Consider the following 144,179-nt stretch of genomic DNA (forward strand, 5'->3'; position numbering starts at 1 on the left):
AATGAAATCTTCAAAGTATCCATTTATGCGAAGCATTATAACTGTACAACTTCCAAAATAAAATTGACAATGCATCACACTATTAAATTCTTCACTAGCACTATAACTAAAATGCATCATTTGACTTTTAAGCATCCTCATTCATTGCCCAACTTTCAGTCGCATATGAGACAATTAAAAATAAAATAGCTTGGGCCTGGTAAATGTTAGTCTTCAAATAGACACTGCTTTTTAAATATTTAAAGTGGTTTTGGGCAGCAAATTTGAGCAGGGAAATGCATCACTTGCCTATGGCTTCTGTGAACATTGATTGAGATCCAAGTGAAATGAAATCCTTGACAACTTCAATCTTATCTCCATTTTTTCATGTCAATTTGTATTGGTCCCATAGTGAGGATTTTGGTTTTCTTTCATTGAGCTGTATTCTGTAGTTAAGGCACCAGTCTCTGGTCTTCATCAGTACGTTTTTCAAGTCAGACTACCTTATGGCATGCAGTATTATGGCATCTGCATACTACAGGGAATTAAGAAGTTTTTCTCCAATTTTATTTCCGTGCTCTTTTTTGTTTAGGACAACTTCTTAGATTATTTTCTCAACATATCATGGTGCACAGAGAAACTACTGAAGTATTATGGTTCCATAATACCGTCATGCATGATCAGCATCCATTTAAGAAATAAACAAGATATCACACCACAGATTGCAATGAGCATACAGGCTAAAAATGATCCCTTCAAAGAGTTGAACATTATTCTAGGAAAACATAGTGAGATACTCAGTAGCCACCTATTCCACATAAAGATCTCAGAACAAACACACACCTCCTACAAGAAAATCAACCAAGCAATGAAAAAACAGAGAAGAATAAAACCCTAAGTTTTGGGTTTCAGACATTTTGGAAGGGGCAATCTTGTTCAAGTAGTCAAGGAAAGTGGCAATTTCTAGGTGGTCCAACAAAAGTTCATGCTGTACAATCCCTTACCCAGCACTCTTTTCCTCAGGACTGAAAGAGAGTGGTGAGCTCTGTCCTCCATCCACACCCGCTGTGGAGGACAGTGGAACCACTTCCTCTACTGTTTCCTGAGAGAGAGTCCCCTCAGGAAGAGGCAAACCTGGCTGAACATAGCATGAGAAAGGCTGTGATTAGTTAAATTCCTGCATCTCTGTTGTTGTTGTTGTTGTTGTTTGGGGCCATTCAGTCTGTTTCCACTCATAGAGACCCTATGTACAACTGAAGAAATGCTGCCTGCTTGTGCACCGTTCTCTCAATTGTTCTTATACTTGATTCCATTGTTGCAGCCTCAATGTCAATCCATCTTGTTAAAGGGCTTCTTTTTCACTGACCTTCTACTGTAGCAGGAATGGTGTCATTATGGAAGGACTGGTCTCTTCTGACAGCATGTCCAAAGTATGGGACATGAAGTCTCACCAACCTCGCCTCTAAGGAGCATTCTGGCTGTACTACTTCCAAGATAGCCCTGGAGTTTGTTAATGGGTAAGCCATGCATTAGTTCCCTGTTGAAGAGGGAAGCATTACATTGACCTGGGACCTTGCTGTGACATTCATCAGGGGTGAAGAAAAACACTCCAGTCCCTCTACTGGGACAGAGGTGGATACATGGTGGGCAGTTTGAATGTCTCTCAGACATTCTTTCCTCCCGTCTTTCAAGACATATTTTTTAGAAGGCACCAATTTTGTAATTCACTTCTACCCCCTGGCAACTACAGAAGCCAACCAGAGATTGGGGCTCTGAAGGGGGTTAGGGACCATCTTTAGTTTGTTATCGGTCCTTTCTCTGAATAATTTTGAACATGCAATATCTACAATACTTGATCTTTCCAAAGCTGCAACTTGTGCAGAGGGAATACTATCAAGTCCATTTCCATATGACCAGCAAAAGGAGACAGTTGCAGATACGGGAGATTTTCTAGATTAGAGCTGCTCATGATGGAGTTCAGACGAATGATGTTAAGCTGCTTTAAGCAAATGTAGGAATGTTTCAAAATAGCTACATAAAAACAAAAGCCAAAAAGCAATAGAAGAAAAAATTTTAAGATATCTAACAAAAGCAGTAAAATTTAGGAATAATTCAACAACTCCAAAAACAAATCCAGAAGGGAAACACTGAGATAGTTGAAATAAATAAGTCTGAATGATAAAAGTAGTAAAATTGAAACAATGGAAGCCTGAATCAAGGAGCTTGAAGATAACTCTTTCGAGACTAAATTAAAAGAACTACCTCTATTTTTAAAATCCTAATAAAATATAAGAATTTTGTGGGACATTATTAAATGGAACAATTTATATTGAGAAACACCTTTGAAGAGAGAGGAAAAGAAAAAGACACAAAGGATATATATAGCACAGAAAATGATTTTTTAAGCAAATAAATCTGTTTGAGAACTCAGGAGCACCTGGTATTTTCAATGACCTCATATAGCCACAGGACAGCTGGGTTATGGTAATCTAAGAACTACAAGAAAGGACCACTGAATTTAAATTATTGGGTTTGTGAACAGCAGTAATATTCCCTGCCTGTGAGACGACCTGTCTGTCTTGAAAGAAGTATAGACAGAATGGGTAGATGTCATTCCATATACTTTGCATATGTAATCAGGAGGACCAGTCCCTGGAGAAGCAGTTGCGTTTTCCTGCAGCTGACTGAATGACCACTGGGGGAGCAGCTGTCCATTAAGGCATGAGACAGAAAGTCAGAGGACCCAGTGCCATCCCATACACAAACTTCATTGCAGCAATGGGTTGTACAAAGCACAAGGTCAGGCTACTCGGGCAAGGGCAAAAGCGGAGTCATGGGAGCAAGGAGCTTACTCTTCGGACCTATGGTTTCCTTCCATCTAAAATATTTTCTCCATGGATATACTCCACCTTAGTATTTATGACAAAATTCAACAGGCTTCATGATAGTCATTCATTTATACATTGCATGCATATATAAAATTACATGAGTCCTGGTGGCGTAGTGGTTAGTTATTTGGATAAAAAATAGAAGGTCAGCAGTTTGAAACCACCAGCTGCTCCACAGTTAAATGCCTTGGCTTTCTGCTCCCATAAAGAGTTACAGTTTCAGAAATACTCAGGGGCAGTTCTTCCCTGTCCTAGAGGGTTGCTATGAGTCTGCATTGACTCGATGGGTGTGAGTGAGTGTGAGTGATGCATACATTGAGATGGGCAAACACTATTTGTATTATTGATAGCTATGACATGTATTTAATTATTTTTATGTCCTGCAGGGCTGTATTGGACTGAATGAAAATGAAAGCACAACATAACAAACTGTGGGATTCAACCGAAGAGAACTTAATGGGGAGTTCATCACCACAAATTTCTGTGAAATAGAAATACAGCTCTAAAATTAATTACCTCAGTTTCCATTTAATGAAACTAGAAAAAAAGATAAGTATGCCCCAGCACAGGTAGCAGGAAGAAATAAATAAGTATAAGAACTCAAATAAATGAAATTAAAGGAATACAGTTAATAAGATGATTAAATGATAATGGACTGACTCGGTAAGAAGATGAAGTAAGGTGACAAACATCCACCTTTCCTGATCATGACAAAAGAGGGAGGAAACCAGACAGGAGACACCATGTCGCATATTCTATGGATAACTTCATGCCCTCAGTATTAAAATATCACTTCAATGGAGAAATTCCTTGGAAGGCAGGAAAAATGTTCTCATGAAAGGAACAAATAATAGAATTGTCCATTATCATCACATGTATCCACATCTTAAGGGGGACGAGAAGAAGCAATATGAGCTCTCATCACAACTTTGTTGTGTATGTAATATAAAATTTATAAACTGAAAACTACTTTAAAAATATTGATAATATATAACAACTAAAGGAATGGTTGATGAACAGCATGTTTAAAATCTGTTTTCCCTTGCGAGTGCTTGTGTTTCTCTGAGGCTGAGGGAGAACTTGTGCTCATATTCTCTACTCAGCTGCTTATAAATATCAGGGAACATGCAAATGCAGCTCTCCATCTGCTGATAAACCGGCCACAGCCCCTGATGTGGGAGAATTCAGAGGACTGATCCAGTCTCTGGGGTCTCTGCTGTCTCCATTTTGTGTCCAGGAGCTAGAGCACAGAACACATAATGAAGTTTGTAACAATCTTGGTCACATCTGGTTTCCTGTGGGGATCTGCAGATTCTTCTAAATCTTACAGTTTCCTTAGGGAATCTCTCTCTAATTTAAAAATAATAATTCTGTGCCTGCTCCTGATGCCTGTGAATTCAAACGTTTTACTGTAACAGGAGAATATAACCTGTCTTACAGCAATAGCCTGTCCCTTAAGGGCAGAAAATGACTGCCAGGTGTCCCTGTCCCTGTATCAGAGTTCTCATGTACTTTAGATAAATACATTCTAATTAGACTTCTTTTTTCTGGAATCGCATCTGAAAATACATATACTCATCAATTGTATTTTATTATATGGCTGCTAATATTTTGCATCTGTTTATATTTCAATAACTTCAGCTCATGATGATCAAGGCAGACACTAACTTATCTGTGCAAATTCAGGATTCAGGGAGATCTCTAGGATCAAATGAGATAATTCAGTTCTTCATGTCAGATGTTGTATCTTAACCCTCACAATCACACAGAATGTCAGCCCTCTGAGTCTGGTTTCAGCTACAGCATCCACATTTGTCCTGTTAATCAACTCATCCTGCTTCGAGTGGCTTTGCTAATAATTTATTGTAGGATATCAGCAACATTCCGTGTATTTACTGACACACAACCTTAAGTGAGCAATTTCACATATTTCAGCATAAGATTTGATATAAAATGAATTATTAGGTATAAATATCATTATTTATGATGACTTTATGTATATAAGAAATATCTTCCCGTGTCAGAGGTAAATTGCTTCAGGGTGATATGCACTCTTTCCCCACTACAATGACTCTTGAGTAGACATAGCAGTGTAGTTGTTGAAGAAAAGCTGTTCCTTTTTAGTGACTTACAAAAACCTTTCCTATGTACAGCAAACATTGGAGACACTTTGGGTTAATTCAATGATATTGCTAAATTTTGCTTATCATCAAACTTTTAAATATCTAATAATCTTACCATAATCTAACGCAGAAGAGAAAATGTGTCTCTGACAATTAAAATGTCCTTGCATTCACTGTGAGTGCCTTATACATCTATAAGTCGCTGAGTGTAGAAGACCACTGCCTTTATTCCTGAAGTCATCCTCAATCCTGAGCCATGTCTACCTACTCAACTATCTTCCTCATCCCTTCCTGTAGCCTGGAGTAACTGGACCTAGGCCTGGATGAATAGAGAATCATGGACAGAACTGTATTCTCTGAGGAAACAAACAATATTCCTATGCCGGATAACCCCCCTTTTTAACTTTATTACAAAGGTACCACTCAGTAATCAGTCCACCAGGTGGAGTCTCATTGTGTACTATATTAGTTCTTACTCATTCTGGATAACACACCTTAGAATCAGGGGACTGGTTTATTTTTCCAAGAATATGTCCATTTCTTCCTCTTCCTGGGCCAGCTCTCCGATGTGAGTAGCTCAGGAATCGAAACGTGAAGGTTTGGTAATGCTTTCTCTGATCACATGGCTCAGGTATGTACCTTCAGGTATTTGTATCTCCAGGTTCAGCTGCAAGGGTTAGATGAGGATTTGTAAAACTCACAGACATAGTTTCCACCCACCCTCCCTGTTGTGTCTCTAGATCCTCTTAAATCAGCTAGGAAGCGGTAAACTATGAAGTGGTGCATTCACAAACTATGCTCCTACTCTGATGTCCTGAGTGCATATCCCCAGAGACCCCTTTAGAGTAAATTCATTGAATGCTGAACTTCATTGCTGTGCAGGCCATTGGCATGCATCACTGTGAAAGGAGGCCGGGAGAAGTGTGACTCCAGAACTCCAGGTGTAGAAAGGGGTCTGAGCTGCCCAATGCTCCATTGTCTCCTTTTCTGTGTAGTCTCTTTTCCTTGAGCATATTTTACATGATTGTCTAGGAGTGTTTATTTTTCTAGTATAATTGTCTACAAAAAATAAAACCCCACTTAATTTTTTTTCTTTTTATTAAGTCTTCTTTGTGACCTTGTTTATCATACTATTTATAACATGTGTGTTGACGTTTTCCTAGATATTTGTTAGCATAATCATCATATTGAGTATGAGTTTCATATTTAACTTTATGGTACCCATCTCTGTGTCCAGTGTGAATCTCATGTTGATGTTGTATGAATTATGACCCTTTTCTTACTCTTTTGTATGACTCATTACTTTTTGTGTGTGGATGGACATGTTCAATATGACCATACATGTCAGCATATTGTGTTATGTATGATGTTTTCCCTTGGGGTTGGATAATAAGCTAACTCCTGCTGGACTCTTATGGCTAAAGTTTGGGAAAATATAGTCAAGGTACCATTTGTAATTGATTTTATGCAATGTGCATTAAAGTTAAAATTAGTTTTTGCTAAAAATACCTGCATTAGTCTGGGTAGACTAGAGAAACAAACACACAGAAACTCACATGTATATGAGAGAGTTTTATATAAGTGGTAAGTGCACATTAAAAAAGCATCCCAACCCAGTGCTATCCAAGCCCATATGTCCTAAACCGATCTAAAATGTCCTCCTCAATCTCAAAAAGCACACGCAATGACACTGACTGCAGTAGGAAAGCCGAATCTGTGAGCATGTAAGCATCTCAGCGGTGGCAGGGGTCTCCATGAGGCTTCTCCAGCACCCAAGGCTGCATCAGGTTATGTCCATGTGGCTTCTCCTCAGGGATGTCTCACGGGAAGCGAGCCTTGCCAGCTGAGGCAAAGAACTAGCTAAGGGAGCCACACACTGGTCTGACCATCAGAGAACAAGACACCAGAGAACTAGAAAGGCGAGCCTCACTGAGCCATGTAACTCTCTGCCCTTCAATTAATCCAACATGTGTTTATCGGCCAGGTTGGCACAATAAACCTTAACTATCACAGTACCAGAGGTCTCATATTGCTCTATAAAACCTCATTTAAAATTTTGTGTTTGGTTTTGTCTTCTCTTGTGCTTCCCTAGAGGACCTCTATTTTCACTGTCCTGATGCACCCTGCAGTTATTTCTACTTGATGACGGTCACTGTGGTGGTAGGGTTTGTTTCAGGGGCAGCTCTCTTATCCCTAGGCAGCCATCCTGAACCTGGGTCTGAGATACGGCTTTCTAACTGTTCCTTTCCTCCAGCAAAGGTTCTACTGGTCTCGTAATGTGCTGTCCTTTCCGGTGGCACAGAACACCTTTTCTTCCAAGTTGTTCATTCCCTTGCTGCAAAAGGTTTTCATTAGTCCCTTCAGCTACACGTTTTAATGTACTTCCTCATCAGATCGAATAATTCATGCTTAAATAAGGCAAAGAGGTAGGTCTTTTTAAACCAATTTCAGATGTGTTCTGCATGGTGCCAGTTAGGTGAATATTTTTATGAATTGATTCCTAGACTTTCAAATATTTTATTCTGCATAGAGTCCGGTCTGCGTGCATTTGGGCAGTGACTACTCTCCTGCTACCCTAGCCACCATCAAGAGAAGAGAAGGAAATTTATTTTTGTTTATTACCTACATCTTAATATAATGATCTGAAATCAAACAAGTATTACCTTAAGACTGTGCAGAACCTATTCACTTTAACACATGAAACTTTAAACTATTTTAAACGTTTTAGGCTAAACAAATGTCATCTAAGACATCTATTTCAGTGAAGTCCAGACCTTTGTCTTTTTACTATTTCTCTCTTTTACGTGTATGTTTAAATTCTTATTGTGACATGTGTGAAGCTTTACAGTGCACATCAATTTTCCATTCAACAACTTATACACATTGTGTTTCCAGTCATTGATTGCAACCTCCACAAAGTAACTTCCCTTATCCTACTTCCTATCTGTGTTTCTCTTTTTCAGTCCTCTTTCTTTTCTGACCCCTTTGAACTTTATCCTTCGGCAAATGCTGCCCTTGGTCTCAAATGATTGATAATTCTAAGGTTTACTTACATTCTTTTTTTTTCTTTGCATTTGTTGCCATAATTTTCTTTAAAAAAAAACACTTTCATTGGGGCTCTTATCACAATGCATACATGCATCCAATGTGTCAAGCACATTTGCACATATGCTGCCATCATCATTTTCAAAGCATTCCCTTCCCAATTGAGCATTTTCAGAACCCCATTTCTTCTCTTTCCCTGCCCCGCCTGACTCCCTCATGAACCCTTGATAAGTTATAGATTAGTTTCCTATCTTATATCATCCTCTGTTGCACCTCACCCACTTTCCATTGTTCATCCCCCTGGAAGGGGGTTATATGTCCATCTTTGTGATTGATTCCCCCTTTTTCCCCTCAACCTCCCATAATTCTTCTATTATCTCTAATATCATTATTGGCCCCGAGGGGTTTATCTATCCTGGATTCCCTGTGTTTGGGGCGCTTATTTGTAGCAGTGTACATGCTCTGGTCTAATTAGATTTGTAAGGTAGAATTGAGGTCATGATAGTGGGGTGAAGGAAGCACCAAAGAACTAGAGGAAAGTTGTGTTTCATCAGTGCTATATTGCTCCCTGGCTGGCTCATCTCTTTCCTGTGACCCCTCAGTGAGGGTATGTCCAATTGTCTGCAGATGGGAATTGTGTCTCCACTCCATGTCCTCCACCCCCATTCACCTTGGGTATGGTTTTGGCTGGGTCTTAGATGCCTGATACCTGATTCCATCAGCACCTCATGATCACACAGCTTGATGTGCTTCTTCCATAAGGGTTTTGTTGCTTCTGAGATAGATGGTGCTTGTTTATCTTTAAACCTTTAAGACCCTGGACACTATCAGCTTTCTTCAGCGCATTTGCTTATGCACTCATTTTGTCTTCAGCGATCATGTCAGGGAGGTAAGCATCACAGAATGCCGGATTGTTAGAACGAAGTGTTCTTGTGTTAAGGGAGTACTTGAATGGAGGCCCAATGTCCATCTGCAACCTTAATTCTTAACATATAGATATGAGTGCATAGTTATATTCTCCTCTCACTATATGGGTATTTAATTATGTACATGGCTATGTTTAGGACTCTATTCTGATTCATTCCTCTATTTCCTTTCACTTTCTTCTTCTCCCACCATCATGTTTGACCTTCATTCTGGTTTAGTAATTCCTCGCTGCTACATTGCCCTTGATCAAACCCCACAAGACATCCTATGACCTACCTTCCATTGATTATAGCTCACTTGTCGTTCCCTAGTCCCTGGGTTGGTTCTTCCCCCCTTTCCTTTCTCCCACCTCCCCTTCTCCCATATCACCCCAGAAACATTGGTCCCATTCATTTCATCTCCTAATTCTTTATCCCGCCTGTATTATCTAGATAGACATGCTTATGTCTATTCTTTAAGAAGTGCAAAAAACCAGGCAAAGCCAAATAAAACAACACAGGAAGTAAAAACAAAACAAAATAAATAAATAACAACAACAGAAAAGTCTGTAGATAGTCCAAGGTCTGTTTGTTGGCCTTTGTGAGTGTTTCCCAGTTGAGACTGATAGGGTGCCACACTCTGTCTCCAAGGTTTATTTTTGTTACTCCCTGGGGGTTTCATCACTCTGCTCCCCTGCTGCTCTACTGCATGCCTTCAGTGCCTCACCCCAGCATGATGAGGCCAGACTGTGCAGTATTCCCACTCTGTGTCTCCAGTGCTGTCCCCTGCGGCACGCTGGTTCAGTGAGAGATGACTTATCCCATCGTGGGGCTGACCCTATTATGCTCCCCATGTGTTGTCTGCTCCAAGCAGGGCCTTCATCCTTGGGGCTTGTTTAGGCCAGGAGGTCCCCTCCTCCCTGTCCATCCCTTTTCATTTCTGCTATGTGCTCTAATACAATGCGCCCCTCTCCCCAACATGTAGCCCACTGCTCTCCTCTGAAATGCATTCTTCAGTGTGGGGGGTGGGGGTGGGAGGGGTGTACACATAGTTGGGATTGGGGCCAGCCTCTCAGACCTCTCTATTGGTTCCCTGGTTCATGACAGTATGTTATATTCACTTCCTGGTGCATCAGGTTGAAGACTGGTCTCTCTCCCTCTCCTGTGGAGATAGAAACAATACACTCCTCTGGGGTTGGTAATGCCCTGCTCCCCGTACCCCACCTGTAGGAGGCATCCGCTGATCAAGGTGTTTACTATGGGTGACTATTTAGTCCCCTGTGCCTCTGTGACTTTGCAGACAAATGCATTACAAAATGACTGTTATTTGTGACCTTGCTGCTAAAAACATTGAGAGATAACTCAGTTATTTAGTTAAAAGAATCTCTTATTCTTTTGAATCTTGCATATCCGTGTGGTTGTATTAGAACATAGTGCTTTTATTATTCAAATGTTAAGAAAGTGTGACTAGTTAAGTAACATTTGCAAAGATAAGAGTTTAGGAATGTTTTCAAATTTCTTTGATGTTTGTTTTGTAACCAATCCCATGTAAGAAGAGTATAAAAACCAAGCTTCGAATATACTGGGTACTTCAGTTCATCAGAATGTCGTCCTCCTGATCCCATGCTTTGTACATATCTCTTTCTTTTCCTTTCATCCGCACGCCTCATTTCGAACCCAGCTTGATGCAGGATAGCTGGTCTAATCCCCTGCACCCACCCATGTATTTTTGTTTTGTTTTTTTCCTTTTACTTTCCCCCTTATTTCGTTGGCTGCCGTATGTATCCCTGAATTGGGTTTGGCCCCGGCCGTAGTGACTGGACCTCACCCCAGGGATGTATGCATATAGGAGTTTTTCCCTTATGTCACATTTTTTTTAGGCTTACATAAGTGGACTTAGGTTGTACTTCTCTTTTTCTGCTTGACTTACTTCACTGAGCATGATTTCCTTCATGCGGCAATGTGCTTCATGCATTCATCACTGCTTTTTAGGGATGCACAGTACTCTATTGCATGCATGTACCACAGTTTTGTTTTTTTCTTTGGTTTGTGTTGATGGAAATTTGGGTTGTTTCCAACTTCTTGCAATTGAGAACTGTGCCACCATGAACACTAGAGCACAGATGTTTGGCCGTGATTTTTTTCTTGCCTCCTCTGGGGTTATGCCCAGTAGGGGGATTGCTGGGTCATATGGTAGATCAATCTGCATCTGTTTTAGATATCGCCAAATCGATTTCCATAGTGGCTGTACAGACCTACAGGTCCACCAGCAGTGGATGAGAGTTCCTATTTTCCCATGGCCCTGCCCAAACTTGTTACTTTCTGATTTTTTGAATTGGGGTTGCTTTCAGGGTGTTTGGTGATATCTCATAGTTGATTTAATTTACATTTCGCTTATGGCTAAAGATCGGGAACACTTTCTCATATGTTTATTGGCCATTCGGATTTCTGTCCCTGTGAAACTGCTGTTCAGGTCCTTTGCCCTCTTCTTAGTGGGCAATTAGGTTTTCTCTTATTGTAAGCTTGAAAAGTACTGTAGATTTTAGTAATAAGACCTTTGTCTGATGGGTTATTGCTAAAGATGGTTTCCCAGTCAGTGGACTCTTATTATTATTCTCTTGGTGAATTCTTTCGATGTACATAGGCATTTTACCTTCAGTATATCCCACTTGTCAATTTGTGGCTCATCTGTATGTGTCCTTCCATATTTCTGATAACCTATTTATTCCCTGCACCAAAGTTCCCAGGTTGGTCCCAATTCTCTCATTGATGGCCCTAGTAGTTTGGGATTTTATTCTTGTGCATGGAGTGAGATAAAAGCCTTGCTTTATTTTTCTACAGGTAGTTATCCATTTTTTCCAGCACCATTTGTTGAAGGGGGTATCCGTTAACCATTTGATATTCTTGGGCCCTTATCAAAGATCATTTGTCTTTATGATGATGATCATATTTCTGGGTTTTTAGTTCTTTTCCATTGGTATTTGTCATTATGCCAGTACCATAGTGTTTTGACCACTGTGGCTGTATAATAGGTGCTAAAATCAAGTAGAGCAATCTCTCCTTCTTTTCCCTTCTTCTTGAGTAGTTCTCTGCTAAATCTGAGCTTCTTCCCTCTCTATATGATGTTGGTAATCAGTTTTTTCAATTCTTTGAAGAAAATGGTGGTATTCATATCGGGATAGAATTAAACTTGTATAATGCCTTGGGCAGAACTGGTATCTTTACTACTTTGAATCTTCTAATCTCTGAGCATGGGATATTCTTCCATTTGTTGAGATCACCCTTGGTTTCTCTTAATAGTGTTTTGTAATTTTCCCCATACAAATCTTTTGTTTGCTTCAGTCAGGTATATTCCTAGATATTTCCATTTGTGCTTAGCTATTGTAAAGTGTACTGCCTTTTTAATTGCCTCTTCTGTGATCTTTTCTGATGTATATCACAGTCTGATAGACTTCTGATTGTTGAGCTTGTATCCTGACACTCTGCCATATTACTCTATCACTTCCAACACTCCACTTGTGGAGTTTTGGGGATTTTCAATATATTAAATGATACAGCCTGTGTATAATGATAGTTTTGCCTCTTCCATCCCCAAGCGAATACCTTTGGTGTCTTCTCTCTGCCTTACGTTGTTAGCTAGGACCTTTAGTATAATGTTATATAGGAGTGGGGACAAGGGGCATCCTTGTCTGTGCCCCTTTTTCAGAGGAATTGTGTTTGTCTTTTCTCCACTGACTACCAGGTTGGCTGTTGTTTTTTTTTTTAATATATATAGCTTGTATAATAGTGAGGAATTTCCCTTCCATTCCTACGTTATTGTGTGTCTTAAACAGGAATGGATGTTGTCAAATGCTTTCACTGCATCTATTGATATTATCATGTTATTCTTAATTCTCATGTCATTGTGACGAATGACATTAATGATCTTTTGTAAGTTGAACCATCCCTGCATCCCTGGTATGAATCCCACTTGGTCATGGTGAATTATTTGTTTTATATGCTTTTGTATTCTATTGGCCAATATTTTATTAAGGATTTTTGTACGGATGTGCATTAGAGTTATTGGTCTGTAATTTTCAATTCTTGTAAGATCCTTGCCTGGTTTAGGTATCAGAGTTATAGTAGCTTTGTAGAACAAGTGTGGGAGTTTCCAATCTTTTTCTATGTTCTGAAAGAGTTTGTGTAGGATTGGTGTCAGTTCTTCCCTGAATGATTGCTAGATTTCTCCTGTGAAGCCATCTGGCCCAGGGAATTTTTTTTCATGGGTAATCCCTTGATAACCTTGTCTATTTCTTTGTTCAGATTCGTTTTTTAAACTTTAATTTAATTTTATTTTTGGGGGGTCTCTTGAGATTCTTGACGTCCATCTGGGATAGTCTAGGGAGTGAATGTTTTTTCTAAATATTTGTCCATGTCTTCCAATTTGTTGAATTCATTAGCGTACAGGCATCCATAGAACTATGTAATTATCCTTTTTTATTTCATTAGGGTCCATTATAATGTCCCCTGCTTCATCTCTCATCCTTGCTACTGAAATTTGTTCCTTCCTTTCTTTGGTTAGGTTTGCCAGTGGTCTATCAATTTTGTTAATCCTTTCAAAAAACCAACTTTTAGCTGCATTAATTTTTCCATAGTTTTCTTGTTTTCCCTCTCTCGTATCTCAGCCCTGATTTTTATTATTCCTTTCCTTTTGCTATGAGTAGGATTTTCCTGCTCACTCTACTTTAATTGGGGTAAGTTTTATGCCAGAATATCAGCCACAAATCTCTCTTCCTTAACATGTGTGCATGTATTGCTATCAAACTTCCTCTGATAAATGCTCTCATTCTCCTTACCTCTTCATTTTCTAGGCTGGCTGCAGGAGCTCTGTGAAGGTAATCTACCTGGGCACTATCTTCCCTCTCTCCACAACATGTAGTTTTATGTTTTCTGCATATCACAGATTATTCGCAAGATTTACTACATCAAAGATGTCATGTTTTCCATTTAGTACAGCATCTCGAATTATTTGTTCAGTATAGCTTGGTACACAGAGAAACTGCTGATGTTTCCAATAATTCTGTATTTCTGTGATACACAATGAACGCCCATGGAAGAAACAAACAAGAAATCACAAGCAGATTGCATAGAGTAAAGGTGTTAAAAATGACTTTGTGAACATGCTTAAAATACATTCCAGAAAATATGACGAGTCATTCCATAACCACCTAATCTGAGAAAATATCTAAAAAAAAAAGCCAATCAAACAAACAAAAATAGCACCAATGAATAATGGGATTTAGTTATTTGTAACTTTGCAACTTGAACGTCTCCTTCAGTCAGGTACCTATTCATGCCCTTTCCCTATTTTGAATTTCAAAACTCTGGACATGTTTGACTGTAACAACTGGTATTAAGTGAGATGTTATGATAAAGAAAAGAGTGAACTCTCAAGAGAATGTGCAGAGAAATGAGAAAACATGGTAGAGTAAATGTTCACTATTAATTGGGGGTTTTAATGAGTTCAGAATTTCTTAACATTCTCTATACCTCTCCAAAACTGACTTCCCTCCCCTATCAGAGTTTCTAGCACTCTATTCCTGCCCTCACCTCCCCATACACAAGCCTGATGCCTCTCTATTCTCCTCCAAGAGCAATGGATTCCACCTCACCTCTGGATATTCATGTTCCATTCCCCCTACATTTATCCATCCTCACAGTCTTACCACATTGACTTTCAACATGAGAGGCACTGGAAGATCCCATCACAGTAACATCTTCCCTGATTGCAGGTCCTAAGGTGAAATGACACAGGAAACAACACACTGCTCACTAGTGCACTTTCCTGATTCTAATTGTAATTAACCAGCAAACTGACAGAGCCCTGCCCCCTGTCTCCTGCCACACCATAATGTGCCTTTTCTCTTGGGTCATCCTTTTCATATTTCATCCTTATGAATCTTTCAGGCCACATTTTCACAATGAGTCATCTCCCCTACACTCTCCATTGAGCGTGCCGAATCGTGTTTTACCTTGAAATTTCAGTGTGCAGCTCTGTGCTTTCCCGGGGAGATACACCATGCAGTTGCTTGTCTCAACTCAGCCTCCTTTGACATGAAGGGAAGGCGTCCACAGAATGTTCTAAACCATTCAAGTGTTCCTTTGCAAATGATTAGAAGCAAAGTCTGAGCTCCTAACAAATAAAAAGCAAACAAACAAAAACCAAACATGCATATTTTAAATGCTTCATTATATTGTTTTTTCTTTTTCTGCCATTTCTCCTAAATGATACATTTTAAAATACCAGGTTTTCCACTTAGAACTTATGAAGAAATTTCTCCTTCATTTGTCCTTAATTACCTGTTCCCAAGACAGCCATGCATAGGAACTTGTGTCTGGACGGTGCAGTACCAGACAGTGTTTTGTTCTTCTGTGTATAAGGTCACTGTGGGTCAGAACTGACTCAATAGCACTTAACCACAATAGACACAACAACCACATGACCAGAACACCAATACTGCTTTCATTCAGGACACAATGCTTTAGTGGGCAGAGTACATTCTAATTGCCCAATAATTGGTCTACTTCCTTCAGGACACCTATCGTGATGGGGAATTGTGTAGATATTCAAAGGTGACAGGATGATGACCAGGGCTCAAATTAAAAACTTGTAAGAAAATGTAAAACTGCACTTGTGAGAAAAAGGGCAAAAAAGTTGTGCCAAGTTTTTTTTTATTCTTTTAAACCCTTCATGACTTTGTACCTACTTATTCTTCAAGGATAGCATGGGCTGTCCTGAGAATTTATTTTGAAAACTTTTGTTCATCCACCCTACAACCCTGATCTTGCCCTTTCCAAAATATTTTTGTTCCAAAATCTCAAAGGATATTAAGAAAGAACACACTGTGTTTCTCAAATACATAAAAGTACAGTTTTTACATTTCTGTTTGTAGTATTATTCCTAGAAAACAGATTTATAATTTATACATGTATTTTTCATGTAAATAGAAAAATAAAATGAATTAATGTGTGATGATAATTTACTGTAGAAAGTCACACACACAAAAGAAAGTCATATCATACATGTTATTAATGGTATTATCCTTGTGCCCTTCACACACATCTAAAACACTCAGATCAGTTCTAGGAACAGAACAAGCATATCTCAGAAGTCATGCAACTCCATTTATTGCTATGCAGGAGGGCATGCAAATCCACCCCTCCGTCTGCTGATGAAAGCCAACGCAGCCCCAACCCTGCAGCTCTAAAGTGCTCCTGGATTCTCAGGAGTCCCCACTCAGTGATCAGGAATGAGCATAACACAGACAGCATGGAGTCTGTGCTGAATGAGGTTTGTCCTTGTTGCTATTTTAACAGGTGATTTTGTCAAGAACCAGCTTGTGTGCTTGGGCGTGAGTGAGAGACATGGTGAATATGTCTGATGGTTTTCCTGCTAAGGATATCTATGCTTGCAAATGTCGAGAGTGAGGTGCAGCTAGTGGAAAATGGGGGTACCTTGGGACAGTCTGAGGGGTTTCTGAAACTCTCCCAAGCAACCTCTAGTTTGCCCTAAAGTAGCTATGCCATGATCTGGGTCCACCAGGCTCTGGGGAAGGATCTGCAGTGGGTCTCAAGAATTAGTACTGTGGTGGTGGTACATAATACAAAAACTCTGGAAGGGTCAGTTCACTATCCCCAAAGACAATTCCTAGAACATGTTTTGCCTGCGCACGTACAGCCTGAAATTCAAGGACATGCCTTTGTGTTACTGTTAAACCATCACAGTGAGGAGAATTCGGATTCAACTAGGATACAAGCCTCCCCTGCAGTGAGAAAACAGGACCCCAGGGGGCGCTAAAGACCCACAGAGCACAGGTCTCAGGTCCAGGAGCAGGAGCTGATGGAGGTTCAGGACTGCTTTCCTGTTGTGGTATTGATGTTCTTCTCCATCTCTTTGTTTCCCTCAGAGAATCTCTCTATTATAATATCACCATGCAATGCCTATCCCTGATATTTTTCTACATCACAAAACTTGTATTTTAACAAGAAAACGTTTTGTAGAAAAATCAGTCTGTTTGCTGTGGAGGAAAATTATGCAGCCATGTGGTTCTCAGAATCAGGATCCAGAAGAAACTCAAGGAAACTTGGAGGTTCAGATCTAGTGAGATTTCACAATATGGAGCGAATGGGTGGTGCCAAAGGTTAGATTTTGAATTGGATCAGAAAGACTGGTTATTCAAACTCTCCAAATGTTGCCTGAAGAGGAAGACGGTGATGTGCTGCTGAAAGGACAGACTGAGAGCAGAGGTTTCCATAGAATTCCCCAAATGAGTTCCAGGTTAGAGGTATGCAGGCGGCTAGGTAGGGATTGAACCACTTTAAAGCAGAATGTGGTTCCTTTCTTCAGTGGGAATTGTGCAGGTCAGACTCAGAACTGCTCTGAAATCTCTTTGCGTCTTTCTCTATTTTCAGTATCTCTTGTTCAGCAAGACGACATGATTCAAGAATGTTTATGCTTCCCAGTGCAAGTCTGTTCACATTCTCAATATGCCATGTTCATGGACAAGGATGCTCAATACCAAGGAAATGCCAAAATTGTGGACGCCATTACAAGATGGCGCTGGACCGCGCCCTTATCTTCAGGGTTAGTGATAACAAGTTATGCCACGCATGCGCTCAGTCTGGACTTTGACGCAGGAGAGCTTTGCGCCTATCTGAGAGAGCCCCGTCACCCCGAAGCATATATAAGCCAGGGTTTTTAGCCTGCCCGGGGTCTTCCATAGCTGACCTCGGATCTAGAGGCAGCTCTCAATAAACTCCGCTTATCACGCTATCAGAAGGATCCTGGTCAATTTGTCTCGTCGTGTGTCGCGTTCATCCTCTTATCTTCCGCCGTGGGAGGGTCGCGCGTGACACAAAATGACACAATACTGTCTCTAAATACAGTGTAATCATGATCCAAATGCCAACTTAATCCTTTAAAGAAATGGGAAAAATAGTTGCTCACTTTATATGGAGAATCCTAGGATAACCAAGGGACCCAAAAAAAGATTGAGATAAAGGTAGGACACCTCACACAAACTAACCTCAAAACTATTGCACAGCCACAACAGCCTGGTACTCCTACAATTATTGGTATGTTGACCATGGAACAGAATAGAAAACTAATAAATAATCCATCTACAAAACAGGCAACTGATCTTCACCAAAGGACCAAGGGACTTTATAAGGGAGAGCGACATTCTCTTGAACAATGGGGCCAGCAAAATTGGATCGCCACCCTCAGAAATATGAAAGACAATTGAAACCTCTGCTCATGTACAAAAACGAGCACCAGATGATCAAGGACCCAATGTCAATCCCAGAGATATAGAGACCATCTATAAGGAAGCAGGGACACATGTAAGTGCCCCATTGCAGGGCGTTCATACACTGTCAAACACAGCAAAGGAAGCACACACAAAGAAGACAACATAGATGAGAGTGACCTACTAAATATCAGACATTTATGTGCATGAAGAGAGTAAAAAGGGAAGCCAAGCAACAAATAAAAATTGTAATTTTAAGCTGCAATGCTGCATGTCTATTCCGTGTACAACAGTAGACAAGTGGAGCAAATATGACTGCATTTTTCTTGGAGCCATAGTTTCTATCATATCCACCTTTCAGGATTTTGAGAGAGGCAGTGCATCTTGATTACGTGACCGACCAAGCCCAACCCCAGGAGATGGGGGACTGCAAAACACACCCAGAACATCTGCGTCTAGAGCTCAATGAGTTGCTGCTTCAGAGTGCAGGGAGAACTCAGGAGTCATTGAGAACATGTGTACCAACCCTGTTAGGAAAGTGATGTGCAGATGGGTAATGTCATGAGGTTGAAGTTAAGAAGAACCCTAGCAACCACTGCTATGGAATTATGAGATGATCATGGCAGCCAAACTCAGAGATGGAGGTGAGCTGAACTCGTGTGCAGCCACATCATGGTCTCCAGCTTAAATCGGTCAGACAAGCAACAAGAGCAGACGGTGAGATGCGGGTTTAGTGAAATGAACAGGATCAAGTGATGCTATGCGAGTGTGCATATGACAAGGGAACTGACTGGATGACCAAACAAAAAATGCTAGAGTGTCCTTGAACACCTGGATTTTAGTGAAATCCATGTTTTCATTTAAAACAATTTCTTGTTCCCTTCAGCAAATTCTGGCCCAAAGAGTCCAGGTGACCAACACTGAGTGCTTGGATTTCCCCATTGTAAAAGGATATATTAATTTGGAGATATTATTCAGTAAATGAGTGATGTCAAACGTTAGTCTGGGGGGAAATATTTTAACCTTTGTTATTGAGACAAACTAGTAAAAGAAACTCCATTTTTGTTAGATGCTAAGTGACTTGCCCGTTCCTCCCTCCCATCCCAAAAAGTTAACTGCTAGTTGAACTGCTTATTCTCCCTCTCCTTATGGGAAAGTCTCTGCTGGTGATTAATTTTAGCATGTACTCCCTTGTTCCCAGGTTCTAGACACTACAATTAGTTTGGACTATTCTTGAATATTTCATTTATTCGGATTCAATATTGTTCCCTTTGATGTTGTAATCTGAACGGTGTAGTTAATATTGTTATGGTAACCAGGATGTTAGAGTCAATTTCGGTATTGTTTCTTTTCTGATAAGGAATGTACCTTGTAATGCATGTTTGGTCTTCCTGAAGTTACCAGAATGTTATAATCAATGCTGTACCCTTTAAGGCTCCCTAACCCTAAACAATAGTAACATTAATTTTGCTTTCTGCTTCTGTTCATGCTTGCTTAAGTCTTAGACAAATGATAACTGAGATTTTTGCCTTTAAAAGATGGACTGAAACGTGGACTCAGGACTTCAATCAAGGACTCACATTTAGATTCTAGCAGTCCAGTTATAAATGAATAAAGACTCTTCTAAATTATGAAGGCATTATCGTGGCTGTCATTTATCTGAACCTGCAACATTATGAGGAAAGAATCCAAAGCCATTTCAATTTAAAACCGCATGGTTAGAGATAGTGTCAGTATCTATAGTCAACAGTATGAACAGGTTTCCAAAATGAGACAGTACTTGATTTTAGGGAATAAATTTATGGGGAGACCCTTGAGCAATTGTGATGGGGTTGTGCCCAGAGCACAAATGGAGAGGCTGTCTCTGGTTGGAGATGCTCCCATTTCAATTGAACCAGAGCCCCCTGGGTAAGGGATATTTATAAGAGTGTCTGCGCTCATTCTCTAAAAGTTGAGAATCAGCTGCATGAACGGACCTAATGTTAATGGAGATTGCCTGTTGGGTCTCAAGAAAATGTCTTTTGGTTCAAATCTAAAACACTGTTCTTGGCTTTTCTTCTTACTTCTCACAAATTCTGGGCATTCTTTGTCCTTTACCACACACCTCTTGAGAAAAACCTTCTTTCATTATAGACTAACATGCATAAGAGTTCAAACAAAGGGTTACTTCACAATGGCTCAGAAGGAAGAAGGAAGTCTGATCTCTATCACTTTCTGCTAATAAGAACAGGATTCCCTCACATGCAAATTATTCTGCAGGCACCAAGGTACAAACAAACCCATGGGCTTGGAAAGCTATCAGTTCTTTTCAGACAGAACTGTGGTCTAAAGATGCTGTTGCTTTTTGTTCTCCTGTGCCTGGTGACAGTTCCCCTAGGTGAGAGATTCAGATATCCAACCTTGGTCTATGGGGAAGTTTGTGACTTCAAGCAAGTAACAGGACCATCTGTTTTTGTACGCAGGCATCCTTTCCCAGGTGTAGCTTCAGGAGTCGGGTCCAGGACTGGTGATACCTTCCCAGAAGCTGACCCTCACCCGCACTGTTTCTGGTGTCTCCATCACAAGCAGTAGTTACTGCTGGCACTGGATCCACCAGTCCTCAGGGAAGGGGCTACAGTGGCTAGGAGAGGTATGCGCTAGGGGTGGTACAAATTATAACCCGTCCTTCCAAAGCCGACTTTCCATTACCAGAGACACATCGAAGAATCAGTTCTCACTGCAGCTGAGCTCCATGGCTCCTGAGGACACGGCCGTGTATTACTGTGCAAGGCATAAACAGTGAAGGGAAGTCAGTGTGAGCCCAGACACAACCCTCCCCCACAAGGGAGACATTGGGAAGCAGCGGGAGTGCAAGACCCACTGAGCACACATACCCAGCCCTAGACAGCCACAGATGTATGCCAGGGAGGATTTCCTTTTAGAATTGGGGCTTCCTCTCATAGCTCTCAGCCTTCCCAGGGGCAGTTTTTCCTTTTATTTATTTTTCTCTAAATTTTCTTCCCATTGCAAGCTTCAAAAGAAGAACCAGAATTCTCTGACTGCAGTACAAATATTCAAAGTGACTCTGACCCTTAATTATCATCCTATATGACCCCTGTTTCTTCTTAATAAACAAATTTTCATGGGCATTCTCACCCTATCTGTTACTCAAAATCCGTTTACAATGAAAAACAAGCATGTGCACATTCATGAAGTCAATGCATGAGGTTAAATGTCCTGAGGTCACAGATCTATTACAACCCAGGGTCAGGTATACCAGGAGGTGTCTCTCTGCATTGCTCCCCGTGAAGTTTGGGTAGACTGACTAATGTTCTCAGTATCTGAGAAAATAATTGTGGAGACTTCAGGGGCTAACCTTGTGACAAGTCCTTAGTGATGCTTGCTTCTCATTGTCTCCCTTCATGCAGAAATAAGAGTTCTGGGCATAGAGAGAGCCCTGACATTGAGAATAGGTGAACTGGACTGACCGGTGTGGTTGGGGGGAACTCATATCTGAAATCAATCATTGGGATCGCAATGAAGGAGACACTCATTGGAAGGACAACTTTGATTCTAAAATGAGCAAGTGTGCCAAAGGGGAGGACATTTTAGAGTAGTATCTCCAGTTATCTGAGAAATAGAAAGTGGAAAATCTCTTCACATATTTCCAACATTTTATCAGGGGGGCCAATTTTGGGAGAAGTATATCCTGTTGGGTAGAGTGTTAGCAAGGAAAATGAATATGCTCACTTAGATGCACAAACAGAGGGCGGCATAAATGGTCTCTAACAGGAGCAAGAGTGAGGATGGCTCAGGACCTGGCAGTTTTTCTTTCTGTTCTCCTGTCTATTGTGTCGTTATGAGTAAGAACTGAAACAAAGGCAACTAACAACATGTCTGATGGCATGAGGGAAAGAAAATGGAAATTAATTTTGATTAGCAAAATGCAGTTACCTAAAATAATAATATATTACACTATTTTTATCATTCAAAAAGTGTTAAAATTATTTAACAATTTAAATTCAATAAATATATATTCAAAATTAAGGTAAAACTATATGGTTATCAAACAAGTTGGAAAAGAAAGTGTAATACATAAATAATAAAGACTATATATACATTGTATACAAATTCACTCTCCTTGGTGGCATGGACTCTCCATGGGGGATGGACAATAGAAAAGTAGGTGAATGGAGATGTTGGACAGCGTAAGAGATACCAACTCTTATAATACCATTTATAATATATTTATTAACATGATAATGGTTTTCCTTTAAAATTTTATTTTAATCTTCATACTTTACAAGGTAGATTTATTTTTTAAAAACCTTTATTTTTCCTTCCAGGTGTATTGCCCCCTTCTTTTGTAGTTTAAGGTCAACTTCCCAGCATTTTTCTGTTAAACCAATATCTGAGTTCAGTAGATTCTCAAATCTACTATCCCCCTCAGATGAATGTGCAAGTCACTCATCCTAATGAGTATTCAGCAGTGTAGTTTTATGGAACATTTCATAGTCAGAATGAGACAGACACTATTGTAACTTGCTAACTGCCCCACAACCTCTGCCCAGGTTTCCCAGACCCCGTGACCACAAAGTGCCAAGTTCCATGCGTGTCAGGAATGGGGCCATAGGGCACAGAACTGTCCTAGCAGGAACATGCCCGCCCAAGGGCCATGCCACCCCAGCAAGCAAGCTGGCCACCAGGGTGTCCCCTGTCCCATGGCAGATAGCCAAGAGGGAGGGGGTCCATAGGCCAGTGATCAGCTGCTCATTGGAGATTGGTCTGGCCTGGCCAGTGAAGCAGCAGGAGAGCTATAGCAGGGGTTGTCCCTCTATAGACCAAGCTTCCCTTACCCCCTTACAGGAAGTTGGAAGCCCTCAAGGATAGAAGGTATGCACCAATTCAGGCCTTGGAGACAGGAAGTCAGTGCACTTGGGAGGGTCCCAATCTAGGCCAGGTGAGTTTAATTCAGCCAATGGGGTCATCCAGTACTGTGACCATGGCTCCCAGGGGAGCACCCTGAAAAAGGCAGAATCTGAAGCCACCTCCCTCTTTTCCAGCAGCTCTTGGGACTTGCTGTGAGTTTCTCTGGCCTCAGGTTTCCACACGAGCATGTGCCCCGAGGGTGCCTGTGTAAAACCTGAAACGTCTATCCTTTAAAAAAAAAAAAATCTCACATGGATCACAGACCAGGCTTCCACATAAATTCTTTCTCTTCGGAAGCCAATGACTGAGGCATTTCTCTCCTGAGAAACTGAACAGTTGTCCTGAATGCTATAATTGGGCCATTCCTCACTGAATCCAGACACTCTCTGATGACCTTCTCAGAATCATGCAACCCCACACAAATAGGGGAAGGACATGCAAATTCACCTCTTTATATGTTAATTCACCTCATTATATGTTATTCACCTCATTCATCTCATTATATGTTAATGAGATCCACCCTAGTCCTTAGACTATAGCTGTGAAGGCGAAGCTCCAACCCCAGCATTCCCAGGTGTCCCCACTCAGTGATCAATACTGAACACCTGGACTCACCATGGAGTCTGCTGGCCTGGGTTTTCCTTGTAGCTCTTCTATCAGGTCATTACATAGAGAGCAAACATTTGTGAGTATGAGTGAGAGACATGGTGCGTATGTGTGATGGTTTCCCTGACCAGGGTGTCCTGTCTCTGTGGTTTCAGGTGTCCAATGTAATGTGCAGCTGATGGAGTCAGGGGGGGACTTGAGGAAACCTGGGGGTTCTCTGGGATTCTCGTGTGCAGCTTCTGGATTCGCCTTCAGTAGCTATAGTATGAATTGTGTGGACCAGGCTCCCAGAAAAGGCCTGCAGAGGGTTTTATACATTAGGGTTAGCAGTAATTACATATACTGCACAGATTCATTGAAGGGCCGATTCACCATCTGCAGAGACAATGTCCAAAACATACTCTATCTTCAAATGGACAACCTGAAAGTCAAGGTGTATTACTGAGCAAAAGGCACAGGGAGGGAATGTCAGGGTACGCCCAGACCCAAACCTCTCCTGCAGGGAGGTGACTGGGCTGCAGAGGGCACTCAGTGCCCACAGAACACAGGTCTCGGTTCCAAAACAGATGCAGATGGCATTTCAAGGTTGTTTTTATTTTTGTGGTCTGGTGGTTCCTCATCACACAGATTCTCTTGGGAATCAATTTTTATGAATCTTTACCTACCCTGGATATCTCCACATTAGACATGATATTGTAACAGGAAAACAGAAAACATTTTGCTCTTCCGTAAATGCCATCTGTCCTCTATGGTGAAGAAATGACTCCACCAGTTGTCCCCACCGTCAGAATTCTGATGAAACACAGGGGGGTATTTTTCAATTGGAATCTAGGGGGAGAGAGTTCCTGAGGAGGGCTCACTGTTCATTTGTCTACTAGTAGCTGGACGTTTGGGAGGTAGAACCCCTGCAGTGGCGCCTGGGAAACACACCTTGTGATGGCCTTCAGAAAAATCACTCAGACCTGAGGCCTCCATGGGATCCCATAACTGGGCACTCTCCGGGATGCTGTGAGCCAAATGGAGAAAGGAAAATGAGAATATGACAACTGGGAAAGCCCTGGTTGGGTGATGGTGGTGGTTGTGTTAGGTGCCTTCAAGGAGTTGTATGTAAAGGAGAAGGAAACATTATCCCATCCTAAACCCTCCTAAAAATTGTTGTTTGAGCTATGGTTGCAGCCACCATTGCAGAAGTTCAATATGTCCCATTGAACTTCTTCCTCTTTATCTCTGTTCTTCTACCTGACCACATAATTCTCCTCAGACTGATCTCTCCTGATATATGACATGAGGTCTCGCCATCCTTGCTTCCAAGGAGCATTCAGCGGTATGTCTTCCAAGACAAATTGGTTTGTTGATTTGGTAGTCGGAGGTATTTTCAATATTCTTCACAAGCACCGTAATTCAAATGGCTTGATTCTTCTTTGCTCTTCCCTATTCACCGTGCAACATTCAAAAGCTATGAGGCAGCTGAAACTACCGTGACTTGGCTCAGGCAGACCTTAGTGCTCAAAATGGCATCCTTTGTTTTCACCAAGCTCAACCTCAGCAGCTAAAAGAGGCGAGGGGCAACGGTAGGAGAAACAGGGCTTCTTTAATGATTCGTCTCAAAATGCATCTGAGGAGCTCACCATAGACAGCACACATTTGTGAGTATGAGTGAGAGACACAGTGCATATGTGTGATGGTTTCCCTGACCAGGGTGTCCTGTCTCTGTGGTTTCAGGTGTCCAATGTAATGTGCAGCTGGTGGAGGCAGCTCCCCTGATTTCCCTGGACTGAACATGTGCTCATCTGTCAGCTCAAGCACAGAGATCAGGACGAGGAAAGTAATAGAACATCTATTAATCTGTCCTGAGTGCAGAGCGGATGAGCATTATTACTGTTGTGAAAATAGTGTGTGAGAAACAGTGAAGGAACGTCAGTGGGAGCTCAGATACAAATGTCTTTGGAGGGACATAGATTATTTAGGACCCAGGGATCACAGGCTCCCTCTTGATAGAAGATGCAAAGGGACCTTGAGAGGATGTCTTTAGAGAGCTCCTTTTTCTTCAGACACCATCTGTCCAACAGATATCTCCATTCTTATACTTGTACATGTGTGCACATTTGTGCTTGTATCTGATGCCCTAGGTATGTGTTTCTGCGTGTGTTATTGTGCCGGTGGCAGTTAGTGTGTGTTATGCTATGTGTGATAATATGTATTACTCTCTTTTTTTATAATGCCAATATATTTGTGTGTTTTTCTTCTATGCTTGAAACGTTATGTTTCTCTCTCTGTATTAGTGTGGGTGTTTCTTATATGTATATTTGTTAGTGTATGTTCTGATGTGTGGAAATTGATGTATGTATAGATGTTAGTATGCACATTAGTATATGTGGTGAGCTAATGCACCTTAGTATGCATTTCCATATCAGTGTGTGTGCTAGCTATTGGGTATTACAATGTCAGCTTGTGTGTTTGTGTGAGCATGCATGTCACTGTGTACATGGTAATATATATGCATCAGAGTTTTTGTATAGGCCTTTATCTGTCATTATGCATTTTATTTCATTTGTACTAAAATGACTTTAATAATATAGCAGGTATTTTGGTAGGAATTGTACAACACTGCTTTATGTGATTGAACTATGGAATGTTATGATATCTGTAAGAGATCACAATAAAATGATTCAAATAGATAAGTAAATAAAAATAAATATATACATAACAGCTCTTAGTGTTTCCTGATCAATTTGATACTTTTCAAAATCAATCACCTAAGCTTGAACAGTTTGTCTGATAATTATAACTTTATGGTATTCTCTGCCTTGTATTTTTAAATATTTCCCTGATGACTAAATCATCATGGGTGCTCATTTTTATGTGTACACCTCAATTAAACTTAACAGTGTATACACATGTACACGTTGAAACACACATAAAAGCTCTCTCTCCTGCATTGAGAGGAGATCAGGTGGATCTTCATTATAATAAAAGCATTTGTCATTGGAGGTGAATGGGCCCCACACATTGTCATTACTCACTTGAGGAGAGAAGGCACAACCTACTAAACATGGTGATCTTGTGCATGCTTCTTTCTATTCTCCACACTTAGACTCTTGTGAGAAAAAATGATAATTTACCCACAGCTAGAAACACTGAATAACCCAAGGTTACAGTGTAGATATACTATGCTGGTGGTGTTTGAAGTAATAGTAAGTCTCAGCATTGCAGAAGATTGTCCATGAATAGACTTGATGGACAGCTGTAGTGGTTGTGAAAATTAGCTGTAACTTGGTTATTTCCCCCAAAATGTGGACTTCCATGTTCTCTGAGTAAAAAGTGGACTTTGTCCACTGTAGAAGTTTGGTGTGGTACTTTTTGTTGTAGATGAGACAGCTACATCTTTATGAGTTTTGTTACTAATGAAAGTAACAAGTATAGATGCATATTTCATAGCATGCATGCTTTGTGTGTTTCATTTCCCACTGTGCACATGTATCACAGAAAGTTAATAATGAAAGAGAAATGGCACCATCATCTGACATCTATCATCACTCCCTCTTTGGATAGTAGTAGCTTGTTTTCTTTATGAAAGTCAATGTTTTCTTTCAGCTTTACCTAATAAGGAAATCTATCAAGCCTATTATTCCCTATCAATTGTGTCCATAAATGGAAGTAGACCAGGCATCAAAGTCCTGAGATACTGAATCATTAATTGAGTCAAAGATGTTGAAAGTGAGTTGGAGTTGAGCACATTTAAGAACAGTCAATGAACTAATTAACTAATTAAAACATCTTATTGGCTCAGTTGTTACACATTGAGTGACTAATCCCAAAACTGTCAGTTTCAAACCACCAGCCACTCTTTGGGAGAATGATGAGGTGTTCTACTCCCATAGTGAACTACAGTCTGGGAAACCGACAGGAGCAATTCTACCCTCATCTGCAGAGTTGCTTTTGAGTCAAACAGTGGTGAGTTTGGTTTAGCATTTGTGACGTCAAGATGAATGAATAATTATTAGTCAGTGCAATTAAAAAATTAGAAACAACAGGGAGGGGATAGCAGTTAGACAATATAGCTTTAATATGAGAAATAAAATTGGGGGGGTCACATGACAGAATTCTTAAAGGCCAACCATTTTTTCATCACAAACATCTTTTTGGAACTACAAAAGAGTGACCATGCATATGCACTTTTCCAGATGGAATACTCAGAAATCAAGCTGACTACATAATGTGAAAAGAGATGACTGAGAAGCTCAATATTAACCACTGAAATGGGGCCAGGGGACAAATTTGGATCAGACAATCTGTTGCTCAGGTGCAAGTTTGAAGCTGAAACAATATTTGAAATAAGTCCGTGGGAGTAAAAATATGACGTTGAGCATATGCCACCTAAACTTAGAGAACATCTGAATAAGAGATTTCATGTAATTAGTATGAATGACAGAATAATGGATGAACTGTGGGATGACAACAAGAACATCATACATGAAAAAACAAAAGCTCATTAAAAAGATACAAATGAAAGAAAAGACTCCACTGGATATCAGAAGAGGATCGTAACTCTGCTCTTGATGAGAGAGCAGCTAAGGCAAGTGGAAGAAATAATGAAATAAAGGAGCTGAACAGAAAATGTCAAAGGAGACCTGGAGATGACAAAGGAAAGTGTTATAACAAAATGTGTAAAGACCTAAAGTTAGAAAATCCAAAAGGAAGAATATACCCAGCATATCTTAATTTAAAGAACTAAAGGAAAAATATTCAAATTTGGAGTTGCAACATTGAATGATTCTATCAGCAGACTATTGACCAATGCAGGAAATATCAAAAGAAGATGTGGAGAAAACACAGAATCACTGTACCAAAAATAACTAGTTGACATTCGAACATTTCCAGGAATAGTATATGATCAAAATTCAATTAGACTGAAGGAAGAAGTCCAAGCTGCACTGAAAGCAGCATTAGTCAAAAATAAGGCCCTGGGAATTTATGGAATAGCAATTGAAATGTTTCAGAAAGTTGATGAAGTACTAAAAGCACCCACTCAACCCTGTCAAGAAATTTAGATAACAGCTACTAGACCACGAGAAGAAATTAGTATCTGTGCCCATTCCAAAGAAAAATGACCCAACAAAATACACAATTTACTGAACAACATCACTGATATGACATGTAAATACCATTTTACTGAGGATAATTAAACAGTGGTTGTTATAGTATATTGACATGGAGCTGTGAAAAATCAGATTGATTCAAAAGAGGATATAAAATATGGATTCTCATAGTTTTGTTAGCTATATCTTAGCTGAAACAAGTGATATCAGAAAGATGTTTACTTGCATTTTTTTTACTATGCCCAGGCATTCAACTGTATTGATTACAAAAACGTATGGAGAGCTTTGAAAAGATTGGGAATTCCAAAACACTCAGACAGAACCAGTATATGGATCAAGAGGCAGTGTGTGAACAGGGACAGAGAATACTGCATAGTTTAAAATCAGGAAAGATGTGCATCAAGGTTGAATCCTCTAGCTATACTGATTAAAGATATAGGCAGAGCTAATACTAATACACAGAGAAGCTGGATTATACAAAGTAGCAGTATCTACTAACATGATAAATAGTGAAAGGATAAAAGTTTTCAATGATTCCATCTGCCTGAATCCACAATCAACACTCATGGAAGCAACAGTAAGAAGATCAAAAAACACCATATTGCATTGGATATATCTACTGCATAAGACCTCTTAAAATAGAATGTTACTTAGAGTACTATAGTGTACCTCACCCAAATCATGGTATTTGTGGTTGTCTGAAATGGCAAAGGAGCCTCGTGGAGAAGTGGTAACACATTGGACTGCTAATCGAAAAGTCAACAATTCGAAATAACCAGTAGCACCAAGGAATAACTTAAGAGCTTACGCTCCTGAAATGAGTTACTTTCTCAGAAACCAACAGGGTCAGTTCTCCCTTGTGCTATGATACAAGAATATGAGTTGAACTCATATTTCACATCACTATGCATTGGAATAAACTTGATAGCACTGATAAAATGCATTTTAAAAATTGGAGTAAGGAGGACTGCAGAATAAGTAGTTTGTTTGAATTATGGTGTTGGTGAAGAATATTCAAAGTATCATGAATGGCCAGAAGAGCAAACAAACCTGTCTTTTAAAAAAATCACTTTATTGGGGGTTTGTACAGCTCTTATCACAATCCATCCATCTATCCATTGTGTCAGGCACTTTTGTACATTTGTTTCCCTCATCATTCTAAAAACATTTGCTTTCTACTTGAGCTCTTGGTATCTGCTCCTCATTTTCCCCTCCATCCCTGCTCACCCCTCCCCCATGAACACTTGATAATCTATAAATTATTATTTCTTTGTCATATCTTACACTGTCCGACGTCACCCACATCTCCATTGTCAGTCCCCAGGGGGGAGGTTATATGTGCATCCTTGTAATCTGTTCCCACTTTCTCCCTCACCTTCCCTCCACCCTTCTGGTATCGCCACTCTCACCAATATTCCTGAGGGGTTCATCTGTCCTGGATTCCCTTTGTTTCCAGTTCCTATCTGTACCAGTGTACACCCTCCAGTCCAGCCAGATTTGTAAGGTAGAATTGGGATCATGATAGTGTGGGCAGGAAGCATTCAAGAACTAGAGGAAAACTGTATGTTTCATCAAGGCCTGAAGATAAACAAGTGCCCATCTAGCTGAGAAACAACAAAACCCACATGGAAGAAGCACACCAGCCTGTCCCGACTCCGTTGCTGATGACAAAGCGGGTGCATCAGCAAATGCGGTGAAGAAAGTGGATGGTGTCTGGCTATCAAAAGATATAGAGTCGGGGGTTCTGTAGGCTAGAAGATAAGCAAGTGGCCCTCTAACTCAGAAACAACAAATCCCACATGGAAAAAGCACACTAGTCTGTGAGATACAAGGTATCGAAGGTATCAGGTATTAGGTATCAAAGACCCCCCCAAAAATCATAGCATTGTGAATGAGGGGAGTGTGGTGTGGGGACCCTGGGCCCATCTGTGGTAAATTGAACAAATGTGCCATGTAAGAAGTGAAGCACAGCCAGAACAATTCTTAGAGGCAAAGATGGAGACACATTGTTTCACATACTTTGGACTTGTTATAAGAAGAAAGACCAGGCTTTAAAAAGGACATCATGCTTGGTAACCTGGAGGGGCAGCAGAAAAGAGGGAGGCCCTCAAGAAGATTGATTAACACCGTGTCTGCAACAATGGTCTCTGAGACAGTTAGTTTATTGTGCCAACCTGACTAATAAACACATGGGGGTTAATTGAAGGGTAGGGGGATACTGTCTCAGTGAGCCTTGCCTTTCTAGTTCTCAGGTTTCTTGCTTTCTGATGGTCGAACCAGGGTGCAGCTGCCTTAGCAAGTTCCCTGCTTCAGCTGGCAACACTCACTTCTACAAGACATCCCCAAGGAGAAACTGCATGGACTGATGTTGATGCAGCCCTGGGTGCATGAGCAGCCATGTGGAGACCCCTGCCAGCGCTGAGATGCTTACACATTCCCTAATTCGGCTTTCCTCCTGCAGTCAGCGTCATAGTGTGTTTGGTGAGATGGAGGACTTTGTAGGTTGGTGTCAGACATACGGGTTAATGTTGGACTTCTGGTTTTGGGCAGCACTGGGTTGGGAAGTTTTCTTGATGTGCACTTAACCTTTATATAAAACTTTCTCTTATACATGAGTTTCTGTGAATTTATTTCTCTAAAGTACCCAGACTAAAACAGTCTCAAACACATCTACAACTCTGAGCATGGTGGAGGATGGGGAAGTGTTTCATTCTGCTGTACATTGGCTGTCTATGAGTTGGACTTGAAGGCACCTAACAAAAACCGCATTCATGGTTTTCCACTATTGGAATAAACCTCCTCAGCAATAGAGCCATGTTTAACCCCCAAACCCATGTCCATCCATTGAATATTTACCAACACATAGCACTTCTATCTTGGGCTTTCTGGGACTGTCTCTCTTTATGGGATCAGACAGCCTCATATTCCTCCCATGAATATGCTGGTGGGTTTGAAATATTGACCCTGAGGTTAGCAGCCCATTGTTTCATACCACACATCATTAGAGTTTTGAATGATTGCAGAACAGTGGATTCTTTACAACACTATTTCGAAGAAAGGTCGAAAGCCTAAAATTTCAGCACAATAAAGTTCTACAATATCATCGTGCTCAGGCAGAAGGGCCAATTTAGAGGAGCAGAGCACTGTGTGGCTCTAAACGGTCCTATTTCTCCACATTGTTGTAGCATGGTCATCAATTCCACTGCAGTGTCAAGACGAGGTGGGGGTGCATATGCTATCAGCAAACTATTCCTCTGTGTGATACCTCTATTCTAGTTCTGTGTCTTGTCTAATCTCAGAATGGGGAAGGTAAGCAGACAGGTGACAATCACTCTCATATGGGGTCATTGAACCCAATCACATTGTGGACTCCCTTCTCATGAACTGTTCACACAGAAATGCAGGCTTGAGTGTAAGCCCACTCAGAAGAACACATCAGTGGGACACATGTTTGTCCTGGATCATTTACACAGTAGATTTAGAGTCTAAGTTCCAAAATGTATTCGGCCTATTGGCTCCTTTTCATTAAGAAGAAGATGGAGGAGGAGGACAAGAAGAAATTATTTAGTAGCGGTTTAAAATGTAAACCTTTAGTACTCTATCTGATACCACACGATAACGTGTAGGCATCTGCTTGTGCAACACCCCTGGATCACTCCAGCATCCCTGGAGGGTGATATCACTCACTTAGGAAAATAATGATTTATATCATTGCTAGGTCAACTCTTTCACGTCACAAGATCTTCTCCAGTTTTCTTATCACAGAGAAGCTCAAAGAGCATTTTGGAATAACTTCAAGTCTTCTAGGGTACACCTTCATAATTCTTGAAGACAGAAATTACACCAATCTACTAGAATATCTTAGCACACTCTTCTAGAGCAAGAGTTACAGGGCCTGGTGTACTGCATTCTAAGAGCGGATACAGCATGTTTTATCCAGAAACCAACAAACTTCACTGCATCTAAAATCTCCTAAAACGCTGTGGTCTTAGACCCTGAACCTGCAATGGGCAGGGTCTATTTCAGGGAGAATGAGGAATGGAATTCTACACTTCTGTTTTATTGAACTTACTCCTCTACTGTACCCTGAGACCTGGGTCCACTTTATTGAGTCAAGACCTGTTTAAATGAGAATGCAAATCTCCACAAACCCCACCCTCTCCCGGTTTGAAAAGCTGGTTCCAGACACAGCATCAGTGACTCCTGAGCTCCACCATGGACACTCTCTGTCTCACTCTCCTGCTGTTAACCATGCCTTCCTGTGAGTGCTCTTAGTGTGTGTGTGTGGGATCCCATAGGGACTAAATCCTCCTATTCTCATCTTAACTTCACTTCTTGTGCTTTCTTCACAGGGGTTCTTTCCCAGGTTACCCTGAAAGAGTCTGGACCTGGGCTCATCAAATCCACACAGACCCTTTCTCTGACCTGCACTGTCTCTGGGTTCTCACTGAGCACTAGTAATATGGGTGTTGGCTGGATCCGTCAGCCTCCAGGGAAGGCACTGGAGTGGCTTGCAAACATATGGTGGGATGATGATAAGTATTACAATCCATCTCTGAAGAGTCGGCTGACAGTCTCAAAAGACTCTTCCAAAAACCAGGTGCTTCTAATGATCACCAACATGGACCCGGTAGACACAGCCACATATTATTGTGCACGAGTAACACAGAGGCACAGGCTCAGGGGCCCGCTTGACAAAAACTCAGGATCATTCTTATGTATTCTCTCATCTGCAGAATAAAAGAGTGTTGTCGTGGAGAAAGCATTTCCTGCCAGACGCTATGGTTTCCTCTTTTTACTTAGCTGTCTCACAGCCCAGTCTTCCTGTACTTCAACTGCTGAGAAGATCCTTGCGCCCTGTTACTGGTGAATATAAGTGGTAATTTTTTAAAAATATATGCGTAACTATTCAAAATGACAGCTTCATTATAATGTGCATTTGGGTCATCCATGAGATGGAGCCTGTTGTGTGATCTAGTATCCCCTAAATACCAGAATACAAGTAACAACATATGACTTTATTTAAAAATCATATAACTATGGGGAAGTAGCATATAAATAAATATGGGGAAATGACATTTATGAAAATTCAAATACATGCTTGATCATCTAAATAGAATTGTTTAAACTATTAATATAAATTACATGAAATAATTATTGCATAGCTATCTTTCCATCACTTACCTATCCATCATCTATCTATCTATCTTTCTATTATCTATCTAAGAATTATAGTGACTATAAGGATTATATATAGTGAGTTAGGGTTTGACCTTTTATGTTTCTGGCCTGCTCAATTATACCAATCACAATGTCATACAAAGGACCATGGACACCAAAGACCACAGCTGTTTCCTTGTACAAAAGAACATCCTGGTGATAAGGTACACAGGTCCATCATTCTTGCAGAGACACACAGTGAGGTGAGGCAAGGTAGTGCAGAGACTCAGAGTCAGCAGGACCCTGGATTTCAGGAGGCACTTAGCTAGCTCCAAGCACAGGGAGTGCAGCATCTTCTGGCAGAAAGGTGCATGTTATACATATAAAGTATTCACACCAATGGAGCTAGAAATTTTTGTTAGAGTTTTGTAAATGGCCAATCAAGTCCAAGCATCTTAAACTGCATCTCAATAAATGGTGGTTATGTTTTGTTTTTATACTGCACACTAGCAAATGCAAATAGTAGACAATTTAATCATCTTTGGTGTTTATATTAGAATATTGTTTTGTATCTAAATTTGATTTTGTAAGTTGTATTAAAGCTCATATTTCTGAGAACCAAGTTTGTAAATGACCTAACATGTCTATGGACATGATTAGTGAGAGATACTGATTAATTATGAATTTTGAAAATTCAAAAAAATGGTGGAATGACAAGGCAAACTACATCAGGAATGCAGAACCTGTTTTTTCTTTTTAAAATCACTTTATTGAGGGCTTGTATAACTCATCACAATCCATACATACATCCATTCTGTCAAGCACATTTGTACATTTGTTGCCCTCATCATACTCAAAACATTTTTTTTTCTACTTGAGCCCTGGGTGTCAGCTCCTCGTTTTTCCCCTCTCTCCCCACTCCCCTCTCTCATGAACCCTTGATAATTTATACATTCTTATTAATCTACCATGTCTTAAACTGTCCGACGTCTCCCTTCATCCACTTTTCTGTTGTCTATCCCTGAGGAACGGGGTTATATGTAGATCTTCGTGACCGGTTCCCCTTTCCCCCCCACCTGCCCCTTATCCTCCTGGTATCACTAATCTCCTTAATGGTCCTGAGGTGTTTATCTGTCCTGGATTCCCTGTGTTTACAGTTTTGTAGGAGTACAGAACTTAACACTATCTCTGTGAACTCTTTTTTGGCAAGCAAATCAACTGTTTCCTAAAATAGTCTAAAGGAAATATTATGTGATGGATAGGACATTGATAATATTCCACATTGGATTTTACTTATTTACACATTTTACAACATCATGCACTTAAATTTATATATATAATCCACACAACAAGCCTGGAATATAGGCATTATCTGTAAATAGCTAGCTTTTATGCATATGAAGTAACTGAAACATAACGGTTTATGTCAGGCACAGGGGATTCTGATGTTTCATGGGTTAAGAGATAATCTGTTACCTGAAAGGTGATGGTTTGGAGTGGAGCAGTCGCTCCACAGAAATAAATATGGGAAAACAGGGCACAGTCTGATTCTGGAAATGGTTATAGCCTTGGAAACCCCATGAAGCAGATCGACTTAATCCCTAGGTTCACTAGGAGTCAGAATAAACTCAGTGTCCATGGGTTTGGACCAGGAACACCTTAGCTCTGCATGTGGCATCTTTGACTTTATTTTAAACATGTCAATAGGATTAAGTCTCAAATTTGTCTAATGCTGCACATCATTTGATCCTTTGAATGCTAATTCTATTTACTTTGTATATACAACTAAAATGAAAGCGTTCACAATTTCAATCTCTGTCTCACTTATCATGAACTGGACTGTTGGCCCAGGTGTGGAGATTTTGTTTTATTTTGGTGCAGTTATACTTAATATTGAAGACTGTAGTATTTGATCATCATCATTACGGGCTGCAAGTACTCTTCAGCTTCAGTAAGCAAGGTTGTATCATCTGCATATGACAGCTGCTCTTCCTCCAATTGGCTGGAGGAAGAGATGTACACTGACAGGCATGTATGTCAATGGAACATGATTCAGCAGTCAAGTAAATCCATGTACCTGCAAGTAACTGATCTTTGATGACAGGCTAAAATACATTAAATGTGAAGAGATGGTCTCTTTAACAAATGGTGGTTAAAAAAGCCTTAATATGTGTCTGAAGTAAAATGAAAGGGATCCATTATTCCACCAGATATAAAAACTTGCTCAAGGTTGAACAAAGACTTGCATTTGAGGCCAAATCTAAGAAGATCTTTGGAGAAAAAGTGTCCAAATGTGGGGATTATAATACTTGCTATAAATACACTACCACCCAGAACTAAAACACACACACACACACACACACACATACACACTCACGACAAATCAGGCAACTGGGACTGCCTAAAATTGAATACGTAAGCACATAGTAGGCCACAAGCTGTGGTTTATGTCTTGGGCTGCTACCTTCAAAGTCAACAGTTCAAACCTAACATGCGCTGTAAAGATGTACAGGCTTGGGATGATGATATAGGGTCACTGTGAGTATGAGTTGACAGCAGTGAGGTTTTGTTTTATTCTTTGTTTTTTAATTTATCACATATGATAACAAATGTTGTTGTTAGGTGCCATCGAGTCCATTACAACCCATAGGATCTTTACAAACAACAAAATAAAATACTGCACAGTCCTGTGTCATCCTCAGAATTGTTTCCATGTCAGAGCCTGTTGATTGATGTAGCCACTGTGTCAATCCATCTCACTGAGGGCCTTCTTCTTTTTGATGCGCTTTCACTTTACCAAACATGATGTCCTTCCCAGGGACTGGTCTCTCTTGACAATGTGTCCAAAGCATGCAAGACGAAATCTTGTCATCCATGCCTCTAAGGAGCACTCTCACGGTGTTTCTTCCAACACAGATCAGTTTGTCATTTTAGCAGTCCAAGGTACTTTAAATATTCTTCTTCAGCACTACAACTCAAATGCATTAATTCTTCTTGGTCTTCCTTATTTAATATCTATCTATCTATCTATACACACACACACAACTTTCATATATATATATATTCTCCTTGGAGAATACCATGGCTTTGATCTGAGCTCTCAAATGCACCAGGAGAGGAACCACTGTCTCCACATCCTCAGGGGTGAGAACTTGAGAAGCACAATCCTGAAGTGACCACTGTTCCACGATGCTATGGGGCTAATAGTTCCAACTATTTCAGTCACTGAACCTTTTCAGAACCTGGGTTTTCTGATGGGTCACGCCGAGTCTGATCAAAATGCTAGTTCATGATTGAAACAATTGGCTGTCTGAATTTAAACATACCAAACGTAATTAGTGAATATGCCATGAGACCCCTCACCATCTTCCTTCAGTATCTTCTTTCATATCAGCTCTATAGCGTTCAGATTGTGATTGATCAATGTGAAGGGAAGATGTTCCTTCAGGGTCAAAACTTCTAGCAAAAGTATAAAGATTTAGTGAGGGCTGAGGTCAAGTACTAAAGCCCCATAGAATCGAGAGTGTCTCCATATTTAAAGGTTAGGTATATTAAAATTTAGGATTTCACTGTAAGAGTTCACTGAAGACGGCTTTGGGATATAGGGAGAAATGGAGGAGCATGGGAACACCACTAAATGACCCACTTGCTTGAGAAATAAACCAACTTACGACTTACTTGGCACATATCATTGGCAGCACACCACTCAAGACTCAACCTTATGTAGCTGTGAGCAGGTAGTTGCAGGTGAAGATAAAACAGGCCACACGGTAAGGACACACCTATATTTTGGGGTGATGAACTGAGAGAGGGTGCTTCATGTTTCAGCGCCAGCATACTTGGTACCTACTATGTTCTCACCAGCCTGCATACTCCACATGCTGTTTCTTCTGTGGAAATCAGAGATGGTAGTGGATATTCATGATCGTATACATATTAAGATAATTGCAGAAGCATGTGGGAGGGTAAAGGCAAGATTTCTCTAAGAATGTATGGTTTCCACTTAAACAGCGAGATCCGCCCCCACCCCCAATCTGAAGAGTCTTTACCAAAAGATAGCTGAGAATAAATCGTCTCTGGTCTCTTGAGCAGAAGATAGGACAGAATTTTGAATCAAAAGTACCTAGGTAGATGCATATAATTAGTCACCTTAGCCATAACAGACAATGGGATGTATCCCTAGTGTGAGTTCAGAGTGAAAACCCTAGGGCACCTGGAGAAAATGTAGTTGAGCAGAACTCTCTGGACCAATGGGTCCTGGGAATATAGAGGCATTTTATAAACCTGTAATGAATGACTTTATTATTGAATGAGTGATGGCAGGTGGCATCAGAGTTAATATTGGGATAAGGCTTGAAAGAAGCAGAAGTCCTTTCTTCAGAGTCTCAAAGTGTATCCATACCTTGCATTCCTATTCTGGGACAGGTTCATGCACCCACAGAGCTCACTGCATGACTTAATGTAGACCTTGATGCCCAGTCATCAACCTTCATTGGGCAGAAGACTTTCCATCTCTATCTACAGATCCAGAAACCAGTTCCTCCTGCTATTAAGCTCTGTGTCCTTTGGGACTATGGTCCTGTTTTAGTCTTTTAAGACACACAGGAAGGGGAAGATGAGACTTCAGAAAAACAGGTCCCCTGGCAGTATTTTTGGGAGGGAGCTAGTTTTCAGGGTGCACTGAAGATTCAAGGATCACAGGAACTTCCTGTTAAGGATGTTCAGAGAGAGTGTGGGGAAGGGTTCCTTAAATTATTCCCTTCCAGTTTCTTGCACAGGAAATAACTTTCCCATTGCTTTCCCTTTGCTCTTCTTCTATGTTCTTCTTCTTTTGTTGGGTAACTCTTGTTAGTATCCATATTTCATGTTCTCTATTACATGCCCAACACATACACACAAATACACATTTTACCTAAACAAACTCAGATCCCACAATGTACAAGTCTACCCAGAATTTATATGAAGTTCCTATTATTTCATCTTACAAAGTGTCTCCGTATGCTTTCTTTACATTCATGAGTGGTCTACAAGATATCCATTGTGGAAATTCACTCTGTTGCAATTAGTATTCAACACACTTTCGAAATCATGTATTCTTTACACTTGTACCATTTTAATATTTCACACTAAGTCTCCATTTTAATTAGAACTCTAATATTAACTATTCCCCATTGATAAATAACTATATGTAATAACTACAAATGTGAAGTAACGAGAATGTGTTTTTCTGCAGTCTATCAAGATTTTAAACTTATCTAGGGACCAAAAAATACAAAATATATCCCACAACACCCCAAAGTGCCATGGCTTTGAAGGAATTATCAATGGAAATGAGCAGATGGCATCCACACATGGGCGATATTTATGAGTGCCACCTTTCACAGCTGGTTGCCACATGAGTGTCTCCTTCTCAGCTTCCTTCGTTGACTCTGTGCATAAAATCTGGAGCGTGAGCCCGCTCAGATGATTCTATGACTTTCCATTTTTGCACTGCTGATAATTTTCATTTTATAAGTTCTTTATATCTCTGGTTGTTGATGCTAGCTATTTCACTGATTTTGGAGATATGAAAGGCATTGCTTTCCCTTTGTTTTTCTTCTTTTAGGTAGCTTTTGTTAGTATTTATATTTCTGTGATTGTTTGGGACTAGTTCTCTTAGTAGCACACTCATCTTAAGCTCATGCTGGTGTCTTTCATAAAGAAGGTTCTACCAAAACAGTGGTGTCCTAACATGTACAGGACTCATTAATTAGGGAGAGATTTCTGCTCAGAGGTTTTGATGATGTTTTTAGTATGCAAATGGGTACACTTGACAGATGTTTAAAAGTAAACATACTGATTACTTGGGTTAAATGTATATACATATACATGTTTTTTTTTTCTTCTAGCAACATATTCTATAGCATATTATGGGCAGACCTAAGAAAATTCCATATGGAAATCTTACATCATCTACCGTTTAGCACACTGATCTTGCCCCTTCTGACTTTTTATGTTGATAAAATTCAAAGAACTTTGAACAGGATTACAATGTATGTCCCTTGAGCATTGCACAGCACAGTTTTAACACTTCAGTGCGTTGTACTATAAAATAGAGGTGCTAAAATCACCTCCTCACACATTTTTCTGCTTACATATAAATTAAATTTCTGGGTTCACTCAGTTTAACATGCTAGAGTCACATAATAAATCCTTTGTTTCAGTCTGTTTTTATTGTATCCTACCCAACTCCCATAGCGCACTCATACTTGCCTTCCAAGTACATACAACTCCTCATATTGCTATAAGGAGGGGGGTATGCAAATTGAACCTCTCCATCTGCTGAATAAAAGCAGCTCAGCCCCAATGTTGCACCTGTGGGAGAGGAACCCCAGCCACGCAATTCCCAGGTGTCCCAATTCAGTTACTAGAGCAGTCACCATGTACTCTGTACTGAGCTGGGTTTTTCTTGTTGGGATTTTAACAGGTCTTTTTATGGAAAGCGAGTGTGTGTGAATGGGCAAGAGTGAGAAACATAGGGTGTGCATGATGGTTTTCTTGATCACGGTCTCTGTTTTTGCAGGTGTCCAATGTGATGTGCAGCTAGTGGGATCTGGGGGCGACTTGAGGGAGCCTGAAGGGTCTCTGAGACTCTCCTGTGCAGCTTATGGATTCAGCTTCAGTGACTATGGCATGAGCTGGTTCCGCCAGGCTCCAGGGAAAGTCCTGGAGTGGGTCTCATATATCAGACCTAATGGTGATAACACATACTATGCAGATTCAGTAAAGGAGCAGTTCACCATCTCCAGAGACAATGCCAAAAATATGCTGCATCTTCAAATGAATAGCCTGAAAATTGAGGACACTGCTGTGTATTATTGTGTGAGAGACACAATGAGAAGAAGTCAGCCACAAACCCCCCCTGCAAGAAGTGGTCTGAGTTCAGGGTACACCCATGCCCCACAGAGCACAGGATTCAGTCTCAAGAGCAGGTGCAGATGGAGTTCTACAGTTGGTTTCCTAGTGTGTTCTGAGGATTCTTCTCCATGTCACAGTTTCCCCAGAAGATCTGTATATTTTTTTATGATGACATGCTCTGAGATCTGTGAATACAAAAGTTGCAACAGGAGAAATATGGTCACATGTAGAAAACAATGTTTTGATTGCCTCTTATTAAAGTGAAATTACTCTGCAAGGGGTCCCAGGATTATGGAAACCTGAGAGTCTACTCCCATTAGATTCATGGCAGAGAGGGTGTCTGGTGTGGTGCAGGGGGGCAGCCAGTGATGCTTTAGGAGAAAGGTCTAGTGACCTGCTTCTGAAATGTTCAACTCAGAGCAGAAACCACAGAGCATTCCCAAATGAGGACACTCACTGAGGTTCAGGTTATAGTCCAGTGGATGTCTAGATTATGAACAGTAACAGAGAAAACAGGATGTGGTTCACATGTGACCTCCTCTTCATTTGGAATTATGCATGTCAGACTCAGCACTCGTTGGGGTCTATTTTTGTCCTGGTTTCATTTCTTTCTCTCTGTTCAACAAGGTCCCCTTATTCAGGGGTTTGTTTCAGTTTATATTTGGCAATGTTTAAGAGTATGTGTTAGTTTTGTTCTTATAAAATGCAAAACGGAGGCAGAAATAAGTTTGTGTGAATCGTACTGGGGAAATGCCTAGTGGTGAAAATGCAGAGGGGACCACTGAGAGTGGGAGTGTGTTCATCCAATGATTCAAGGAATAACATTCTTGGAAAAATAGAATGAAAAGATAATGTAATTATTTCATAAATCTTTTGAAGCCCCCTTGGATGACCTTGAGGGAAAAAAAGAGAGTAAAATCTAAGACTGACTTTAAAAACCTGTTGTGAAGCGCATCACAGGTCCAGAAAGATCACATTATATATCATGGATACAAAATTGACCATAGGAGAGTCTGTCTCTCTTAGCCACTGGCAAGACCTACAATATCAGAGCTGGAGCTTTATGAAGTGACCCGTTGAAGGGTACCTTGATTCTTCATATTCCCTGTCGTTAAGACAAGGAAGTGGGAAGAGCAAGTTCTCAGGGATTACTCACTTTCATGTCTTTTTAGTAAAGGTTGCTTAGTCTTATTTGATTATCGTCAGACACATAGGCTTGGGATATGTTGTTTTACATATTCAACTGATAGTGGTACTTATCAAGCTATTGTCATACTTATGTGTAATAAGTTAATATTTGATTTTGATCAATACTCCTCCTCCTCTTCTGGGGCCTTTCCTAGAAGAATTGACAACAGAGAAATTCTACCTATCTTCTTTCTGAGACTTTTATCCATATTCCCTATTTGTTTTACATTTTGTGATGTATGCTATATTTTGGATTTCAAACACACAGCAAGTAATTGTACTTATTTTTCAGTATTCCATCTGTAACTGAAATGTATTTTATATAAGAAATGAAACTTTTCTCTTAATTAATACTTTCATAATTAATAAAGAACGAGGCACAGGAAAATTCTTCCACTGAACTCTACTGAGTGGTTTGAGTTGCTAAATACCCATAAAAATTTGTGGAGACAATAACAATCTATAAATTATCAAGGGTTCATACGGGAGTGGGGAGTGGGGAGAGAGGGAAAACAAAAGAAGACCTGATGCAAAGTGTTTAAGTGGAGAGCAAATGCTTTGAAAATGATTAAGGAAAAGAATGTACGGATGTGCTTTATATAATTGATGTATGTATATGTATGGATTGTGATAAGAGTTGTATGAGCCCCTAATAAAATGTAAAAAAAAAATGTAGAGATAAGAGGAGTTTTTATCATGAAATTCCCTTCATGCAAGTCACAGAGAGAGCATGCCCTTGATAATCTTCTCATTTCTCATTCAGAGAAGAAATTGGTGTTTCCTTGGTTGTCTTACTCTGGTCATGGTATTGAGACAGGAAAGCACTTGTTTATCATCACTCTACATAGATGTAAATAAATATTAATAAGTTGAGTGTTTCCTATATATCGTAGGTCACAGTATTAAAAACTTGGAGACACGAGGCTAGCTAGAGGTGCACTGTTAGAACCTACTCCTTAGTTGCACCGGTCAAAATGTCCCATTCCTCTCTCCTACCTGTTCCCTCTTTGTTATAACACTTACATTTGCCTATATTGCAAACTTATAATGCATGTCTACTATTATTGACTTTTAAGAATTATCTTCACTGACAATCAGAGTGCTAGTACTAGTAAATATACACACACAGATTCAAATTTCTGATTTATACCATAACTTCTCTTCAGATTTTATATCATATGTTAATAAATTATTGTTATGACAAGTATTCCGCTCAGTGCCTGGCTGTCTGATGAAATTTTCATGTGTCAGTTACTTTTTAAGCTGTTTATTGTGGTAACTATATAGCATCACATAATTGTACTTTTCAAATTTTTTCATATGTTGCATTCAGCTGTATTACTTGGATTTATCATGTTGATCAACCATCACCCAGAATATGCTTTAGAGACATGGATTTTGTCACTTTGTTTTACATACTTTGTACATGATTTCAGCAGAGAACAATCTCTGAAGAAGGACATCATGCTTGGTAAAGCAGAAGGGTATCCAAAAAAAGAGGAAGGCCCTCAATGAGATGGATTGACACTGTGATTGCAACAATGGATTCAAGTATAAGAACAATTTTGAGCATGACACAGGACGGGGCAGTGTTTTGTTCTGTTATAGTACACAGGGTCACTATGATCAAAATCAGTTTGAGGTCACCTAACAACAGCCTTACGGAGGTGCATCCTGCGATAAAGACACCCTTGACACATGGACTCCAGGCCACCTTGCTGCTACAACATATACACATGGCTCCCAGGGCTGGATTTCTTCCCAAAGGTCAAAGAGGGAACAGAAAGAGAGTGTCGGGCTTATTGGGGAGTGGGGGAAGAATAACGGGTGGTAAGACTTTATCAACCCATTATCATGGATTTGATTCTATTTCCCAGTGACCCTTTTTAGGATTTCTGAGACTATAAATCATGAAGTTCAGTTCCCAGCCTTTCACCCTTGGAGGAACAGAGGAACTAGTAAGTTCAAAACTCATGTGGTTGGTTCGGGTCTGGAGCTAAGCTTCGCACGCGCGCGCGCGCACACACACACACACACACACACGATAGCAAAGAGTTAAGCCATGAGATTATTAAAGCACAGAGTCACTTCAAAAGAAATTAAACGGGTTTCTCTTGTGAATTGTGAAAAACACCTTAAGCTGAGATAAGATGCCCTTCACTCTGGAAGGACAGTGGGTCCCCCTCTTGTGGTGAGAAGACATATTGCTTAGGGGAACACTTCTAGATTTTTCATGGAAGTATCAAATTGGAAGGTGCTGCCGCTCTGCAGAAATAGTCAGTCAGCTCTCTAATTATTTACTTAATTTGTCTTTGGTTTGCATGCCTCGTTCCCTTCAGTTTTATCAGGGATGCTGCTCTGGGTGAGAATTATCTTTGGTACAGTCTGATACCAGATGTTTACTGGGGCGTGCTTCATGATTAAGGTGTTAGAGAATCTTCTTTCACAGGGTCTGTTAGGCAGCTTAGCCTAGGGAATTGGGAAGTCCCTTTACGCATGCCCAGGAGAGCCAGCATAGGACAAAGCTGTCGGATGGGCGTTACACCTGGAGCAGCCCACCTGGGCCAGGTGATTGCAATTCAGCCAATGGGATCGACCTGGGGTCATTCACCACGCCTCCCCCGGGAACCCTTGCTTGGCAGGTCTGGTCATTTCGTGGGAGGAGAGGTATCCTTGCGTCACCTGGGGCAGTCTCTGCCAGGCCGCATGGTCAAAGGAATCCTATGGGTGCCGCGTAAAACCAGAAGCTTCTTTTAACTCTCAGTAAATTCACTTGGATCACAAGCCCGGCTTCGGCGTGAAATCTTTCTCGCGCAGAGCCAAGGACCGAGGCTGAAATCTAGTCCCAGAGAGAGAGACCTAACAGGTCCTTTGGTTATCCCCTTAGCAGGCAGTGCAGAGATCGCTTGTTGTCCTTATCAATAAGGACATAAAACCACTCATAAGGTTCTGTAATTTTTATAAGAAAAATAATTTACAGACTTACGGGAAGATGGCAACAGAGTGACACATAACAGAGGGGCTCCACAGAATCCAGCCTAGGAGAGTTGCTTAGAGGGAAATTCAACGCAGCTGGATCTCAGGAGGAGCATCATAAAGATAAGTAGGCAGAGACCAGCGGGGCTTTGATGGGCTGGGGGCTTTTGGCTTACCTCAGTGGAATCTGGCTGGGACTTGGCCTTAGGTCAGCAACTGTATCTGCCAGAGCCAGGACCAATTGGAGCCTAGCCACTATATCTGCCTGAGCCGGGACCATTTGGTGTCTTTAGTGGGGCTTGGTCTCAACACAGCCACCGTTTTTCCCTGCCTGCCTCAGGGCAGGGACAGGAACCTTCAGCTTCACCGGCAGGGATAAGGTTCAGCTACATTGTTGCTTCTGTTTACATCTCTGCTCTCTGTCCCCCCCACTTCTTTAAGGGCTGCTCAGTGGCTTTCTTGTGACTCTTCTTGTGGCTCAGCTGCGGCTTGCCACTGGGGCTTGGGGCAGGGAGTAAGTCCCTGCAGATCCACAGGCGGGGAGTGGGACTCAGCTATATAGTTGCTTTTGCTTCCTTATAAATCTGTACAGTCTAAACGGTCTTACGTTTTATATTTTCTCCTCCTCTTTTTTTTTCTTCTGTTCTCTCAAACACCACTGCTGACCTACAGAACACTCCCTTTTCCCTAGGGCATTTACACCTGTGCCACACCCAGCTAGGTGAGCTCCACCCTGCATAGGTAGCCCAAGGCTAGGGAAAGGCCAGCTTTCTCTCCAGGGGATACTCGGCCCAACTTTTCACCAGGGAATTCCTGCCTGTGTACCTGGGGGCATGAGGCAGCTCAGCCAACACTTATCCACATTCCAAGCAATTTCAGGAAATTCTGCCCAAACTCTGCAACACCAAGGCAGGCAACCGACCAGCCTTCTGGGACCCTACCCTGATAGGGAAGCCACAGGATGATAAAGTGGTAGGTTAATCCCATAGTAAAATCAGCTGTAGGCAGTTCAAAGAAGCATTCCTATAAGTCTCGCAGAGAGAGCCTGGAACATGGCACCTGGTCCCTTTAAAACAACTCAACGTAAACAGCCATCAGCCTCAATGACCTCAACGAAAAAACAGGAGAATCAAAAGGCAAAGACAGATGGTGTCCTGAACATAACAACATACATAGAAGAAGCAGACATTGAGATGCCACACAAAGAAATTCTTAGAATGCTGCTTGGTGTCATACAGGATATGAGGGAAACAATACAGAAAAAGGATGAAATGATGGAGGAGATAAAAGCCATACACCAAAGGGAAATACAGGAGCTTAGAGAGGAGATAACAAAAAACAGTAGCAGAAACATGGTCCTTGAGAATTGATTGGAGGAATCAGAGAAATGCATCAGTGACTTGGAGGACAGCCAGCAGACTTTAAAAAACGTGAACAAAAATCTAATAAGATCATCAGAGAAACTGAAGAAAACCTAAGAGCTATGGCTCATGCTATGAAGCAGAACAACATTAGAATTATTGGCTTACCAGAGAAAGCAACAAAGAAGTCATCTGCAACAATAGCGAGAGAATTCTTAGAGGAAAACATACCAAGCCTAAAGAATGAAAACCAGCAACCATTCAGGAGGCTGAAAGAACACCAGCAAGATTGAACCCCAAAAGGAAATCACCAAGGCACATAAGAGTTAAACTATCCAACTTTGAGGAAAAGGAGAAAATCATGAGAGCAGCTGGGGAAAAAGAAGCAATCACATATAAAGGTTCCCACATAAGAATATGCTCAGACCTATCAGCAGAAACTATGAAAAGGAGGAGAGAGTGGAGTACCAAAAACTGAAGGAAAACAACGCAAATCCAAGAATATTCTACCCAGCCAAATTATCGATCAAGATTGATGGAGAAGTAAGAGTCTTCCCAGACAAGGAAAAACTCAAAGAATACGTTAGAACAAACCCAGCCTTACAAAAGATCCTTGCTGACTCAGTATGAGCAGAAGAACAACACTCACCAAGCATAAATAAGAGACCTTCGCATAGAACAACCTCACCCAGAGGGCAACAAAGAAAAAAAAAGACGCCAAGATAGCAATGGTTCAAGGATGGAAAGAAGTCAAGTATGATACACACACACACACTAATGAGAAAGGAAAGTAGGAAAACTCCCAACAAAAAAGGTATAAAATGACATCACAGAGTCTGGAGATGGAGATAATAACCCTGAATATTAATGGCCTGAACTCAGGCATTAAAAGACTGAAACTAGCAGACTGACTTTGAAAACACAACCCATCAATCTGATGCCTAGAGGAGACACATCTCAAGGCTACAGACGAAAATTAGGCTGAGAATCAAAGGCTGGAGAAGGACCTACCAAGCAAACAGCAATACAAAAAAGCAGGGGTTGCAATCCTAATCTCAGATAAAATTGACCTCAAAGTGCAAACCATAAAAAGAGATAAGGAGGGATACTATATGATGCTCAAGGGAATCGTAGACAATGAACCACTAACCATTGTAAACATATATTCCCCAAATGAGAGACCAGCTCAATATGTCAACCAAACACTCCAAAAGATTAAGAAAGAAATCACAGACTCAACAATTATAGTGGGTGACTTCAACACACCACTCACTGAGAAAGATAGATCACAGGGAAAGAAACTCAACAAGGAGACTAGAGCGCTAAACTCCACAATAAGACAATATGACGTGATAGATATTTACAGAGCTTTTCATCCAAATACAAAAAAATTCACATTCTTTTCAAGTCCCCATGGCACATATTCGAAGATAGACCACATGCTGGGGCATAAGGCAAATCTACATAAATTTAAGCACATTGAAATAATACAGACTTCTCTCTCTGACCACTGTGTCATAAGATTAGAAATCAACAAAAGGAAGACAAAGAAAACAAGAGCAAACAATTGGAGGATGAATAACTCTCTACTGCAAAAGGAGTGCATATTGGCCCAGATCAGAGATGGAATTAGGAAATTTCTAGAAATCAATGAAAATGGGCGCAAACGCAGTCATCAGAGAAAGGTTCATAGCAATAAATGCATACCTGAGAAAGGAAGAGAGACTCATGATTGATACGCTGCCACAAAATTTACAACATCTAGAGCCGAGTAAGCAGGACAATCCTACTAATAGAAAAAGAAAAGAAATTATAAAAACCAGGTCTGAGATCCAGGAGAGGGAAAATAAGAAAACTATGGAAAAAAATTAATATCGCTAAAAGTTGGTTCTTTGAAAGGATAAACGGAATCGATAGACCACTGGCAAACCTAACCAAAGAAAGTAGGGAACAAATCTCAAAAGCAAGAATAAGGGATGAAAGACGGGTCATTACAACAGACCCTAATGAAATCAAAAGGATAGTTACACAGTACTATGAAGGATTGTAGTCCAATGAATTCAACGATTTGGAAGACATGGACAAATTCTTGGAAAAACAATCCTTCCCTAGACTATTCTCGGTGGACATCAAGAATTTCAACAGACCAATAATAATAGAAGAAATAGAAAATGTTATCAAGGGATTACCAACCAAAAAATCCCCTGGACCAGATGGCTTTACTGGGAATTCTACCAAGCATTTAGGGAAGAACTAATACCAATCCTACACAAACTTTTCCAGAACATAGAAAAAGATGGCAAACTCCCAAACTCCTTCTATGAAGCTAGTATAACTCTGATACCCAAACCGGGCAAGTATCCCACAAGAATCGAAAACTACAGACCAATATCCCTAATGAACATTGATGCAAAATCCTTAACAAAATACTAGCCAACAGAATACAAAAGTATATAACACAAATAATTCACCATGACCATGTGGGATTCATACCAGAGATGCAGGGATGGCTCAACATATGAAAGACCATTACTATTATTCGCCACATTGACATGAAAAACTATAAGAACCACATGATAATATCAATAGACGTAGAAAAAGCTTTCGACAACATCCAACACCAATTCCGATTTACGACACTTGCGAAGATAGAAATGGAAGGAAAGTTTCTAAAGACAATACAAGCTATATATGAAAAACCAACAGCCAATGTGGTAGTCAATGGAGAAAAGACTAACACAATCCCACTGAAAAGGAGGACCAGACAAGGATGCCCCTTGTCCCCACACCTAGTTAATATTGTCTTGGAGGTTATTGCTAACAGCTTAAGGCAAAGAAGAGACATCAAAGGTATTTGTTTGGGGAAGGAAAAGGTGAAATTATCATTATTCGCAGATGATAAGATTTTATATATGGTAAATCCCAAAAGTTCCACAAGGGAAGTACTGGGAGCAATAGAGGAGTTTGGCAGAGTGGCAGGATACAAGATCAGCAAACAGAAGTCCAACGGACTGTTATACACATCAGATAAGACCACAGAAGAAGAGATAAAAAAGTGGTACCCTTCACAATAGCCAAATACAAAGTGAAATATCTAGGTATATACCTGACTGAAAAAAACAAAAGCTCTATACAGGGAAAACTATAGATCACTATTACAAGAAACCAAGAGTGATCTCAACAAATGGAAGAATATCCCATGCTCGTGGATTGGAAGACTCATTATAGTTAAGATGTCAGTTCTGCCAAAAGCACTATATAAGTTTAATGCCATCCCGATACAATTACACTCATCTTTCTTCAAAGACATGGAAAAACTGATTACCAACTTCATATGGAGAGGGAAGAAGCCCAGAATTAGCAGAGAACTCCTTAAGAAAAAGGACACCATGGGAGGGCTAGTTTTACCTGGCTTTAGCACATACTGTACAGCCACAGTTCTCAAAACTACATGGTATTGGTACAATGACAGATACTCAGACCAACGGAAAAGAACTGAAAACCCAGAAATAAAGTCATCAGCATACAGACAGCTGATCTTTTATAAGGGGCCCAAAAATATCAAATGGGAAGCCGATGCCCTCTTTAACAAGCAGTGCTGGAAAAAATGGATATTTACCTGCAGAAAAATGAAGCAAGAACCTTATCTCACTCTATGCAAAAGAATAAACTCAAGCTGGATCACAGACCTTGAAGTTAAACCCCAAACTACTAGGGCCATCAATGAGGGAATTTGGACCAACTTGAGAACTTTAGCACAGGGAATACACAGGCTATCAGAAATAGGGAAGGGCACACACACAGAGGAGGCACACATTGACAAATGGGATATACTGAAGATAAAACACTTGTGTACATCAAAAGAATTCACCAAGAGAGTAATAAGAGTGTCCACAGACTGGGAAAACATCTTTAGCAACAACACATCAGACAAAGGCTGTATTACTAAAATCTACAATACTCTGCTAGCTTCCAAAAAGAAAAAAGGAAAAAACCTAATAGCCCACTTGAGAGGTGGGCAAAGGACTTGAACAGAGGTTTCCCAGGGGCAGAAATCTGAATGGCCAACAAACATATGAGAAAATGTTCCCGATCTTTAGCCATAAGAGAAATGCAAATTAAAACAACAATGAGGTACCACCTGACACCCTCAATGGTAGCACAATTCAAAAAATCAGAAATCAACAAGTGTTGGAGGGGCTGTGGGGAGACAGGAACTCTCATCCACTGCTGGTGGACCTGTACACATGTACAACCACTATGGAAGTCAATCTGGTGATATCTAAAACAGTGGAAATGGAGTTAGCATATGACCCAGCAATCCCCCTACTGGGCATATACCCAGAAGAGGCAAGAAACAAACCAAGGCCAGACATCTGTGCTCCAATGTTCATTGCGGCACAGTTCACAATTGCAAGGAGCTGGAAGCAACCCAAATTTCCATCAACTGACGATTGGATTAAAAAACTGTGGTATATACATACAACGGAGTACTAGGCATCACTAAAAAGCAGTGATGAATGTATGAAGCACATACCGGCATGGGGAGAACTGGAGGAAATTATGCTAAGCTAAGTAAGTCAGGCACAAAGGACAAGTACAACACAAGCCCGCTGAGGTAAGTATTAAAAAAAAATATTGCAGAAGGGGCATAGAGAAAAAGCTACTGTATACAAACATTTTTGGGGTGAGGACTGTGTAGTATGGCAGAGACCAGATCAAATCCAGGGATGTACATGGTAGACAACTGGGGAGGAGGTGGGGAAATGAAAAAAAAAAGGATGAATATAAGGAAGGAAAGGGGGCGGGGGCATGGGGCACTAACCCATCCAAGGGGAGGGTATTGTATATATCTCCACAGGGAAAGAGGGATCAGACTTCAACCCAGTGCCTCATGGTGTGAATGCACATTCCGTCGTGGAGTAGGGAACCAGTAGAGAAGACTGGGAGGCTGGCCCCAGTACCAAATATTGAGTGGATTCCTGCCCCTCCCCCGAGAAGAATTTGTTTCAAAGGACGATTCTGCAGCTCCGGGATTCTGCAGCTCCGGGAGTCTGCAGCTCCGGGAGATGGACATATCTGATCAGAGCACACGGGAGCAGATGAAGGAGCAGGAGGAGAGAGTGGAACACAGCCTTGCTCACCAGGCCGTGAGGATGATGTTCCTGATTAGAGCAGCCAGTCCAGAGAGAGGACAACATGGCTGGCCCCACTGTGAGACAGGGGATAGCACCGGAGACATAGTGTGCAAATTGCACCTGATCTGATCCAACCACACCGAGGCAAAGCACTTGGGGAGTGCAGCGGAACAGCAAGGGAATGGATTGCCAACGTCCCCAGGGAATGCTGAAAGTGGTCTTTGGGGTCAGGGCGGGGTGCCCCAACAGACTGGACTGGAAAACACTCCTAAAGGCCAACAAACGATCCTTGAACTAACTACAAGCTTTACTTTCTTGATGTGTTTTGTTTTTGTTCTTTGTCAGTGGTTTGTTGTCTGGTTGTATACTGTTGCTTTGTTTTCCTCTGTCTTGTTTTTGTGCATGTTATTATCTCCACAGATCTGCCTAAATAAGATAGGCTGGATGAACTATCTGGAGGAAAAACAACGGGACTGACAGGTCTGGGGTGACTTGGGATAGGGGGATGTGGGGGGTAAGCAAGTGATGTTAACAAACCCAGGGACAAGGGAACAACATGGGATCCAAATTGCTGGTGAGGTGGAAGGGGCAGGCCTGGTAGGGAATGATCAAGGGTAAGGTAACGTAACGAAGAGGTATAGCTTTAACCCAGGTGGGGACACAGCATGATAGTGGGGCAGGAAGAAAGACAAGGGAAATAGAGGAAAGAGTTAGGAGGCAAAGGGTATTTATAGAGGTCTAGATAAAGACATGTGCATGCAAATATATATATGAGGATGGGGAAATAGATCTATGTGCCTATATTTATAGGTTTATTATTAAGGTGGCAGAAGGACCTTGGACCTCTACTCAAGCACTCCTTCAATGCATGGTTAACCAATCCTAGCACCATACTCTCTTGTCCTGCAATGCATTTATCCCAATTTAAAAATCAGCTCAAAGGGTTGAATATATTTTATAACCTTAAAGCTAACATCATGACCCTAAATCTCAAATTCAGAGACCCAACCCCCAAAACAAGAATCTTTGAATCTTAGTTCTACATCCTTATACTGTAACAAATAAGCACCTAATCAACTCCAAACACAATCTGTTAGGCATTAAAGCTTCAAAACATAAAGCCCTTTAACATGTCCAATAACATCTGACTCATGAGACTTAATTCCTATTTCTATTCCTTGGCAATTGTTCTTGAACCTGGAACACTGATTAATCCCAGGATTTAGGTTCTAATTTTAAATACAGACTCTGAGTCTAACACACTACAAGTCTAAACAGAACCTTAAATTTAATACATCAAAAACTCATGTTGCTAATTATGTGTATGGAGCTGTCTTCTTTCTCAGATTTTACACAAGTGAGAAGAAATTGTGTATGTTGGCAGGCAAAATTAAGAATCAGAAAAATATTTTCAGTTAATTTTAAGTCGTTTACATCTGGTTCAAGGAACTTAGAAAAGTAAAGAAGTGTTATATAAAGTTTAAATATGACAAACAACATCATGGTCAAGGGCTATCACAGGTCTCTTGCTGATCTCTGATCTACTGTGTGCTGACCTCAAGGAGCCTTTTTCTGCTGTTAGACATATGCAGGGATGTTACCCAGTAAGCGAGATGCCTGAGGGTTGAATAGTACTTACGCACTAATTTGTAGATCACTATTTAACCTGGTTTATCCCTGGAGGATAGGGCGAAACCCATGCTAAATAAAACAAATTACTGGTTATTCTGTCATCGACCCCCTTGTTCTCCTCATTCCCAGGGGACACTCACATCACCAGAGGTGGAGGAGGTAGCAAATTAAAGGTGCTTACATTGGAATCCGTGACTCCACTTTTCAAAATTGACCTTGGTCTTTCGCTCAGACCTAGGAAAAGAGACTCAGGAAGAATTTGCACTTGCTTTGATAGTGAGCGCTGACAACCCTAAAAATCTCCATGTCTCTTGGAGATTCCCGTGAGCTAACATCGTAAGCTCACAAGACACACTGCAAGTAGGAGGTCTAACCTGACCCTCAAGCTGGAAAGGTGTCAATTCCAGGGACACCCTGTGTGTCCAGTACCAGGAACTCACTGTCAGAGCAATGCCGTGGCTCTCCACTCATGAAGACATAAGTCCTCGAAGAGGTACTCATGAGAACAACAGCAGACCAAGGACTCTCTGATGCTGGCCTGGAATTTAATACCTTTGAGTTCAACCCCAGGGACTACCATAGGCAAACCGGAATGTTCTTCCCTGAGCCTGTCTTACATGTCTACCGGTGGAGAGTACCTGTCTTAAGATAGGTCCCCCTGCCCAGGTTCCAAGGCCACTTACCTTTAGGACACACAAAACATCCAAGCACGAATGATCCACTGTCTTTCCACACAGCACAGTCTGATCTGAGATCGATCCACCCCAATTTCAGCACCTTGAATTATCTACCTCACCTGGGTCCTGAAAGTGAGCTGGGAAATAAAGCAGGGAAGATAGAGACAAGTTATATCACAATTACCTGTAATAACTTCAGTATAATTAGTAAATCAACATAATGTAATGGAAGAGCCATCTTTGGGTCAGTCTAGCTGAAGGTAGATTAGACCCTGGGGAGATTGATCTAAGTTGCTGCAGGAAGTCATTCTTGGCTACTGCTTGGGAGCCCCAGGAACATTTTGCTCACACTCTCTCTCTCTCTCTCTCTCTCTCTCTCTCTCTCTCTCTCTCTCTCAGGCAAACATTAATTTAAATGGTAGCAAGCAAGAACTTAAGGTAAGCAGAATGGGGAACCTGTAGGAAAATAAGATACAATTGATAATATTTAACATCAAATGAGTGCCCACCTACAGCCCACAGCCTGCCATTGTGTTCTTTATATTTGCTCCATTAGAAAATGTAATACTTGATGACGCTTTTTCTCTTCATCTCAATTATCAGACTAGGTTTGTTCATTAGTAAATTACCTCTTTGGCTAACTTCGTTTTTCAATGATCAACCATGATCATCCTTTATGTTTTAAATATGTTTTCTTTCCAGATTTGAACTGTTTAAAGCATCGCATTTTTTATTTATGAGTATTCAGAGGGTACTATAGCATTGTGGCAGAGAATAATGACCAATGAAAACCAATTGACTGACTGGGGTCTTAAAGGCTTGAAGGTAAACAAGTGGCCATCTAGCTCAGAAGCAACCAAGCCCACATGGAAGAAGCACACCAGCCTGTGATCACCAGGTGCCAAAAGGATCAGTTATCAGACATCAAAGAACAAAGCATCATGTCATTGTGAATGAAGGAAAGAGTGGAGTGGGGACCCAAAGCCCATTTGTAAACAACTTGTCATCCCCTTACGGAAGGGTCATGGGGAGGAGATGAACCAGTCAGGGTGTAGGTAACAATGATGGAACATACAACTTTCCTCTAGTTCCTAAATGCTTCACCATCACCACCACCACTATCATGTTCCCAATTCTCTTTCTATACCAGAGAAATGTACACTGGTACAGATAGGAAAAGGAAACAGGGAATCCAGGATGGATGATCCCTTCAGGACCAGTGGTGGGAGTGGTAATACTCGGAGGGTGTAGCGAGGGTTGGGTGGAAACGGGGAACTGATTACAGGGATCTACATATAACCTCCTCCCTGGGGGTATGGCCAACAGAAAAGTGGGTGATGAGAGATAGTGTAAGATATGACAAAATAATAATTTATTAATTGTCAAGTGTTCATGATGGAGGAGGATGTGGGGAGGGAGGGGTAAAAATGAGGAGTTGATTCCAGGGGCTTAGGTGCAGATTAAATATTTTGAGAACGATGAGGGCAATGAATGTAAAAATGTGCTTTGCACAATTGATGTATGTACGGATTGTGATAAGCGTTGTATGAGCCCCTATAAAATGATTTAAAAAAAAGAAAAAAAAACCAATTGACTAATTACAAAAGTTGTGTTGGCTTAATTATATCTTTTTAGTGCATTTCTCATTTGAAGATATTTCAATGCAGTGGATTCACAACAGATGGTAGGTTATTTTGTACTCACAGTTATTGGCATAAAACCTGATTGACAGTGTTATAGGGATCATCTGATATTTTTCGCTGGGAAAATGTGTATGTTTATTTATAGGTTATAAAATAAGTAAGTAATGTGTAAATATTATGGGGTTTTCCCTTCTAAAATCCAGTGGATTGCACTTTTTCAATAAAACACACATTTTGGAAGAGGGGGAAGATGGCCGACAGGGAAACCCGCATACTCTGAGAGCTCCTCCAAACAAAGCGGGATTGGCGACCAGGTAGCTGAATAGTAAGAGTCTGGTGAGTGAAATATCCCCCTGGGACAGCACCCCAGTCCTACCCCACGTATTTGTCCGGAGCAGGGGTCTAGGTGAAAGAGGACCGGACTAGTGGGACATCTCTGGCCACTAAGCTGCCGTGAGCTCACTGGCGACCGGCTTAGGCTCCATCCCCAAACCCGACGCCAGCCCAGAGCCGCTTGCCTGCCCTGCCTAATCCAGCGGCCCACTCCCCACTCCCCACTCGCGGATCTCCACTGGGAGAGAAGCTTTCCTCTCCCGCAGTTCCCCTCTCCCCGCAGGGCAGCGATCTGCCCTCAGGCCCACGTCCCTCCCTCCATTCATCCAAGCTCAGGGGAGCGGACCCGCGGGTTGTCTGGCGACCCCCACGGGGGACCATCCACCCGCACCGCTGCCGCGGACCCCTCCACCTGCCCTCCGTGCGCTGGCCTCCCACCCCCGCCCGCCCCCGCCAGCCCCTGGCAGCCTAGCGCCAGCTCCACTCCTGGCGGGGACCCTGCGCTGAGCACTTCCCGCCAACAGGAGCCATAGCCCAACCCGCGCCTGTCCCGGACCCTGAGCTTCCGCGGAGCGCCGCGCCCCGCGCTGTTGAGTCTGCCCACCAAGGGCCCCCCCCTGCGCAAGGCACAAGAGTAGGTGCCCTCCCCAGGGTGCTGCGGGGACCCTGGCGGCCGCGACTCTGAGCCTGAGCAGAGGAAGGGCGCCATTGCCCCCTGCGGTTTCGCGCCAAGCCTCCTTTGCCGGCGCCATTACCCCCTGCGGTTTCGCGCCAAAAGGGCGGAGAGCAAACACCATTGTTCCCTGCAGTGTCCCGCAGCTGCCTGCGCAGCTATCCAAGGGGCCTCCCCGCGCCCGCTCACAGCCCGGGCAGATCAAACACTCCACCTGCAGTGGAGCCTGGGTCTTGGCTTTGCAGTCCCTGAGGAGCCGTCAGTGAGCTCCAGCCAGCTCTCACCACCTGGGGCCCTGTTGGGTCCCCAGTGCCAGCCCTAAGCCTGCCGCAGCCCGCCCCAGCCACCCCAGGAGACGGCACAGTGGCCTGAGCCTCCACACAATAAGGTTACTCCTGTCTCCCAGAAGCATGGGGCCTATTAAAGGATCAAGGAAAAATCAACAGACCACATCACTCCCAACAAAAAAATCAGAAAAACGAGGCACTTTAACAGACCTAACGTCACTCATAGAAGAAACAGATATAGATCAGCCACAAAAGGAAATCTTCAGAACTCTGCTTGCAGTAATATAGGAGCTAAGAGAAGCAAACCAAAATAAGGATGCAACGATAGAAGGGATGAAATGCACAATAGAGGGGATGAAGTCCACAATAGAGGGGATGAATACTATCCACCAAAAGGAACTGCAGAAACTAACAGAGGAGGTAGCAGAGGCCACACAAAAGGTCACAGAAGCTATATCTAGGCTTGAGGAGGCTGAGAACCGTATCAGTGAACTCGAGGACGCTCAAACCAAACGAAGCAAGCGAGAAAAACAATCAGATAGGAAAATTAAAGAAACAGAAGACAGCCTGAGATCAATGACAGATGCTATGAAGAGGAATAATATTCGAATAATCGGTCTACCGGAACACAACATAACACACAAATCGACCGCCAAGATAGCAAAGGAATTCCTGGAAGAAAATTTCCCCAACCTAACAAAGGAGAATCCGACTCTCATACAGGAAGCAGAGAGGACGCCGGCTAAGCTAAACACCAAGAAGAACACGCCAAGGCATATAATTGTAAAATTATCCAACTTAGAGGAAAAAGTGAAAATTCTACGAGCATCAAGAGAAAGGAAGACAGTCACATACAAAGGAGCGCAGTTAAGGATATGCTCAGACTTATCAGCTGAAACCATGAAGAGGAGGAGAGAATGGAGCAACATCTTCCAAAAACTGAAAGATGAAAATGCCTCCCCCAGAATCCTATACCCTGCCAAGTTATCCATTAAGATAGAGGGTAAGATAAGGGTCTTCCAGGACAAGGAAGAACTCAAAAAATATACTGCAAGTCACCCGACCCTGCAGAACATACTGGCTGACTCACTATGGCCAGAAGATCAAGCTCCAACTAGAACCACCAGGAGACCACCATATAGCCCATCTCCATCTAGAAGCCAACATGCCAGCAACACGTACCAGGACAACACGGTCTCAGATGGAAAAGCGGACAGGATAGAAACCCTCCACTCAAACGCAGTACACTGATATGAAGGAAGATAGGCAAAGACCCAAAACACAAAACAGAATATGGCAACCATGAAGCCAGAGATTGTAATAATCACTTTGAATACAAATGGGCTCAATTCATATGTTATCAGGGCCTGATAGACATCTATAGAGCCTTTCATCCAAAAGCAAAAGGTTTCACATTCTTCTCCAATCCACACGGATCTTTCTCAAGAATAGATCACATGCTGGGGCACAAGGCCAGCCTGAGTAAATTCAAACACATAGATATTATCCAGACGTCTTTCTCAGACCACCATGCCATAAAGCTGGAGATTAATAGGAGGGCACCCAGAAAAGCAAGGGCCACCAATTGGAGAATAAACAACGATCTCCTGCGACATGAATGGGTTAAGGTCCAGATCAGAGAGGATATCAGGAAATTTCTAGAAACTAATGAGAACGAGCATACAACATATCAAAACTTATGGGACACTGCAAAGGCAGTTATCAGAGGTAGCTTGATATCACTGAATGCATACATGAAAAAAGAAGAAAGGCGTATGACAGATATGTTAACACAAAACCTCCAACAACTAGAACAGAGTCAACAGAACTACCCCTCCAATAGCAAGAGAAAAGAAATAATAAAAATCAGGGCGGAGTTAAACCAGTGGTAAGACAAAAGAACAATGCAAAGGATTAACGCAACTAGAAGCTGGTTTTATGAACGAATTAATAAAATTGACACTCCCCTGGCAAAGCTTACCAAAGATAGAAAGGAACAATCATCAATAGCCAGGATGAGGGATGAATCGGGGGCAATAACAACAGACCCCAATGAGATAAAAAGGATAATCACAAAGTACTATGAAGGTTTGTATTCTAATGAATTCAGAAACCTGGAAGACATGGATAAATATTTAGAAAAACAATCTATCCCTAGATTATCTGAGACAGAGATCAAGAACCTCAACAAACCCATAGCGAAGGAAGAAATAGAGAGTGTCATCAAAAACCTACCAAGGAAAAAGGCCCCAGGGCCAGATGGCTACACAGCAGAATTTTACCAAACATTCAGGGAAGAGCTGACACCGATCCTCCACAAAGTATTCCATAACATAGAAAAGAACGGCAAGCTCCCAAACTCATTTTACGAAGCCAGCATTACTTTGATACCCAAACAGGGAAAAGACCCCACAAGTGTAGAGAATTATAGACCAATATCTCTAATGAACATAGATGCAAAAATCCTTAACAAAATATTGGCCAATAGAATACAAAGGAACATCAAACATATCATTCACCACGACCAAGTAGGATTCATCCCAGCGATGCAGGGATGGTTTAACATCCGAAAATCCATCAATATCATACACCACATCGAGAAGAAAAAGGATAAAAACCATATGATAATATCCATAGATGCAGAAAAAGCATTTGGCAACATCCAGCATTCATTCCTAATCAAAACACTCATGAAGATAGGATTGGAAGGTAAGTTCCTCAAGCTCATACAAGCTATCTATGAAAGACCAACAGCCAACATCATAGTCAATGGAGAAAAGACAAGAACAATCCCACTGAAAAAGGGTACAAGACAAGGATGCCCCCTGTCCCCTCTTCTATTCAATATTGTTTTGGAGGTTCTGGCTAACAACATAAGACAGCGGAAGGACATCAAAGGGATCCAGTTGGGAGAGGAGGAGGTGAAACTATCGTTATTTGCAGATGACATTATCCTATACATTGAAGACCCCCAAAACTCCACAGTTGGAATACTTACAGCAATAGAGGAATACGGAAGAGTAGCAGGATACAAGGTCAATAAACAGAAGTCGGTAGGGTTTCTATACACATCGGACAGGGCCATGGAAGAGGCGATTAAGAGTGAAATACCCTTCACAGTAGCCAAGAACAAACTGAAATACCTAGGAATATACTTAACAAAAAATACTAAAGACCTATATAAGCATAATTATAAAACCCTATTACAGGAAACCAAAAGTGACCTTCACAAATGGATGAAGCTCCCCTGCTCATGGTTAGGTAGGCTGAACATAGTAAAGATGACAGTTCTTCCTAAAGCACTCTACAAGTTCAATGCTATACCAATCCAATTACCATCAACCTTCTTCAAAGAATTGGAAAAACTGACCACCAACTTCATATGGAGAGGGAAGAAACCCAGAATTAGCAGAGAACTCCTCAAGAAGAAGGACACAATTGGAGGACTCACCCTACCTGATTTTAATGCCTACTACAGAGCTACAGTGGTCAAAACAGCATGGTACTGGCACAATGATAGACACTCAGACCAGTGGAAAAGAATAGAAAGCCCAGGAGTAAAATCATCAGCATATAGACAACTGATCTTCGACAAGGGTACCAAAAACGTCAAGTGGGAAGCAGATGCCCTCTTTAATAAGTGGTGCTGGAAACAATGGATATCCACATGTAGAAAGTTGAAACAAGACGTCTACCTCACCCCATGCACAAGAATACACTCAAGGTGGATCACAGATCTAGAAGTCAAACCCCAAACCATCAGGACCATTAAGGAGGGAATCGGGACTAATCTCAGAGCACTGGCCCAGGGAGCACATAGGCTCACTGCAACAGGGAAGGGGACACACACAGGTGATCTGGAAATCGACAAATGGGATCTAATAAGAATAAAACACCTGTGCACCTCGAAAGACTTTGCCAAGAGGGTGACAAGGCAACCCACAGACTGGGAGAAGATTTTTAGTAATGACACGTCAGACAAAGGGCTCATTACTAAAATCTACAACACCATAATGACCTGCAAAAAGAGGAAAACAGTTAACCCCCTAAGGAAGTGGGCAAAAGAAATGAGAAGAACTTTCACTAGAGAGGAGATCAATATGGCCAATAAATATATGAGAAAGTGCTCGAAGTCCCTTGCCATAAGAGAAATGCAAATCAAAACAACCATGAGATACCACCTAACACCCCTCAGGCTAACTCAGATCAGTAAATCAGAGAGCAACAAGTGTTGGAGGGGCTGTGGTGAAATAGGAACCCTCCTCCACTGCTGGTGGTCGTGCAGATTTGTACAGACACTGTGGAAAGCAATCTGGCGATACCTAAAGAAAATGGAAATTGATCTACCTTACGACCCAGCCATCCCTCTACTGGGCATATACCCGGTTGAAGCAGCAAATAAAACACGACCAGTCATATGCGCTCCAATGTTTATTGCGGCACAATTCACAATAGCAAAGACTTGGAAACAGCCTAAGTTTCCATCGATAGACGAGTGGATTAGCAAACTTTGGCACATACACACAATGGAGTATTATGCAGCACTAAAAAGCACCGATGAGCACATGAAACACGTTATTTCATGGGAAGAGCTGGAAGGAATTATGTTAAGCGAGGTAAGCCAGACCCAAAGGGACAGGTACAACATGAGTCCCCTGAGGTAAGTACAATCAGCATGACAGAAATGGGGCATTAATCCACCCAAGGGGAGGGTATGGTTTATATCTCCACAGGGAAAATGGGACCAGACTTCAACCCAGTGTCGCAAGGTGTGAATGCAATATCCCGGCGTGGAGGACGGAACCTGTGGAGAGGTCTGGGAGGCTGGCCCCAGCACCATAAATTAAGTGGATTCCTGCCCCTCCCCCGAAAAGAACTTGTTCCAAAGGACGACATTGACCCTGCAGCTATGGGAGATGGACATATTTGATCAGAGCACACGGGAGCAGATGAAGGGGCAGGAGGAGAGAGTGGAGCACAGCCTGGCCCACCAGGCCGTGATGATGATGTTCCTGAGTAGAGCAGCCAGTCCACAGAGAGAACAACATGGCTGGCCCTACTATGAGACATGATGCCCCTCAGTGACTAAGGGCGATACAGGGGACAGCACCGGAGACACAGTGTGGGAATTGCACCTGACCTGATCCCACCACACCGAAGCAAATCACTGGGGGAGTGCAGCGGAACAGCAAGGGAATGGAGTGGCAAGGTCCCCAGGGAATGCTGAAAGTGGACTTTGGGGCCAGGGCGTGGTGCCCCAACAGACTGGACTGAAAAACGCTCCTAAGGGCCAGCAAATGATCCCTGAACTAACTACAAGCTTTTCTCTTGTGAACTGTTTTGTTCTGTTCTTTTTCAGTGGTTTGTTTTGATTGTTTTGTTGTCTGGTTGTATACTGTTGCTTTGTGTTCCTCTGTCTAGTTTTCGTGCATGTTAGTGACTCCACAGGTCTGTCTGAATAGGACAGGCTGGATGAACTATCTGGATGAAAAACAACGGGACCGACAGTTCCGGGGGGACTTGGGGTGGGGGGTAGGGGGGGTAAGGAAGTGGTGTTAACAAACCCAGGGACAAGGGAAAAACATGGGACCCCAAAGGGTAGAGAAGGGGGAGTGGCAGGCCTGATGGGAAATGATCAAGGGTAAGGTTGCTTAGAGAAGAGGTATACTCTAGCCCAGGTGGCGATGAAGCTTGGTAGTAGGGCAGGAGGAAGGTCAAGGGAGATGGAGGAAAGAGCTAGGAGTCAAAGGGCATTCATGGAGGTCTAGAGAATGACATGTACATGCAAATATATATAGGAGGTTGGGGAAATAGATCTTTGTGTCGATATTTATAGGTCAAGTATTAAGGTGGCGGAAGGACCTTGGGCCTCTACTCAAACACTCCCTCTATGCATGAATACCTTCTTTTATTAAATTGGAACTCTATGATGCTCACTCTCCCGACACAACGGCTGGAGCCAAAGTGGGTGAACAAGTAAATGTGGTGAAGAAAGCTGATGGTGCCCGGCTATCAAAAGGGATAGTGACTGGGGTCTTAAAGGCTTGAAGATAAACAAGCGGCCATCTAGCTCAGAAGCAACAAAGTCCACATGGAAGAACACACCAGCCTGTGTGATCGAGTGGTCCCAAAGGGATCAGTTACCAGGCATCAAAGAACAAAAAATCATACCATACACTACACACCTCCATGATAGGATCGCTGAAGACAAATGGGTGCACAAGCAAATGTGGTGAAGAAAGCTGATGGTGCCCGGCTATCAAAAGAGATAGTGTCTGGGGTCTTAAAGGCTTGAAGGTGAACAAGCGGCCATCTCGCTCAGAAACAAATAAGCCCACATGGAAGAAGCACACCGGCCAGTGCGATCACGAGGTGCCCAAGGGACCAGATATAAGGCATCATGCAAAAAAAAAAAGATATGTGTGTGTATGTATGTGTATATATGTGTATATGTATATATGTATGTGTATATATATATTATATTAAATGAAGGGGGAAGTGCAGAGTGGAGACCCAAGGCCCAAGTGTCGGCCAATGGAGATCCCCTCATAGAGGGGCTTAGGAGAGGAGATGGGTTAATTAGGGTGTGAGGTAGTATCGATGAAGAACACAGCTTTTCCCCAGATCCTGGATGCTTCCTCCCCCCAACTACCATGATCTGAATTCTACCTTGCAGGGCTGGATAGGACAGAGGATGTACACTGGTGCATATGGGGGTTGGAGGTACAGGGAATCCAGGGTGGATGGTGCCTTCAGGACCAGGGGCGTGGGGGACGATGCTGGGGGAGTGGAGGGTGAGTGGGTTGGAAGGGGGGAACTGATTGCAGGGAGCCACATGTGACCTCTTCCCTGGGAGAGGGACAACAGAGAAGGGGGGAAGGGAGACCCCGAATGGGGCAAGATATGACAAAGTAACGAGGTATAAATTACCAAGGGCATATGAGGGAGGGGGGAAAGGGGAGGGATGGGGGGAAAAAAAAGAGGACCTGATGCAAGGGGCTTAAGTGGAGAGCAAATGCCTTGAGAATGATTGGGGCAGGGAATGTATGGATGTGCTTTATACAATTGATGTATGTATATGTATGGATTGTGGTAAGAGTTGTTGGAGTCCCTAATAAAATGTAAAAGAAGAAAAGAGAAAAAAATGATTAGGGCAAAGACTGTACAGATGTGCTTTATACAATTGATGTATGTATATGTATGAACTGTGAAAAGAATTGTATCAGCCCCAATAAATTTTTAAAAAAAAAACAACACACATTTTCTTTTTTTAAAACACACATTTTCACCTGTACAGTTTCCACATTAAAATAAAACTTTCCAAATTAGAGATAAAATATTTTAGTTGTATCAATATTATTGGCATGTTCAAAGAAAGTTTTGAGTCAATTTTTGAATAAGATTGATTCCTGGATAATATTTTCTCAAGTGTGTGTTTACTGGAATTAAGATAATCTGTGGGTAGCTTTTTATCCTCACATTCTTTGGCTATAAAATATGAGCATATTTTTGCACATATAATGAATAGAATATTACAATGAGGAAAATAATGTTCAACTGAGTAAAGCCTTTCTATCATCCCTGTCAACAAGTTTAATCAGGTTAAACCACCACAATGACTTTCTTCAATGATACATTATCAAGTTTATGAAATTGAATGTCTCATTTATGAAAACATGCTTGCATATGTTCAATTTTAGATACTGTACCTGATCTCTTCACATGGCAGCAAATAATCATAGTTCCATCAGCCTACACTTTTCAGGGTAGTCAGTTTATCGTGCCAACCTGACCAATAAGCACATGTGAATTAATTCTAGGAAGGAGAGATAAATGGATCGCTGAGCCTCGCCTTTCTTGTCTCTTGCTCTTTGATCATCAGGCCAGTGTGTAGCTGCCTTGCTTGTTCTGTGCCCCAATTTGAAGCTACACTACTTGTGGGACACCTAACCTGTGGACTGTGTCACTGTAATTTGAGGTACCTTCAAGACCTGCTTCACCTTGCTATTGAAATTTACATCTCTTGAGCTGGGCACTCTCGACCCTGTCATTTGGCTGACTGTTGGTGACCTGCCTTGCTGTTGGCTGCCTGTGCCCAGATAGCTTGAATTGTTCTACAGAGGACTACCTGGTGGCCTGCAAGATTTGAAGGACTGCCTGTGTCTCACAGCTGTCTCATGGGGGTGAGCTGCACAGAGCCATTTGTACTGCTTTGTAGATTGTTTATTTCTTATGTTATCTCTCTCTAATATATATATAATATTAATATATAATTTGTAACATTATTGTTTTGTTTCTCTAGAGAAATCTGTATAACTTAATTGCTAATGTAAGTGTGTTAACTTAATTACTAATGAAAATGTGTTCATATGCTCAATAATTTATATATATATATATGCTCATCTCAGCCCCAGGATGCAAAGACCAAGGTTTATTAAGTGAATACACTTCATTGGGGAAATGTTTGTAAGAAAGTGCAGAGAAGACCAAGGAGGCTGGAGGATCAGTCAGCTAAGACACAAATCTTACCCTGAGAGAAGGAACCAAAAATGAGAGGTAGGAAAAACTTTCTTAAATGTCAGTCTAACCCAGCCGATGTCCAGTAAGTTGACCAGGTTACTTCAATACAAAATCACCCTAGAGTATGACTTTTATTCTCATAGACAAACATTTGTACTTTGTTCTTGTTATACTTGGCTTGGACTAGCCCTTAGAACTCTTTGTTGTGTACAAACCAGGTGGTAGAATTTACACGCAATGTTTCTGCCTTGTCTCATTATGCTCATTGTGTTGGAATGGAATTACCTTCTTAGATTTGATTCTGCTGTTATATGTTTATATATGCAAACATGTCCATATTTTCTAGTAAGATACATAGATATACAGGATGCCTTTTCTTTAGGATGATATTGAAAGAAATGTTTCCTCATTAGTGGCATTCTCATAGGAAATAATTTCAAAATTTGTTTCCAAACAATATCCTGCTCTTGTTTGCTTTGGATGTTCATTACATATCCTAAAGACCGTGTCACTCTTCTCTCTTTAGTTCTTTTCAGAGATAAATTTTCAGTTCGTTTTTGGAATTAGTTATCTCAGCACATTAGATTCCCATTTGACATTTTCCTCAAAGATATTTCAGGGACATTAATTGTATATATACTTACCATGTTACTATTATTATTTCTTGCTACTCTCCACAGAAGTCAAAGACATTGATTTCCCCTGTACATTCTTCCCTCCCATATTGATCCCTCTCCTTTGCCCTTATTAGGATATTTTTTAGAGATTGTCAGTCCAATCTAATTTTTCTCATCTCATCTACTGATAGCAGAATGAGTGGTTTAATCACATCAGCTACTATGAGGAAGGCAGATGAAGCTGATTACTGGCTTAAAGACTTACAGTCTAGAGACCATAGGGATTTCTACTCTCTCTTTCAGGGACACTATGCGTCAGAATTAACATAACAATAGGTAGGGGGTTATTGAGTTTGTTGATTTGATTCTTATTTTATTTAGTTTTATTTTCCTCCCCTATATGTAAACATAACTCTGATGCAATCTAGGGGAGACTTGAGTAAGCCTTGGTGGTCTCTGGAATTCTCCTCTTCAGGCTCTGTACTAGTAACAACTGGTGTGTCCAATGTGTGTCAGTTTCCAGGGGAGGGCTTTCAGTGGGTTGCACAATTTAACCTGATGGTGGCACAAAGACCTATGCTCCATGAAGAGCTGATTGGCCATCTCTAGAAGCAGGATGAACTGAAAGTGCGGGGGAGTCCATGTGAGTCCAGGCACAAACCTCCCTGCAGGGAGAGGACTGTGCTGTTGAAGGAGGCACTCAGAATCAAGTGAGCACAGGAACCAGCGTCTGATGTCAGTGCTGGTTGACTGTCAGGGTGGGTTTCCTGTTGTGGTTTTGAGATTCTTTTCCATCTCTTCCTTTTCCCGGGGGATATCTCTCTATGAATTATTCTGTGTCCACCCCTGCTATGTATGAATTCATAAGTTGCATTGAATAACAAGTAAGTAGCTTCACTTGCAGGAAAATTAGTACATTAACAGAATGAAAACTGTTTTTCTGGCATCATAGAGTGAGAGTTCTGATGAACCACTGAGAAAACCCTGTGGAATTGTCTATGAGACTTGAGTCAGGGGGGTGTAGGGGGGCCACAAATTCAAGTGTTTGAACACTGACTTTTCAAACCAACAAAAGATGCCTTCAGGAAAGACCTGTGATTTGATTCTGCAATAACAGACTCATGGCAAAGACTACAGTACAATTCCCTAATTCCAAAACTCTGAGTTTTGAATTATAGACTACTGAGTGGGTAATGTATGGACAGTGACATATAAAAGCATAATAAGGTTCACGTCTGACTTCTCCTTCCTCCAGAAGTGGGTCAAACCAAACAATGGTCTGAACCTTTATTTGTCCTTTTCTATTTTCTTTCTTTCCTTTTTTTTTTAAAACTTGAGCAACTTATGATCCACGCTTTATCATTTATATCTCCAAAGGAGCACGGCCACATTATCAATCCCTCTGTTAAAGAGCATGTGTTAATTTCTATCCTGCAAGATGCAGAAAGCAAGTCAGGGAAAATCTGTGCAGATTTTCCGGGGGAAACACCTGTGTGAGAGAAAATCCAGATTATGCCAGGGGAGAGAGAAGGAACGTCAGTCTATGAAAGGAGGGGGGAAAAAGTGGTTTCAAAAGGTTCATGGAGAAATGTAATTAAACGACAATGGATTTTTTTTCCCATTAACTTTTTGAAGACTACTTATATGGTCTTGAAGTAAGGAGAGGGAGGGAGTATGTTGGCCGGAATTTGTATTAACTATTGTTCAGTTCAAAGAAAGTTCAGTATGGCCATTGGATGTTCTAATTGAAAAAAAAATCCTCCTTTGAAAATGATGTACAATCTCTTGTTTTGCTGGACTTTATGTGGGGGCTCCCCCTCTGGGCTTGAAACATCTGCACAATATTGTCAATGGGTTCCGTGATCCTTTGTTACCACTGTAGTTTTAGAATTGAAGGAGGCATACTCAGCCTGATAGATTCTTGATAGATTTTTATGAAGATAACCTGGTCTTATATTTTTCTCTTAGCATATACATAGATGGTTGGATTATATTTAAGCCCCTGGAATTAGCTCCTAATTTTTTCCCTCCCTTCCCACTCTACCTCCCTCATAAACCCTTGATAATTTATACATTATTATTGTGTCATATCTTGCACTGTCTGAAGTCTCCCTTCACCCACTTTTCTATTGTCTGTCTCCCAAGAAGGAGGTCACATGTAGATCCTTGTAGTCGGTTCCCCCTTTCCAACCCACCCTTCCTCCTCCTTCCCAGTGTCGCCACTCACACCACTGGTCCTTAAGGGATCATCCCCCTGAATTCCCTGCGTTTCAAGTTCCTATCTGTACTAGTGTACATCCTCTGGTCTATCCAGATTTGTAAGGTAGAATTGGGATCATGATGGTGGGGGAGGAGGAAGCATTTAGCAACTAGAGGAAACTTGTATGTTTCAGCATTGCTACATCACACCCTGACTGGCTCATGTCCTCCCTGAGACTCTTCTGTAAGGGGATGTCCAGTGGCCTACAAACGGGCTTTGAGTCTCCATTCCGCACTACCCCCCCCCATTCACTATAATTTGTTTGTTCTTGTAGACTGGTTTTTATGTGAGTAGTGGAAATAAGCATAATTTACGCCTGATAAAATACTTTTGTTTCAATTCTTTTAAACAAGTAAGAAAAGCTAAGTTCATGGAAGATATAGGTGACTATTTATGAATACACACTCATTATATTAAAAGTAAGAGAGAGGAGGATACAGTAAAATGAGTAAGACTCTCCCAACCCCAGGAGCAAGTGAGAAATCACTACACTTCACAGACCAGAGGAATAGCCGTGGTGGCAGTTACATAATTTCATGTTAACTTGATAAATAAGTGTAGGGCTGGAGTCTGGCCTTTCAGTCAGCTCACAGCCTGAAGATGCTTACTTGTGGTGTGGACTTCTCATGAGGATTCTGGGAATTTCCTCTCTCTTGGGAGGTGGGACACACCTTGTCTGTGCTTCACCTCCCTGTGGAGAGGTACATGCAGAAAGCTGGAGGAACCACGTGGAAACACACACCAGCACCAAGAGGCTTCCACTGATATTGGATCCACAAGACTTTCCAGCCACTAGACTGTGATCTTCCTGCACTCATCATCACTGAATACTCTGTGAGTCAAGAGAAATGTACGGACTAGTATTAGACATATGGGCTAATATCAGGCTTATGGACTTGATCTGGACTGGGCTTGGATGTTTTCTCAATGTACAATTGCTCTTTGATATAAAGCTCTCTTAAACTCTCTGGATTTGTTTTTCTAATCAACTTCACCTAAAACAACCCCCTTGAATGGTCAGTGTTAGTGTTTGAGAAGTTGATTTTGTCACCTCTCACCTGTGAAGTGAGTGAAATTATAAGAGGCGTGTGTAAGTGGATACATCTGTACCAGTCATGACCAGCTGTGAACTCACTTGGTGAGATATTCCACAATTAGCATCAGGATTCCAGAATGCCCTTGAGAAGAGCAGCTCAGCTATCACTATGTGTGATGCTCTAGAGCAGCGGTCTCAACGGGGGCAAAACCCCTTTGGGGGTCGAACAACCCTTTCACAGGGGTCATCTGATTCATAAAAGCAGCAAAATTATAGTCATGAAGTATCAATGAAAAATAATTTCATGGTTGGGAGGTCACCACAATATGAGGAAGTGTATTAAAGGGTCGTGGCATTAGGACGGTTGAGAATTGCTGCTCTAGAGTTATCAAGGCTTCTTATTACTTATCACTGATTTAGACCAGGAATACACTCATGAATGTGAATTATATGAACATATGAGGGCTCTATAGAGTTGAAGGCTGAAGCAATTCCCCTGAGAAAGCATTAAGCAAAGATATTGCCACATAGGTTGCTCCCAAACCACTGACAACAAAGTGCACTCATGAAGGAGTGACTGTGGAGCTTCATTTTCCTATTGGCAGCCGCCCTGGGTAAGAAAAGACATGGGACTGGAGAGAACACTGTGGCAGCTCCAGAGCCCTCACCTTCTGATTTATGTCCTCACAGGTGTGCATGCCCAGATGTAGTTAGTGAAGTCTGGGGCTGAGGTGAAAAAGCTGGGAATTTGGTGAAGGTGTCTTGTAGGACTTCTGGGAGCCCCTTCACCAGCGATGGAATGAATAGGGTTTGACAAGCACCCAGAAGAGGTTTTCAGTGGATGGAATGAATCAACACCCACACTGGGTAGTCAACGTATGTCCAGGGATTCACACAGGGCTCTGTCTTCTCCTTGGATGCCCCCATCAGCACAGCTTATCTATGGATTAGCAGCCTGAAGTCCGAGGACACTGCCACCTATGACTGTGTGAGACAGGCGCTGTGAAACCCACATCCGGAGAGAGTCAGAAAGCCTGGGGGATGGCAGCTGTGCTCACTGAGGCAGGGACTCCGAATATTTCACGGAATCCTTTATTTACTTGTTTCACATTTCAAGATGAGAAACAAAGACAATTACTTCCTGGAATTAGCATAACGTTCCTGTAAAATGAAATCACCCCTCAAGAGAGGAGAATAAAAATACCTTGGTGTGTAAGCTTTGTTCATCAATCTGTGTAAATGGTTCAGTGACAGCACTAAGAACTATGCAGACTCTATGAAGGGTTGATTCAACATCTGCAGAGACAATTACATGAACACAGTTTATCTGCAAATGGACAGTAAGAAAATGAAAGACAAGACCCTCTGTTGCTCTGTGAGAAAGTGAGAGGAAGTGAGTATGATCCCAGACACAAACTCCCTGCTGGGAGAGAGCTGGGCAGCAGGGGGCGCTCAGGACCCACAGATCACAGGACACACTCCGGAGCAGGTGCAGAGGGAAAGTTTCAGGCCTGGTTTCCTGTTGTGGTCTGGGGATTCTTCTCCATCGCACGTTTCCCCCAAGGGTTTTCTCTATTTTTATGACATAGGAATACAATGTTAATGTATTAAAAATATTTAAAATCAGACCTATTGCATGTAGGATGTATAATAATGGAATTGAAATCTCAGCAAAAGAATGTGGGGAGGTAGGACCAAATAAAAATATAATTTTTATTTATTAGCGTTATATTGATATGCTAAACTTGGCAGCACTTGCATTGTTCAAGTAATGCTTGATAATAGTTGTATTGATTGGATTTCCTTGAAGGCAGATATAATCTTATCACAGTGAGTACTGTATTTCATGATGGGTTTAGCAAAACCTTTCTGACAATTCCATGCCATTCTCTTGATTGTGCTGTTCCCAGCATAGTAAATCCTATGATTTTCTGATCAAATTGGCCAATACTGGTCAGTCCATTTACACTCACTAATGCCTAGCATACCAATCAATACACATACATACCATATAATTTTTGACCACTTCCAATTTCCCTAAATTCGTAGTATGCAAATTAAAAGTTTTAGTCGTTAGAAGACTTTTTCAGCTGTTTCTCTCTACCTTGAGTCATGTCCCTGAAGCAAATGGAGATCCTGATGGCTAAACTCCCAGAGGCTTTACCCAAATAACGTCATCATAGAAATCAAGATGATTTCAAGAAATCAGCTCCTCTACAGTGACATTTTGAGTGTCCTCGAACCTGAGGGACCCATCCTCTGGCAGTAGCTTCAACAATTTCCTAATTCCTTTCCTAAGGATGTCAGTATTCAACAATGCTTCAAAGTTAGGCATAAGGTTTTAGCAGCTTCTTCCTCTGAAGAGGGGAGAAGGGTCCTTCTGAATTGTCTGTTCTTAGTCTGGAAGCTTTGCTGAAATCTGCTTACTTTGGGTGGCCCTGCTGGCATTTGATATAAGAGTGACATATCTTCCAGCATGTCATCAAAACACAAGCCACCACAGTATGATGAACTAACAGACAGGTGGTGAGAATATATCATTATTTCTTCAAAGTATATCAAACAAGTTCTGGCTAGTATTTTAAAAGCAATAAATAAATAAATAACAGCATAATGCAACCAAATAATGAAGTATTTCAATTCAACATGTTCAATGATGGACTTAACATTGAAGTAGAAGATCCATAAGGACATCAAGAAACAAATAAGTAAACAAATAAATGGGTCTAGTAAACTAGAATCAATGACCAACATATAACATACTCCACCAAGAACAAAACATATATGCTCCCATTAAGCCGAGGTTTATTTCAGATATAAAGATAAGCATGAAATAGATGGAAATAGGAAAGGAACATAGATAAATACAGATAGATGACAGATAAAAGATATGAACAGTATATACAGAAAACATAGATGATAACTAAATCAATACTTCAGTAGATATGGTAGAGCAATTAATAGATTTATGATAGATAGATAGATAGATAGATAGATAGATAGATAGATAGATGATAGATAAAGGGCAGAGATTGGAAATGTATAGAAGGATGGGAGTGGGAGATACAGAAACTCGATCAATGGACTCCAGTGTCATTGTGTATTCAGGTTCAGGGATTTGGGCTGAGTTCAGGCAGAGGGTGTTCAGATAACACTTTTTTATATCTTGAGATAATTTGAAGACTAAATGCACAAACTACAACATGAGGTGTGTCATAAGGTGTAAGGTGTTGTACATGGATGTTATAAAACAATGATTACTCTTCAAGAGATTTTCTTAAGAAACTGGGTCCCCACAACAGAAATATATCACTTATTTGATGCGTGTGGTGATACAGATAAAAGTAGGCAAAGAAAGCTATGTGAGACCAGATTGTAAGCAAGGGAAGGTTGGGATGTATGGCACAGGGCCTCAGGCCAAACAGGCACATGATCATGATTCAAGACTCAGTATGTGATGAGGAAGATACAGGTTTCCTAGCAGAATTGGGGCCTCCCCTATCTCATTTTTCCCTGTTTCGTGGTTTTTAGCCCTCTTCCTGCCTCTGCGAACCAAGATTTAGATGTTTTTAGCCTGACCATCAACTCCAGAGAACAGGGGGAGGAGAATGAGGCATGGAAGTAGGACACATTCTCTGGGTCCTTGTTTGTTTCTTGGGAGACCCCTAGTACATAAACTACAACCCGGGGTGCTCTCTCCTCATCAGGAGAAAACTGAGGGGAAATGTTTTAATTTTATTTTCTCTTTATTTTTTCTTGTGGATTGCATGAAGGTATACTGAGATTAGTGTTCATTCAAAAATTCATTCACTTTGTTTCATTTCATTGACTGAAATGAAATGCACACTAATTCCTGTTACAATTACCTTTTCTTTCCAAACATTCTGAAATTTTCCCTGGATAAATGTTGCCTTTGTAAACTTACAAGTTTGATTGTTCTAAGGTCATTGTATCTCCCCAGGACTATTACTCCCTTGTAGGCTTGTCTATTATTTGGCTGGAAGTTTTTCCAAGGGCTGAGTTCAGTCCCAGACCTTAAGTGACGCTGACAGCCATATTCTCAGGACTTCCACAAGTCTACCCACCAGGAAGCCTAGTCTTTATATTTTTCTTTTCTTTGTGTGTGTGTGTGTATTTAACTTTGTGTCCCACTCTACCCAAGACCTTCTAATGCTATCTTTTCCAAATAAGCGAGTACTGATAGCAAGGCACCATCTATTTCTTCGGGTCTTAGTGTTCAGGGGACTTGTATCCATGATCATTACAGCATTGGACAAATGGTTTCCATGTGTCTTCAATGATCATCACTCTGGAAAGGGAGAGACAATTAGCTGCACTTCATGTGGTTTAATGTCCCCAGTCACTACTCTGAAAACCCAGACATAGGATATTGTCTTTGTGGGCTGTTATGTCAGTGGTTCTTGGTGTTCCCCGAACCCCAAGGCTCCTCCTCAGAGAGAGAAAAAGTTAACTCACTGATTGTTTTCTTTAGTTAAGATCAGAGAAATGTTTAGGGACAGATTATGAAATTGATGAAAGTGAAATGTTCCCAATGTTCAACTTTTAACTTCTCTTCTGAACAGAGCTACACTGTCAGAGAGATGGTGACAAGGACTAGGTTGACCATGAGTATTCAGAGTGACATACTCATCTTTGTCTTTAATGTGCTGAGATTTGTCTGACACTCCGAGTAAAGCTGACATTCCTTCCCTGAGATTTGTTTCCTCTCCTCAGCCAGCAGGAAGCACAAGGCAGACATGGGCTCTAGGAGGCACTAGAGAGTTTACTGAGGGGCCATTTGGGAGATCAGATTCTGCAAAGTCTTCACTAAGAAGACAGAGGTACTTTCTATCTGGACATCATTCCCTACAGACAGTAAGGAGGGACCGTCTGTGAGGTCCCAGGCTCCTTGGGCTACAGATTCACACTGGGTTTAAAACTACTCCTCCCTGGGTGTGGACTGAGATATGCACTGAGTGGAGAGTCACCTTTCAGTACACTGCATGGGAGAAGTGCTAGTCCTAGTGACCGTCTTCTTTCTCTCTCTCTCTCTCTCTCTCTCTCTCTCTCTCTCTCTCTCTCTCTCTCTCTCTCTCTCTCTCTCTCTCTCTCTCTGTTGCAGGATGTAACTAGGATCAGGTTCTGACCCTCCCAGCAGTCCTAAGACCTGCACCTCCCCCTGCCTTGGGTTTCAAGGGTTATAGGACTGGAGGAGTGTGACATGTAGGGCAGGGCAGAAATATGCAAAGTGAAGACATCCATTTTAGACCCACAGGCCACCTCCACAGGGGAAGGTTTCTCATCACCCAGCTGGAGACCACAGTGTGATTCCTTTCCATCCTCCTTGCAAGATGGGGTCTGCACACTTAGCTCTCCTCATTGCTCCTCTGCCAGGTCAGGATTGCCACAAGGTTTGAGATGAATGGAGGGGTGGGTGTGTATGTGAAGAAGGAATCTCCGATCTCTGAATCCTATCTCCACAGGTGTGTGTGCTCAGGTGCAGCTGGTGCAGTCTGGGCAGAGGTGAAGAGGCCTGGGGAGACTTTGAGGATCTCCTGTAAGGCATCTTGGTACAGCTTTACTGGAAGCTGGATCAGCTGGATTAGTCAGACACCTGGAAAGGGCTTGGAATGGATAGGAATGATTTATCCTGGTAGCTCTGATACCAGGTACAACCCATTCTTCCAAGGAAAAGTCACCATCTCCACAGACAATTCCATCAGCACCACGTACCTGCAGTGGAGCAGCCTGAAGAAGTCAGACACAGCCATGTATTATTGTGCAAGACACACAGTGAGAGAACCCCCTTTCTGAGAGGGGCAGAAACCCTCACCCTGATGCAGCTGCAGAGCAGGAGTCTCAGAGCATCTCTCAGTCCAGCACCAGAGGACACAGTTTCTACTGTCTCCTAGAGAGTGAGAACAAGAACACAGGCCGCTAACATGACAGGGAGACATCTCACCACATGGGGGCACTGATGCCTCTTACTGGATTGGGTTTCTCTTAAGTTGTCCACTGTGTAACATATGATTAACCGCAGGGCTATAGAGCAGATGAAGTACAGTTTCTTCATGACATTCTCAGAGTTCAGTCCTTGATGCCCTTGAAGAATGAGCAGGTGCATTGTCAGAATTGAAGAAAATCCTCAGCTCAAATTTCCTGGCCCTTTCTCACCACGGCCATTCTCAATATTATTAAACCTTCTTTCCTTCTTTCTAATAAGTAGCCATGGTCTTTGCTTGCTTTCTAGCTTCATTCACTTGCCTACATTCAACTTGATGTGGGAAACAGTTCTGTAGAAATCTCCTGGTGTAGCATTAATGCTGTGGTATTAGCAAACTACTCATGGGTTCCAGACCTTATACCAGCCAGTTATACTCATAAGAAAATGATTGGTATAGTTTCCTGGTTAGAAGTGGCCTCCTCAGGAGGAGACTCCAAAGCCTCTTGAGATAGGACGACCTTGGTTCAGGGAGAGTGTATTTTGGATTGATTGGATTCAGGCAGCAGCCAGGGAGAGGCCATGGTGTACATGGCCTATAAATCAATGTAGTATTGACCTTGATCCTTCCAGGAAAGAGTTCTCCCTACCTCTGACCTCTGTGAGCACTGAGGACCCATCTGTCTATTTCAGTGCAGGTGGACATAGACAAGGCAGTCAGTGTGACCCTCACAGGACAGCTCTGGGGCTGGACTGCATGGGGCTTACTGACCAGCAGGGGAGCTCAGGACAAACAACAAGCACAGGATCCAGGAGCAGCTTCAGAGCTGAGCACAGGTAGGCTTTTTCGGGAGTCGAGTTGGTTTTGTTCCCACAGCTCTCAAACAGATTCAATGGAAACCCTGTTTACAATCATAGGGAGTGTACTAGTGTCTTCTAAATTGTACATGGAAACTCTCACTGTCATCTAGTTGATTGTGACCCAAAGTGACTCTATCAGACAGGTTTGAACTACCCTGTAAAAGGTTTTTGCATAGAAGTGGTTGGTCTCGCAAAATTCTGTCATATGATCGACAACTTTATTTTTTAGTTTCAACTAAAAATAGTTGAAAGTGTTGAAAATATGAATAAAAGTCAGCATAGCTCCTCCCACAACAAGCTGCCAGGAAGCGCAGTCTCTCTTTTTCTCCCAACATCTAAAGTCAAAGCAAAGCAAATAAAAATTGTTACATGACTCAATCTTTATATAGTGTCCTTGATATTGCCTTGTCCATTTGAGCCAAATGTAGTAAAGATCAAGGGATTGGAATATTCTTTTAAGTTTCGGGATCCTTCTGCATTTAAACTCTGAAAAATTACTTTAACGGTGGGACTTTGTGAGTCCTTAAAATGATCATTGTCCATTCCTGGATTGTTTTGTTCCTTCAATAAACTCTTTAATTTTTGAATAAAGCTCCAGTTTGATCTTTGAAAGGTGGAACAAAAAGGGAAGTAATATATACATTTCTTGCCCATATATGTCTACCATTCACTGCCAAATTCCTAAAAAAGAAAGAAAGAAAACAAACCATACATGTGCAAATATATTTATGTATGAGGATGGGGAACTATATCTATGTGCATATATTTATAGGCTTAGTATTAAGGTAGCAGAAGCACATTGGGCCTCCACTCAAGTACTCCCTTAATGCAAGAATACTTTCTTCTGCTAAATTGGTATTCTATGATGCTCACCTTCCCAACACAACCGCTGAAGACAAAGTGGGTGAATAAGCAAATGTGGTGAAGAAAGCTGATGGTGTCCAGCTATCAAAAGATAAAGCGTCTGGGGTCTTAAAAACTTGAAGGTAAACAAGCGGCCATCTAGCACAGAAGCAACAAAGCCCACGTGGAAGAAGTAAACCAGCCTGTAGGCTCATGGGTTTTCAAAGGGATCAGGCATCATCAGAACAAAAAATTTTACCATAGTAAATGAGGGGGGCAGTGCAGAGAGGAGACCCAAAGCCCATTTGTTGGCCACTGGAGACCCCTTTCAAAGACCCTCCTCAGGGAGGAGATGAGCCAGTCAGTGTGCAATGTAGTAACGATGAAAAATACAACTTTCATCTCATTCCTAAGAGCTTCCCACCCCCAACTATCATGATCCGAATTCTCCCTTGCAAGTCTGGCTTGACCAGAGGATGTACACTGGTACAGATAGGAACTGAAAGCACAAGGAATCCAGGGAGGATGATCCCTTCAGGACCAGTGGTGTGAGTGGCAATACTGGGAGCATAGAGGGAGGGTGTTTTGGAAACGGGGAGCTGATTACAAGGATCTACATGTGACCTCCTCCCTGGGGGATGGACAAGAGAAAAGTGGGTGAAGGGAGACGTTGGACAGGGCAAGATATGACAAAATAATAATTTATAAATTATCAAGGGTTCATGAGGGAGGTGGTAGCGGGGAGGGAGGGAACAAAATGAGACCTGATGCCAGTGACCAAAGCTAAAACAAAGAACAAAGACAACAACAACAACAAAACAAAACAACAAATCCCACCCATCCCCGAAATATTTATAAATAAAACAACCATCATCTCATTGTTGGAATCAGAGTGGCTATCTATCTTATTGACTCTGTATTTACCCAGGATTCTGGGTTCCCTGTGTGCATTCTTCTGTTAGTATTATATTCTCTTGTGAGTTGCAAGAGTTTCCCTAAATAGGTTGCTGTGAAAGAGGTGTTTATTGTTTGCCAAAACTGATTATTTTCTCTGTCCGGAGTAGTCCTGTTCCAAGAACAAGTGAAATATTCTGTCTAAGGAGTGGTGAATTCTTCAAAAAATTTCTCCCTAATGTGTGCTGTCTCTACTGACAGTGTAATCAGTCCATAATACTGGAGCTGGTTTTCCAATAACTTTTGAAGGAGTCAAAGTAGCTGCTTACAGTATGCTTTGGTAGAAGAAAGAAAACAAAAGAAAGAAAGAAAGACAGACCCCTGGCCCATCTCCGAAGAGTTGACACTCGAGTTCCAAAAGCAAGTCCACATTAAACCCTCTGTAGTTAATACTATGACCACTAGGACAAGCCATTTTGACTGTATGGGAGGCACAGTCATGGGAAGTTGGTAGGATCCCAGACTCAAATTACTGCCCAGGAATATTGCAGGTCTATACAGGCCACTGGGGATGAATGGAGCACAGCAGACATGAACCCCTTATTTCAGAAACTAGAGAGGAGCTATAACTTTGTAGTGACGGTATTAAAAAGGTAAAATAGTCATATTGTAAGAACAACTTTATGTCAAAAGATCATCAATGTCAGTGAAATGAGGAAATACCTTGGAAGATAATAAACCAATAATGTTCACCAACAAGACACACTAATAAGCTGTCTACTATCATCATGTTCACTTGAGGAGTAACTACCCTGTTTCCACATCTTGAGGAGGAAGGAAGAAGGAGGAAGGATGCATGCAGAAGTCTCATGCTACAGAGGTTCATCTTTAGGTAGAATAGTGTTTACAAATTAAAAGTTTGTCAAATATAGCTAGAATTTAATTGTTGATGCTCTATACCATGCATACAAACAACCATTATAAAAGCTCCATTCTCCTGTCATGGTACTTCTGTTTCTCAGTCACAAGGTGAACTCCAGGCTATGTATCTGACTCCTCTGTTATAAATGGAGGGAACATGTGAATGCAGCTCCCTGTGTGCTGATAAACCCGGCACAGGCCCTGCCTGGGAAGCAGCCCTGTGAGGGGATCTCAGTGTATATAGTCTCAGTTGTTTACATTTTGAGCTGAACCAGAGGACTCATCATGGGTTTTGGAGTGAGTTGGGTTTTTATGTTGGCCATTATGCATGGTGATCAATTAGGATGATGCTCTGTGATTCCATGTATGATTGTGTGCTTGTGATCTTATCACAGTGTCTCTGTGTTTACAGGTGTCCAGTGTGAGTTACAGCTGGTGACATCTGGAGGTGACCTCAGAAAGCCTGAGGGGTGGGGGTGTCTCTGAGACTCTCCTGTGAAGAATTTGGATTCACCTTCAGTGACTATTAGTTGGATCCGGCAGTTTCCTGGACAGACACTGGAGTGGGTTGGTTTTATTAGAAATGCAGCCAATGGTCAAACAACAGAGTAAGCTTCATCTGTGAAAGGCAGATTCTCCTTTGCAAGAGATAGTGGCAAAATCATCACCTATTTTCAAATGAACGGACTGAAATCTGAGGACACAACCTTGTACTACTGTGCAAGACACACAGTGAAGGTTAATCAGTGTAAGCCCAGAAACAACCCTCCATTAGAGTGAAGGGATGGGGCAACAGGGGTTGCTCATGCCACACTAGCCGAAGGAGCAGCCTCAGGAGCAGACACGTGTGTGGTGAGGTATTTCTTTGCAAAAGCAGTTATCCTCCCAATTGAGCTGGAGGATTACTAAGTTGTACATTCCTGACCATAAATATTATAGATTGTGATACTTTATTCTTGTTTCTTTGTGAAACGGATTTTTATGGTTACTAGAGCTTGGAAGGGCATAGAGGGGAAGGAATGTTAGAAGGTGGAGAGGTGTTATATTGAGTGAAGGGAGGGATGATATTCTGCAAGAGGGAGAAGAAGCAGAGTAGGCAGGTTAAACTATTAGAGGACTCAATAAATTGAATAAGTTATTGAATACTAAAATGATTATCTGGAACATAACCTGAGACTTCATTAACAATAAAATGTTAATAAATAAATGACTTTTACTAAGGATCTGATGAAGTGTTACAAAGTAGATCCCCAATGTTACATTCAATAATGACATTTTAGTTCATGTCATTAAATGCAGTTTTCTCACTGTAGCACTCCTTATACAATGCCTCCTTCTGTTTCTCCTTTTGAGTGGTGCTTCATCAGTTAATAAAAGTCTCAAATGTTTTACTGCGAACCACATCTTTTAAGTTTTCCTCTACTTTGAGAAGGATGTCATCCGATAGGCTCACACTGAATGGCTTTCATCTTCTGGCACTATCTTATTCAATGTAGCATCCAGTCACAAGTTTTCAGATGTTAGTTTTTACAGAAGGACCACGTTTTTCTTCTATTGCAATATTCCTTCATTTGTAGATTTTATGCATACACAAAATTGTATGTGGACATGCTTACATGTTTTATATACAGTAATATTGGTATCATTGAGACCTATGGCATGTATTTAATGATTTTTATATCCAGGGAGCTTGTATAGGATTAAACTGAAATGAAAGCACAACATTACAATCAATGATTTGGATTCACCTGAAGAAACTTAGTGGGCAATGTGTAGCAACAAACACCTGTTTAATGTAGAAATAAAACTCTAAAATTAATTCCCTCAATTTCCATCTAATGGAACTAGGAAAAACTGAGTGTGCCATATCACAGGTTAGCAGGGCAGGGGTGGGGGCAGGAACTGATAAATATAAACAACTGAAATAAATAGAGGGAGCACAACAATATGCAGATTAAGCATAAACTTTGAGAAGAATTGATAGTTTTCTTCTCTCTCTCTCTCTCTCTCTCTCTCTCTCTCTCTCTCTGTCTTTCTCACTCTCTCTCTCTCTCTCTCTCTCTCTCTTTTAGAACCAATCTTGCAAATTAGATGAACAGGAGCTGCAAATGGAGCCTCCAGAGAAGGGCCACCATTCAAGGACCTGTGCTGACTAATGCAACACCAAATCTCCCGAATAAGTAGATTTCATGATGATAACAAAAGCGATAGGAATCTCCCAGATCAGAAAGCAGCAAAGTGACACAATTCCCCATGTTTCATGGACATGGTTTATGAACAACTTCATGGTAATGGTTTATATTTTACCACTCATGAAGCCCTCTCCCAGGCACTGGCCTCTCCTGACAACATGTCCAAAGTGTGTGAGACAAAGTCTCCCCATCCTTGCCTCTAAGGAGCATTTGGCTCTACTGCTTCCAAGTCAACCCTGGGGTTTATAAAGAGGTAACCCACACATCAGTTCCCTGTCAAAGAGGGAAGCTTTACATTGACCATGGACTTTGCTCTGACATTGATTTGGAGTAAAAGTTTATCTCCAGTCCATCCACTGGGGTGAAGATGGGAGGCAGCCAGGAGTTCTCAGATATTTCCATTTCTCTCAAATCACAACCAATTGATTTGAAAGGCACTATATTTGTTATGGGCTTATACTCCCTGGCAATAACAGAAGACATCCTGATAATCTGACCTTGAAGGGGAATAGAATTATCTTTAGTTTGTCATCAATCCCTTCTCTGAATAGGATTGAACCTGCAATAACTCTAACACTTGAACCACCAATAACTACAATTAGTGCAAAGTGAGTACTATCAAGTACATTTCCAACTGACCAACTAAAAGAGATAGAGATAAAAATAATACCTTGTTTCAGAGAAAATAGCTAATCTCTGTGCACATAAGAAAAAATATATATAAATATATATATTGGCAAATATAAGTGGTCAAAGCACTGTTACAGACGCTGGATAGTCCAGATGCAAAAAAGACATTACTCGTGATGAAGTTCAGAAGCATGATGTTCAACTACTTTAAACAACAGTAGGAAAAAAATCGATAAAGATATAAGAAAAATATAAAACAAAAGATAGAAGAACATTTTAAAAATATCTAACAACACAGGTAAATACTTAGGAATATATCAGCAACTCCAAACAGAAATCTAGAAGACAAACACTAGAATAATTTATCTGAATAACATTGTAAAACACCAAACCAGTACAATTGAAACAATGGAAGCCTGAATTGGTGAGCTTGAAGAATGAGCTCTCAAAACATACATAATTACAAAAATTGTGTCTATTAAAAAATTCCAATAAAATATAAGATTTTTTTCAGACATGATTAAATTGAACACCTTATGCTTGATAAAAATTATAGAACAGAAAAAAGAGAAAAAGACACTGGCTATAAAACCCAAGATTATGTTTAAAAAGAAAATAAATCTATTCAAGACCTAACATGAACCCTACAATTTTCAATAGGCTCATTTTCCTCAGTATAGGAAAATGAATGAGGACGACTTAAGAAAGAATCAATGAATTAAATTATGGTGTTTATAAATGATATTGAACATATCAATCCTCTGCTAATAACAAAAACACATGTGTCTTGAAAGAAGTGTACCCCAATTGCTCTTTAGAAATCAGAATGTTCCTGGCTCACCAAGCTCCAAGGACAACATTCCTGCTCAAAGTATCCAATTCACAGAGAGGACCATAGGGTAGACCTCACCACATGACATTACGTCCCTCACTGAACCACAGGGCTAGTAGGGACAACACTGGAGACACAGTGCAGGAACTGTGCCCGGTATGACCCCATCACACTGGGGAGAAACAATAAGGGCATGCAGTGGAGCAGCAAGGCAAACACAGGAATGAAGTCCCCAGGAAATACCAAGAATAGGGGCCAGAGCGTGGCACCCCACCAGACTCAACTGGAAACACTCCTAAAGGTCAATAAACAGACCTGGAATTATTTATAGGCTGTTTTTTTTTTTTTTTTGGTCATTGGTTCTTTGCTGTTGTTATATATTTTTGTCTTGCTGTGTTGTATTGTTTGGCTTTGCTCTGAAGTGATCTGAAATGGATGGAGAGAAGGGCGTAGGATGCCTTGTGGGGCTTAATCAAGGGCAATGTAACCAAGAGGAATTACAGAAACCTGAATGGAAGCCAAGCATGATTGTGGGACAAGAGGAAGGTAAAACAAGTAGAAGAAAGAACTAGGAGGCAAAGGACATTTATAGAGGGCTAAATATAGGCATGTATATATGCAAATATAATTATATATAATGATAAGGAAATATATCTATGTTGTTACATTTATGTTAAGTATTAAGGTGGCTGATTGACATTAGTCCTCTACTCAAGTACTTCCTCAACCCAAGAACACTGTGTTCTATTAAACTGACATTCCATGATGCTCACCTTCCCTATCACTGAAGACAGATAGGTACATAAGCATTTGTGGTGAAGAAAGCTGATGATGCCCGGTTATCAAAAAAGATAGCATCTGAGGTCTTAAAGGCTTGAAGATAAATAAGTGGCCATCTAGTTCAGAAGCAATAAAGGTCACCTGGAGGAAGCACACCAGTCTGTGTAATTAGATGTTGATGGGATCAGGTATTGGGCATCAAAGAACAAAAAAATCATTATCACTGTGAATGAGGGGGAGTTCAGAGTTGAGACCCAAAGCCCATCTGTAGGAAAGTGAACATCCCCTTTACAGAATTGTTGCAGGGAGGAGACGAGCCAGTCAGGGTACAGTATACCACTAATGAAACATACAACTTTCCTCTAGAACATGTATATGAATACAGACAAGAGCTGGAAACAAAGAGAATACAGGGTAGATATACCCCTCAGGACCACCAATAAGAATAGAGATACTAGAAGGGTAAGGGAAAACTGATCACAATGATCTACCTATAACCCCTTCCTAGGGGGATGGACAACACAAAAGTGGGTGAAGGGAGACAGCAATTGGTATAAGACTTGGGGTGGGAAATTTATAAATTATCAAGTGTTCATGAGGGACGGCAGTGGGGAAAAGGAAAAATAAGGAGCTGATATTAAGGGCTCAAGTCGAAAGAAAATGATTTGGAAATCATGATGGCAACATATGTACAAATGTACTTGACACAGTGGATGAATATTGATTGTGAAAAGAACTGTACGAGCCCCCAATAAAATGACTTATACATAAATAATTAAATAAATAAAAATACAACATAAAAACCAAACCAAACCAAAATAAATAAATAAATAAAGGACCCAGGATGGGGGACTTCATCTGACATACTTTGCATATGTAAGCAGGAGTGTAAACCCCTGAAGGATATTGTGCTGGATTCCTAGGACTTCTAAAATAAAGGTGAATATAAGAAGAAAAAGTCTGCAAACACAATTTATTAACATTACTTTTATAAAAAGGGGATCAGACAGAAGAATGACTAAGGGTATGCCATAGATAAAAACATGCTCTGTTTGGCCAGAAAGAGCTAAATCCAACTGGACATAATCTAACAACAGCATCAGTGAGTATGTGAGTTAATATATTTTGCTGTGTGTTTCTTAGCAACTTGACTGTCTTCTTGAGTCAAGTACCAATTTGTGTCCTTTGCCGATTTTGAGTCTCAAAATGCAGCACCACATGTTCCACTGTACCAACTGGTGCTGAGAGGTTGGATAAAGAGGCGTGAACTCCCCAGAGAATGTGCAAGAAATGAGAAAAGAGGTTGAAATAAATGTCCACTCTCAATTGGGGATTTTAATGAAATTAGGATTTTTTTATATTCTCTATGTTTATGTATCCCAACATAACATGCTCTGCTCTTCAGTTTAAGGCTCCTGATTTTGCATAAATGGGGCCAATCCCTGAGAAGAGGAGGAGGGCATGAGACTTTATTTTTTAAGTTTCTGAGGAAAACCTGGGGCTACTCTGCTTGTTTATTTGTTTGTTTTTTCCTGGGGTTTCTAACATGAAGATCATCCCTTAATTTCCAGGTTAAATTTCAAATCTTGGTGAAAGACATCACATCGTGGGCAGAGTTCTTAGTAACATAAAAGAGGTTTACATTAGTTGTCATAATTGATTATGTCTCCTGTCCCTGGGTGTCCTGTGACAGGTACAGCATCAGGAAGTGGGCCCAGGAGTGATGCATTCCTTACAGAGCCTCTCCTTAAGATTTGCTGTCTCTGGAGACTACATATTTTTGGAGCTGGATCTACCAAAGCCCGCAGAAAAGATTGGAGTAGTCATTAATATGTCTTAGTAACAACAAAAAATGACCCATCTCAATTGAGTTGGCTCTCAAGCTCCAGAAGAATATCCAGCAAGCAGTTCTCCATACAGCTGAGCTCCATACAGCTGAACAGTGAGAGGACTCAGTGCCATCCCATGCAAAACCTTCCCTGCAACAATGGCATCAGTCTATAGGGATCGGATGGGCTGCACAAGTACAGGAGCCAAGCCTCTCGGGGATAGGCAATGGTGGAGGCAGAGGAGCAAGGCACTTCTTGCATCTAGGGTTTCCTTCGCTTCTAAAATATTTTCTTCAAGAAGCCTCTGTTAATTTATTGTTTTGCAAAACCCCACAACAATGGCAACATTCATTCACTTATATGTTGCATGCATAAACACCAGCAAATATGTGTGTGCATGCACACATGAACCCTTCTGTTGTTCATTAGGCTGTGATCTGAAAGTTGAAGATTTCAAAACCCCCAGCTGTGCCACAGGAGAAAAATAGGGCTTTCTGCTCCCATAAAGAGTTACAGTTCCAGAAGTGCTCAGGAGCAATTCTGTCCTGTCCTACAGGGCTGCTATGTGTCTGCATGGACTTGACAGCAGTGAGTGTGAGTGATGCATACATTGATAGAGACAAATACTGTTTGTGTTATTGATAGCTATGACATGGATTTAATGATTTTCATATCCTAGATATGGCTGTACTGGATGGAATGAAAATGAAAGCGCAAGTCAGTGTGAGCCCAGACACAAACCTCCCCTGCAGGGAAGTCATTGGGCAGCAGAGGGCGCACAGGACCCGTAGAGCACAGACACTCAGCCTTAGACAGGCACAGATGTATGACAGGGAAGATTTCCTGTCAGAGTCATGTGTTCTCTACCAGCTCTCAGCATCCCAAGGGACATTTATTTCCTTTTTTGCCCTTCCTAAATCAGTGGTTCTCAACCTTCCTAATGCCGCAACCCTTTAATACAGTTCCTCATGTTGTGGTGACTCCCCACCAATAAAATTATTCTTGGTGCTTCTTCATATCTGTAATTTTGCTACTGTTATGAATTGGGCAACCCCTGTGAAAGGGTTATATGACCCCCAAAGAAGTCGCGACCCACAGGTTGAGAACTGCTGCTCTATATATTCTCCTCACTGCAAGCTTGACAAGAGGAATTTGCATTCTCTGTTTACAGTACAAATACTAAAAATGACTGATTGTTCACTGTCATCCTATATGACCATTTTTTTTATGAGAAGCAGAATATCGTGGTCATTTTCACCCTGTTACTAAAAATCTGTTGACAATGAAATATAAGCATGTGCAGATTTATGAGCTCAATGCATGATTTTAAATGTACCAAGCTTACTGATCTATTCCAGCCCAGGGTCGTGGCTCTCAGGAGGTGTATCTCTGCATTGCTTCCTTTGCACTATGGGTAGTGATTGACCAAAATTCTCTGGGCCTGAGAAAATAATTGTGGAGTCTTTTGGTGCTAACCTTGTGACATATCCTTAGTGATGCTTGTTACCCAGTCTCTCCCTTGATGCAGAAACAAGGGTTCTGGGGATAGAGAGACCCTTGACAAGGGGAACAAGTTAACTGGAATGACGTGTCTAGTGGGCGGAGTCATTGGTAAGATCATTCATTGGGGTCACAATGAAGGACACACTCATTGGAAGGCAAACTTTGAATGTTCCGTGGAATGGAGAATGGCAACTTCTTTCACATATTTTGAACATGTGATCAGGGGGCCCGTTTCTAGAGAGATACATCCTGTTTAGTAGAGTGTTAGACAAAAAAAGCACCTGGCCATTTTTCTTTCTGTCCCTTTGTCTATATCAAATGTGTCATAAGAAGAGGACATTGTAGTCTAATATCTCAGAATGCTCTTTAAAACTGAGACTAGTGAGGGTTCCCACATACCCTGAACATATTCTCAGAGGAACCAGGTCCTAGAGAAGAACATCCTGTTGGTAGAGTGTCATCAATATACAGGAAAACACTCAATTAGATACACAGTCACAATGTCCACAAACATGTGCTCAGATCTAGGAGCAAGTAAGGACGGTTCAAGACTTTGAGGTTTGTGTATGTGTTCTTTTGTACACAGAGCCATCACGAGTAAAACTGACTCAAAAGCACCTAACAACATCTCTGATCGAGTGAGATACAAAAAATGGAGATTAATTGTGGTTAGCCAAATATAATTAACTAAAATAATAAATTACACCATTTTATATCCAGAAAGTGTTAAAATTACTTAATATTTAAAATTAAGTTCATATTTCACTCCTTATTAGGTTTAACTGTGTAGCTATCAAACAATCAGGAAAACAAAGTACAATAAACAACTAATAAATACTATAAACAAATAAGATGATAAACAAGTCCACTCTCCCTGTGGCATAGTGGATTTTACATTGGTATATGAAATGCAGGACCAGCAGTCCAAAACCACCTGCCATTCCAAAGGAGAAAGATAAAGCTCTAAAAAGATTTACCAGGATTGTAAATAACATAATCCAAATCCAAATGAGTAAATAGTATCAGAATTAATTTGTGAGATTCTGGCTGTGGATGTCTGTGGGGTCTTTTTCATATAGGGGTTTAGTCTCTGTTGTATTTTGTCATTGTTGTTAGCCTTTCTGACTCCCTGTTATGTCTTTCCCTGTGTTTTTCAATTTATGAAACCCAGGATGGGTGAATCTTCAGAGACAATAACAAGAACAGGAGTTTTGGGGGCTACAGCAGGGATCATGAGGGTTAAAAGGGAGCTGATATAAAGAATTTCAAGAAGGAAGAAAATGTTTTGAAACTGATTGCAAGAGTAATTGTACAACACGGCTTGATAAGAGTGAACCATAGAATGGTACGATATCTGAATTAGATCCTAATAAAATGGATTGAATGGTAAATAGAAGAGAAAATATTAAAGGATCTAAGTTGCTGAACTTTTTTTAAGATTTTTATTTTGAGGATTTCAAAAATTATTTTAAAAATAATGTTTGACATAAAAAAGACACATAACATTGATGTAATGTTGTTGTCTAATACAAATTTCATAATAAAATTTGCCAATTTCATGATTAAAACCCTAAAGTCATTATGAGTCTGGATTCAGTAGGTTAAAGGCTATAAAAAGATATAGTGTCTGGGGTTCTTAAAGGCTTGAGGTATTTAAGCGGCTACTTGGCTCAGAAGCACACCAGGCTGCATGATCACGAAGGGATCAGTTATCAGGCATCAAAGTGACAAAGGGATGAGTTATCAGGCATCAAAGAGCAAAAACGCATATATTTTTGTGCTCACCTCCCTGATACAACAACTGAAGACAAATGGGTGCATAAGCAAGTGTGGGCAAGAAAGCTGATGGTACCCGGCTATCAAAAGATATAGCGTCTGGGGTCTTAAAGGCTTGAAGGTAAACAAATGGTCATGTAGCTCAGAAGCAACAAAGCCCACATGGAAGAAGCACACCAGCCTGTGCGAACACAAGATGTCAAGGGATCAGGTATCTGACATCATCAGAACAAAAAAATCTTACCATAGTGAATGAGCGGGAGAGAATGGAGTGGATACCCAAAGCCCATTTGTAGGCCACTGGACATACCCTTATAGAAGGGTCTTGGGGAGGAGACGAGACAGTCAGGGTGTGATGTAGCAACAATGAAAAATACAACTTTCCTCTAGTTCCTAAATGCTTCCATCCCCCCACCCTCCTACTGTCATGATCCAAATCCTAACTTGGAAGTCTGACTAGACCAGAGGATATACACTGGTACAGATGGGAATTGGAAACACAGAAAAGCCAGGGCAGATGATCCCCTCAAAACCAGTGGTGTGAGGGGAGATACTGGGAGGGAATAGGGAGAGTGGGTTGGAAAGGGGGAACCTATTTCAAGGATCTACATGTAACCTCCTCCCTGGGGGACATACAACAGAAAAGTGGGAGGAGGGGACACGTGGGACAGAGCAAGATATGACAAAATAATAATTTATAAATTACCAAGGTTTCATGAGGGATGGGGGAGTGGGGAGGGAGGGGCAAAATGAGGACCTCATGCCAGGGGCTTGGGTGGAGAGCAAATATTTTTAGAATGATGAGGGCAACGAATGTACAAATATGCTTTAAACAATTGATATATGTATGGATTGTGATAGGAGTTGTATGTGCCCCTAATAAAATGATTTATTTTAAATGAGGAGCTGACACCAAGGGTGCAAGTAGAAAGCAAATGTTTTGAGAATGACGATGGCAACAAATGCACAAAAGTGTGTGATACATGGATGTATGTATAGATTGTGATAAGAGTTGTATGAGCCTCCAATAAAATGATTGAAAAAAAATTTTTAAAAAGAACTTAACTCAAAAAAAAAACATGAAAAAGCAAGAAAATATAAGTAATCCAGGCATCATGAGGGAGGGGGAAAAATGAGGAGCTGATACCAAGGGCTCAAGTAGAAAGAAAATGTTTTGAAAATGATGATAGCAACATATGTACAAATGTGCTTAACACAATGGATGCATGCATGGATTGCAATACAAGCTGTACAAGCCCCTAATAAAATGAGTTAAAATAAATAAATTATTATTTTTTTAAAAACATGCGTTCATCCTCAATTGTGAGGATGGCACAGGAGAGTGCAGTGTTTTGTTCTGTTGTGCAATGGGTCCCTGTAAAATGGAATTGACTCAATGACAGCTGACAACAGTCTCAGAAACCACAAATATACACCCAGCACAAACATACAGACATTAGTGTGCTGTTATGTTTACAAAAGATATTATTTCTCTCATTAAAAAAGGAAAGAGGTTTCTTCAGTTAATAAAATTGGAACAAACAAGGTGACAACAAAATCACTGAGGCATTTTTACTCCTCATTAATCCATTATTTTGGTGAGGTGAAGGCAGTTTTCTATTGGCCTCACAGCATGCCACGTGACAGAGTATTTTCATGAACATGGGCTCTAGTCTAAGGGCAGCATAGTCACTAAGTTGTGAGTAGCTATTTGTCTTTCAAAGAAACTGTAAATAATGTAGTCCTGTGCACCGAGGATTCAGCTGGAAGATCAGAGGATCCAGCAGAGCAAGGGACTGACAATAGTTACTCACTGAATTTCAGGATGCTTAGAAGGTCTATAATCAATTGAATCAAAATAAAATTTCATGAGAAATTTCCAGCCTAACTGTAAGATAGATGAAAACTAAAAATTCTGGCAGCTTGAGTATTCACATAAGATGAATAAACACTTTTTTACTGTTTTGTTAAGTTCAACATAACAATAGTTTTGAGAGAGCACTTAGTAACACCTTCTATGACACCAGAAATAACCTGATACCAATGTCAGATAATGATACTTTAAGAAAACTGTAGACCAGTGTTGATAACAGATCTGACTGAAAAAGTTATTTTTAAAAAAGGAAACTGAGCCAGACAATATATTAAAATAAGTATGTATCATGATTAATTCTAATTCATCCCAGAACTGATTTATCACAAGAAAATAAACACTCAAATACGCCTATTGAAGGGGGGAAAGTCAATTATCTAAATTGACACAGAATAAATACTAAAAAAAGTCAAAAGCTTTTCATGTTACAAACAAAACAACTACAAATCTAACATGAAATAGGTCAAACCCAATATGCTAATATACATTCCTAGGGGAAAATTGCAAATGTCACATGTAGGAGAAAGAGAATCAGGATAAACATACATGTCCATTTTCACCACTCATGTTTAAAATTGTACTAGCTAGATTAATCATAAAAAAAGAATTAATAAAAGGATGAGGGGGGGAAAGGGGGCATCAAAAGAAGAAAAACGACTTCCAAAGAGAAGAAATAAAAATTCCTTATTTATCATAAATTGATGACTTCATATAAAAAGATGCCAAATAGATCATAAATACGATAGTTAGTAAATATAAAAAAGTTGTAGGCTACATTTCAACACACACAAAAAACTTGGTACTTAAATTCCTAATGATTAACTGCTAATCTTCAACTTCCAAACCCTTACATATTAAAATGCTGAGCATCTTTCCAACACACCGATACCCTCCTAAAACACAAGAGGAGGAGGTGATGCTGTTTGCCAGAGAGCAGCGAGAGCTGGCCAGCCTGCCTGCAGGGCTAAAACGAGCAGAAGCAGTACTAGGAGATATATATATGCACTTGGCAAGTAGCACACATTATATATATATATTTTATATATATATATACATATATATATATATGCACTTGGCAGGTAGCACACATTTTGCCCGAACAAAACTATTGGTCAACCTCCTCAGTGGTTATCCAAAAGGATACTACAAAAACATGTGCATGGTACACACACATGCACGTATGTACACACCAAATTCACGTTAAGTAAAATAATAGAATTGAAAATATATTTTTTGTGAAACATTTTGTAAAAATGTTAAGATCTAAGAAAGTAAAATGGAATCCAACTCAACTATTCAAAAGTTTGTGAGAACAGGAGGGAGAGCTTGGGGTCCCCAGGGTGGGAGAGCGCTGACAGCAGGCCGGGGCTCCAACCGGAGCGCTGACACAAAAGTTCACAGTGTGAGCATTGCCAACCCGTTTTCTTAATAGGACCTCCTAGTTGACCACCTACGCAGTGTTGAGAAAAAAAGTCCCCACTCAGTGGCTGGTCTACCCACCTTGTCCGGCAGGGGGCAGCCCAGGGTTCCAGGCTAGGGGTCATCAGGGAGTGTGGAGGCCATTCCAATCTCTCCCTCTCTCCTCCTTCCGCATCTCTGTCCTCCCTCCTATAACCCAGCCCTTCACTCTTCACCCCCATCTTACAGGGAAGATCAAATCAAATCATTCCGACATTGAAGGATTAAAAAGTGACATCACTATGAAAACTTGGCCATCACAACCAGTTATCCCTGTGGTAACTTTTCCAACACTTCCTGATGAAAACCCAAAAGGTCAGAGAGATCCAGAGGTCCTGCTTTCACGGTGTGTATTTCTACTGAAAATCTAGATCCAGCGAGCTTTAACCCTTCTGGTCCAGGGGGGTTTCTGTCCTCCCTCAGCTCGCCTTAGGACACCTACATTACCTTTGCCATGTGTACCATCCCATTCAAACAACCCAGCTGACCCTGCTTAGTCCCTGTCTGCCTCGGAGAGGGACCCCATGGAGGCTGCAGGTAAGGGTAAGAGGAAGCACAGCAAGAAATGCCAGTGAAGCAGCAAGGGACCTACTCTGTGTATGTGCACAAGGTGCTCCAGTAGGTCCACTCGGACTCCAGCATCGCATTCAGGGCCATGGGCGTCGTGTACTCGTTGATCAATGACAACTGTGGACTCATCACCTACCGGCATCTCAACTGGCACATTCCAAACTGCTCGACTATCAAAGCTTGGGACATCCTGGCGACCATGCGCCTGCCGCTGCCTGGACAGTTAGCCAAGCAGATGTGGCTGAGGGCACCAGGGCCAACGTCCACTACACCAGCCCCAAGTAAATTGTCATTCAGCCTCACAACGTTAAAAGCCCAAGGGCCCATTTCAGGGTCACTTCCATTTAGCATTACCTTGTTTTTGGTTCCTTTGTTTCAGTTTGGTTTTTGATTCTTCTGAGCATAATTTAGTTCGATTGCTTTTGTGATGGAGAGCATCTTTCTTTAAAAAAAAACACTTTGGGGGGCACTTAATCCACATATCCCACATAATCCCATAATTCCATAGTTCAGCCATCTCAAGAATTGCACAATCATTACCACAATCGATTTAAACCTTGTCTATTTTCCCAGGATTAAATCGCCTCTCAAAAGATTTGATAGTCACCTTAAGTTCTAGTGTTCAGTCCCCTCTATCCTTCATTCTTACTCACCAAGTCCCGTCACCCTCCCCAACTCCACCAGCCACCCACCGCAATCCTACCCAGCCATCCCTACAAACCCTCGCATATTATTCCATCTCCAGGCATCTGCCCCTTCTGTGCTTCACAAACTGAACCCAACAGAAACAATAAACAATAGAAAGGAAATGAAATGGGAATGATTTTAAAAACCATAGTAATATATAGATAAAAATCCAAACAAGGAGTAAGAAAAAGGGCCACCATCAATATTTTAGAGCCAAGGAAGACGTTTCTGTCACGGACAAGAGATCTTGCACCTAGAACAGACAGGTCGGATCCAGAGGGAGATCAGCAGAAAAAGACCCTGGGGCTCACCTTTGAGCTGAGGAGGCGCAAGGAGTCTCCAGGAGGAGGTGCCTCTGTGTGAAAGGAAACAAGGGAGGGGGGTTAGGAGACCCGCCAAGAAAGAATCAGGGAACCCGGAAGCCCCAAAACCCAGCCGGGATCCATTTCTCCAACAGGGACTCCCACCATGAACCCCAATAGATCCTAAAGCGGGGAAATAGGACGGCCTCGGGGGACACGCGCCCACCTCTCACCAAGAGAAGCGTTGGCAGGGCTCCTGGGGGAGAGAAAGGGCGCTTGCACGCTAGTCAGCTGGACTAAAATAGCCTCCGCCCACATACATGTCCTGGAGCCCAGCGCCTCCCACCTAGGAGCGCAGGCAACAGTGTGCTCAGGCTGTGGATGCTTCTTGGGCACCTAAAGCAGAGCATGGACAGTGGGATCCTGGAGGTGAACTGCAGTTCAGAATAAGACACCACCACTTCCTGCCCTTTCTGGGCCTGACCTGGGGTGGGAGGAGTTGGCGGGGTCAGGGAGGAGTAGGGTCTCTGCCTTCACATCCTCTCAAGGCAGCTCTTGCCCCGCCCATTTCTGCTGCTGCACCAACACAGGTGCCTGCTGAGGGATAGGCGGGGCCTAGCGAGGCTCGGGTGGGGCTCGGGGAGGAGTCAGGGAGAGGCTTCAGCTCCAAAGGGCTGACAGCTGCTGCTGAGACTCAGATAACAATGGCCGAGGCACCTGTACTTTCTCCCTGAGCAGAGAGAATGCATGGGTGACATGGGATGAAATAGAACCATGTACATGGAGTGTGTAAACCTGTGACCAGATTACCCGGATGTCCATCCTCTTAAGTAACTGGAAACACCCAACCCTCCAATCCTGCCAAGGTGTGAATTGGGCCAAAACAAGAACTATAGGTCCTTACTTAACCTTTGTGGTGACGGTCCATTCTGTGACCTAAAGCACTGTCGTGTATGACTGATTTTTAGGAAAAGAGAAGTACCTAGCATGCATGTCTAGGTAAGTTATATGTCAGTTTAACAAAATTTAAAAATAAACCTTAAGCAGGAGCAGTGAACAGGGAATGGAGAACGTGGATGGGAGAATGGTTGTTAAACTTGCCGGTCCTTAGAGCTGGAATTTATACTATCTTCTTGTTTGATTTCACTGGGAAGCTTTGGGGACAGTTAAACATGAGAGTTATGTTCTTCTATGATGCTTATCATGATTCAGGCACTCTGCTAATTTAATGTATCACTCACTCACGTTTCTATCGGTCCAAGAGGTCGTGCATGGACAGAGGGGAAGACTGTTCCAATTTGAATGATCTGAAATTTAAATTTGCTTCCTGCAAGTAACTCTGGGCTGCCGGGACTCTCAGAACAAGTGTTTTTGGGAAAGATCAAAGTGAACCATTTCCCGATTAACTTGCATCCCTAAAGATTGTGCTTCTTTCATGCCTGTTATATTTGGGAATTTCTTTATGAAAGTTCAAGTAAGATTCCAAAGTTGCTGGCTGAAAATAGAGAAAGGACAATTGTAACACTCTGTTACATTTCCCAATATGGTCAGACAGTTCCCCACACTATACAGAAAACTGTCACCTGACTTTTTCAGGAATCCACAAACGTCACTTTTCAGCCAATATTTTCTGAATTAAACTGATTTATGTTCCCAGTTCTGTTGGAGCCACCTTATCCTTAGATCAGGGGAAACTTAGCCTAGATTTTGCAACTAAAGGTTGACTTCTCTGGAAATACTTGCTGTGTTATATTGGGTAGACTAGAGAAAAAAAAGCCAGGGTCGTTCAAATATGTGTAAGAAATAGACTTACATCAATGACTAATAGATAACAAGAAAACATTTCATCCCAGTCCAGATCAACTCTAAATTCCGATATTAGCCCATATGTCTGATACTAGTCCATAATTTCCTCTTCAGACTCACACAGCAAATGCAATGATGACGAATGCAGGAAGACCAAAGGTCAGTGGCTGAAAAGTCTTGTATATCCAATGGTGATAGAAGCATTTAGGGCTGGCGTGGGTCTCCATGTTGCACTTCCAGCTCTCCAAGTGACTCAAGAGCAGGAAGGTGAAGCGGAAAGAGAGGGTAGCCCAGCTCCAGGGAAAAAGAGTGGAAATTCCCAGAATCTACATGAGAAGGTCATGCCCTCCAGGAGGCCTCATCAGGTTGTGATCTGATTGACAGGCTAACCTCTACCCCTGGACTTATTTACCAAGTTGAAATGAAACTATGTAGCTACTACACCTGTTTTCATGTGAGCTTCCCTGTTTCCATGGATATATCATTAATTTCCACTTCCCACACCCTTACCATAAAAACCTAATTGTCATCGAATCAACGCAGACTCACATAGATACTATAGGACAGGGGAGAACTTCCCTGGTGAGTTTCCAAGAATGAAAATCTTTGCTGGAGTAGAACGCTCATTCATTCTCCTGTGGTATTATAATTCCAAACTGCTAGTCTTAAAGTTAGCAGCCCAACCTATACCCTCTTCAAAAACAGGGGTTTGTTCCTTCATTGTATATCCACCCACAATAGCATGCAACTAGAGTCCAAAAGGTTCCCTCGGTTATACAAGCTATTTCCCATTGGGTTGTTCACCTAAAGTTAGTGACTGATCAGCAGAACGAGATGTGCCCAGTCACCGCTACCAAGTACTCCAAAAGGAATCCCATTAGAAATTCCTGCATAGAGTGGGAGGAAAATGTGGACCCAAACTCACAAAAGAGACCCTCAAGTAAATGGCCTTTGGTCACTTTCATGTCTGGAACTCAACTCACCCCCTGCTAGGCTAATCAGTCATGTAAGTAAGATCAAGGACAGGATTTAGCTGATGGGAAAGAATGGAAACAGAAACATCTTGGACAAAATGGATAGTGTGTTGTTGTTGTTGTTGTAAGTTGTCCTCAAGTAGGTTCCAGCTCACCAAGAATTTAGGAACAATCAGATGAAACACTCCCAAGTCCTGGTCCATCTCAGGGTGGATTTTATGTTTCAGCCCATTGCTGCAGCCAATTATCCAGTTCCTCAAAAGGTTCTTCCCATTTTCAATTGCCCTTTTAGTTTACCAGGAGTGATATCATTTTCCCAAGATGGATGTCTCCTGATAACATATTCAAAGTGCATGAGACAACATGTTACCATCCTCACTTCTCAGGATCATTAGCACGTGTGGTCAATGCTATTGTTACTCTTGTTAATTCCTGTACAAATCTGCTTGCAATAATGGATGAATATATGAATTGTGATCAGAGATGTAAGGGCCTCCAATAAACTATGTAATAAAAAATAAAATAAATAAAATTCCATGAGACACTTCTAGCCTAATGGTAAGACTTTTAAAGGTGCAGATTCTGGTAGTTATGAATAAATACCATTTTCTTGTATTATTATTTAAGTTCAAGTTATTTGGGAACTTAGTCAGACAGCATGTTAAATGGTGTCTGACTCAGTTCCTAATATTAAAAAAAAGCTTTTTCATGTAGCTCCATTATCAATGTTGGTCTACCGTTTTCTTGAAGTATCATTATCTGACACTTGTATCAGAATATTACTTGACTCATAGAATGTGTTATTAATTGTTCTCTCTCAACCATAGTTATGTTTGTACCAAATTAACATGAACTTAAATAACAATATAGTAAAATACCGTGTTGTTAGAACAAAGTGTTCTTGTGTTGAGGGAGGGCTGGAGCAGAAGCCCAAAGTTCATCCACTTCCTCAATGTATGGCCATACAAATATATGTACATAGGCCAATACTTCTATTTTATGAATTACTATATTTATATATGTACACCCTTATGTTTATACCTCTATCCATAGCTTTGCTTCCTAGATCTTTCCTCTATTTTGTTTTAAATTCTCCCTGTTCTACCATCACACTCACCCCTTTTCTGCCTCTTAGTAATGCCTCTCAGCTAAATTGCTATTGCTCCAACATCCCCAGGATCTGTAAGTCTTCCTCATTATTGATTTAATTTCCTAGTTGTTCCCCTACCTATGGAATTGTTTGATCACCACTCCCTCCCCCCTCCCTCTCTTTCCCCAAGGCCCTTCAGAACCAGTGGTCCAGGGCTTCCCTTGACTATATGGGTAGGCAAAACAACAAAAGCTGAAACAAAAGAAAAGGTTGAATTAAAAAAAGTAGTGGGGGGGAACTAGCCAAAATTTAAAAAAAACCCAAACCTAAAAATATCCATAATCCCAGGTCTGTCCGCTACCTTTATGACTATCTCTCCACCGGTCCTGGGGGGTTCTGGGAACTGCCCTTCCTAGCCTGAAGTCTATTTTTGTGGCTCCTCGGGGGCTTTATGACGTGGTTTGGCTTCCGTTGCCGACATGTTCTGTTCCCTTATTGGTTCACCCCACTGTGGAGGGAGGTGGGTGTCAGACCAGGCTCACTCCACACCATGTATCTCCAGTATGGTCCTCTGACGATGTACTCTCCAGCGAGTGGACATCATTTCTCAAGCTAATGTTGACCTTACTGTCTTCTCTGTGTGCCCGGGCAGATTTTTGCAAATAATGGTGATAAAAAATTACCATTCATTGTTAATCCCATTCATTCTAATATCTCCAAATAAGACACATATAATTAAGAAGACATAATTAAGGTAAACAATCTTTATAATTAACTAATTTGCTTTCATTGGTAATTATACCCTGTGACAATGGTGTAATGCCCTCTTAGTATACATAAATTACAAACGTGAAAAAATTTAAGCAGTCGACACTGAATGGAGAAAGAAATAGAGAGAGGTGAGAGAGAGAGAAAGAGAATTTATAAGATATAATGGGTGGTTATGGTTGAATAATGCACAATGAAGCTTGACAAGAGTTCATTTACTGATAAAAAAAACCTTGTTTGATAAATGAGATTAACAGAAAAAAAAATTGTCGCCAAGTATTACATTTTATAATGCAACAAACACGCAAATCACGATGCTAAGCTCTGGGTTTTCGGTGAGCCCTAATTTTTTATTAAATATTATTCATGGTCTCTTACTTCACATGGCTTTTGAATTTTCTCTGCAAACATTTTTGATTCTTCTTTGCTAATATTTTCATGTGTTCACCTGTGTGCATGTGTGTCTGTGTGTGTCAGGTGTCCCTAGAGCTGCCAAGTGTTTCCTAAGAACACCTCCTACAGCAACTTCACCCAATCCACTCCAGGTTTATTCTGCCTTCATCTGGACCAGTGGTTCTCAATCTGTGGGTGGCAACACCTGTAGGGGTCTAACGACCCTTTCACATGGTTCTCCTGATGCATAACAGTAGAAAATGATACTTATGAAGTATCAATGAAAATAATTTTATGTTTGGCACCACCACAATATAAGGCACTGTATTAAAGGGCCATGACCTTAGGAAGGTTGAGAATCCCTGATTTTCTGGACTCAACAAAGGACAGATATTCCAATAAGGAAGGCTCCTGGAGTATAAATTACATATATTTTATAATGATGCTGAAGTAATTACAGGTGATTACCCTTTAATCAGTCTCTTGCCTTCCCTCCTTTATTTCCGAGCTCCTGCTCAGGATCCAGGTGAGCCTGGATGCAGATAATTCAAGGTGCTGAAATTGGGACAGATGTGGATTTCAGATTAGGCTGTGCTGTGTGGAAAGACAGTGGATCATCCTTGCTTGGATATTTTGTGCTTCCTGGAAGGTAAAAGTACCTGGAACCTGGCCATGGGGACCTATTCCATGCAAGGTACCCTCAGCTAGTAGGTATGTAAGACAGGCTCAGGGAGGAACTAGCCTTTTGCCTCCGGAAGCCCCTGGGGTTGAGCTCAAAGATATTTAGCCTGTGCTAACACGCTGACTCTGAAACCTCCACTAATGGCTTCTTAGTTGCTGATTTGTCCACATCCGGGCCTCACTTTCATTCGAGGGTATAATTAGATAGCCACACGCCCAGGGTGCTTGGTTAGGATTTAACCGATTAAGTCAGCACGGGGTTGGCCTACTGTTGCTATCACGAGTGACTCTTTGAGGACTTACTTCTCCATGAGTGGAGAGCCCAGTGTGCGCTGAGAGGGAGTTCCTGGCACTGGACCGACAGGATGTCTCTGGGAATAACATATTTACACTTAAGGGGTGAAGCTGCAGCTCCTACTTGAAGTATGTCTTGTGAGGTTAAGTGGTTGGTTTACTGGAAACTCAAGCAGTCACAGACCCAAATATTTTAGGGTTAGAAGGGTGTATTACATCTTCCTCAGAGCCCTTAAGTCTGAGGAAAAAGTCCAATGTTGTGAAATATGGAGATCGTGGTTCTAATAAAGGAACTTTTAATTTGATATGACCTCCATCTCCAGTGACACGAGGGTGCCTGGGAAAGATGGAATGGAGGGGATAAAATGTAGAATATCCAGTGATTTATTTGTTTCATTAAACAAGGTTTCACTACATCCTTGAGGGAGAAACCAGGATAAATTGTGACCTACAAATTAGTGAGTAAGTACTTGGTAAGCTCGTGGTCACCTTGGTTATTGGGTGACACATTCCTGCATATGTCTAAAAGCAGAGAAGGCTCCTTGACTGTAGGACACAGTAGAGCAGAGAACAACAAGTGTCTTGGGGTAGATCTTGGTCATAAGCTTTTTGTCATATTTAAACATTTATATGTCGCTTCATTTTGCCAAATTTCATGAACCATTTGTAAAAGTTAACTGTAAACATAGGTTGTGTTTGTGTTTCCCAATTTTGCATGTCTACCTCTCGCAGTCTCTTACATTTAGGTAAAATCTGGGAGAGGAGACAGATCCACACACATACTTAGCAGCATGAGTTTTTCGGTGTGTTAGGTGTGGTGCTTAGATTAGGGTTTTAGTGTGGTAGAGTCAGAGTCTGTACTTAAGATAAGAAGCCAAGTCCTGAGATTAATCAATGTTCCTGGTTCAAGAACAAGAATCAAGGGATAGAATTAAGAGTTAATTTGATGATTTGAGATTCAGGTGTTGCTGCACAGATTAAAAGCCATTATGTTTAGAAAGTTTCTGCCTAACAGATTATGTTTTGATTTGATTAGGAGCATATATGATAAGGTATAATTATGTAGAGATACTGTTTAAAGATTAGAGTTTTGGGGGGTAGTTTCTGAATTTGAGATTTAGCGTCAACAGTTTAGGGTTAAGTTGATAGACTACAGTTCAGGTTGTGACTCTGATTCAAAGAATTGGAATGAATGCATTAGGTTGGATTTAATGTGCATGCTCATTGGATTTGTTAAGCACATGTTAACTTTGTTGAGGCATCAGGTGATTCTCAGGGTGTTAATAGAAGTTCTGTAGGATGAGTGGCTTTTCAGCTAGTTATCAGTGTGTTGTAAGGATACTCAGCACGTTAATGTATAAGGGTTAATGGTTTGTGAGATGGTGATTTAGCAGTGAATGCATAGGGATTGAAGTACAAAGTTAATATCATGTGCTGAAAAGTAGCAGAAAACATTTTTTCAGTTTGTCAGCTATGGTATTTACGATATATTTAGAATCATTTATGCATAAAGTCATCATTTATTTGTAGTTAGTTCAAGGATCGTTTCTTGGCTTTTAGGAGTGTTTTCCAGTCCAGTTTGTGGGGCACCACGCCCTGGCCCCAAAGTCCACTGTCAGCATTCCCTCGGGACCTTGCCGCTCCATTCATCCTTGCTGTTCCGCTACACTTCCCCAGTGCTTTGCGTTGGTGTGGTGGGATCAGATCAGGCGCAATTCCCACACTGTCTCTCCGGTGCTGTCTCCCGCAGGGTCATGGGTCAGTGAGGGTCACCATGTCTCATAATGGAGCTGGCCATGTTGTCCTCTCTGTGGACTGGCTGCTCTAATTGGGGTCATTGTCCTCAGGGGCTAGTGTGCCAGGATGTGCTCCACTATCTCCCACTGGGCACCCTTCATCCACTCCCGTGTGCTTGGACCAGATATGTCCCTCTCCTGGAACTGCAGACAATGCTGTCCCTTAAAATAAATTCTACTGGGGCAGTGGCAGGAGACCACCCAGTATTTGGTACCAGGGCCAGCCCCCCCCCCAGACCTCTACACTGGCTCACCACAACATGCCAGAATGCCACACACAAACCTTGGCGCACTGGGTCGAAGTCTGGTACCTCTTTTCCTTGGAGACATAAACAATACCCTCCCCTTGGATGGGTCAGCGCCCCATATCCCCGCCACCCATCTCTTCCTTATTTTCATCCTTTTTTATTTCCTTTCCCCACTTTCTCCCCTGTTGTCTACCATGTGCATCCCTGGATTTGATTTGATTCTTGCCACACTACACAGTCCTAACCCCAAGAATATTTGTATACAGTAGCTTTTTCCCTATGCCCCTTTTGCATTTTCTTATTTAATGCTTACCTCAGTGGGCTCATATTATATTTGTCCCTTTGTACCTGACTTATTTCACTTAGCAGGATTTCCTCCAGTTCTCCCCATGCCACTATGTGCTTCATACATTCATCACTGCTTTTTATCAATGAGTACTACTCCGTTGTATGTATACCAATGGTTTTTTAATCCAATCATCAGTTGATGGAAATTTGGGTTGCTTCCAACTCCTTGCAATTGTGAACGGTGCCGCAATGAACATTGGAGCACAGATGTCTGACCTTGGTTTGTTTCTTGCCTCTTCTGGGTATACGCCCAGAAGGGGGATTGCTGGGTCATATGGTAACTCGATTTCCATCTGTTTTAGATATCACCAGATTGATTTCCATAGTGGTCGTACATACTTACAAGTCCACAAGCAATGAATGAGAGTTTCTGTCTTCCCACAGCCCCTCCAACACTCGTTGCTTTCTGTTTTTTGAGTTGGGCTACCTTTGGGGGTGTTAAGTGGTACCTCATTATTGTTTTAATTTGCATTTCTCTTACGGCTAAAAAATAGGAACATTTTCTCATATGTTTGTTGGCCATTCTGATTTCTGCCCCAGTGAAACTTTTGTTCAAGTCCTTTGCCCACCAATCAAGTGGGAAATTCGTTTTGTTTTTTCTTTTCGGAATCTAGCAGAGTATTGTAGATTTTAGTAATAAGGCCTTTGTCTGATGTGTCATTGCTAAAGATATTTTTCCAGTCCGTGGACTCTCTTATAACTCTATTAGTGAATTCTTTTGATGTACACAGGTGTTTTATCTTCAGTATATCCCATTTGTCAATTTGTGCCTCCTCTGTGTTTGTGTCCTTCCCTATTTCTGATAGCCTATGTATTCCCTGCACCAAAGTTCTCAAGTTGGTCCCAATTCCCTCATTGATGGCCCTAATAGTTTGGGGTTTAACTTCCAGGTCTGTGATCCACCTTGAGTTTATTCTTCTGCATGGAATGAGATAAGGGTCTTGCTTCATTTTGCTGCAGGTAAATATCCATTTTTTCCAGCACCACTTTTTAAAGAGGGAATCTGCTACCCATTTGATATATTTGGGACCCTTATAAAAAATCAGTTGCCTGTATGCTAATGATTTTACTTCTGGGTTTTCAGTTCCTTTCCATTGGTCTGAGTATCTGTCATTGAACCAAACCATACGGTTTTGACAACTGTGGCTGTATAGTATGTGCTAAAGTCAGGTAAATCAAGCCCTCCCATGGTGTCCTTCTTCTTGAGGAGTTCTCTGCTAATTCTGGGTTTCTTCCCTCTCCATATGAAGTTGGTAATCAGTTTTCCAATTCTCTGAGGAAAGATAAGGGTAATTTTATCGGGATTGCATTAAACTTATGAAGTGCCATTGGCAGAACTGACATCTTGACTATATTGAGTCTTCCAGTCCACGAACATGGAATATTCTTCCATTTGTTGAGGTTGCTATTGGTTTCTTGTAAGAGGGTTCTGCAGTTTCCCCCTTATAGATCTTTTGTTTTTTAAGTCAGGTATATCCCTAGATATTTCAATTTTTATCTGGCTATTGTGAAAGGTTCCACATTTTTTAAATCTCCTCCTCTGTCTCTTATCTGATGTGTATAACCGTCCGATGGACGTCTGTTGATCATGTATCCCGCCACTTTGCAAAACTCCTCTATTGATTCTAGTACTCTCCTTGTGGAACTTTTGGGATCTTCCATATATAAAATCATATCATCTGCAAATAACGATAGTCTCACCTCTTCTTTCCCCAGACAAATGCCTTTGATGTGTCTTCTTTGCCTTATGCTGTTAGCTAAAACCTCCAGCACGATATTAAATAAGAGTGGGGATAAGGGCATCCTTGCCTGGTCCCCTTTTTCAGTGGGAATGTGTTAGTTTTTTCTCCATTGACTACGACGTTGGCTGTTGGTTTTTCATATATAGCTTGTATTGTCTTGAGGATCTGTCCTTCCATTCCTATCTTCTCAAGTGTCTTAAACAGGAATTGGTGTTGAATGTTGTCAAATGCCTTTTCTGCACCTATCGATATTACCATGTGGTTTTTATAGTTTTTCATGTCAATGTGACGAATAATACTAATGGTCTTTCGTATGTTGAACCATCCCTTCATCCCTGGTATGAATCCTACTTGGTCATGGTGAATTATTTGTTTTACATACTTTTGTATTCTGTTGGGTAGAATTTTGTTAAGGATTTTTGCATCAATGTTCATAAGGATATTGGTCTGTAGTTTTCAATTTTTGTGTGATCCTTGCCAGGTTTGGGTATCAGAGTTATACTAACTTCATAGAAGGAGTTTGGGAGTTTGCCATCTTTTTCTATGTTCTGGAAGAGTTTGTGTAGGATTGGTGTTAGTGCTTCCCTAAATGCTTGGTAGAATTCTCCAGTGAAGCCACCTGGTCCAGGGGATATTTTTTTGTTGGTAATCCCTTGATAACCTTTTCTATTTCTTCTATTGTTATGGGTCTGTTGAGACCAAAAGGATAGTCTATGGAGGAATTGTTTTTCCAGGAATTTGTCCATGTCTTCCAAATTGTTGAATTCATTGGAGTACAGTCCTTCATAGTACCGTGTAACTATCCTTTTGATTTCATTAGTGCATGTTGTAATGACCCCTCTTTCATCCCTTCTTCTTGCTATTGAGATTTGTTCCCTCCTTTCTTTGGTTAGGTTTGCCAGTGGTTTATCGATTCTGTGTGTCCTTGATAATTTAGAACAGTCTTTATTTGGTTATCTCCGGACTGCTGCAATCTAAAAGTGACGCTTAGATTGCAGTCCTAAGTGGACATTTCAGTCTATTTTAAAAGGCAAAAGCTCATTTGTCATTTGTCTACGACTTAAGCCAGCAAGGACAAAGCAAAAATCAAAATTAATGTTATAATTCGCTAGAGTTAGTGAGTCCTAATGGGTACAGCATTGATTATATCCTCCTGGTCAATTAAATAAAAATAGCAATGTCCTGGTTACAACATCAAGTTCAACAATATTATTAATTACAATATTCTGATCTCCAGAACATAAGAGTACAATTTAAAATCAATCACTGAGATTTTCTGAGATGGGAGGGTGAAGGATGCAGGTCATTCAGCAGTCAACAAGATGGCATGATTGTGACTAGTGATAATTTGTTTCAGAAGAAGAGATAATAGAAAAACCTCATTTTAAAAATTCTGTTGTGAAATAATTCTTTATTGTGAATTAGGTGTGGATTTATCCATCAATGTCATATTCAGTAATTTAAGTTATTTATTAAATCTACAATTGCTTGTAACAATCCAAACCTTTAACCCCTCCTGAGAAATAATGTGCTACCACACATGGCCAGAGTGCTCCTTACAGGCAAGAATGGCAACGCTTTGTCAGACATCCATTCAAGATATTGTCAAGAGGGACCAGTCCATGAGAGGACACCATGCTTGGTAAAGAGGAGGAGCAGCACAAAAGAGGAAGGCCCTCACAGTGGTGGGTTAACACAGTGGATACAACAATTGTCATATGCATGGGAACAATTCTGAAGATGGCCCATCCTCATGAACCTAATCTAAAACAATCCCATATACATCGGGAATGAGAACGTTTTATGAATGGGGTAGAAACCCAGAAGCAGAGGTTAGGGGTGAGAAGGTAATGACATTAGCTGTCTGTGTATGATGATTGCGTCCCAATATCTGTTAGGATTGCTGTGAGCAAAACTTACAGAGAAAGGCTTGTAGACTTGCAGAGACAGACACAGAGCCTCCGCAAGAGTATCCAGGCGCAGAGAACCTCTATGACCCATGTAGCAATCTCGAGGGACAGGGAGCTCCAGAAGGGAGAACTTGCACAGTGGCACAGTATGATGAAGCAGGTGCTTTAGGACAATCATGGAGACCGGGTTTGCACCAAACTCCAAGGTGCTGAGCAGGGAACAGTGGCCCAGAGCAGGCTGCAGACACTGAGCTGAGAGTCATCAATGCCACAGCCAGCTAAGTTCAGGAGGTTCTGGGTGGCTGAGACCCTATCTAACAGACCTGCAAGGAATCCAGGTCTTAATTCTTCAGTGGACACACCACTCGGATCCACAGACCTGAGGTGGCTGGTGCAGGGACACACTCACAGGCTTGTCATATCAGAGTCCAAAGAAATGCAGGACGTTAAGGTGAGGGACTCCAAGGGGTCGGCAAACACACAAACAGCTGCAATCATGTGCAAGTGTTCTTTCACAGATATTATCATCAGAATCCTTTTGTCTGTTTCCATATCATGTTCCTCGGAGAAAGCAGATAAGGTAGGCAACATGTAAATTTTACTTTCAAACTTTTCTCTTTTTTTGCCAAAGCTGAAGTTTCATTTGGAATGATCAGATTTTATCAGAAAAATTGAGGCATGTTGCATTTGGTACTTGTAGGGATTAATTTAACTCATTCAAGATGGCAAAGATGTCAACGAAGCAAGCTATTTTCTGCACTTCACTGCTATCGCTGAGAAGTGCTCCAAAATGATGTCTTGCTTTCAGATTAAAAAACGTTTTGAGTTCGCAATGAGACTCAAAACAGGTTTTAACTCTTCCCCTTGACAACCATCTCACTTCAGTGTGAAATAGCAGAGCATTAATCAGCATATCCAACTCGTTGTACAGTTGCGAAAACAGTCAACTGTTTTAAGTGCTTGCCTTTACAAAATTGACAGAACTTATGATGCTTTTCATCACTTCTTCTAACTCTTGTGTCAGCATCTTCATCAATAATATTTGCCAATGAATCATACAGTGTCTTCTGATGATTTTGGTAAGTCATTCAGTACCAAACATTGAAAACCAGATCGACATCCTAGCATAACTGGCGCCCCTTTTGTGCAAACAGCACAAACCTTTTCCCAAGTGATCTTATGCTCTTTCAGAAATGAACCCAGTATGCCAAATACATCACGTGCAGTAGTTGTTTCAAGAAGTTTGCAAAAAGAAACACATCTTTAAAGTCGGCGTCATTCATATACCTCAAGTAGACCTGTAACTGGGAACAGGTTGCAACATCTGTAGATTTATCAAGCTGGATGCTAACTAAATATTGGAAGTGGAGCAGATTTAATTTCCTGGATGACCTGATCAAGAATATCAGCAGACATGTCATGTATTCTTCTGCAGACAATGTCGTTAGATAAGGAGATTGCACTCAATTTCATAACAAATACTTCTCTGATCATAACTCTAGGAATCTCTTTTGCCACTGGCAACAGTAAATCCTCAGCAATGGTGTGAGGTTTCATAGCTCTGGCGATTCTGAGTGCCACCATATATGAAGCTTAATGACTGCTACGTTTTGTTTGTAGTACTTGCGACCAGTGTCAAGTCTGGATTTCTTGAGTCCATCAGCTTTGCTTCTAAAGTAGTTGGTATCCTTTCCAGCAAAGCTTGGATGCTTGTTATCAAAATAGTATTTTAGTTTGTTTGGCTTCAGAGATTCGGCTGATAGAACTTCACAACAAATAACACATTGTGGTTTCTCAATTCCTCTTGTAATTATTGAGGTAAAACCATACCGTAAGAAAATCTTCACTATATATTTTTTCTTAATGTTCTCTACACAATCCACTGCCATGGGATGGTTTGCTACTGAAATAATATATAACAATAGCTTTAATAATACAAAGGATGATACAAAGCATAGTTCAGTGAATACACTTCATTAAATTTTCCTATGATTTATCATGATCTGTATTGTTGCTGTTTTTTACATACCTGTTACTATCGCAGGGGTTTCAGCACTCATATCAACCATATCTTAGTATAAAAAGACCAATCAGCATCCACATTAAGTTCCCATGGTCCAAATATATATATTTTTTTGTAGTAGTTGATGATAATACATTTACCCAGTAATTATAATTCCTGAAGTGTCGTTTTACCTCCTATACTGCTGCTTTTAACAGAGTAGCTGCTTTCAATGAGGCTACTGCTTTCTACACAGTAGCGGCTCTCTACACATGGGTGACTGGTCCACATAAGTACATGATGGCATCAACCCTATCATATACATTTGTATGGGGTGTATGTAATTGGGCTGGCAAGATGATGTCATCATGCCGGGTACTTGTATGTGGAGGTATCTGCATGTGGGCAGACCCACCTGGAGACAGAGGAGTGCTGCCTCAGTTCCTAAGATAACCAGAAATATGTGTTTTCTGATGGTCTTAAGCTACCCTTGTGAAAAGATCACTTGACCCCCCAAAGGGGTCGCGACCCACCAGTTGAGAACTACTGTTCTAGAGTTATCTAGGCTTTCTATTACAAATCACTGATGTAGATCAGAAATCCATTCATGAATGTGAATTATATCCACATGCATGTGCCCTATAGAGTTGAAGGCTGAAGCCATCTCCCCCGAGGAAGCATTAAGCAAGGATATTGCCATATGGGTTGCTCCTAAACCACTGACAACAAAGTGCACTCATGAAGGAGTGACCGTGGAGCTTCATTTTCCTATAGATAGTCACCTTAGGTAAGATAACATATGGGGATGGAGAGAACACTCTGGCAGCTCCAGAGCCCTCACCTTCTGGTTAATTCCTCATTGGTGTGCATGCCCAGATGCAGTTAGTACTGTCTGAGGCCTAGGTGAAAAAGTTGGGAGATTGGTGAAGTTGTCTTATACGACTTCTGGAAACACCTTCACCAGCTACGCCTATGAATAGGGTTTGACAAGCACCCAGAAAATGCCTTCCGTGGATGGGCTGGATCAACATCTACACTGGGACGTCAACATATGTGCAGGGTTTGGCACAGGGCTATGTCTTCTCCGTGGATGTGCCAGTCAGCACAGTGTATCTACAGATTAGCAGCCTGAAGTCTGTGTGAGACACATGCTGTGAAACCCACATCCTGAGAGGATCAGGAAACCTGGGGAAATGGCAGCTGTGCTCATTGAGGCAGTGACTCTGAATATGTCCCTGAATCCTTTATTTACCAGTAATGCACCTAGAAATGACAAAGAAAATTACTTCCTGAGATTGGCCTTACTTACCTGTGACATTAAGTCATCCCCCCATAGAGGAAGATAAAAAAAAATACCGTGGTATGTAGACTTTGTTCATCTCTCTGTGTAAATACTTCCATCACGGCACTATGAACAATGCAGACTCTATGAAGGACGGATTCATCATCTCCAGAGACAATGACAAGAACACAGTTCAGCTGCAAATGGAAGGTTAGAAAATGGAAAACAAGACCCTCTGTTACTCTGTGAGAAAGTGAAAGGAAGTCAGTGTGATCCCAGACACAACCTCCCTGCTGGGAGAGAGCTGGGCCACAGGGAGTGCTCAGGACCCACAGATCGCAGGACACACTCAGAAACAGGTGGAAAGTGACAGGGTTGGTTTCCTGTTGTGGTCTGGGGATGCTTCTCCATCTCGCTGTTTCCCCCCAAGGGATTTCTCTATTTTATGACATAGGAATACAATATTAATGTAAAAAATATGCAAAATCTAACCTATTGGATGTGGGATGAATAATAATGGAATTGAAATCGCAACAAAAGTGGGGAGGGAGGAGCAAATAAAAATACAAATTTTATTTATTAGTGTTATACATTACTTGTTGGCATGCTAAACTCAGCAGCAATTGCATTCTTCAAATGATGTTTGATAATAGTTGTATTGATTGGATTTCCTTGAAGGCAGATATAATCCTATCACAGACAGTATTGTATTTCATGATGGGTTTAGCTGGATCCTTTCTGACAATGAATTCCAAGCCATTCGCCTGACTGTGCTTTCCTCGGCATAGGAAATCCTATGATTTTCTGATTCAAATTGTCCCATACCAGTCAGTCCATTTACACTCACTAATGCCTAGGATACTGATCAATATTCATGCATCCCATTTAATTTTTGACCACTTTCAATTTCCCTAAATTGATTGTATGCCCATTATAAGTTCTGACCCTTAGAAGACTTTTGCAGCCGTTTCTCTTTATTTTAAGACACGGCCCATCAGCAAATGAAGATCCTGACAGCTCCACTCCCAGAGGCTTTACCCAAATCACGTCATCAGGGCTCACTCCCTTCCAAGAAATCAGTCTCTCTTCAGTCACATTTTGAGTGCCCTCGAACCTGAGGGCCCATCCTCTTGCAGCAGCTTCAACAATTTCCTACTTCCTGTGCTTAGGCTTTCAGCATTTAACAATGCTTCAAAGTTGTGGGTAAGGTTTTATCATATTCTTCCTCTGAAGAGGGGGTAGGGGTCCTTCTGCATTGTCTGTTCTTAGTCTGGAAGATTTGCTGAAATATGCTCATTCTGGCTGACCATGCTGGCATTTGATATAATAGTGGCATATCTCCCAGCATGTCAACAAAACACAAGCCCACCACAGTATGATTAACTAGCAGACTGGTGGTGAGAATATAATATTATTTCTTCAAAATACATCAAACAAGTTCTGGCTAATATTTTAAATGCAATAAATGAGTAACAGCATAATGCAACCAAATAGTGGAGTATTTCAATTCAACATTTTCTATTATGGACTTAATATTGAAACTGAAGATTCATAAGGACATCAAGAATCAAATAAGTAAACAAATAAATGGGTCAAGCAAACTAGAATCAATGACCAATATATAGCATACTCCAACAAGAACAAAACATATTTGCTCCCATTAAGCTGGGGTTCATTTAAGAAATAAAGTTAAGCATGAAATAGATGGAATTACAAACAGAAACATAGATAAATACAGGTAGACAGATACAAGATATGGACAGAGAAATAGATGATAGCTAAATCGATAATTCAGTATATTGGTAGAAAAATTAATAGATTTATGATAGATGATATATAGATAGATAGATAGATAGATAGATAGATAGATAGATAGATAGATAGATAGATAGATAGATAGATAGATATAGACAAGCAACAATAGGAAAATATATAGAAGGATGAGAGAGAGAGAAAGAGAAACCCTTTCAATGGACGCCGGTGTGATTGTGCATTCAGATTCAGGAATTTGGGCTGAGTCCAGGCAGAGGGTGTTCAGACAACACTTTTGTTTATCTTGAGATAAATTGGAGACTAATTGCACAAACTACAACATGAGGTGTTTCATCAGGAGTAAGCTGTTGTACATGGATGCTATAAAACAATCACTCACTCACTCCTTAAGAGATATCTCAAGTAACTGGGTCCCACAACAGAAACATACCACTTATTTGATGCGTGCATGGATGCCGATACAAGTAGGTGTGAGAAACTATGGGAGACTAGATTGTAACCACCACGAAGGGAAGGTTGGGATCTATGGCACAGGGTCTCAGGACAAATAGGCCCATGACCCTGATTCAAGACTCTGTATATGGGGAGGAAGATACAGGGTTCCTAGCAGAATTTTGGGGCCTCCCCTGTGTCATGGTTTTTAGTCCTCTTCTTGTCTCAAAACACCGAGATTTAGATGTTTTTAGCATAACTGTCAACCCCAGAGAACAGAAGGATGGGGAACGAGGCATGGAATTAGGGCATGTTCTTTGGGTCCTTATTTGTGTCTTGGGAGACCCAGAGTGCATAAAGCCCAACCTGAGGTGCTCTCAGGAGCAAACAGAGGGGAAAATGTTTTAATTTAATTTTCTATTTTTCTCTTTACTTTTTCTTGTGGATTGCATGAAGGCACACTGAGAAGATTAGTGTTCATTCAAAAATTCATACACTGTTGGTTTCATTTCATTGACTGCAATACACACTAACTCCTGTTACAATTACCTTTTCTTGCCAAACATTCTGAATTTTCCCCTGGATAAATGTTGCCCTTTTAATCACAGAAGTTTGATTATTCTAAAGTTATTGTAGCTCCCCAGGACTATTGCTCCCTTGTGGGCTTGTCAATTATTTGGCTGGAAGTTTGTCTGGTGGGTGAGTTCAGTCCCAGACCTTAAGGGACACTGACAGCCATAGTCTCAAACTTCCACAAGTCTACCCAACCAGGAAGTCTAGTCTTTGTATTTTTTTCTTTGTGTGTCTGTGTATTTGTGTATTATTTCACTTTTTCTCCCACTCTACCCAAGACCTAATGTTATCTTTCCAAAGAAGTGGGTACTCATAGCAAGGCACCACCTATTTCTTCTGGTCTTAGAGTACAGGAGACACATATCAATGATTAATTGCAGCACTGAATTAATGGTTTCCATGTGTCTTCAATGATCATCACTCTGGAAAGGGAGAGACAATTAGCTGCACCTCATGTGGTTTTCAAGTCTCCAGTCACTACTCTCAAAACACAGACATAGGACATTGTCTTTTTGGCCTGTTATGTCAGCGATTCGTTGTGTTCTCTGAAACCCAAGGACTCCAGAGAGAGAGAGAGAGAGAGAGAGAGAGAGAGAGAGAGAGAGAGAGAGAGAGAGAGAGAGAGAGAGAGAGAGAGAGAGAGAGAAAGTTGACCCACTGATTGTTTTCTTTAGTTTCGATCAGAGTAGATCAGAGGAATGTTTACAGAAAGACTGAAATTGAGGAAAGTGAAATATGTTCCATGTTGTTCTTTTAACTTCTCTTTTGAACAGAGCTACACTGTCAGAGAGATGGTAACATGGGCCAGGTTGATCATGAGTATACAGAGCCTGACACAATCATCTTTGGCTTTAATCTGCACAGATTTGTCTGACACTCCGAGTAAAGCTGACATTCCTTCCCTGAGATTTGTTTCCTCTCCTCAGGCAGCAGGAAGCACAGAGGAGACCTGGGCGCTAGGACACACCTGAGAGTCTACTGAGAAGGGACCGTTTGGGAGATGAGATTCTTCACAGTCTTCACTAAGGAGACAGAGGTATTTAGGTATTTACTATCTTGGGCATCATTCGCCACAGACAATAAGGAGGGACCATCTGTGAGGGCCCAGGCTTCTTGGGCTGCAGATTCACACTGAGTTTGAAACCACTCCTTCCCAGGTGTGGACTGGCAGATGCACTGAGTGGAGAGCCACAGTTCAGTACTCTCTGTGGGTTAGGTGCTAGTGCTAGTGCCAGTCTCTCTCTCTCTCTCTCTCTCTCTCTCTCTCTCTCTCTCTCTCTCTCTGTGTGTGTGTGTGTGTGTGTGTGTGTGTGTGTGTGTTTTGCAGGATGTTACTAGGATCAGCTTCTGTCCCTCCCAACAATCCCAAAACACACACTTCCCCCTGCCTCGGGTTTCCATGGTTATAAGGCTGGAGGAGTCTGACATGGAGGGCAGGGCAGAAATATGCAAAGTAGAAGACATCCATTTCAGACCCACAAGGTACCACCACAGGGGAAGCTACCTCACCACCCAGCAGGTGACTACAGTGTGATTCCTTTCCATCCTCCTTGCAAGATGGGCTCTTCCACTCTAGCTCTCCTCCTTGCTCTTCTCCATGTCAGGATCACCACAGGGTTTGAGATGAATGGAGGGGTGTGTATGAAGAGGCAATCTCTGATCTCTGAATCCTATCTCCACTGGTGTGTGTGCTCAGATGCAGCTGGTGCAGTCTGGGACAGAGGTGAAGAGACCCGGGGAGTCATTAAGAATCTCCTGTAAAACATCTGGGTACAGCTTTACTGGAAGCTGGATTGGCTGGATTAGGCAGACACCTGGAAAGGGCTTGGAACGGATAGGACAGATTGATCCTAGTGACTCTGAAACCAGGTACAACCCATCCTTCCAAGGAAAAGTCACCATCTCCACAGGCAACTCCATCAGCACCATGTCCCTACAGTGGAGCAGCCTAAAGGACTCAGACACAGCCATGTATTACTGTGCAAGACACACAGTGTGAGAAACCCCTTCCTGAGAGGGGCAGAAAACCTCAGCCCAATGCAGCTGCAGAGCAGGAGTCTCAGAGGCATCTTTCAGTTCAGCACCAGAGGACACAGTCTGCTGTCTCCTAGAGCATGAGAACAAGAACACAGACCACTGACATGACAGGGAGATATCTCCCCACGTGGGGGCACTGATGCCTCTTACTGGATCAGGGTTCTCTGGAGTGGCTCACTCTATGACTTCTGAATAACCACAGGGCTATAGAGCAGATGATGTAAGGTTTCTTTGTTAAATCCTCAGAATTCAGCCCTTGTTTCCCTTGAAGAATGAGCAGGTGCATTGTCATAATAGGAAAGAAATTCCTTAGCTCATTTTTTTCTCACCAAGACCATTCCCAGTATTACTAGAACTTCTTCCTAATAAATATTCCAAATGATCATTGTTGCTTTCTAACTGGATTCAGTTGCCTACATTCAACTTGATTCAGGAAACAGTTTTGTAGAAACTCCTGGTGGAGAGGTGTCGCTGTGGCATTAGCAAACCTCTCATGGATCCCAGACCTTATGCCAGTCAGCTACACTCAGGAAAATGGTTGGTATAGTTTCCTGGTTAAAAGTGGTCTCCCCCCGGAGGAGATTCCGGACCCTCCTGAGCCAGGACGACCTTGGTTCAGAAATGTCTATCTCCTTCCTCCCCCTATTTCTCATGAAGATTCTGGTCCTGCCATGAGGTCAGTGTCAGGGAAGGGTATTTTCGATTGATTAGAGTCAGGCCCCATCCAGGGAGAAGCCATGGAATACAGGGATCTCCTACTATAAGTCACTGTAGTAGTGACCTTGACCCTTACTGAAAACAGTTGTCCCTATCCCTGACCCCTGTGAGCACTGAGGACACATCTGTACATTACTGTGCAGGTAGACACAGACAGGGCAGTGTGGCCCTCACATAAACTATTCTGAAGGACAGCACCAGCAGGTGGTGCTCAGGAAAACAGTAGGTTCAGATTAAGGAGCAGTTTCAGAGATGAGCACAGGTGGGGCTTTCTGCAGGGTTTTCAATTCGTTTTGTTCCCACAGCTCTCAAACGGGTTCAGTGGAAACTCTGTTCACAATTGTAGGGAGTGTACTAGTGTCTCCTTAATGGTAACAGAGAAACTCTCACTGTCATATAATTGATTACAAACCAAAGGTTTGAACTACCCAAGTAAAAGATATTTGCATAGAAGTGGTTGGTCTTGCAAAATTCTGCAATGTGATCTGTGATTTTACTTCTTGGTTTCAACTTAGTTAGTTGAAAGTATAGAAAATAGGAGTGATTTATATAAACAAACCTGGAGTTCGCATGAAAGTACCAGCATGATAGCCAGTGAAATAGGCCCCATGGGGCAGAGATACAAAGAGGGGTGGTGATGTTGAAAGCTAAGTATTGGGGTCCCAACCACAAGGTCACCTGGTTGAAATCCAACATCCTCGCCTCGGGGACTTTACTATCATCTCTTAAATTCTAACACAGAGAATGTCCTTTAACAAAGGGAAGGAAGACAGTAAAACCACTACAAGTTGGTGCCTTATAAGGTGAAAGCTTGTCACAAAAGTAAAATATAAATATCACCCACAAAATAAGAGACCGGAAAGTGGTAAACTTATATCTTATCAATAGTGGAAAATTTGTGAGCCCAGTGGCCAGAGGGTGTAGGGTAGTCAGGCAGCCCCACTGGGTCCTGGCTCTCACCAGATTCATTGTATGTTAATTAACTGTACAGGGTGGTGTCTGTTAACAATATTATACCCTCATGGCCTAAAAATTGAATGACTTTCTAAACTGTTACTATTATGATGAAGGTAAAACCAGTTTATTTTACTTTTATTTTTTAAACATTTTATTAGGGGCTCATACAACTCTTATCACAATCCATACATATGCATACATCCATTGTATAATGTACATCTGTACAGTCTTTTCCCTAATGATTTTTTTCTCCTCTTTTCTATTTTTACATTTTATTAAGGACTCATACAACTCTTATCACAATCCATACATATACATACATCAATTGTATAAAGCACATCCATACATTCCCTGCCCCAATCATTCTCAAGGCATTTGCTCTCCACTTAAGCCCCTTGCATCAGGTCCTCTTTTTTCCCCCTCCCTCCCCTTTTCCCCCTCCCTCATGAGCCCTTGGTAATTTATACATCGTTATTTTGTCATATCTTGCCCTATCCGGAGTCTCCCTTCCCCCCTTCTCTGCTGTCCCTCTCCCAGGGAAGAGGTCACATGTGGATCCTTGTAATCAGTTCCCCCTTTCCAACCCACTCACCCTCCACTCTCCCAGCATCATCCCTCACACCCTTGGTCCTGAAGGTATCATCCACCCTGGATTCCCTGTACCTCCAGCCCTCATATGTACCAGTGTACAGCCTCTGTCCTATCCAGCCCTGCAAGGTAGAATTCGGATCATGGTAGTTGGGGGGAGGAAGCATCCAGGATCTGGGGGAAAGCTGTGTTCTTCATCGGTACTACCTCGCACCCTAATTAACCCATCACCTCTCCTAAACCCCTCTATGAGGGGAATCTCCATTGGCCGACACTTGGGCCTTGGGTCTCCACTCTGCACTTCCCCCTTCATTTAATAAGGTATATATATACATATATACATATACATATACACACATATACACATACATACACACACTTATATCTTTTTTTTTTTGCATGCTGCCTTATACCTGGTCCATTGGCACCTCGTGATCGCACTGGCCGGTGTGCTTCTTCCATGTGGGCTTTTTTGCTTCTGAGCTAGATGGCCACTTGTTCCCCTTCAAGCCTTTAAGATCCCAGACACTATCTCTTTTGATAGCCAGCACCATCAGCTTTCTTCGCCACATTTGCTTATGCACCCATTTGTCTTCAACGATCCTATCATGGAGGTGTGCAGTCAATGATATGATTTTTTGTTCTTTGATGCCTGGTAACTGATCCCTTTGGGACCACTCGATCACACAGGCTGGTGTGTTCTTCCATGTGGACTTTGCTGCTTCTGAGCTAGATGGCCCCTTGTTTATCTTCAAGCCTTTAAGACCCCAGTCACTATCTCTTTTGATAGCCGGGCACCATCAGCTTTCTTCACCACATTTACTTGTTCACCCACTTTGGCTCCAGCCGTTGTGTCGGGAGAGTGAGCAACATAGAGTTCCAATTTAATAAAAGAAGGTATTCATGTATTGAGGGAGTGTTTGAGTAGAGGCCCAAGGTCCTTCTGCCAACTTAATACTTGACCTATAAATATAGACACATAGATCTATTTCCCCATCCTCCTATATATATTTGCATGTACATGTCTTTGTCTAGACCTCCATGAATGCCCTTTGACTCCTAGCTCTTTCCTCCATCTCCCTTGATTTTCCTCCTGCCCTACTACCATGCTTCGTCGCCACCTGGGCTAGAGTATACCTCTTCTCTAAGCAACCTTACCCTTGATCATTTCCCACCAGGCCTGCCACTCCCCCCTCTCTACCATTTGGGGTCCCATGTTTTTCCCTTGTCCCTGGGTTTGTTAACACCACTTCCTTACCCCCCTTACCCCCCCACCCCAAGTCCCCCCTGGAACTGTCGGTCCCGTTGTTTTTCCTCCAGATAGTTCATCCAGCCTGTCCTATTCAGACAGACCTGTGGAGACACTAACATGCACGAAAAGAAGACAGAGGAAAACAAAGCAACAGTATACAACCAGACAACAAATCAACAAAAACAAACCTCTGACAAAGAACAGAAAAAAACAGTTCACAGGAGAAAAGCTTGTAGTTAGTTCAGGGATCGTTTGCTGGCCCTTAGGAGCGTTTTCCAGTCCAGTCTGTTGGGGCACCACGCCCTGGCCCCAAAGTCCACTTTCAGCATTCCCTGGGGACCTTGCCACTCCATTCCCTTGCTGTTCCGCTGCACTCCCCCAGTGATTTGCCTCGGTTTGGTGGGATCAGGTCAGGTGCAATTCCCACACTGTGTCTCCGGTGCAGTCCTCTGTATCGCCCTTAGTCACTGATTGGCATCATTTCTCATAGTGGGGCCAGCCATGTTGTTCTCTCTGTGGACTGGCTGCTCTAGTCAGGAACATGGTCGTCATGGCCTGGTGGGCCAGGCTGTGCTCCACTCTCTCCTCCTGCCCCTTCCTCTTCTCCCGTGTGCTCTGATCAGATATGTTCATCTCCCGGAGCTGCAGAGTCAATGTTGTCCTTTGGAACAAATTCTTTTCGGGGGAGGGGCAGGAATCCACTTCATTTATGGTGCTGGGGCCAGCCTCCCAAACCTCTCCACTGGTTCCCTACTCCACGACGGGATATTGCATTCACACCTTGCTACACTGGGTTGAAGTCTGGTCCCACTTTCCCTGTGGAGATATAAACAATACCCTCCCGTGGGTGGATTAATGTCCTATGACCCCACTCCCATTTTCTTCCTTGTATTCATCCTTTTGTTTTCCTTTCCCCACCTCCTCCACCATTGTCTACCATGTACGTCCCTGGTTTTGGTCTGGTCTCTTCCATACTACACAGTCTTCACCCCTAAAATGTTTGTATACAGTAGCTTTTTTCCCTATGCCACTTTTGCTTTTTAAAAAATTTTTAAATTCTTACCTCAGCGGGCTCATGTTGTACTTGTCCTTTTGTGCCTGACTTGCCTCGCTTAGCATAATTTCCTCCAGTTCTTCCCATGCCGCTATGTGCCTCATACGTTCATCACTGCTTTTTAGTGATGCATAGTACTCCATTGTATGTATATACCACAGTTTTTTAATCCAATCATCAGTTGATGGAAATTTAGGTTGCTTCCAACTCCTTGCAATTGTGAACTGTGCCGCAATGAACATTGGAGCACAGATGTCTGGTCTTGGTTTGTTTCTTGCCTCTTCTGGGTATATGCCCTGTAGGGGGATTGCTGGGTCATATGGTAACTCTATTTCCATCTGCTTTAGGTATCGCCAGATTGATTTCCATAGTGGCTATACATACTTACAGGCCCACCAGCAGTGGATGAGAGTTCCTGTCTCCCCACAGCCCCTCCAACACTTGTTGCTTTCTGATTTTTTGAATTGGGCTACCTTTGAGGGTGTCAGGTGGTACCTCATTGTTGTTTTAATTTGCATTTCTCTTATGGCTAAAGATCGGGAACATTTTCTCATATGTTTGTTGGCCATTCAGATTTCTGCACCTGTGAAACTTCTGTTCAAGTCCTTTGCCCACTTTCAAGTGGGCTATTGTTTTTTTTTTCTTTTTGGAAGCTAGCAGAGTATTGTAGATTTTAGTAATAAGGCCTTTGTCTGATGTGTCATTGCTAAAGATGTTTTCTCAGTCTGTGAACTCTCTTATTACTCTCTTGGTGAATTCTTTTGATGTACACAAGTGTTTTATCTTCAATATATCCCATTTGTCAATTTGTGCCTCCTCTGTGTTTGCGTCCTTCCCTATTTCTGATAGCCTGTGTATTCCCTGAGCCAAAGTTCTCAAGTTGGTCCCATTTCCCTCATTGATGGCCCTAATAGTTTGGGGTTTAACTTCAAGGTCTGTGATCCACCTTGAATTTATTCTTGTGCATGGAGTGAGATAAGGGTCTTGCTTCATTTTTCTGCATGTTGATGTCCATTTTTTCCAGCACCATTTTTTAAAGAGGTCATCTGCTTCCCATTTGATATTGTTGGGGCCCTTGTCAAAGATCAGCTGTGTGTATGCTGATGCTTTTATTTCTGGGTTTTCAGTTCTTTTCCATTGGTCTGAGTATCTGTCATTGTACCAATACCATGCAGTTTTGAGAACTGTGGCTGCATAGTATGTGCCAAAGTCATGTAAAGCAAGCCCTCCCACGGTGTCCTTCTTCTTGAGGAGTTCTCTGATAATTCTTGGCTTCTTCCCTCTCCATATGAAGTTGGTAATCAGTTTTTCCATGTCTTTGAAGAAAGATGATGGTAATTGTATCAGGATAGCATTAAACTTATAGAGTGCCTTTGGCAGAACTGACATCTTAACTATATTAAGTCTCCCAATCCAAGAGCATGGGATATTCTTCCATTTGTTGAGGTCGCTATTGGTTTATTATAATAGTGTTCTATAGTTTTCCCTATATAGATCTTTTGTTTTTTCAGTCAGGTGTATCCCTAGATATTTCAATTTGTGTTTGGCTATAGTGAAAGTTACACCTTTTTGATCTCTTCTTCTGTGGTCTTATCTGATGTGTATAACAGTTCGATGGACTTCTGTTTGTTGATCTTGTATCCTGCCACTCTGCCAAACTCCTCTATTGCTTCCAGTACTCCCCTTGTGGAACTTTTGGGATTTTCCATATATAAAATTATATCATCTGCAAATAACGATAGTTTCACCTCTTCCTTTCCCAGAGGAATACCTTTGATGTCACTTCTTTGCCTTATGCTGTTAGCTAAAACCTCCAGCATGATATTAAGTAGGAGTGGGGACAAGGGGCATCCTTGTCTGGTTCCCTTTTTCAGTGGGATTGCGTTAGTCTTTTCTCCATTGACTATGACTTTGGCTGTTGGTTTTTCATATATAGCTTATATTGTCTTGAGGAACTTTCCTTCCATTCCTATCTTCGCTAGTGTCTTAAACAGGAATTGGTGTTGGATGTTGTCGAATGCCTTTTCTGCGTCTATTGATATTATCATGTGATTCTTATACTTTTTCATATCAATGTGACGAATAATACTAATGGTCTTTCGTATGCTGAACCATTCCTGCATCCCTGGTATGAATCCCACTTGGTCATGGTGAATTATTTGTTTTATATACTTTTGTATTCTGTTGGCTAGTATTTTGTTAAGGATTTTTGCATCAATGTTCCTTAGGGATATCAGTCTGTAGTTCTCGATTCTTGTGGGATCCTTGCCCGGTTTGGGTATCAGAGTTATACTAGCTTCATAGAAGGAGTTTGGGAGTTTGCCATCTTTTTCTATGTTCTGTAAAAGTTTGTGTAGTATTGGTATTAGTTCTTCCCTGAATGCTTGATAGAATTCTCCAGTGTAGCCATCTGATCCAGGGGATTGTTTTTGTTGGTAATCCCTTGATAACCTTTTCTATTTCTTCTATTGCTATTGTTTTTCGCTATCTGCTCCTTAAGCTCCTGTATTTTCCTTTGGTATATGTCTTTTATCTCCTCTATCATTTCATCCTTTTACTGTAGTGTTTCCCTCATGTCCTGCATTGCTCCAAGCACCATTCTGAGAGCTTCTTTGTATGGCATCTCAATGTCTGCTTCTCCTATGTATGTTGTTATGTTCAGGACATCTTCTTCCTTTGCCTTTTGTTTCTCCTGTTTTTTCGTTGAGGTCGTTGGGGGTGATGGCTGTTTGCGTTGAGTTGTTTTTGAGGGACCAGGTGCCATTTTCTAGTCTCTCTCTGGAAGACTTATAGGAATTCTTCTTAGATCTGCCTACAGCTGATTTTGCTATGGGATTAACCTACCACTTTATCTTCCTGTGGCTTCCCTATCAGGGGAGTGCCCCAGATGGCAGATCGACTGCCTGCCCCAGTGTTACAGAGGCTGGGCTGAAGTTCCCTCTATTGGTTTGAATATTGATAAGTGTTGGCTGAGCTGCCTTATGTCCCAAGGTACACAGGCAGGAACTCCTGGTGAGAAGTCTGAGGAGTATCCCCTGGAGAGCAAGCAGGCCTTACCCTAGCCTTGGGCTATCTATGCCGGGTGGAGCTCACCTAGCTGGGTGTGACCCAGGTGCAAATGCCCTAGGGCAATGGGAGTGCCCCGTAAGTCAGCAATGGAGTGTGAGAGAGCAGGGCAGGAACAAGGGGGGTGAGAAAAATCAAAAAGTGAGACTAGACTGTGCAGGGGTACAGGGAAGGGAGGGAAGCAAAAGAAACTATGTAGCTGAGTCCCACTCCCTGCCTGTGGATCTACAAGGGCTTACTCCCTGCCCCAAGCCCCAGCGGTAGTCCGCAGCTGAGCCCCAAGAAGGGTGGCAAGAAAACTGCTGAGCCGCCCCCAGAGAAGTGGGGGGACAGAGAGCAGAGATGTTAACAGACGCCGCCTTGTAGCTGAAGCTTGATCCCTGCCTATGGACCTGTGGGGGTTTGGGTTTAGTCCCTGCTCACACCACGCGGCGCGTCTGCGGCTGCAGGTGTGCCTTGAAAAAGCCCCTGCGCAGTCCTCCAAGGCTGTGTGGGAATATAAAGCAGAGACGCAAACAGAAGCAACAATGTAGCTGAACCCAGATCCCTGCCAGTGGAGCTGCAAGCGTCCTGTCCCTGCCCTGAGGCAGATAGGGGAAAACTGTGGCTGTGCTGAGACCAAGCCCTGCTACAGGCTCCAAATGGTCCCAGTTTGGGCAGATCTGGCAGCTGGACTAGGGTCCAGCCCCAGCCGGCTTCCACTGAGGTAAGCCAAAAGCCCCCAGCCCCTCAAAACCCCTTGGATCTGTGCCTACTTATCTTTATGATGCACCTCCTGAGATCCAGTGGCGTTGAATTTCACTCTGAGCAACTCACCTGGGCTGGATTCTGCAGAGTCCCTCTGGTGTGTGTCACTCCGTAGCCATCTTACCGGAAGTCCTTTTTTTTTGTTTTAAACGTTTTATTAGGTGCTCATACAACTCTTATCACAGTCCATACATATACATACATGAATTGTATAACGCACATCTGTACATTCTTTGCCCTAATCATTTAATTTTCTTTCTTTCTTTTTTTTCCTTTTCTTTTTTTTACATTTTATTAGGGACTCATACAACTCTTATCACAATCCATACATATACATACATCAATTGTATAAAGCACATCCATACATTCCTCAACCCAATCATTCTCAAAGCATTTGCTCTCCACTTAAGCCCTTTTATTATGACATTTAATTAGAGAACTGTGACTCTTTTTCATATAGTGAATTTTCGAATAAATGCTATGTTTCTGAAAGTTACTGCAAGTTGATATCACAAGTAGAGAGTGTTTAAGAATAGAAATATGTTTTATTGAATATCTAGAGACTAGAAGTCCAAATTTGAGGCCAGCTATAAGGGAAAGTTCTTTGTTTAAAAATTAATTTGACAAATGGTAATCTATTCAATTAATAGTATAAAAAAGTGTGAAACAAAGAAAATTTATTCAGAATTTATTACTATTAAGAAAAAAATACAAAAGTGTTTAGATGTTAAAAAAAATGCAAAGTCAAAAATATCCTAAAATGAAATAATGGAGATTATATTAGTATTTGCTTGTATGCCTGTATGAATGCGAGATTTTTAGATACAAACATAAAACTTTCACTAAAGAAAAAATAATAAGTTATATAGAATTTGGACTTTTGCCATTGCAAATGTTAATTAAAGCTAAATATTCTTAATAAACTATGTATAACCTTGGAAAGAACTGGAATTCCAGAAAACTTCGTAGTGCTCATGAGGAACTTGTACACGGATCAAGAAGTACTTGTGTGAACAGAACAAGGGAATACTGCAAATCAAGAAAAGTGTCTGTCAGGTTTTATCCTCTCATCATACTTTTCCAAGCTGCATGATGAGCAAATAATCAGAGAAGCTGGTTTATATGAAGAAGAATATGGCATCAGGCCTGGAGAAAGGCTTATTAACCACCTGTGATATGAAGGTGATGCAATCTTGCTTGCTGAAAGTAACGAGGACTTGAAACACTTGCTGATGATGATCAAGGATTGAAGATATCATTATGATTGTGAGTCAATGTAAAGAAGACCAAACGATGCTGCCAGATTCCAATTCTGTTGTTTATGATTACTGTTTATTCTGAACTGACTTTTAAAAGTCAGCATAGCTCCTCCTGTTAGGTAGCTTAGCCTAGGGAACTGGGAAGTCCATTACGCATGCCCGGGAGAGCCAGCAAAAGACAAAAGCTGGATTTTCCTGCAGGTGGGCTTGGATGGGCATTACACCTGGAGCAGCCCACCTGGGCCAGGTGATTGTAATTCAGCCAATGGGATCGACCTGGGGTCGTTCACCACACCTCCCCTGGGAACCTTTAAAAGGCAGGGACCAGAAGGGAGAGGGGCTCTTGGGCTCTTGGTCTTGTCTTGCCTTGCTTGGGTGGTCTGGTCGTCTTCGTGGGAGGGGAAAGATCCTTGCGTGTCCCGGAGCAGTCTCTGCCAGGCCGCAAGGTCAAAGGAATCCAATGGGTGCCGTGTAAAACCTGATGCTTCTTTGAACTTTCATTAAATTCACTTGGATCACGAGCCCGGCTTCGGCATGAAATCTTTCTCGCGCGGAGCCAAGGACCGAGGATGAGATTTAGGCCGAAGAGAGAAACCTAACACTCCCAAAACAGGCTGCCAGGAAGAGCATTCACTCTCTCTTCCAGTACCTAAAGTCAAAGCAAAACAAATAAAAATTGTTACATGAATCGATCTTTGTATAGTGTCCTTGATATTACCTTGTCCATTTGAGCCAAACATAGTAAAGATCAAGGGATTGTAATATTCTTTTAAGTTCCAGGGTCCTTCTGCATTTAAACTCTGAAAATTTACTTTTACTGTGGGACTTTGTGACTCTTTACAATTATTATTGTCCATTCCTGGATTGTTTTGTTCCTCAATAAACTCTTCAATTTTTAACTGAAGCTCCAGTTTGATCTTTGGAAAGGGTAACAAAAAGGAAATAATATATACATTTCTTGCCAAACTATGTCTACCAATAACTGCCAAATTCCTAAAAAAGAAAGAAAACAAACAATAAATGGCAATAGACTTACCATTTCTGGGAACAAGTTATGTTCAATAACATCTCTTGTTGCAAGATTATATTTGTTGTGAATATAGTAGCTAAGGCGACTCCGAGTACAGTATAAGATGAACATTGGACATTCTGTTTGAGATTATTCCCCAACATGCTTAACGTTGTGTCACAGTGTAAATTCCACAGCTTCTCAAAGGAACCTCTCCTTAGGATATGAGATGTTGCCACGGGATGTCGAAGTGCCTCATTTATTGCCCATAATTATTCTGTAATTCCTTTTTTATATTCTGTCTCTGTTGAGCCCTTTCCTCACAAAAATATCCCACTACACCAAATGAGTACCCATTCTAACCCAGGCATGTCTACAAAGACATCCCCAACCTTCCAGTCACACATCACATGGAACAGAAGAACTTTGGTCAAGGAACCAAAAGTCACAATAAAGGCCAAATGAGAAGACATTTGGAACCAACAAGGACCAAGATCTGTATCTTGTTAAGGAACTTAACCTCACCCTAATGCATATTCGTGACCATCCCTGTGAAATATGTTTCACATCCATAATACTATACATATACTTATTTGTATACTTTTCTAAAACTTTAAACCTTTCCTTGGGGAATCTTCCGGCTCAGACCTTGCTTGATCCAAGGGAAGCGGACTCCTTTCACTCTCATGCAGCCCTGTGTTTGTTGCTAGCAGGAGTCATGTTGGTAACACAGTTCCTTTCGCCGAGTGTGTTTTTCAACACAATAGTACACTCTGTCTTATAGATTCTCTATGAGTCGGAATCCACTGATGGCAGTGAGTGTGGTGTTGATGTTAGCACATAGAAGATGATGGGGTCAGCCTTTCAGTTTCTGAGAAGACTGGGAACTTCTCTTCTTTATTCCTGGGCTTCTAATATGCAGAGCACCTCATCAATTTCCAGGTACAATCTCAAACCTAGTGGAAATAATTTTATCATAGACTAGGTTCTCTAGTATCCACAGACATTTTCCATAGGTCATCAATGTCCTGTGGAGATTTCTCTGTCTAGCCATTACTTCTCTCTAGCAGTGTCAAGATCCCAAAATTGGGCTGGCTTACTGAGGCTTCCATTACTTGTCATCAGTGATTATTTTCCCTGTTCCTAGTTGCCCGAGATTTGGGTCCAAGAGGGAGGAATCATAACAGATCCTCTCCATAGGCTTTGCTAGTCTCTGATGACTTTATAATGATGGAGCTGGAGCGGCCAAAACCCTCAGAAGAGGTTGCAGTAGCTGTGAGCAATATCTTTCAGTAGCAGAAAACAACCTCCCATTTCTAAGGAGCTGATGCTAAAGCTCCAGAAAAATATCCAGAACCAAAAGCTACTCTCCCTGGATCTGAGCTCCATGACACCGAGGACATGGCTGTCCATTAATGTGTGAGAGAAATAGAGGACTCACTACCATCACAAACACAAACGTTCGTGCAATGATGGCATTGTCTATGGGGATAATTTGGGTTGTGGAAAGGACAGGGACAAGAATTCTGGGGCCATAGAAATGGGGGAGGCATGGGAGCAAGTACCATCCTATTTGCATCTAGGGTATCAGTTCTGCCAACATGCCTTCTCCCTAAAAGTTTATTACAAAACCCCACAGATATTTCCCTGTTCATTCATTTGTAGATTTTATGCTGTGGTAGATGTACGATCTCATGTTATCCTGATAAAAGAATGAATGGGTGGAGTCTAGACTATCAATCAGGTCACAGCCTGGTGATCCCTCCTTGTGGGTGTGGCCTTCTTATGAGGCTTCTCAGAACTGTTTCTTGATTCTGCCATTAGAAGAGGCAGGTCTCTCTCTCTTCCATTCTCTCTCTTACACCATCCTGTTCACAAGTGACATGGAGCCACTGTGATGGCAGCCAAAGCCCTGGAGATGTATCCACTGCCATGGGATCCACAGGACTTTCCACTCACCCACCTGTGATCCTCCTGCATTCAGCATAATTGCATGTGTTGTGTGAACCTGAAGGGTAATTCATGGACTAATATGAGACAAATGGGCTAATATTGAACTTATAGAATTGAACTGGACTGGCTGGGATGTTTTATTGATGTGTAATTACTTCTTGATATAAAGTTCTCTTTTACACATATATAAGTAGCTATGAATTTGTTTTACTAGATAGCCTGGTATAACACATACGCAAACATGACATTGTATGTGTGCATGCATGCCTATTTTATGTACAAATTCTATTTGTATCATTGATAGCTATGATATATAGGCAGTGATTTTCATAAGATGAATGGCTGTATTGGACTGAATTAATGACTGCAGTTTCCATTTAATGAAACTAGAAAACCATGAGTTACAATATCATAGGTTATAAGTGCAGGGGTGGGGGCGGAAACTAATAAATATAAGAAGTAGAATGAAGTGGAAGGAACACATTAAATAAGCCAACTAAATGCAAAGTGACTGTTTTAGGAGATGAAGTTAATTAATAAGTATCCAGTTTTCCTGATCATGAAAAAAGAAGTAGGACCCAAATCTAAATGAGAAACCAGAGAGGAGACTTCATTCTTCGTGTTTTCTGTACACATTCTATGATCAACTTCAGGCCAAAAGTTAAAAAAAAAAACCAAAAAAAACTATCGCTGAAATGTGGAAATTCAATGGAAAGCAAAAAACAAAACAAAAAGACACAAGAAACAGATAATAGAGTCACCCATTGCCATCATGGGTACCCACCTCTTAAAAGGGATGAGAGAGAATGCAGTATGAGCTCTCATGTCACAAAGGTTGTTGTGTCTGTAATCTAAGGTTTATAAATTAGAAAGTACTTTTCAAAAATATTGATAATATATTATGATTAAAGCAATGCTTGATAAAAATCCTGGCTAAGAGCTCGGTTTTCCCTTGAGGGTGCTTGTGTGTCTCTGAGTCTGAGGGAGAACTCTAGCCCATGGTCTCTCTCTACTTATCTGCTTCTAAATATCAGGGGACCTGCAAATGAAGCTCTCCGCCTGCTGATAAACCAGACACAGCCCCTGATGTGGGAGATCTCAGAGGACAGACCCAGTCTCTGGGGTCTCTGCTGTTCCATTTTTGCCCAGGAGCTAGTCCACAGGACATAACATGAAATTTGGACGGACTTTGCTTTTCATTTTGAGTATTTTACATGGTAATTGTCATAGACTTTGCTCTGTGTGTGTAAAATTGTGAGTGCATTTGTTTGCATGTGTGTCGTCTAATCACAGTGCCTCTGTGTTTGCAGGTGTCCAAGGTGAAGTGCAGCTAGTGGAGTCTGAAGGTGAACTAAGAAAGCCTGGGGGCTCTCTGCAACTCTCCTGTGAAACCTTTGGATTCACCTTAGGTGACTACTGGATGCACTGGATCCAGCAGGCTCCAGGGAAGGGCCTGCAGTGGGTCGCAGCCAATAGTGGTGATGGTAGAAGTAATATATTCTACACTGACTCCATGAAGGGTCGATTTATCATCTCCAGAGATAACTCCAAGAACACACTCTATATTCAAATTAATAATCTGAAAGCCGAGGATACGGGCATTACTGTACAAGAGACACAGGGAGGGGAAAGCAGTGAGAGCTCAGACACAAATTTCCCTGGCAGGGAGGAGACTGGTCTCCAGGGGGAGCTCAGGACCCACAGAGCACAGACCTCAGACCCAGCGCAGGTGCCGGGGGAGTTTCAAGGCCTGTGGTCATATGTGAATTCTTCTAAATTTCACAGTTTCCCTAGGGAATCTATCTCTAATTTAAAAATATTACATATTTTTATTATCACTACTCCTTATATTCGTGATTTCAAAAGTTATGTTGTAACAAGAGAATATAATCCGTCCTACAGCAACAAACAGCCTGTCTCTGAAGGACAAGAAATGACGCTGTCAGGGGTCCTTGTGTCAGAGTTCTCATGATACTCAGATAAATACTTTTCAATTAGACTCAGGGGAAATGGAGGGATGGGGGACTGGGTTAAGGTAACTATTAAGTGTTTTTATATTGGCTGGAAATGTAATAGTATATTATTCTACCACACTTTGTGAAGTATTCTAACAATCATTTCGTTAATGATGTAGTTGAAATCTAAGCAGTTATCCTATATTGTAATTTAATTCTTCAGAGTTTTTATTTGGTTTGCTTTGGTTGTTTTTCCAAACCATGGTGGCTTAGTACTATTTTATTTCTTTTTTTTTCCTTTTTCTGTTTTGTCTTTTTAACATGCATATGAGGCCATTGAAAATGCTTGGAATGGGTGAAGTGCATCATTTTTGGCACAGGACCACTTTATTCCCAGAAGTCATGGGACAGACTGCAGTTGACTTCCTTTCGGTATCACAGTTTCCAGCACTCTACTCCTGTCCCTGACTCCCAAATCACAACCCTACTGCATCTCTGTTCTACTCCAAAACAAGGGAATCCTCCTCACCCCTGGATATCCTTTTCCCACTTCCCTAAGTTTATTCCTCTTCACAGTCTCACCAAGTTGTCTTTCCACATGAAAGGCACTGGAAGATTCCATCGCAGTAACATATTCCCTGACTGCAGATCCCAAGGTGAATGAAGCAGAAAACAGAAAGCAATAAACTACTCTTTACTGCACTGTCCTGGTAGCTTCTGTCTCCTCTAATTCACCAGTTAACATCTGACACAGCCCTGTCCCTGCCTCCTCCACACCATAATGTGCCTTTTCTCTTGGGCCATGCTTTCCATACCTTCCCCTTACAAATCTTTTAAGCCACCTATTCACACAGGTTAAAATTCAAAACTTGGTGACAAGCATCAATTTTGGGGAAGAGTTCTTTAAGAACTACATAATTGTCCATATTATTGCTTTTCTCTTGGCTATTCTTTGGCCTAGTCATCACTTCTTTCTAGCAGTATCATGAGATTCTAAAAATGCATAGGCATAAAAGAAGTTTGCAATAGTTGTCGTCATTGATTATCTTGGATGTCCTATGACTGGTTCAGCATCATTATTTGGATCCAGGAGTGATGAATCCCTCACAGAGACCCATCACTTAAAATTTGCTGTCTCATATTTCTGGTGCTGTTTCTAATAAAACCTGGAGAAGAGACTGGAGTCGTTCTTATCAATATGTTTTAGTGGAATAAAGCAATTACTCATCACAATTGAGTTGACGCTCAAGCTCAAAAAGCATGTCTACGAAGCAGTTCTCCCTGCAGCTGAGCTCAATGACAACTGAAGGCACAGCATCCGTTTCTGTGTGAGAGGAACAGTGAGAGGACTCACTGCCATCCCATGCACAAGCTTCCCTACAATAATGACATTGGCGTATAGGAACACGTGGGCTGCACAAAGCACAGGAGCCAGGCTCCCAGGGCAATGGGAAAAGCATGGGCAAGGACCTCCTTGTTGGCATCTAGGGCTTCCTTTCCCTCGAAATCATTTTCTCCAAGAATTCTCTCTTCCATAATGTTTATTACAAAGCACATCAATGTCAATATCCATTCATATGTTATATAAATAAACACAAATATGTGGATGCATGCATACACAGGAGTTCAAAACCACCAGCTATTCCACAGGGAAACATGGGGCTTTCTGTTACCATAAAGTGTTACAGTTTCAGAAATGCTCAAATCTACGCTTTCCTATAGGGTCGCAATGTGTCTGCATTGACTCAATGCAATGAGTGGTGAGAGTGATAAATACATCAATAAATACAAGTACTGTTTGAATCATTAACATGCATTCAATGGGTTTCATATCCTTGATGGCTGTACTGAATGAATATTACAGTGTAATATTAAAATTCAATAGAAGAGAATGTGGTGAGGAATTCATAACAACAAACATGTAAATGATAGAAACAAAATTATGAAATTAATCACCTCAGTTTCCAGCTAATGAAACTAGAAAAAGTTGAAGTATGCCATATCATAGATTAGTATGGGGAAAATAATAAATAAAGGAACTCAAATAAATGAAATAGCAGGAACACAGTAAGTAAACCAATTAAACAAAAACTATCTGAAAAGATGAAGTCAAATGATAAATATACAGTTTTCTTGATCATGACAAAAGAAAGGGGACCAGAATCTCCCAGAGAAGAAAACAAAGAGGGAACACTATTGTTCATGGTTAGTGGGCATGTTTTATGAACAACTGCATGCCAACTGTTTAAAAATATCACTGAAATATGAAAATTCTGGAAGGTAAGGAAACCAATAATGTTTCTAACAAGAAAGAGATAACAGAGCCATCCAGGATATGCACCTCCATCCACATCTTAAAGGGAACAAGTCAGAATGCACTGTAACCTCTCATGCCACAATGGTTATTGTGTATGTGATATAAAGTTCATATGTGTAAAAGTACTTTTAAAATATACGATAATATATAACAAGTAAAGCAATGCCTGATAAACAGATTAAGAGCTCTCTTGTCCTTTGAGAGTGCTTGCGTTTCTGGGTCTGAGGGAGAACTCTTGTTCATATTCTCTACTCCTCTGCTTCTAAATATAAGGGGACATGCAAATTCTGCTCTCTGCCTGCTGATAAACCGGCCACAGTCCCTGATGTAGGAGATCTCAGAGCACAGTCCCAGTCTCTGGGGTCTCTGCTGTTTCCATTTTTGCACAGAAGCTAGTCCAGAAGACACATAATGAATTTTTCCCTGACTCTGGCTTTCATTTTGGCCATTTTATATGGTAATCATTGTAGATCATGTAGAATGGTCTAATTTGATATTATTGTGAGTATAATTGTGAGTACCTTAATTTGTACGTGTGTGATCTAATCACATTGCCTCTGTGTCTGCAGGTGTCCAGAGTGAGGAGCAGCTGGTGGAGTCTGGGGGTGATCTGAGAAAGCCTGGGGGGTCTCTGAGACTCTCCTGTGCAGCCTCTGGATTCACCTTCAGTAGCTATGCCATGAGCTGGGTCCTCCAGGCTCCAGGGAAGGGCCTGCAGTGGGTCGCAGCCATTACTAGTACTGGTGGTAGTACAGGTTATGCAGACTCAGTAAAGGGCCGATTCACCATCTCCAGAGACAACGCCAAGAACACGCTGTATCTGCAGATGAACAGCCTGAAAGCCGAGGACACGGCCACGTATTACTGTGCAAGAGACACAGTGAGGGAAGTCAGTGAGAGCCCAGACACAAACCTCCCCTGCAGGGAGGAAGCATGTCTCCAGGGGGAGCACAGGCCCCACAGAGCACAGGATCAGTCCCATCAGCAGGTGCAGATGGTTTCAACTTGTGGATTCTGCCCCATCTCACTGTTCCCCAGGGAATCTCTCTATGTTTATTTCATGATTATGTACCCTCCCCTGATATCTCCTAATTCAAAAATTGTATTTTAGAAATAGGAAACAATCTCACATGCAGAAAAAGCAGCTGTCCCTTATGGAGGGGGAAAGGCCTTGACAGGTGCCCCCAGCATCAGATATTTGCTAAAGCTCAAGCACAGATTTTACAATCAGATGCAGGGAAAATGCAGTCCCTAGCTTTCACTAATTGTGAAGTGTACACTCATGTATAAGTGATTAGTTTGAGCTCACCCAGTGATGCCTTAGGACACAGGACTCATAATCTGCTTCTTGTTGCTCTTTGGTGCAATCAAATTGTTTCCAGCCCATAGCGATCCTATGCACAACAGAACCAAATACTGCATGTGCTGCACCATCCTCACAATTGTTACCATGTCCGAGCCCATTGATGAAGGCAATGTGTCAATCAATCTTCTTTTTCACCACCCCTCAATTTTATCAAACATGACGTCCTTCTCCATGTCCTGGTCTCTCTTAATATGTCCAAAGTATGTAAGGTGAAGTCTTGTCATCCTTGCTTCTAAGGAGCATTCTGGCCTTACTTCTTAAAATGCAGATCTGTGTGTTCTTTCAGCAGTCCACAGTACTTTCAATATTATTCTCCACCAAAATCCAAATGCATTGATTTTTCAATCTTCCTTATTCAATGTCCAACTTTCACAGGCACATGATGCAATGGAGAATATCATGGCTTGGGTCAGGAACGCCTTATTCCTCAAAGCAACATCCTTGCTCTTCAGTACTCTAAAGAGGCCTTGTGCACCAGATTTATACAATGAAATCTGTGTTTTAGTCTTTGACTCTTGCTTCCATTAGCATTGACAACATCCTTGACAACTCCAACCCTTTCTCCATTTATTACCCTTCCTCTATTTATTATGATGTTACCTATTGTTCCAGTTGTGAGCATTTGGTCTTCCTTACACTGAGTTGTAATCAATACCGAAGGCTAAAATCCCTGATCTCTATCAGCAAGTTCTCCTATCCCTCCCTACTTTCATTAAGAACAGTTGTCTCGTCTGCATACCACAGGTTGTTAATAAGCCTCCATCTAATTCTGATACACTTATTCATATAAGCCAGCTACTCTGATTATTTGCTCAGATTTTAGACTAAACAAGTATGCTGAAGCGATACAATCCTGATGCACACCTTTCTTGATTTTAAGCTGTGAATATTCCCTTGTTCAATTCATAAGGATGCCTCTGAATCCACGTGAAAGTTCCTCATGAGTACAATGAAGTGTTCAGAAGTTCACATTCTTCTCAAGGTTATCCACAGTTTCTCGTGGTCAACACAGTTGAATGCCAGTCAATGAAACATAAGTAACCATCTTTCAGTTATTCTCAATTGTGAGTCAAGATCCATCTGGCTTCAGCAATAATATCCCTTGTTCCACATCCATTTCTGAATCTGGCATGAAAGTTGCCTGTCCATGTACGGCTGCAATCAGTGTTGGTTGATCTTAAGCAAAATTTTACTTGTGTGTGATATCAATGCTATCATCCTATAGTTGGAACATTTTCTTGTACCACCTTTCTTGGAATGGGCAGAGACATGTATCTGTTCAAGTCCATTGGCCAAGTAATTGCCTACCAAATTTCCTGACATTGATGAGGAAGAGCTTCCAGTGCTCCTTCAAGTTTCTGAAACATTTCAATAAGTATTCCACAAATTCCTGGAGTCTTGTTTTTGGCACCATTGGATCCGGCTCATATGCTACATCCTGAAATAGTACAATGTAGACTAGTTCTTTTTGGTATGGTTGCTCTGTTTACCTGTCCATCTTTTCATGATATTAACTGCATCATTGCAATATGGAGAGGTTGGAGTTATAACCCACTCTGATTCTTGGGTACACATCATCAGGGGCCCCTTTAGTACTCATGTTTTTATTTAAAGCTGAGCCTTGTTACTGCTGATGACATGACTGTGAATTTCTGTGCATGGAGGCAGTGAAGGAAGTTTTACTTGTGTATGATATCAAGTTTTGCTCTGACACAAAATACCAACTGAAAAGAGGGTTACCAGTGCGCTCTTGAGGCCTTTGAGAATGGGGGCCTAAAGAAAGATGAAAATTGTGCGATCAGGGAATGGAGTGGGTAGAAGTGGGATGTTCTCCGTCAACGGGCTCGACCTGTGGGAAGTGCACGGCACAGCTTCCCAGGCAGGGAATGGAGCAGGAGCTAAGCTGATGGGGGCGGGCGGTTGGGCAAACGGGGTGCTGGTGGAGAGGTCCGAGGCTGCAATGGGGTGGATCATCCCTGTGGAGATCGCCAGGCAGCCACTAATAGATAGCAGGTGAGTTACGGGGCCCTAGGTGAATGGAGGGAGATACCTAGGCCCAAGGGCAGATGGCTGCCACGTGGGGAGAGGGAAACTGTGCTAAAGGGAAACTTCTCTCCTAGTAGGGTCCCATGAGTGGTCAGCTGCTCTAGGGAGTCCCACCACAACTGCATGTATGTGTTGGCAGAGCAGCCAAGCGACTCCGGGCACGGGGTCCTGGTATCAGGGTAGAGAGAGGCAATAGCTGGTCTCTACCATGGTGGTGGAGGCCTGATGACCTGAGATGTCCCAAGAATGGGATCCGGGGTCACCGAGGCCCCGGTTCAGGACAAATGCGTGGGTTGGGGGTGGGGTTCTGTCCCAGGGGGATCTTTCACTCACCAGACTCCTTCCACTCGGCTACCTGGACACCAAAGCCATCTTGTTCGAAAGAGCCCTCAGAGTGTGCGTCACCTGGTCCGCCATCATCCCTCTCCTAATCATGAATATTTAAGAAGCAAAAATGAGATGAAGTTCACAGCGTGAAAAAAAGAAAAGCATTAAACAAAGAAAATAGGTAACTGTGAAACAAGAAATACTTTGTCACCTTTTGTGACAATGTTCCAAAAGCAATTGGCAAGTAAATTCAACCTGAAGATTAAAAGGAACAGTATCACATATACTGTTACCGTAACTTGTAATAAGAAAATCAAATTACAACGGAGTGAACACAAGGCAGATATAACTTTAATAATTTGATGGATTTTCTTTTCTTTAATCCTTCATGAACATAGGTACTATAATTATGCCTACAAGTAACAAATAATCAAGGGAAGGCATATATGAAGAATTATCTTCCTAGTTAGATGAGATTTTTTCTAACAAATTTATCAAATGCAGTTTCTTCCATAAGAGTGGAATGTGTGTAATGCTTTCTTGACACAGTGGGCCTGGATGACTGTTCTGCACTCTCCTGCAGCAATTCGGTTACTACTCTGAGAGAACAAAATAATTCTTACCAACATTGTGCGCAAGACAGATGAAAAGAAAGTCTAATGAACATTTTCCTGAAGCTGATTCAATACTTTGATTTTCAAGATCTCTGAATTATTTGCAGGTATGAATTATTTGCAAAATAACTTTTTCCCCTTCAAATGTTTAGTCAACACAGTATAGACCTATCTGCAACATCAGAAGTTTGATATCACAACCCAGCTTAGTGGGAGAACGATGAGGCTATGAATATCTTTTAACCATCTGGATTCTTCTTCTGGCACTATATTATATAATATTCCATTATGATTCACGTTTGTCAGTTCATATTCCAGAAGTGGGACAACTCTTCATTACTGCTAGTCTGCTTAGTTTGAAAGTTCCACAGAAACCTGTTCACTAGGGGGTAATACTGGTAGTAATTGAAATACTTGCTGGGTAGACTGTAATACTTACAAATTTGTGATTATGGGAAACCTACAATATAATTGTCCCAGAGAGAAAATTAACTGAATTGTCATATTTAACGAGGCATTCCTCCTATCCCTTTGCCATTGACAGGGCAACGGCTGGGTATATTTAGTAAATAAGTAATTAATTTGAATTAATGAAGTTATTCTTAGCAACTATAGCTAGGTTTGTGAATGTCTCCACCATCACATCTCTGTAGAGTTGCTTCTGAGAATCATCCAGAAATGCCCATTCTTTTGGGGTAAAATCCACAGCCACAGCCTCAATAGTCACTGAGACCAAAAACAACCCACAGGATCTCTTTCATCTGAGGACTAAGCATTCAAATATGTTTGAACAGAAAAATGAGGCATATAATCCTGAGAAATTTCCGTTTCATTGTGATTTGACACATGGTTATGAATTCTATAAGGTCTACCTTAGGGTTTTGCCCATTTTTCTAACTCCCTAGCCATATATATTCACTTCTCCAAAGGTATCGTCTCATCTCATAGACTTACCAATATGAAAAACCTTCAACATTTTTTTTACATTTTATTAGGGGCTCATACAACTCTTATTACAATCCATACATATATAGACATCAATTTTATAAAGCACATCCATACATTCTTTGCCCTAATCATTTTCAAAGCATTTGCTCTACACTTAAGCCCTTTGCATCAGGTCCTCTTTTTAAACCTTCAACATTTTTGTGAAAAACTTCCATTACCTTTAATTCCATTTTTTCTACTTACTTTGTGAAGTCTCAAGTTTTTAAAATAGTAAGCTTGGACTGCTCAAATCCAGTCTACAACCTAACTTAAGAGTTTAATTTTTTTTATTATCTCCAGTTTATTATGATCTACACAGCCAGGTACCTTTGCCTAGTCAATTAAACACAAGTGAACATTTTTCTGATATTCTCTGCTCTGAGCCAAGAGCCATCTGACACCAACAGTGATATCTCTTTTTAAAATTACTGAATCTGTCCAGTCCCTCACGAATCTCCCAGTCAGTGAACTGGTGCAGCAATTGTTGGTTGATCTTCAGGAACATTTTACTTGGTTTGGTAACAGTGACATTGCTTTGTCGTTTGAACATTCAATTCAGTTGCATATTTTGAACTGTTTATCAAATTGGAATATTGTCAGTTTCTTCAGCTTTATCTTGGATTTACATATGAGAAATTGATGATCTGATCCTCAGTCAGCCACTGAACAGGGCTGCTCCATCACTTTGTCCCACATATGGAGTCATTTTTTTCCTGTGGAATGTGCTGAGTACCTTTCTTTTTATCTTTCTCCCCTTTTTAATCATTTTATTAGGGGCTCATACAACTCCTATCACAATCCTTACATACATCAATTGGGTAAAGCACATTTGTACATTCATTGTCCTCATCATTCTCATAACATTTGCTCTCCACTTAAGCCCCTGGCATCAGCTCCTCATTTTTTCTCTTCTCTCCCCACTCCCCTCTTGAAAATCACTTTATTGGGGGCTCTTACACCTTTTATAACATTCCATACATCAGTTTTATCAAGCTTATGTGTACATATGTTGCCATTGTCATTTCCAAAACGTTTTATACTTGACCCTTGGGATAAGCTCCATATTTTTGTATGTGTTTTTCTTTTGAGTAATGCCTGCCCTTTTTTATTTTATATTGTAAACCACAACTTGCATCATTTGGTCAGTTTCTGAAAATCTTGATAATGGAGAAAAGCTGTCCACCGAAAACACAATAGTACAATTCCTGAACAGCGGCTCCCAGTCCTCCAAGGTACGAGAAACACGTGGCCTTCACGTCATTGAAGATCAGGACAACAAGCGGAACAGTCATGCAAGGTGAGTGTCATTCACTCATGATAGCAGTGCTTCCGAAGGGAAACTGAAGGCACAATGATTTCATTAACATACTTCTGTCCTGCAGGTCATCATAGCTTGCATGACTGCTCCGGTTATCATCCTGATCTTCAATGACGTGAAATCCACACACCTCTCCCACTTTGGAGGACCAGGAGCCACCCCCCAGGAATTGTACCACTGCACTGTCAGTGCACAGCCCCTCTCCATCGTCAAGGTTCCGGGAAACTACTGAGGCCAGGTTCTGGAAAGTTTCCATCATCACATGCCTATAGAGTTTCCTCTGAGAATGATCCAGCAAAGCCAACTCTTCTGGGGAAAAGTCCACAGCCACGGTGTCCATCTCAGCTCCAGCTTCTGAACGCCTTGTTGACTGTGCTCCTTGAGTTCAAGTACACACTTCATAAAGTGGGTTCGCTGTGGAAGCAGAGCCACTACGCAGTTTGGACAAAGGTCAATGATGTGTAATCCAGTCAGTCAGAAGGGATTAAAACGCAGACTGGGGATTCCAGGGCTCAGCATGAATGTCACCCTTGCTCTCCACTTGTCTGGAACAGACCAGGTCTGTGCACCACACCTGGGACCTCTCCGCACCCGGAAGACTCCGAGTTTTTTAATTTTTTAAAGAGTTTATAAATAGTTCAGAAATTCTCTACTATAAACAACATATTCCATAACATCTCTCTCTATTTCTTTCCCCATCTCTCTCTGTGGTATGTGGGTGTGTGAGAGATAGGGGGTGGGTGTATTTATGGAGGGGAAGGGAAACACTTTCCACAGTGATATCTTTCTCTCTGTATATATAGATAAAGTGAATGTTGAAATATTAACAATTAAGAAATACTTCAAGACTGGCATCTTATTGGTTTGCCAGGTGTTTTTTTTTGTTGTTGCTGCTTCTCATTAACCACTTCAGGAAATAGCATACAATTCTAAGAACTGAAAGATTTCAATATATAATTCAAATGTGCTCTGAAGTATTTCAGATAAACCTGTCTTGAGTAATTGACTGAATACCAATTAATATGTTGAAAAAAAACACATGCAAATCTTGAAATGGTCTATGCTCTCAAATTTGGAAAACAAGTATTTGTTCAAAGACTGGTGGTTATCCATATTGATGTGCGTTTTTTAAAAAAGGAGATATTTAAATAGACATGAAAATTTTCAAACAATATTATTATGACACACATGTAAAATTCTGCTGAAGCTAATATAAAATAGAGCTGCAATTTTAGATCAACAGAATTGCTTGGCACTCAAATGAGTTGAAAATAACTTCTGGAATTAGAACTTCTGATATACGGGTTTCAATGGTTTCAGTAAAATATTCAGTTAATAGAATACCATAACAGTGTTGGTTTGTCTTCTTGTCTTATGGTAATTGTTACAGTAGTGAAATAAAGGAAGCTATTTACAGAACAATGGGAGGTTGCATATTTTAAAATCAGGAAATGCACAGTCTATATTTAATATATTTTTGAAATAAATCATCTGAAACAGATATATGGATAAGAGACAATCACCTTAAAAAGTTGTGAAGTAGAATCTGATCTTTCTGGTTGAGAGTGAGGGGAATGCAAAGAAATTACTAATGAAGATCAAAGATTATAACAGTGAGCATTGCTATAACAACCCAGCAAAATGAAAACAAAAATCCCCACAATTGAATTAATCAGCAACCCCAGAAGAGTTTGAGTATGATTTTAAATCAAGATTTATATATTACTGAATTCATAATCAGTATCCTTGGAAACAGCTGTCAAAAAATCAAAGCATGTATTTTGTTGGTCAATCTTCTGCCAAGGGCCTACTTAGAGTCCAGAAATCAAAGATGTCATCTTGGGAGTAAGGTGAGCTTGGCTCAATCATGGTATTTTCATCACCCATATGCATGTTTTCAAATAGGCAATGAATCAGAAAAAATGTAAATTTATTCCTGTGGCTTTTATTGTGCAGAATATTGACTATATCACAGACAGAAAGAAGAATAAACAAACCTATCATGGATAATGGAGCAATGGTAGTACCGTGAGCTAAATGGTGGGTCAGTACTTTGAAACTATCAGTCATTTCACTGGAGGAAGACAAAGTTTCTATGCCCATACACAGTTACAGTACAAGAAACCTCCGGGGCAGTTCTGCCCACATCTTTAAAGCTACTATGTGTTGGAATGACTTATTTGGCAGTTAGTTTGTATTTTTTGATTTTGGTCTGTAGGAAGAAGTACAGGACAAATGCTATTAAAAAGCAAAGATGATGAGGTTATCATCCTCAATACATGGGACATGCTATGGATGAGATCCTCTGAAGAAAGAGACACAATTGTTTGTTTTATGAAAAGGTCAAGAAAAATAGAACCACCTTCAGTGGCTGTGTTTTTAACAATAGCACAATAATGGTGTGAATTATGTAAGGCAAGGTAAAGGCACTGCAAACCTAGGCAGGATTTCATTCTGTTGTACAAAGGGACATTACCAGTGAGGAATGTTTCTACAGGGCTTTTTATCAACATAAATAAATATAAGGAATAGGAATTCCCACTTATTGACCAAATGGACACATTTCAATCAGACTCATTCTTTTAATGAGGCCATCAGAAGATACGTCCAACAGTGTAAGAGCCAACTCCATCATCTTTAAAAATCTAAAGAAAATATGTCACTGCCTGATGGAATAAAGAAAACTGTAGTGAAGAAGCAATGGTGACTCTGGATGAGCTAATAATTCATGTCCTCTGGTAGACCTTTATATCTAGATGCTACTCAGGAAGTTTATTGCACATTCCAAAAAATCAAGGCCCAAACTGGGATGCTGATACCTTATATAACAAGCCTCAAGGCACATAAGGAAGATCATCACAGTTATCCAGTGCTTGGAACCACATATGCATCTGATAGCAATGGACTGCTTCATAAAACTCCATCCCTTGTCCCCTGCCTATCACACTTTTACCTTATAATCTAACCTCAGGTTTCCAGTGATTCCTATCTGACCTTACTCTGTATAATGCAAATACCCTAGGTTTCTGTAGCACTCACCATTTTGTAGTACAGCTTCAGGAAGTCAAATCAATGCACTCCCTAAATAAAAAGCAGAGAAACTAGGAAATTTGGATTCAGGTGAATGGATTTGGTTCACAACCATTCAGAAGTTCAAATCCTTGTGATGCTTAAGTGTGCAAGACAGCAGTCCCAGGTTTCTAGCTCCCTAGACTGGACTGTATTTTTTTATATGTGGCATATCTGCAACCTGAAACAGAAGAGGAGTGATCATTTAGGTATGTCAGATTGCTGACCTGCGCTTATTGCCCTAAAAGAGACCACCCTGAGCCCCTGACCTGAAGATTAGGATTCAACCTGAGGTATTTGTTTTAAAGATAGAGCCCATGCTATCCTAATAGAGTCCTTTCTTCTCTTCGTCAGATCCCCTTCATTGACATTCATGTAATGGAAGCAGGTATATCCTAGTCTCAGAGGATGAATAGATTCCAGATCTTCCTGAAAGGCAATTATGACGCTGGATTACTGTATAGCCTTGGGAGCTCAATGCTTAAGTTGAGTGTTGGCCTATCTTTGAATGGTTGACTTCAAAGTGAATTTTCAGGAAGAATCTGTTTTCTAGGCAAGTTAATAAACTCATTGATACGATATTTTTAGTTAGTTTTACTGCTATGAAAACATTTACAATGTACTTTAAAATTTACAAATTATGAGGTGTGATCAATGCTTTCAGATCTGATACTATCTGTGTATCTTTCTACCAACAATTTCTCCCCCTTTACATTTTATTTTTAATTATCCATTTTCCTGATTGTCGGACTATAACACCCGCATACTCTTGTTTTCCAAAAATCTGGGAAATGTATATTTCCCCAATATTTTAATGATCACTTAACTAAATAATCAGAAATTAATTATATTTTAAGTAGCAGTCACACCTTCTTCCTGATTCTTACTTCCACACTACCGTACCAACAATTCCTATTCTTTTATATCTTGATTTCAATGTAAAAAAAAAACTCTCCTTTTTCTTTGGCATGATTTATATTTCAATTACTCATCCTTTTATATATTTTTCTTCATTTTAATAATTTATCTAATATCATTATACACATTTAATCCATGTCATATATAATAATGTTAAATGTTAGAATAAAGTTGATGTTTTAAGATATAATCTCAAGCCTTATTGAAGATAAATATCTTCTTTTAAAAGACATGTAATTTAAGAAAGTGGTATTTTATGAAGAAAGTTTTTGTGCAACCAACACTCCACCTCAGTATATAACCCTTTACATGTTTGGCTAAAATAATCAAGCTGAATCATGATCATATATGCCACTTCAACAAATGGTGAGCTTTTCATAAAACATTTTACTGTCCCAGTCCCTTTTCTTCCCTTTGGATACCCCACAAGAGCTATTGTGTGTGAAGAAACGACTATGGTTGGGGACCCCATTTATAAGGCCATAATAATACACAAAACAGAGTGTAATAACCAGTGAAACTTGTTTTACAAGTGGACAACAAGAGACAGAGGGAAACGAGCAGAAAATTCTACAAGTGACTTGGTCAATGCAGAGACAGCCTTAACTAGGACATAAGCCCAGAGGGATGTTTATATTTTACCCTCTGCAGCTCTTGTGTTTAAGGATGCCCAACGTTAAAGCTTTTGTGAAAGACTGCACCCTAGAGTCAAGGAAAAGCAAGGGGTGGTTAGATGGGTGATGCAAAGAGCCAAGGTGAAGGCAGAAGCTTAAAAGTACAAAAAATGGATGCAAGAAAGAGATGAATTCTCATCCATTCTGTCATCTTGGACTGGAGCATGGGTTCCAAGTTTCTAAGTAACGGTGACAGATGGCAAACACCACAACTGTGGGAGAGGACTTATTGGCTTGGGTTCTAGGGCATCCCACCCATAGTCTTGAACTTCTATGGAGAGAGAGAAAAGCTAGTATCTAGGCATGTGCCTGTGAAACATGCTCCACCAGGAGCCTGGAGGGGTACGAACACTAAACAAATGTGATGGGAAGAAGCTATGCTGTGACATAGTAGGGAGACATTAGCCAGAAGTGGCTAGTTAGATCTCCTAGTTGGATGTTATTGGCATTGCCCTTTTCAAACCCCAGTGAGTTTCTTAGTCGAGGAGTTGCAAAGTGCAGTTACTTGACAGGGGTGTACGTTTGTGCCCTTATAAAACTAATATGCAAGTCGGACTACTAGCAAAATATAGAATTTTTTTGAATCTGTCATGCCCAGTCATCATAAATATCTGAAATATAAGGCTCACCATTCCCTTAGGTCTTAAGTCTAGGTTTCAATCTCAGAACTCTGAGGTAGGCTGGTGGAAAAACTAAGTTGGATACTGGGCACCTCCTTGATCAACATTTTTAGTCTAAGCTTGAGTAAATTTTAACTCCTTCCAGGAAAAGTTAGTTTATGAAAAAATAACCCCCACCCCCCAAAAAAAACCAACAAACCTGAATGGTGATAGTAAGGGTCAAGAGATCAATAGATACATTGCCTTGGATAAATCAGGAGACCAACACCTCTTTAGAGTGCTGAAAATATATTACCTTGAAGATTGGGTTCACCTGACCAAAACTTGCTATTGTCAATGGCTTCTTATGTATGAGAAAGAGGGGCACTAAATAAGGAAGGCAGAAGAATTGATGTGGTTGAGTTGTAGTTCTGGCCAAGAATATCCCAAGTACAATGGAAATCCATAGTACAAAGAAGTCTGTCTTGGCAGAAGTAATATCAGAGGGCTACTTAGAGGTAAGGATGGTGAGAGTTCATCTTATGTACTTTGGACAAGTTATCAAAGATAACAGTTACTGGAGTAGGATATTATGTTGGGTAAAGTAGTGGGGCAGTGAAAAATAGGAATCCCTCTACTAAATGGATTAACAAATTGCCTGCAACAATGGGTTTGTACAAATTTGTGAGGCTCTCACAGGAGTGTTTTGTTTTGTTGTACACTCGGTCCCTGTAGACGGATCTGACTCAATGACAGCTAATATGAAAACAGCCCCAGAAACCATGAATAAACACCCAAGACATACACAAAGACATGCTAGTGTGCTAGTTGTGTTTACAAAGTTATTATTTCTCTTATTAAAACAGCAAGGGAGAAAAAAATTTAAAGGGAAGAGGTTTCTTTAGTTAAACAAAAAATAAAACAAGCAAGGTTACAACAAAACCACTGAGAAATTCCTACCCCTCTTTATACCATTCCTATGGAGGTGAGCAGAAGGCAATTCTCTAAGCTCCACATAGGATGCCATATATCACAGTATTTTCATGAATGTGAGCTCTAGTGTAAGGACAGGATATAGTTACTTGGTTGTAAGTGACATTTTGTCTTTCACAGAAAGTATAAATTATATAGGTCTCTCTATTGAGGAGTCAACAGGAAGATCTGAGGATTCAGCAGAACAAGGGACTAATGATAGTTGAGTGGGTTTCAGGCTGCTTAAAAGGCCTATGTGCAACTGAATCAAAATAAAATTTCATGAGACCCTTCCAGACTAACTGTAAGATAGATGAAAATTGATAATTCCTGCATCTAGAGACCATATTATTCACATAGGATGAATAAACACTGTTTTTCCTTATTTTGTTACTTAAGTTCAAGTTATTGGGTTCACACAATAGTTTTGAGAGAACACTTACTAATACTTTCTTTGAGACTAGAAATAAACTGATACCAGTGTCAGTTAATGATACTTAAAAAAAAAACGTAGACCAATATGGATAATGGATCTGCATGAAAAGGTTCTTTTAAAAATTGGAAAGTGAGACACCATATTAAAATAAGTATATAGCGTGATTAATTGTAATTTATCCCAAAATTGATTTAACACAAGAGAATAAATACTCAAATATACCTATTACTTGAAAAACATCACGATCTAAATAGACATAGAATATAGACTAAACAAAGTCAAAGGTTACACATTTAAAAAAATCTAACATGAAACAGGTCTTACCCAATATACTATACATTCATGGAGTTGGGGGGGATTGAAAATGTCACATATAAGAGGAAGGGGAAAAAGCACCCCACCTCAGAAACAAGACAAACATGCATGCCCATTTTTACCACTCATATTAAAAATTGTACTAACCACACCATCAGAAAAAAGAATTTTTTAAAAAGGGAAAGAAAAACTACTTCCCAAAAGAAATACAAATTCCTTACTCTTCATAATTAATATTTTAAATACACCATACATACCATAGCTAATAAATGTAAAAGAAAATTTGTAGGCTACATTCCAACACAGAAAAATAATTTTTTACTTAAACCCCTATTAACTACTAATCCCTAATTCCCAAACAATTATCATATTAACATGTTGAGCA

This window comes from Tenrec ecaudatus, chromosome 17, assembly GCF_050624435.1.
Source record: "Tenrec ecaudatus isolate mTenEca1 chromosome 17, mTenEca1.hap1, whole genome shotgun sequence".
NCBI lineage: Eukaryota > Metazoa > Chordata > Mammalia > Afrosoricida > Tenrecidae > Tenrec > Tenrec ecaudatus.